Genomic DNA, 144,179 nt, shown 5'->3' with positions numbered 1-144,179 from the left:
CTCCCCCCGGCCACCACTTCTTCCCCAAATCCCTCTCCCCACTTCGCCGCCGTCGCCCCACTTCGCCGTCGTCTCCTGCCGGCGTGGACGCCCGCAACCTCACCGTCTCCCCCCGAGGCCGCCCTCATCCTCACGGCCTTCGCCCAAGGCCGCCCTCAGCCTCACCACCGCCGCCCGAGGCCGCCCTCGACCTCAATGTCGCTGCCCTCGACCTTGCCGCAGCGGCCGTCGACCTCACCGCCGCCCGAGCCCGCCCAGGACCGCGCTGTCCGAGCTCGAGCGTGCCCTCCCCGCCCCTGCCTCCGTTGCCGAGCACCTCCCCGCCACCGTCTCTCCCCTCTCTGTAAGCTCCCCACCCCTCCCCCACCACTCCTCTCTCTCTCTGCATTTTAGAGCAAAAATTAGTAGAGCAAAAGTTAGTTTATAGCAAAAAATTAGTTTAGAGCAAAAGATGTAAAGTAGTAGATGTTAGAGCAAAAATTAGTTTAGAGCAAAAAATTTGGTTTATAGCAAAAGTTAGTTAGGGCAGTAGGGTTTAATTAGGGTTTTTGTTTTCATAGATGTTTTTTAAAGAAAAAAGTGAAGAAAATGTTGTAGCAGTGTTGCTTGTAGTATATAGTGATACTAGTAGATGTTAATTAGGTTAGGGCAGTAGTGGTACTAGTAGATGTTAATTAGATGTTTTTTAGTTAGGGCAGTAGGGTTTTGCTAGGTTAATTAGGTTAGTAGTGCTGCTAGTAGTAGTGGGACAGTAGGTTAATTAGGTGAAGTTAAATGAATAACCTAAATGAATGAAATTAGTAGTTAACTGGATTTTTTTCCTTTCATCATTATAGAGCACTAAAGTTAACTGAATTTTGTTCTATTAGTAGTTAAATGAATTTTCTTCTACACTTAGTTTTTGAATTAGCTTGTGAAATTTGGACATGTGGTTGCTCGTGTATATTTGGACATGTGTTGCGGTGTCGAATATGTATATTTGAACACTGTTTCCTGGGAATGAAGCCGAGTGGCCTATGTTTTGCCGGAATGTTGATTCATTTCCGTTCCGGCAAATTTCAGGTGCTCGATTTGTCCACTTTTTAGCAAAGGTCATGCCGAAATTTTCCGCGAAATTCGGCATGACTTGTGTTTCAAACTAGGACATATCGAGTGCCTGGGATTTTCCGCACCGGGAAGGAGTCAACTTTCCTGCAAAACATAGGCCTTTTTATGTCATTATTCATTTTATTAGGTCTAGAATTAATTGACTACATTTAATCGTAGGAAACATGGCTAGCAACGATGAAGGGCAGGGTTTTGTTGATTGCGACGACATCTATCTGGCGGCAGACGAATTTTTTGAGGGAAGCCAATGATCAACGGATGTTGTTGCTGGGCCCACCTGTCGCATCGGGGACTGATACCGACATGCAGACCGGCGCCGAGACTAGCGGAGCCGGTCTAGAACCGAAAGCAAAGAGGCCACGGTGCCCAAACCAGCTCATGACTACTTGACTGGTGGTCACGGAGATGGACGGCGGCATTTTTGAGCCAATAGCGCCCGAGGAAGCGCAATCGTGCTACGGCAATCAAATAGGCTGCATCGTACGGTCAACCGCCACCATCAACGATGAGAAACTACAGAAGATAGATAATATGAGGCCCTCCCTCCTAAAGAAGCTGCACCAGATATTCTTGTTCCTGGGCCGTTATGAAAAAACTTATGAAGATCCAGATAAGGACCCGGCAATGAAGAAGATAAACAAACACGCCATGACCAAGTTGAGCGGTTCGTTGGCCGCCTGGAAAGCAAGGGTGAAAAATCGGATCGTCAACAAAAAGGAACCCTACTCCGAGATTGTAAAGGATAATCTGACAATAACGGAAGAGCAATTTGAAATATTCAAGGCGGCTTGCGAGGCCGAAGCTGCCAAAAAGAAGTCGAAGTACATGAAGGGGCTTCAAGAGAGGAACATGGTGTGCCACCACCTCGGAAGCCATGGTTACGGCAGGAACAGGTCCATATGGGCCAAGGAGGACGCGGAACGCGAGAGTCCGGGCATCCCAGATCCCTTGGCGGACTTCACCGTCCCGCAGGAGCGTGACGTCCTCAGGGCACGTCACCATTGGGACTCAGTCAATAAGGTTTTCAAGACGGACCCGGTCACGACGGAATTCATGAGACTGCTGGTAATTTTAGTTTTTGATCAATTCAACTGCATGTTTAGTCATATTTGTAAACGATCCTTGTTCCTTTTAAAGAGAGAGCAGCATAGGATTGCGGCCGAGAGCGACTCGCCGTCTGAGGCGTTGGCGAGGCCAAAGTGGGACACCCCATTCAACCGGGCGTTGAACATACTGAAAGGACTCCCGCTGGATATTCGGCCGACGTATGGACGCGTGCACGGTGTCGGAGACGGTGCCACGTGGAAGAAGTACTACCATGAGACCACGGAGGAGAGAAAGGAAAGACGGAGGTTAACTGAAAAAACATTGCAAGAAGGTTGAGATTGCGGTTGAGAAGAAATCATCTGAGACAGTCGCAACAGCGGTAGCTGCTGCAAAACAGGTGGTTGCAGATATGTCTACTGTCTTGGTTCCGGCCGTTTTCAATTGGAGCAGGCAAAATCCAGAAAAAAATGCAGCGGACTTTCCCCTTGCTGACTTCTTCGAGAGCAGCTCGACTAGAGTTGCACCAGCACCTGCACCAACACCTGCTCCGGCACCGGCTCCCACACCTGCTCCGACACCGGCTCCAGCACTGGACGTGCTCGGCAGTGCTTCATCTTTGGCTGAGCTCGACGCCCTCACGGTATCTGTCACACCGGCCCTCTTCAATAAATGTATAATCTCCTATTTCCATTGCCTTTCGGATGTCTCACGTCGCAGACATGTCTTTGAAGGCCGACGTAACCACGTGCACCATATTGTACACCAGCGGCGACCATAAGGTGGACATGGGGAAGGCGACGATAATGAAGCCGAAAGAACCATTGTTCCACGACCGACCGATCCCCCCGGACGTCTTCAAGGTTTCCGTCGCCAGTGTCAAACCAGGCCATGAGAATTTGGCTCCTCTGGTACTAGGGGGATGACGACGAGACCCCACGGCGGCTTGGTGATTGCAATGGGTGGGTCCTGTTGTGGCCAAAGAGTCTGCTTCGTCTGGAGGCGGCCGGGAGCACACCCACGAGCACGCAGTTATGTATGAACATCAACACCCCACCTACCCAATTAGCGTCGACTGTCGTGCTGGGTGATAGCGGACGGGGTGAGGAAGTGTCTCCATTAGTCGCTGGTGACGTCGCCATGGATGAGGATGACGATGACGATGACACTCAGCAGTATCTCAATACTGGCGCCTACTCACGGTTTGAGCATCATGAGTAGGTGCCTAAATTGCCGCCTCCGGAGGCTGAACGTATTATAGACGACTTTCCGGTAGAAAAGAAGCCTAGGAAGAGAGCGAGGAAAGGCAACCAAGCTGCTTCTATGATCCAGCCGCCTCAGCAGCCTCGGGTTCAAGACCGTATAGATATCCCCGGTGCAGCAAAATGGCATATCCCTGGTCAACCAATCGTACCTAAAGCAGCGCTAGGGGCCAGATTCGGCGATCTAAGGAGACTTCATGACGATGTGCTGCGGATAGAGAAAGGCCTCATCGCCTCAAAAAATCCAGTATACCCACTCTACGTGGTTAACGTACCGCGACAATTGTCGTACATCGACACATTCCCCGCGGAGAAGTTCTTCCTTTGATTCGATTACATCTTCGACATGTTTCACTTGAAGAAGCTGGATTTTACGTTTGTCCGCCTTTATGCCTTGCACATGAACTACCTCATCGGGGTTGAGCAGATACCTCATATCTGTGTCGCTGACCCGTACTTCATGCACGAGGGCTTCTTGGGAGTCTGCGCAAAGCACCGTGAATACGCGAGGGAATACATCGCCAATTTCACGCTCGCCAATAAGGACAAGCAGGCGATTCTCATGCCTTATCATCCCCTGTAAGTCATCCGCGCGAATATCCTTCCTTTGATTTCAATCATTCATTTGCACGGTGGAGGCTAATTAATTTGAGGTGTACTTATTTTGCGCAGCGGCGGGCGCGCCATCCTCATCATCCTCTACCCCCGATACTCCCATGGTCTTTACTTGGACTCGTCGAAGAACATTAACAAAAAGGATTACACCCACATCAAGTCTATTCTCGACAGTGCTATGTTTTACTACGGCGCACGGGGTGGAGAGGACAAGCACAAGAAGAAAAGGGACGGAAGGCCCCCCTTCGGCTATAAGACCGACTTATGCTGCATCCATCAACCAAGTGATTCTCTTAATGATGGATTCTATGTCCTACACCACATGTTGGAGTACAGACGGGATCACCAGAACCTTCACATGTCACCTACATCCGGCGATGCCCATATTCTGCAATGTGCAAAGAACTTAGGAGATATCGAGGATCATCGACATCGAGCTGAGTTCTATCACATCCAGCGCAAACTTGCCCAAATCATCATGAAGGAGGTCGTCGAAAAAATAGGGATGTTCTACGAAGAAGGACAAATGTCGAGGGAAGACGTCCGAACACGCGTAGCCGCTCAACGTCTTGTCCTGAAGCCTTTCACTAAGCTCGGGGACTATCTCCATGACTTGGATGGATGCCACGACATGTTGGATTGATTGTCGATATATTACAATGTGTCTGTTTAGTCCATACTTTCTGTATGACGAAACTTTGAGTTATGCACGACGAAACTTTATTTGTGATGTAATTAAACTGTCCTCCTCGACTAGCGAAGATCACTCTAGTTAGGGCATTTTGGGTACGATGAACTTTGTTATTTATGCTTATGATATGTTGCTTCTATTTTTGCCAAGTCTGTCTCTTTCTGTTTCTCAACTATATATGTTGCATATCATCGACTCATGTGACGATGCAGGTGTATAGATCATCGATGGTGAAGAAGTGCTACACCAGGAGTATATGGCGAGTGGCCGGAATGTCAGGCCCAGGTGTACCGGTTTTCGGTTTCCGAGCGACAGCCAGTAGTTAGTTTAGGTTCACGCTAATGCGAGAGAGGGATACGAACTCATGTACTGCATAGTTCCGCTCTCACTCAAAGTGATAGCTCTTCTCGCGTATATCATTGTTTAGATGGATGACGATGTAGAGACTTGTATAGCTATTTTCAAGATGATGACGAGAGAACACTTTGTGTTGGATGATGATTATGATGATGACATGATTTGATGAGACTATTTGTATGTATATGCTATGATTACATTTGTATGTGTATGATATGCTAAAGATTATTGTATAAAGCCTGTTCAAATAAAAAACAAATATGCAGAAAAAACCAGAAACTAATAAAACTAACAGTAGCGAGGGGAATAAAGTTAGCAGTAGCGCTCCCATACCAGTAGTGCTTCCTGATAAAAAGCATTGCAGATATTAGCAGCAGCACTCTGCAATAAACCTCGGTACTTCTAGCCATGTATAGCAGTAGCGTTGGATAACACGCGCTACTGCTACATGTTAGCTATAGCGCCTTATCAGTAGCGCGGCATCCCGCGCTACTGATAGGCAAAATACCCGCGCTACTGCTAGGGTTTTCCCTAGTAGTGACAACCTTAAAGGCGGCGCCGAGGACGAGGACGAGGACGCGGTTGACTTCAGCAGGGGGGACGCATAGTCCACCAACGGCGGCATGTCGCCAGGACAAGTCATCAATGTCTCATCTCACACCAGCGATGCATAGGCCGGCGCGGCGGCGGATTTGTTAAAATTATGCGTACTTAGCCTTTGTTTTTAATCCTGGTCTTTTGTTCGGGCAATGTTTAGGTCAACTCGCTCTGTTTAATTACTAAAATTGCTCGATTCAGTAAGTGTGGTCTGTCTGCTGTACGATCTTTTGTGTGCCCAAATTAGCAAGCAATGTTAAATTATGCAATGACGTACCTAGGGAAATTTCCACCAAAATTTGAATTATCAAACTCACCCATGCGCGTAAAGCAAAAGAATCATTTGCGATGCACACAATCGTTCAGAGTGAATGGTCTGGCGGCACCGCGCGCCAAGTTTCCCTCCACATTTCCAAATTTTTGACCTACCGCCAAAATATCTACCCCGCCCCTCCCCCCTTCCCCACCCCCTTTTCTCCCCGACCACAAGTCACATTTCCCCTATTTCCTCCTTCCTTCCTTCCTTCCTTCCTAAGCTATTGTTGGAGATCGTTGCAGAATTTTAAAATTTTCTACGCATCACCAAGATCCATCTATGGAGTATACTAGCAACGAGGGGAAAGGAGTGCATCTACATACCCTTGTAGATCGCGAGCGGAAGCGTTCAAGTGAACGGGGTTGATGGAGTCGTACTCGCCGTGATCCAAATCACCGATGACCGAGTGCCAAACGGACGGCACCTCCGCGTTCAACACACGTACGGAGCAGCGATGTCTCCTCCTTCTTGATCCAGCAAGGGGGAAGGAGAGGTTGATGGAGATCCAACAGCACGACGGCGTGGTGGTGGAAGTAGCGGGGATCCCGGCAGGGCTTCGCCAAGCGCAAGCGGGAGAGAGAAGTGTCACGGGAGGGAGAGGGAGGCGCCAGGGGCTAGGGTACAGCAGCCCTCCCTCCCCCCTTTATATAGGCCCCCTGGGGGGCGCCGGCCCCTGGGATCCCATCTACAGGGGGGCGGCGGCCAAGGGGGGAAACTTCCCCCCCAAGCCAGGTGGGGCGCCCCCCACCCCTAGGGTTTCCAACCCTAGGCGCAGGGGGAGGCCCATGGGGAGCGCACCAGCCCACTAGGGCCTGGTTCCCCTCCCACTTCAGCCCATGGGGCCCTCCGAGACAGGTGGCCCCACCCGGTGGACCCCCGGGACCCTTCCGGTGGGCCCGGTACAATACCGATAACCCCCGAAACTTTCCCGGTGGCCGAAACTGGACTTCCTATATATAATTCTTCACTTCCGGACCATTTGGGAACTGCTCGTGATGTCCGGGATCTCATCCGGGACTCCGAACAACTTTAGGGTTTCCGCATACTAATATCTCTACAACCCTAGCGTCACTGAACTTTAAGTGTGTAGACCCTACGGGTTCGGGAGACATGCAGACATGACCGAGACGCCTCTCCGGTCAATAACCAACAGTGGGATCTGGATACCCATGTTGGCTCCCACATGTTACACGATGATCTCATCGAATGAACCACGATGTCGAGGATTCAATCAATCCCGTATACAATTCCCTTTGTCAATCGGTACGTTACTTGCCCGAGATTCGATCGTCGGTATCCCAATACCTTGTTCAATCTCGTTACCGGCAAGTCACTTTACTCGTACCGTAATGCATGATCCCGTGGCTAACTCCTTAGTCACATTGAGCTCATTATGATGATGCATTACCGAGTGGGCCCAGAGATACCTCTCCGTCATACGGAGTGACAAATCCCAGTCTCGATCTGTGCCAACTCAACAGACACTTTCGGAGATACCCGTAGTGTACCTTTATAGTCACCCAGTTACGTTGTGACGTTTGGCACACCCAAAGCACTCCTACGGTATCCGGGAGTTGCACGATCTCATGGTCTAAGGAAATGATACTTGACATTCGAAAAGCTCTAGCAAACGAACTACACGATCTTTTGTGCTATGCTTAGGATTGGGTCTTGTCCATCACATCATTCTCCTAATGATGTGATCCCGTTATCAATGACATCCAATGTCCATAGTCAAGAAACCATGACTATCTGTTGATCAACGAGCTAGTCCACTAGAGGCTTACTAGGGACACGTTGTGGTCTATGTATCCACACATGTATTACGATTTCCGGATAACACAATTATAGCATGAACAATAGACAATTATCACGAACAAGGAAATATAATAATAACCATTTATTATTACCTCTAGGGCATATTTCCAACAGCTATAGCTGCTTCCTCACTTGCTTCCTCGCTCTCGCCGTCTCGCATCCTATCGCTGGGGTCACCATGGAGGAGAAGAGTGACGAAGGCTTATGGGCCGGGCCTATTTATAAGGGGCGGCTGATAAATGGGCGCGAGAAACGAGGAGGCCAGGACGCGATTATCTCGCCACAGAAACGCCTCGATTTTCGGGATGGTCATTAAAGATAAGATCCATTGGGATATGACAGAATAAAAAATGAATTTAATGGAAGATGACGTCACGGCGGGTTACCAAGAATCCAGAAGATGACGTCACGGCGGGTTATAACCTTCGCACAAGCAGAAGCCGGAAGATTTTCTTTCAAAGGGATTGAAGATTGACATGAACCGATTCAAGTCAATCTGGGGCCTAATGTTGAGGATATAACCATTAGAGTCACCCACCCAGGAGGGGCCAGGTTACATTATAATGGTCATCACGTGAAGCCCAGTACCAGGCTAAAGGACGGTGCATTAATAGTGGGCTTAAGACCCGGAGGCGGCTTAAGGCCCGTAGTGATAAACCGCCGTTATGACAAGACTTGTAGTATAAGGCAAGAGTAGTTAAGAGTCCGAGCCGGATGCTGTTATAAGCCGGCCGGGACTCTGAAGAGCCGCGGGGCGTCAACCTCTCTATATAAAGGGACAACCCGGCGGCGGTTCAGGACGAGAGACAACAGATCGAGAGCCAGGCATAGCGATTAAGCTCCCTGGTCATCGAAACCCTAAGTAATACCACCTCAACTGGACGTAGGCTTTTACCTTCACCATAAGGGGCCGAACCAGTATAACCCTCGTGTTCCTTGTCCCGTTTAACCCCTTTAAGCTTCCTAGCAGCGATGGCTCCACGACTAAGTCCTTGCACGAGGACATCTGCCGTGACAATTCCACGACAGTTGGCGCCCACCGTGGGGCTGACGCACGGTGGATTTGAGTTCTTGAAGGGCAGCTTCGAAGGGCTCAACGGATACGCTGTAGGCCGGATGACCAAGAGTCGTCGCGGCAGGCTCTACATCGACGATGCAAATTGGGGCCCCGACGCCGGCTCAATTGAGTACGGGTATCGGGTCCCCTTCGGCGGAATCCATGTTTTTATTGGCAAGATTGGTGAGCCGGGCCCTGAGCCGGACCTCTGCGCCGATCTCGTCGAGACGGCTCAACGTGCACGACCCGCCTGGACTTTGCCTGCCTTGAAGCGTGCTTTCGTGGGATGCGTCCATGGAGAGTTCTCTGAAGGGTCTGGATCTGGTGATGAGACGGCCGCTCGCTCTGACGGCGAGTCATCCACCGAGGAGACCGATTCGTTATACCAACTTCAAGATGGCAGGCTCAGGGGTTGTTCCGATGGCGACAGTATTCCGGACCCCTTTGAGTCGCCGAGCCGGGTTGGAATCTTCATGGCTGGCGCACAACCTATTCAAAACCCCACCGCCAGGGCAAGAAGCCCTGTGCCCTCGCCGGCTCAGGTACTGATGGATCTCACAGACAAGATGACGGCCCTGTTAACCGCTACGGTCGCCCCAGCGGATCAAGCTCAGCATGACGCGGAGCTGGCACAGTTAAAGTTGGATCTAGCAAAAGCCAAGGAGGATCTGGCGGCGGAAGGGATCAGGATGGCTACGGAGAGGGCGGCTCTCGACGCCCAGACTCAGCTGATTCAGGCACAGTCTTTCCGGCTCACGATGGATCAGAACGCGTCCAATGAGGTCATGAGAAGGAGGCATCAAAAGGCCCAATCTCGACTCCCTCCGGTTTACGATCCTCGAAACATCTTTAACACGCCTGGTGCAGGGCCCAGTAACCCGCCAGAGATCACGACGCCCGGGGCTGGAACGTTAATTCAGCCCCAAGTGATGGGGCCTCCCCGGGTGAACGCTGCCTCGCCTCAGTATGTGCCAATACCACTGGGTCATTATGCCAACCCGTTGGAAAACATGGTCGCCGCGGCGGCGCGACTGGCGGCTCTCCCAATCGATGGCGACTCTCCAACGGCGGTTGTAAACCGCCGGGTCAGAGAACTCCTTCAGACGGCTCTGGCGCAGCAGGAGGCATATTCTTATAGCCGGGACAGGATTTATTCAACCCCTCGTCCAGGCTGGAGCCCGAGTTACAGTAGACACATGGTCTCAGCGACCGGCTCAAGCAATGTCCGACGCCGTGACTTGCCTCCTGGCCACGGCCCGGCTCATAATGGAGCCTTTCACGCGGCAGACCAAGACAGAGCACGGCAAGAGGCGGAGCAGGCGCCTCAGTTGACGGCTTACCAGCCACCCCTGGCTTATCCGACGGCTTCTATTGATGCGGGTATACCTACGAGGACTGGAGGTGTCCCTTGTCTGGTGCCGGCTCTCCGCAATGAACGTCTGCCCAAGGATTTCAAAGGGCCTAGGAAGGTGCCTAATTACACGACTGATTTACAACCCGGAGCCTGGATCGAGAGTTACGAAATGGCCATGGAGTTGCTGGAGGTCAGTGAAGCAGCAATGGCCAAGTACTTCACCATGATGTTAGATGGAACTGCCCGCACTTGGTTGAAGGGACTGCCACCAAACTCTATCGGGTCTTGGGCTGAACTAAAATCCCGGTTCATCCAAAACTTCAAAGATACATGTAGGCAGTCTATGTCAATTGTGGATTTGACTAACTGTAAGTAGCAGGAGGGTGAATCTACAACCCATTGGGTTCGCCGGGTCAAAGAGATAATACATTCATCTGATAAGATGGATGCCGGCTCTGCAGTCTTAATGTTAGAGCAGAATTGTCGCTTTGCGCCCCTGAAGATGAAGCTCGGGCGGCTCAAGCGCGATTGCAATGATATGGGTACGCTGATGGCGGCTCTGGTTAAGTACGCCGACTCTGATAGTACCAAGGATCTCGCGTCGGATGATGAAAGGACAGGGAAGGGAAAACGGAATGGCAATGGCAAGGGCCCCCAGCATAACCGGCGAACCAGGGAGGTAACAAGCGTAAGGCTGATGGCGGTATGGAGTTTGTGGCCAACGCTAGTTCACAGGGTAACAACCACCGGCGCAAGGGGAGACCACCTCCCCGCGCCGGCGGGTCAGGCCCGACGCTTGAGCAGTTGTTGAATGAGCCTTGTCCAAGGCATGGCTCTAGGGAAAAGCCGGCCACTCATCTATGGAAGGACTGTGCAATCATGCAGGCCTTTAAGAATTCTAATGCTTTCAATGGCAATAATGGCCCGGGCGGCAGCTCAGGCGCCGGCGGCTTTCATGGCCCGGGCGGCGGCTCAAATTCCAATTCTCAGAATGTTCAAGGGGACTTTAATCAGCAGTCCGGCCAGGGTCATCAGCAGCAGCAGCAGGGGGGATACCAGACCAATCCAAAGCAGCTCAATGGTGGACAGTATCATGTGTTTACCACCAGTCTGTGCAAGCGAGATCAGAAGCTTCATAAAAGGGCTGTGAATGCTGTTGAGCCGGCGGTTCCATGCTATTTAAGATGGTCTGAGCAGCCTATTGTGTGGAGTAGGGAAGATCACCCTCCCCGGGTTGATAATCCGGGTGACCTGGCCCTGGTGGTGGCTCCTCAGGTGGGGGGATATAAATTCACTAAGGTGCTCATGGATGGAGGCAGCAGCATCAACATCCTCGATTATGAGACCTTCCGTCGTATGGGTTGATTGATAAGAACCTCAGCCAGTCCAATACTGTTTTCCATGGGGTGGTGCCTGGTAAGTCGGCATATCCAGTTGGTAAGATCGAGCTGGAAGTGGCTTTTGGGGATGAGTACAACTACAGGGCAGAAAAATTAACCTTTGAGGTGGTTAAGATAAGAAGTCCGTATCATGCTTTATTTGGGCGGCCGGCTTATGCCAAGTTCATGGCACGGCCGTGTTACGTGTATTTGCAACTCAAGATGCCGGGTCACAATGGGACCATTATGGTTCATGGCAGCCGAAAGATAGCCTTGGAGTGTGAGGAAGGTGACGCGGCTTATGCAGAATCTGTTTGTGCAGCAGAGGAGTTAAAGTTTTACAAGGACAATGTTGACCCGGCAGATATGACGTCTTTGAAAAAGCCGACCACGGAGCATGAGCCGGCAATGAAATTTAAGTCAGCTGATGAGACTAAACTTGTTGACTTTGTTCCAGGTGACTCATCTCAGCAGTTCAGCATCAGTGCCAATCTGGATCCGAAATAGGAAGGCGCACTCATCGAGTTCATCCGTGAGAACAGGGATATTTTTGCATGGAAACCTTCTGACATGCCAGGTGTACCTAGAGAACTCGCTGAGCACACTCTCAATATTGATCCGAAATTTAAGCCGGTCAGGCAATTCCTTCGGCGGTTTAATGAGGAGAGGCGGAAAGCCATTGGTGAGGAGGTGGCCCGGCTCTTGGCGGCCGGGTTTATTGTTGAAGTTTTTCATCCAGAATGGTTAGCTAACCCGGTGCTCGTGCTCAAGAAGAACGGCACTTGGCGGATGTGTGTGGACTACGCGGACTTAAACAAAGCTTGTCCGGCTGATCCTTTTGCTCTCCCCCGTATTGATCAAATTATTGATGCTATGGCGGGTTGTGAGCGCTTAAGTTTTTTGGACGCTTATTCTGGATACCATCAGATTAAAATGGCAGTTAAGGACCAGGAGAAGACGGCGTTCATCACTCCCTTTGGAGCCTTCTGTTATGTGTCTATGCCTTTTGGGCTCAAGAGTGCGCAGGCGACTTACCAACGTTGTGTGCAGAATTGTCTTCATAACCAGATTGGGCGCAATGTTCATGCCTATGTGGATGATATCGTAGTTAAATCCAGGGAGAAGGAGACCCTGGTAGATGATCTTAGAGAAACCTTTGATAATCTCCGGGTTTACAAGATGATGCTTAACCCGGCCAAGTGTGTTTTTGGTGTTCCCGCAGGCAAGCTTTTGGGTTTCCTGGTTTCTCACAGAGGCATTGAAGCTAACCCGGAAAAAATCAAAGCAATCACCTCTCTGGCTAAGCCGGCGTGCATAAACGACGTCCAGCGTCTGGCGGGCCGCATCGCTGCCGGTTTATAAGCCGTTTGGGTGAAAAGGCCATGCCACTGTACCAGTTGATGAAGAAATCAGATAACTTTATCTGGAATGATGCTGCTAATGCTGCTTTTGAGGATTTGAAGAGACAGCTGGCTGAGCCCCCAGTCCTCGCTGCTCCTGTTGACAAGGAGCCCTTATTGCTGTATGTAGCCGCTAACACACGAGCCGTCAGTGTGGCTGTGGTGGTGGAGCGCAAGGAAGAGGGTAAGGAGTATCCGGTTCAGCGGCTGGTTTACTACGTCAATGAGGTGCTCATTGAGTCCAAACAGCGGTATCCACATTGGCAGAAGCTTGTTTACGGGGTATTCATGGCAAGCCAGAAGCTTAAGAATTATCTCCAGGGTCACCCTATCACTGTGGTTAGTTCTGCTCCCCTAGGAGATATCATCCAAAACAGAGAAGCCACAGGAAGAGTGGCTAAGTGGGCTATAGAGCTTGGGCCTCATGGTCTGAAATACGTGCCACGCACTGCTATCAAATCTCAAGCATTGGTGGATTTCATCAACGATTGGACAGAGCTGCAGGTGCCTGAAGAGAAACCGGATAATACATACTGGACTATTCACTTCGACGGGTCTAGGCAATTGGAGGGTTCGGGGGCTGGAGTTGTATTAACTTCCCCTCGAGGTGACAAGTTTGCTATGTGCTACGGTTGATGTTTCCCTGTACTAACAATGCGGCTGAGTACGAGGCTTTGCTCCATGGTCTTCGGATGGCTAAGGAGATGAGCTTGAGCCGGGTAAGGTGCTTTGGCGACTCAGATTTAGTGGCTCAACAAGTGTCAGGCAAGTGGGATTCCAAGGACCCTCTCATGGCGGCTTATCGCTGCGAAGTTGATGCCATTGCTGGACACTTTCAGGGTTACCAAGTAGAGCACATCGATCGCAGGAAGAACGAGGCGGCTGATGCATTAAGCCGGCTGGGCTCTCAGCGAAAGCCGGTGCCGCCTAATACTTTCTTGGACATTTTGCATAACCCTTCTGTTAAGTTGCCTACAGAGGAAGACTTGGTTGTCCCTGACCCGGAGGCATAGTTGGTGGCGGCTCTCCACATTACCCCAGACTGGATAGTACCATACTTGGTTTACATGACCCGGGGAGAATTGCCTGAGGATGAAACTTTGGCCAGACAAATAACCCGGCGGTCTAAGTCAATGATAATTATCAATGGCGAGCTGCATCGTCGCAGTGTCACTGGAACTTTCCAGCGTTGTGTTTCCCCTGAGGAAGGTCAAGAAATTTTGCGTGAGATTCACGAGGGGGATTGTGGCCATCATGCCGGCTCAAAATCCCTTGTGGCCAAGGCTTTTCGTCATGGTTTTTATTGGCTGACGGCTCATGCTGATGCGGAGGACTTGGTCAGTAAATGTGACGGTTGTCAGAGGTTCTCGCGACGGGCTCATGTGCCGGCTCAGGAGCTGAGGATGATTCCAATTACTTGGCCATTTGCGGTCTGGGGGCTTGATATGGTTGGGCCTTTTAAAAGGTCCAAGGATAAGAAGACCCACCTCTTGGTGGCAGTTGACAAGTTCACAAAGTGGGTTGAGGCAGAGCCAGTTAGCAAGTGTGACGCGGCCACAGCGGTTCAGTTCATGAAAAGGGTGATATTTCGCTTTGGTTTTCCACACAGCATTATAACTGACAATGGTACCAATCTGTCTAAGGGCGCCATGGAGGAGTTTTGTCAACGAGAGCATATCCGGCTTGATGTTTCATCAGTGGCTCACCCTCAGTCCAATGGTCAAGCTGAGAGAGCCAATCAGGAAATCTTGAAGGGCATCAAGCCCCGGCTTTTGGTCCCTTTGCAACGGACGCCGGGTTGTTGGGTGGAGGAGCTACCCTCCGTGTTATGGAGCATCAATACTACTCCTAACAGGTCTACGGGTTACACGCCTTTCTTCATGGTTTATGGAGCGGAAGCAGTCCTCCCTAGCGACATCCGTCATGACTCGCCTCGAGTGGCGGCTTATGTTGAGGCGGATAATGAGCGGGCGCGCCAAGATGCTCTTGACTTGTTGGACGAACAGCGTGATGTGGCAGCAGCTCGCTCGGCGATTTACCAACAAGACCTGCACCGCTATCACAGCCGCCGGGTTAAATCCAGGGTCTTCCAGGAAGGTGATCTGGTGCTCCGGCTCATCCAAGATCAAACAGATGCACACAAGTTATCCCCGCCTTGGGAAGGGCCCTTTGTGGTCAGCAAGAACTTGCACAACGGGTCATACTACCTTATCGATGTTCGGGAGCACAAAGATTCACGTAAGTCAAAGGAAGAGACCCGTCGGCCGTGGAACATAGCTCAGCTTCGGCCTTATTACACTTGAGCCACCGGCTCTCATAATGTACATATTTTTATAGCCATGTATATATTATGATAACTAATAAAGCAGGACCTCTGTCCTTTTCTCCTCCAAAGGTAAACGTGTTATTTCCATTACAACATTACATGGTCACTTGGAGGTGGATCCGGCTTACGATCGTATTCGAATCTAGCCGTTAACAATATGATCACCTGGGGGCTTCCTGTTCAAACATAGGTCGTATTCGAACCAAAGAGAACATAGCCGTCGATACCCACTTGATTGGCAAATTTCCGAGCTCATTGGGGAGTTTTTCTTGATCATATTTGAATCATAGCTCAACCCCCTTTGGGAACCGACGTGGATTGTATTCGAATCAGCGTCGTTAAACAACTCTCAAGGTCATTTGGGGGCTTCCTGTTCAAACATAGGTCGTATTTGAACCAAAGAGAACATAGCTGTCGGTACCCTCTTGATCGGCAACGCCAAAGCCACTAGGGGCTATATGATCGCATTCGAATCTTAGCTTAACCCCTTTGGGACGGTTCTCTGGTCGTATTCGAATCAGAAGCCCCTGAGTTTTTGATCTTTTGGTTTGCAATAAGTTCTTTGGATCAAATCAAAGGTGTGCACGGGCGGTTCATACTCCGCCGGCTTAACTTTGATTAATAATGATTGATAGCACACAATAGGCATTACAGGTGCTGGTGAACCGGAGTTGCGTTCTCAACCTCATTATTTGGGTTACATAAGCCGGAGGTGTACTTGCAAGGTGCAGGTATGCTATTGTGGTTATCCCGAAGATATGATTGAGAGCCGGTTTTTTATGACCTTGATTTATATTCTGGGTTATATATAAGATATGTGACTCTCCATGCGGTAAGCGGCCTAGAGACTTGTGATTTGTTTGCAGAACAATTAAAGGCAGTTCTTCAAGCTTAAGGAAAGTAAATGATCAAATATAGCCCGGAGGAATATAAAGAGCAGCTTCAACGGAGTTAAGTACTCCACACGTGCACGATGGCCCAACAAAATTAAGTGTTTGTCCTACTCTATTACAAGACTCCCCGAGTCCAAAAGGTGAGGCATTGTTTTTAAAGCGTAACCATGAGCCGCCTAAGAAATCAAGGTGCTTGTTGGGTTGAAGCTCCCTGCTCATCCCTCTCCGCTCCTCCGGCTGATTCCATGACCTGGAAGGTTGATGATTTCCAGTCAATGCCGCTCAAAGCTTCAAATTGAGCCTCATCATCAATTAACCCGGCCGGGTCAACTTCTGGAGCGAAGGTATGCTTACGAGTCGGAGGGATCAGGCTGATTGCTTCATAGCGTGGAGTTGGGATCCTCTGATTTTCCGCGTCATAGCCCGGCTGATACTTGGTAAGGTCTGTGTCATTCCCGATCAAGGTAGCCACCGGGCGCACGCTCTTCACACAGGCGGTGAAGTCTTTTTGGTCAAAGGGGGTACCGTCTTCCTTCAGGCTGGGGTATCCAAGAGCGATGTCGGCCGGGTCTAGCTCCGGGAGAAACGCCTTGGCCCGGCTCAGAGCAGCTATAGCTCCGGCTCTTGCAGAAGCCCGTCTCAGCTCTTGGAAGCACTGAGGAAGAACGGCAAGCCGCCTGAGTACGTCTGCCAGGTGAGTGGGAACCTCATTGGATAGAGCCACAATAGCTAAAGCACGTTGTGACCCGGTGTAGAGTTGCTCCACCAAGGTGTAAACAGCCTTCAGCTTGGTCAGCACGTTCTGGTTAAGATTGGAGCTTCTGGGACCTGCATAATAACGTCAGGAGAGCTGATGGCAACGGTGGGACTCATGAGACATGAAGAATATAAACTTGTTAAAAGCTTACAAAATAACTTACCGAAGATTGCGGAGACCATCTATGACACATGGTGTTTTAAGCCGGAGAGTTCGGCGGTTCTTTCAGTAAGGGCAGCCTCCGCTTGTTCGGCCCGGCTGAGCAAGGCAGTCTTCTCGTCGGCCCAAGCTTTTCTTTCTGTTTCAAATTTTTTCTTCAGCTTTTCTTGTGCAGCAACACTGAACTCAAACTTGGCATTGGCCTTCCGGGTCTCAGTTTCCTGAGTCTTCAGGCGGTTCTTCAGCTCAGCGATTTCCGACTCAAATTTTTTGCAGGCAGCCTGTACAAATTCTGGGTTACAGTTTGAGTGGTTATCGTGCAACATTAAAGTCCCAAGCACTTTGCAAGCAAAGACACTTGGCACTTGGGGGCTAATGTATGCTGAAAGATTCTATTTATAAGTGCCAGTTCATGAAGATAAGCTGGAAGTTAAGTCTACAACATATTCTATCATAAGTAATAGACTTGGGGGCTAGCATGGTAAGGATGACTATGGAGCAAGCAAGAGAATTGTACCTCAGATTTTTGCTGTATCTGCTTCACCATGTCATTCTCCAAGTCCCGGCTGTTGTGCACTTGACCAATATAACCAGAAACAATGTCTCCAATGCTCAAGTTGGCATAGTCAGTGATATCCAGTCTGGCCCTGCGGCGCTCCAGCAGTTCTTCTTTAGCAGAGCATCTGGCCAGCACAGTGGGTCTTCCCGGCTCAACATATTCGGTCAGGGTAATTACCACATCCGGGTCATCGGCCGGTTGAGCTGAGCTGGGGATCTCCGGGTTGTCAGAACTATCCATGGCTTGATGTTCAGTTGGAGCGGTGGTTTCTGGAGCTGATGCAGACGGCGGCTCAGAAGCAGAGGCGTTGGGTTCAGTCAAGACCGGGTCTTTGACCGGGTGACTTTTCTTTGCCCTCTTGCTGAGTTTTGCTTGTGTGCTGAAAGTCAAAAGGTTAGTGCAAAAACATGAGTAAGATAAAGCACAAAATAAGCTGATTATCATTACCCGGGTGCGGTCTTGAAAGCCGGCAAGTTAGATTGCATGGAGTCACCGGAGGAAGGTGAAGTTTCCTGATAGTTTGAATCAGACAAATTGAGTGGTTGACGAGTGACGCCCGCTAAAGGATGAAAAGGATATAAGTTGGAGATAACCTCAGTCCGGCGCTTCCTTGATGCTTCAGGTAAGCCGGAGGAGAGGCTGCATCCTTGTTGGTCCGGGTGTGTCTCCGGCTCTCATGAATCTGTCGCTTCAAAAGAAATTGAGGATCTTGATAAGCTAAAGGATGTGAAAATCTTACTTTCCGGGTTACTCTTCGGACTTTCAGCCTTGGCAAGGGCTCCGGGTCAGAGGAAGGTATAGTTACCTCTTCAATCACCGGGTTACTTGCTCCGGTATCATCCTGCTGATAATCAGTGTCAATAAGGTGGTTAAAAACAGACGAAAAACAAAAGAAGAGCCTAAAGAATCAAGGGCTACCTCTGACTCGGAGCTATCATCCAACTGAAGCAGCTCTGAGGCGCTAGGCTTACTCCCCTTCTTGCGGGGAGCGGCTCTCCTGGCGGCTTTTTTAGCCTTCCTGGCTTTTTTAGCAGCCTCATGGTCATACCTGACCTTCCAGAACTTGTCATTAGCCTGAAAAATGCAACAAAGGTTTCCTTGAAGTTAAAACAAAAATTGTTAAAACGGAAAGTAAAGTGCTCAGATCAGTAGCTTACCGCCGGAGCCGGGTTAGCTTTGCAGAAGGGGCTTAAGCCGGTCCTCCCGCAATCTGCCAAGCTCTCGTTCAGAAGGGACTTGGTCATGTCATCAATGACGTCTTCAGGTAAGTCGTTGGGGCTGTGCCGAAGAGGATCATCTTTCCGGCCCGTATAATCACACATTAAGCGAGGGCGGCGACTCAGAGGGATCACCCGCCAAGCAATCCAGACCCGGACCAGATCAACGCCGTTAAGGACATTTCCCAGAAGAGCCTTAATATTGTTGATGGTGGGGATCAGTGGTTGACGCTCAGCTTGAGATAGTTTGTCTGGCAGGGGGTGATTTGGCTCCAGACGCAGGGCACGAAAGCCGGGCAGAGGGTTCTCATCAGCCGGAGAAGTATCTTGGCAGTAGAACCATGTCTGGTTCCAGTCCTTTGGGTGGCTTGGCGGCTCAGCATAAGGAAAGAGGCAATCTCTCCGTCGTTGAATGGAGATTCCACCAAGTTCCAAGCTAGGCCCGTTGGCGCATTCATTCTGGCGGTTCAAGTAAAATAACTCCCTAAAGAGTAGCAGGCTGGGTTCCTCTCCAAGGTATACCTCAAAAAACACTTGAAAGTTACAAATGTTTGACACAGAATTGAGTCCAATGTCTTGAGGTCACAGATCGAAAAAGTTTAGAACATCTCTGAAGAATTTTGAGCTGGGAGGAGCAAAGCCCCGGCTCATGTGATCAGCAAATATAACAACCTCTCCGTCTCTTGGTTGAGGTTTTTCTTCGGACGGGTCAGGGGCACGATAGGACATGACCTCCTTTTTAGGCAGGTAACCCGTCTTCACGAAATCATCTAAGGTATCATCAGTAATGTTGGATCTCACCCAGTTGCACGTAATGGGTGCCTTGGGAGCCTTGGGCGGCATTGTGGAAAATGGAAGCCTATGACAAAGGAAAATTTCCGGTTCAAATTTAAGCCGGAGAAAAATTTCAGTTCAGCATTCAGAACGGCAGTTCATGAAGGGGCCTAATGATATATGGCTAAGTATGTCGGGTTATCTGAGCCACTGTGGATATTATAAGTAATTCAAGTTATTTAAAACTCTGTCATGAATAAGCCGGAAATTTCACAGCGCATGGCCTCTTTTAAGCCGGAGATATGAGCCGCCATGGTTAACAGATGCAGGTTTTTGTCTAAGTGTTGTACAAACAGGTTTCACAGGTTGCAGGGATTATTTTGGATCAAACGATCGTCCAGAAAGAAAAAATTTCTAGACCTAGAAAGCTGATACAGAGAAGTTCATGAGCTCAGAACGAGGTCTTTCTGCGGACAAAAGGGATCTACTAGCATAAAAATGAGTGCGAAACCACTACCGCAGGAGCTCTAGCCTGTTTCCCGGATCAAAAGGGGTCGCGGTGGAAGAACTGTGAAGAACTCGAGATGAACTATGAAGAACAGGGGAAGAACGACAGAACCCTAATGCGAATCTACTGTATGGAGTGGCGAGGACTTACCGGCGCTGATGAGATGCGGAGGTTGCCGCCGTTTCTCTGGACCGGTTCAGGGTGATGCAGCGGCCGAGGTTGACGATGACCAGGGGCGCGGCGGCAGCGGCGGAGCTCGGGCTCTGGAGCGTCAGAGGAGGAAGACGATGGAGGAGAAGAGTGACGAAGGCTTATGGGCCGGGCCTATTTATAAGGGGCGGCTGATAAATGGGCGCAAGAAACGAGGAGGCCAAGACGCGATTATCTCACCACAGAAACGCCTCGATTTTCGGGATGGTCATTAAAGATAAGATCCGTTGGGATATGATAGAATAAAAAATGAATTTAATGGAAGATGACGTCACGGCGGGTTACCAAGAATCCAGAAGATGATGTCACGGCGGGTTATAATCTTCGCACAAGCAGAAGCCGGAGATTTTCTTTCAAAGGGATTGAAGATTGACATGAACCGGTTCAAATCAATCTGGGGCCTAATGTTGAGGATATAACCATTAGAGTCACCCGCCCAGGAGGGGCCGGGTTACATTATAATGGTCATCACGTGAAGCCCAGTACCAGGCTAAAGGATGGTGCATCAATAGTGGGCTTAAGACCCGGAGGCGGCTTAAGGCCCGTAGTGATAAACCGCCGTTATGACAAGACTTGTGTATAAGGCAAGAGTAGTTAAGAGTCCGAGTCGGATGCTGTTATAAGCCGGCCGGGACTCTGAAGAGCCGCGGGGCGTCAACCTCTCTATATAAAGGGACGACCCGGCGGCGGTTCAGGACGAGAGACAACAGATCGAGAGCCAGGCATAGCGATTAAGCTCCCTGGTCATCGAAACCCTAAGTAATACCACCTCAACTGGACGTAGGCTTTTACCTTCACCATAAGGGGCCGAACCAGTATAACCCTCGTGTTCCTTGTCCCGTTTAACCCCTTTAAGCTTCCTAGCTGCGATGGCTCCATGACTAAGTCCTTGCACGAGGACATCTGCCGTGACAATTCCACGACACTTTACGACGAGCTCTTCGTCACCTCCATAAACGAGAAACATATCCTTAGTCCTCTTCAGGTACTTCAGGATATTCTTGACCGCTGTCCAGTGTTCCATGCCGGGATTACTTTGGTACCTTCCTACCAAACTTATGGCAAGGTTTACATCAGGTCTGGTACACAGCATGGCATACATAATAGACCCTATGGCCGAGGCATAGGGGATGACACTCATCTTTTCTCTATCTTCTTCCGTGGTCGGGCATTGAGCCGTGCTCAATTGCATACCTTGCAATACAGGCAAGAACCCCTTCTTGGACTGATCCATATTGAACTTCTTCAATATCTTTTCAAGGTACGTACTCTGTGAAAGACCAATGAGGCATCTTGATCTATCTCTATAGATCTTGATGCCTAATATATAAGCAGCTTCTCCAAGGTCCTTCATTGAAAAACACTTATTCGAATAGGCATTTATACTTTCCAAGAATTCTATATCATTTCCCATCAATAGTATGTCATCCACATATAATAAGAGAAATGCTACAGAGCTCCCACTCACTTTCTTGTAAACACAGGCTTCTCCATAAGTCTGTGTAAACCCAAACGCTTTGATCATCTCATCAAAACGAATGTTCCAACTCCGAGATGCTTGCACCAGCCCATAGATGGAGCGCTGGAGCTTGCATACCTTGTTAGCATTCTTAGGATCGGCAAAACCTTCCGGCTGCATCATATACAATTCTTCCTTAAGAAAGCCGTTAAGGAATGCCGTTTTGACGTCCATTTGCCATATCTCATAATCATAGAATGCGGCAATTGCTAACATGATTCGGACGGACTTCAGCTTCGCTACGGGTGAGAAACTCTCATCGTAGTCAACCCCTTGAACTTGTCGATAACCCTTAGCGACAAGTCGAGCCTTATAGATGGTCACATTACCATCCGCGTCTGTCTTCTTCTTAAAGATCCATTTATTTTCTATGGCTCGCCGATCATCGGGCAAGTCAGTCAAAGTCCATACTTCGTTTTCATACATGGATCCTATCTCGGATTTCATGGCTTCTAGCCATTTGTCGGAATCCGGGCCCGCCATCGATTCTTCATAGTTCGAAGGTTCACCGTTGTCCAACAACATGATTTCCAGGACAGGGTTGTCGTACCACTCTGGTGCGGAACGTGTCCTTGTGGACCTACGAAGTTCAGTAGTAACTTGATCCGAAGCTTCATGATCATCATCATTAACTTCCTCCCCAGTCGGTGTAGGCACCACAGGAACATCTTCCCGCGCTGCGCTACTTTCCGGTTCGAAAGGGGTGACTATCACCTCATCAAGTTCCACTTTCCTCCCACTTAATTCTTTTGAGAGAAACTCTTTCTCCAGAAAGGACCCGTTCTTGGCAACAAAGATCTTGCCTTCGGATCTGAGGTAGAAGGTATACCCAATGGTTTCCTTAGGGTATCCTATGAAGACGCATTTTTCCGACTTGGGTTCGAGCTTTTCAGGTTGAAGTTTCTTGACATAAGCATCGCATCCCCAAACTTTTATAAACGACAGCTTAGGTTTCTTCCCAAACCATAATTCATACGGTGTCGTCTCGACGGATTTTGACGGAGCCCTATTTAAAGTGAATGCGGTAGTCTCTAAAGCATAGCCCCAGAATGAGAGCGGTAGATCGGTAAGAGACATCATAGATCGCACCATATCCAACAGAGTGCGATTACGACGTTCGGACACACCATTTCGCTGAGGTGTTCCAGGCGGCGTGAGTTGTGAAACTATTCCACATTTCCTTAAGTGTGTGCCAAATTTGTGACTTAAATATTCCCCTCCACGATCTGATCGTAGGAACTTTATTTTTCTGTCACGTTGATTCTCAACCTCACTCTGAAATTCCTTGAACTTTTCAAAGGTTTCAGACTTGTGTTTCATTAGGTAGACATACCCATATCTACTTAAGTCATCAGTGAGAGTGAGAACATAACGATATCCTCCGTGAGCCTCAACACTCATTGGACCGCACACATCGGTATGTATGATTTCCAATAAGTTGGTTGCTCGCTCCATTGTTCCGGAGAACGGAGTCTTGGTCATCTTACCCATGAGGCATGGTTCGCACGTGTCAAATGATTCGTAATCAACAGACTCCAAAAGTCCATCTGCATGGAGCTTCTTCATGCGTTTGACACCAATGTGACCAAGGCGGCAGTGCCACAAGTATGTGGAACTATCGTTATCAACTTTACATCTTTTGGTATTCACACTATGAATATGTGTAACATCACGTTCGAGATTCATCAAGAATAAACCATTGACCAGCGGGGCATGACCATAAAACATATCTCTCATATAAATAGAACAACCATTATTCTCGGATTTAAATGAGTAGCCATCTTGAATTAAACGAGATCCAGATACAATGTTCATGCTCAAAGCTGGCACTAAATAACTATTATTGAGGTTTAAAACTAATCCGGTAGGTAAATGCAGAGGTAGCATGCCGACGGCGATCACATCGACCTTGGAACCATTCCCGACGCGCATCGTCACCTCGTCCTTTGCCAGTCTCCGCTTATTCTGCAGCTCCTGTTTTGAGTTACAAATATGAGCAACCGCACCGGTATCAAATACCCAGGAGCTACTACGAGTACTGGTAAGGTACACATCAATTACATGTATATCACATATACCTTTGGTGTTGCCGGCCTTCTTGTCCGCTAAGTATTTGGGGCAGTTCCGCTTCCAGTGACCACTTCCCTTGCAATAAAAGCACTCAGTCTCAGGCTTGGGTCCATTCTTTGACTTCTTCCCGGCAACTGGCTTACCGGGCGCGGCAACTCCCTTGTCGTCCTTCTTGAAGTTCTTCTTACCCTTGCCTTTCTTGAACTTAGTGGTTTTATTCACCATCAACACTTGATGTTCCTTTTTGATCTCTACCTCCGCTGATTTCAGCATTGAATATACCTCAGGAATGGTCTTTTCCATCCCCTGCATATTGAAGTTCATCACAAAGCTCTTGTAGCTCGGTGGAAGCGACTGAAGGATTCTGTCAATGACCGCGTCATCTGGGAGATTAACTCCCAGCTGAGACAAGCGGTTGTGTAACCCAGACATTCTGAGTATGTGCTCACTAACAGAACTATTTTCCTCCATTTTACAGCTGAAGAACTTGTCGGAGACTTCATATCTCTCGACCCGGGCATGAGCTTGGAAAACCATTTTCAGCTCTTCGAACATCTCATATGCTCCATGTTTCTCAAAACGCTTTTGGAGTCCCGGTTCTAAGCTGTAAAGCATGCCGCACTGAACGAGGGAGTAATCATCAGCACGTGATTGCCAAGCGTTCATAACGTCTTGGTTCTCTGGGATGGGTGCTTCACCTAGCGGTGCTTCTAGGACATAATCTTTCTTGGCAGCTATGAGGATGATCCTCAGGTTCCGGACCCAGTCCGTATAGTTGCTGCCATCATCTTTCAGCTTGGTTTTCTCTAGGAACGCGTTGAAGTTGAGGGAAACGTGAGCCATTTGATCTACAAGACATATTGTAAAGATTTTAGACTAAGTTCATGATAATTAAGTTCATCTAATCAAATTATTCAATGAACTCCCACTCAGATAGACATCCCTCTAGTCATCTAAGTGAAACATGATCCGAGTTAACTAGGCCGTGTCCGATCATCACGTGAGACGGACTAGTCAAGATCGGTGAACATCTCCATGTTGATCGTATCTTCTATACGACTCATGCTCGACCTTTCGGTCTTCCGTGTTCCGAGGCCATGTCTGTACATGCTAGGCTCGTCAAGTCAACCTAAGTGTATTGCGTGTGTTCCGAGGCCATGTCTGTACATGCTAGGCTCGTCAACACCCGTTGTATGCGAACGTTAGAATCTATCACACCCGATCATCACGTGGTGCTTCGAAACAACGAACCTTCGCAACGGTGCACAGTTAGGGGGAACACTTTCTTGAAATTATTATAAGGGATCATCTTACTTACTACCGTCGTTCTAAGCAAATAAGATGCAAAACATGATAAACATCACATGCAATCAAATAGTGACATGATATGGCCATTATCATTTTGCTCCTTTGGTCTCCATCTTCGGGGCGCCATGATCATCTTCGTCACCGGCATGACACCATGATCTCCATCATCATGATCTCCATCATTGTGTCTTCATGAAGTTGTCACACCAACGATTACTTCTACTTCTATGGCTAACGCGTTTAGCAATAAAGTAAAGTAATTTACATGGCGTTATTCAATGACACGCAGGTCATACAAAAAATAAAGACAACTCCTATGGCTCCTGCCGGTTGTCATACTCATCGACATGCAAGTTGTGATTCCTATTACAAGAATATGATCAATCTCATACATCACATATATCATTCATCACATCTTCTGGCCATATCACATCACAAGGCACATGTTGCAAAAACAAGTTAGATGTCCTCTAATTGTTGTTGCAAGTTTTTACGTGGCTTCTATAGGTTTATAGCAAGAACGTTTCTTACCTACGTAAAACCACAACGTGATATGCCAATTTCTATTTACCCTTCATAAGGACCCTTTTCATCGAATCCATTCCGACTAAAGTGGGAGAGACAGACACCCGCTAGCCACCTTACGCAACTAGTGCATGTCAGTCGGTGGAACCTGTCTCACGTAAGCGTATGTGTAAGGTCGGTCCGGGCCGCTTTATCCCACAATACCGCCGAAACAAGATAAGACTAGTAGTGGCAAGAAAAATTGACAACATCTACGCCCACAACTGCTTTGTGTTCTACTCGTGCATAGTAACTACGCATAGGCCTGGCTCATGATGCCACTGTTGGAGATCGTTGCAGAATTTTAAAATTTTCTACGCATCACCAAGATCCATCTATGGAGTATACTAGCAACAAGGGGAAAGGAGTGCATCTACATACCCTTGTAGATCGCGAGCGGAAGTGTTCAAGTGAATGGGGTTGATGGAGTCGTACTCGCCGTGATCCAAATCACCGATGACCGAGTGCCGAACGGACGGCAACTCCGTGTTCAACACACGTATGGAGCAGCGACGTCTCCTCCTTCTTGATCCAGCAAGGGGGAAGGAGAGGTTGATGGAGATCCAACAGCACGACGGCGTGGTGGTGGAAGTAGCGGGGATCCCGGCAGGGCTTCGCCAAGCCCAAGCGGGAGAGAGAAGTGTCACGGGAGGGAGAGGGAGGCGCCAGGGGCTAGGGTACAGCAGCCCTCCCTCCCCCCCTTTATATAGGCCCCCTGGGGGGCGCCGGCCCCTGGGATCCCATCTACAGGGGGGCGGCGGCCAAGGGGGGGAAACTTCCCCCCCCCCCAAGCCAGGTGGGGCGCCCCCCACCCCTAGGGTTTCCAACCCTAGGCGCAGGGGGAGGCCCATGGGGGGCGCACCAGCCCACTAGGGGCTGGTTCCCCTCCCACTTCAGCCCATGGGGCCCTCCGGGACAGGTGGCCCCACCCGATGGACCCCCGGGACCCTTCCGGTGGGCCCGGTACAATACCGATAACCCCCGAAACTTTCCCGGTGGCCGAAACTGGACTTCCTATATATAATTCTTCACCTCCGGACCATTCCGGAACTCCTCATGATGTCCGGGATCTCATCCGGGACTCCGAACAACTTTTGGGTTTCCGCATACTAATATCTCTACAACCGTAGCGTCACCGAACCTTAAGTGTGTAGACCCTACGGGTTCGGGAGACATGCAGACATGACCGAGACGCCTCCCATGTCAATTACCAACAGCGGGATCTGGATACCCATGTTGGCTCCCACATGTTACACGATGATCTCATCGGATGAACCACGATGTCGAGGATTCAATCAATCCCGTATACAATTCCCTTTGTCAATCGGTACGTTACTTGCCCGAGATTCGATCGTCGGTATCCCAATACCTTGTTCAATCTCATTACCGGCAAGTCACTTTACTCGTACCGTAATGCATGATACCGTGGCTAACTCCTTAGTCACATTGAGCTCATTATGATGATGCATTACCGAGTGGGCCCAGAGATACCTCTCCGTCATACGGAGTGACAAATCCCAGTCTCGATCCGTGCCAACTCAACAGACACTTTCGGAGATACCCGTAGTGTACCTTTATAGTCACCCAGTTACATTGTGACGTTTGGCACACCCAAAGCACTCCTACGGTATCCGGGAGTTGCACGATCTCATGGTCTAAGGAAATGATACTTGACATTCGAAAAGCTCTAGCAAACGAACTACACGATCTTTTGTGCTATGCTTAGGATTGGGTCTTGTCCATCACATCATTCTCCTAATGATGTGATCCCGTTATCAATGACATCCAATGTCCATAGTCAGGAAACCATGACTATCTGTTGATCAACGAGCTAGTCAACTAGAGGCTTACTAGGGACACGTTGTGGTCTATGTATTCACACATGTATTACGATTTCCGGATAACACAATTATAGCATGAACAATAGACAATTATCACGAACAAGGAAATATAATAATAACCATTTATTATTGCCTCTAGGGCATATTTCCAACAGCTATAGCCGCTTCCTCACTTGCTTCCTCGCTTTCGCCGTCTCGCATCCTATCGCTGGGGTCACCATGGTCTTCTGCAAAGACCTCTCCAGCGGTTCCTCTTCCGGCGACGACTCCTTCACCACCCGGGTATGCCTCTCTTCTCTCTCTCAGGCTATGACTTGGAATGAAGGATTTTTACCCGGCGGTCGATTTGAGTCATTTCTTCCTCTTGTAGCCCCCTAGGACCATCAGTGGTAATGAATGGAGCGGGGTGGCTGAAGATCTATCTGCTCGTTGTCACCATCAATCTCCATGCGGGAAGCTAGTTGCGTTTGAATCTGTGGACAGTGTGAGGAAGTTTCTGGCATGTGCAGAGAAGGTTAGACCCTCTTTCGTTGTTACAAATCATTTGTTAGATGTGATTCAGACACTATCACGGTCCCAACCCATTCATACCACACCTTCAACCAAACACATCCTAAGATAGTGTCATAGTTTGTACCTAGTATCTAAAATTGTTGCCATCTCATCAGCGGTGCCATTAGATAATTATTTGGCACCGCTTCAGCAGTTTGTGCAGCCAACTTTGGTCCACACATCCGAGCAGCCAAGCAGTAAAATACTAAATCTTTATGGCACGAAGGAACTGGGCATCGGAGCAACTTGGTGCTCCGGTGTCCGGGTCCCTGATTTTTTTCCGCTGCATTGGCCCGCCAGTGCAGGGCACCAGTGCGAGATGTAGCAATAGCTATCTTTACACCAGTTTTGGCATACATAGTGGATGGCCTTAGTGCTATTAGTTCTATGTTACTAAATTTGTGCATGTACACACCTGTTAGTATCATCCAAACAATGTCGCTATGCTGTTGCAGTTATATTTACCTTCCTCATAAAATGTTCAATTTGTTATTTATTGTACATGAGTAAGAACATGTAGCATTGTTGTAGTTAATTATAGCTTCTGATGTTTCAGAATTTGGTTGTTGACTCAGTAGCAATTAATTCATTTGCGCATTCATATTTTTGAGAAGATATGTCATAATTAACATGTTTCTTTAGTTTTTCAAAATAAACAGTGGTGATTTTCTATGTTGCTATAAACCCATTTCCCCTACAATTGTTACTGATCTAGTTTTAAATATTATAGGATGAACGGAAGTGTTCTTACTTGGAGTGGGTTGATCAAGAGTGGCCAGAGTCTTTGAAGATGTGCCTAACAAAGCTCTGGAGCATGTATGAGGAAGAGAACAGAGGTAGGCTTAGGGAAAGTGTTGTCAACGCTGAAGAATATTTGAAGATGCGGGATAAAAAGAGGAAGGTGGAGAATGAGCTCAGATTTTAAATCAGACTTTGCTAAGATGGTGTTGGCGAAGGAGGAGGCACTTTCCCAGTTGGCCTGTGCAAAACAGGTTCTTACTGAACTGAAAGCAGAGGTTGATAAGACGAGCCTGGATGATCTCGACTAGGTAATGAATATATTGTTCTTATGAAGTTAAACTAGCTATATGTTGTACTGTGTTGTTTTCCTGTAGCTATCATACTGTGATGTTATAGTATATTTATGCGCCTGATATGAAATTGGCAAACAGCTGTTCGATATGAAATGTGAACTTGCGTAATACTGGAATTATTACGTGTAAACTAATAAACCTGCTAAATGTGTCATGGAACTTTGCAAACGGTTCTAGCAGTAAAAGCGCTTGTGATGGATAGCCCAATGCACACAATTTTCTTCATCAAATCATGTGTGATGTAGTTGATAAAAGCAAACAGTTAACCAAGGCAGAGCGTGTGTGATAGTTACACCTTTCACACACGAGCCTACACATAAAACTGTGTGGGATGTACATATGAACGGAAACATTTTCCCTGGATTGACTATGTGGGATGTACATAAGAACGAAAACGTATTCCTTGGATTGAGTGTGCGTGATATACATACGAACGGAAACGTTTTCCCTGGATTGACTGTGTGGGATGTACATAAGAACGGAAACATATTCCTTGGATTGACTGTGTGTGATATACATACGAACGGAAATGTTTTTCTAGGATTCACCGTGTGGGATGTACATACGAACGGAAATGATTGGGTTTCGATGCCTCGCCAGATCGCACACGAGCTCATTTTGCCCCAGCCTGTGTCCCAGGAGGGCCTATCCCCGACGGTTTCTGGGTCATGTGGGAAGGACCCCCCCCTATCGCCCAAACTCACTTGGCGATGGTTCCAAATGCCGTCGCGGAAAGGGGTTAAAAACCGTTTGTATAACACCGACGCGTACTAGTGCATGGTCGAAACATAATAACCATGTGTTATCAAACACAAAAAAGCTGCAGGCGGGTAGATATTTTTGAGAGGGGAAGCCTCGTGGAGCCCAATGTACTGTGGTATGTGCGTGACAGGGGCACCAGCATGGCACGCGGTTAGTGTGAGTGAACCGTGTTTGTTGCGTCATCCGACTTGTCTAATGCTCATAAATTTGGCGAAAAATGACACGGGAGAGGGTCAGAACACGAACACACTTGCATGTGGACCAAATATATGTATGAAAAGGGTGGTTTGATGTTCAAATACAAAGTGCAACTTTGATGTGGCACCTATCTCGCATAGCGCACGGTATTGCTTGCCCCCCGCCTCATGTCGGCAGGAAGGGAATCCTAAGCTATGAATGCATGCCCCTCCCACGGAGGTTCACCTAGCAAAGTGCGAAGTAGCAACCCCCCCCCCCACACAAACACCCACTTTCAGTCAGCGGGCCAGAGAGGCATCTCACCAAGTGGATCGTAAAACGGACCAAGAATAATCCACCTTGGTCGTACAACCTCTCTCTTGTTGTTGGTCAAAGTGATGGCCGTCCATGCGACCCCGGAGATGGTCTAGCTCGCCAATAATCACGCAAGTAGCTAGTCCCCGAAGACAACCACTGCCTACGTGTGGCCCAAACATATGTATGGAGATGTGTGTTTGAATACACAATGGAACAACTTTGATGAGGCACCGTACTTTCGAACCACAAATCCCCACACTGAGTGAGGGTTAGTTGACGATGCATATGTATGTCACACCACACTTCAAGCCGATGACGGGGATTCATGCATGCATGCGCGCATAGTGTGCGCTCAAACTTAATTAGGTCTGAATCTCACCATGACCTATACTACGATACCACGAACCAAAGGAAGAATCCGCCATGGTAACCTATCTTATAGTCGATCAAGGTGATCATGGATGTCCACGCGGGCCCACGAATATATAGGCTTGTCACCGATAACCACGCGAAGGAGTGTATCGTTCGAAGACAACCACTACATGCATATGTATGGAGATGATGCGTGCATGCATGTTTGAAACCATTTCACAACATTGATGTGGAGCATGTGTCAAAAATCATACAGTCCCCACACAGAGCGGGATCGGTTCGTTACGTGTCGTGGTACTAGCCACTTTGACTCGATGGGAGGGATTCATGCCTACACATGCATGTGTGTGCTCAAACTATATCATGTCATCCCAGAGCATGACCTATATATATATATCATATTACAAACAAAAAAATAATCCCCTCCTAAGTCAAATTAACCTCTCTCATTGTCAGGCAAAGTAGTGATGGACCAAGCGAGCCCACAGATGGAAAGCATCGATATCACTAATAACCGCTTAAGTGAGTGCGAGAGGACAACCACCATCGCTTTGCATGTGGGCCAAACATATGTTGAATACCCAAAATGCACAAATTTGATGTGGCACATGCCTCAAAAACCATAAAGTCCCCACGTAGAACGAGGTTCATGAAGCGTACTACATATGATGGTCCCCTTCCCCCTCTTCGACGCATACTATATGCTCCTACCGTAATACGACCCAAAAAGAATCCTCCTTGATGGTGAAATTAATTAACCTCTCCTGATGTAGGTCCAAGTGATGCATGCGTCGATGATGGCCTTGTGGGCCCACAGATGGAAGCGTGTGCATCACATGTGAGTGTCCAAGGATAACCACTGCCTGCATGCATGTGGCCCAAAGAGGTGTTGTGTGATGTTTGAATAGCCAATTTCACAACTTTGATGTGGCATGTGCCTCGGAAAACGAAAAGTCCTGACACTAAGTGGGGTGTGCTTGTTCACGGATACGTACGTATAGTATATATGCTAGTCCCCTCCCACCTCTTCGACGCGCTATATATATACTCCCACCATAACACAAACAAACAAGATTCTACCTTGCTGGTCAAATTAACCTCACTGCCGACTGTTCGTCAAAGTGATGGACGATGACCTTGCGGGCCCATAGAAAGCGTCACACGCGAGTATCGAGTATCGTGTAGGACAAACATCGACTGCTTGTGGACAAAACATGTATGTATGAAAGGGTTGTGTAATGTTTTAAATAACAAATTCACGACTCTGATGTGGCACCTGCCTCACAAAAAGGCCAAGCCACATGGTGGCTCACGACTCGTAGTGTACTGCGAGCCACCCGCCACCCCCCAGATGTGTGTGTGTGTGTGTGTGCGCACACACACACACCGCGAATCCACCGCAACTACGATGCATGTTAAATTATCCCGCGGTGAACATATGTTACAAAGGAGGGGCGTTTTAATTTTGAAAAAAACAAAGATCATTAAGACATTTTAGTACATTGATTGATTTTCTAGGGGTATAATGTGCAAAATTCAAATTTAAGCTACATGCACACGTGACAGTGCACCTAAATGGATTGCAAAAACAAATGTGTCTCACTGGGTGCACGTTTACTCCCCGTGCAAGAAATTTCAAACATCGAGAATCTTGATTTTAAAATTCTAGTACATCCAAAACTTATTTGAAATTCATGAAACTTATCGTGTTGTCATATGGCCACCAATACAAAGTGGCATTGTACTTTTTTTGTCAAATTTGAGACCAATTTTGATGTAATCTTTATCTTCTTACAAACGGGAGATTATTAATAATTGGGAACCAATATTCCAAACAGATTATTTATTTGAACCGTGAGCGTTAGACCAATGATGGATACGTGCCATGCTTCAGTTAAGCAATAAAGCGGAAGCATTAATCATCCAAATAAAAAAACAATATACGGTGTCGCGCGAGCAGGCGTGAGTTGACGGGACGTATGCAAGCAGTCTGCCGCGCAGGCAAACCGGGAGGCGTGCGTGCATGTGTGTGAATTGACGAGAGGCGTGGTCGCTGCGCAGTGTCATCGGGAGGCATGCAAGTAGCCGTGTGAAACGACGGTAGGCATGCCAGCAGTCTGATATGTCCATTTTGCATCATGCTTTTATATTCATATTTATTGCATTATGGGTTGTTATTACACATTATATCACAATACTTATGCCTTTTCTCTCTTATTTTATAAGGTTTACACGAAGAGGGAGAATGTCAGCAGCTGGAATTCTGGACTGGAAAAGGAGCAAATATTAGAGACCTATTCTGCACAACTCCTAAAGTCATGAAACTTCATGGAGCATGTTTTTGGAATGTATATAAAATATTGGGCAAAGAAAGTACCAGAGGGGGGCCACCAGCCAGCCACAAGGGTGGAGGGCGCACCCCCCATCCTTGTGGGCCCCCTGGCAGGCCTCTGACGCCCATCTTCTGCTATATGGTGTGTTTTGACCTGGAAAAATCAGAAGGAAACTTTCGGAACGAAGCACCGCCGTCTCGAGGCGGAACCTGGGCAGAACCAATCTAGGACTCCGGCGGAGCTGTTCTACCGGGGAAACATCCCTCCGGGTGGGGGAAATCGAAGACATCGTCATCACCAACGATCCTCTCATCGAGAGGGGGTCAATCTCCATCAACATCTTTACCAGCACCATCTCCTCTCAAACCCTAGTTCATCTCTTGTATTCGATCTCAGTCTCAAAACCTCATATTGGTACCATGTTGGTTGCTAGTAGTGTTGATTACTCCTTGTAGTTGATGCTAGTTGGTTTATCCGGTGGAAGATTATATTTTCAGATCCTTAATGATAATTAATACTCCTCTGATCTTGATCATGAATATGTTTTGTGAGTAGTTATGTTTTTTGCTGATGACATGGGAGAAGTCTTGTTATAAGTAATCATGTGAATTTGGTATTCATTCGATATTTTCATCAGATGTATGTTGTCTTTCCTCTAGTGGTGTTATGTGAACATCGACTACATGACACTTCACCATTATTTGGGCCTAGGGGAAGGCATTGGGAAGTAATAAGTAGATGATGGGTTGCTAGGGTGAGAGAAGCTTAAACCCAAGTTTATGTGTTGCTTCGTAAGGGGCTGATTTGGATCCATATGTTTCATTCTATGGTTAGGTTTACCTTAATTCTTCTTTTGTAGTTGCAGATGCTTGCGAGAGGGGTTAATCATAAGTGGGAGGCTTGTCCAAGGAAGGGCAACACCCAAGCACCGGTCCACCCACATATCAAATTATCAAAGTAACGAACTCGAATCATATGAGCATGATGAAAACTAACTTGATAACAATTCCCATGTGTCCTCGGGAGCGCTTTTCTTTGTATAAGAGTTCGTCCAGGCTTGTCCTTTGCTACAAAAAGGATTGTTCCACCTTGTTTCACCTTGCTTACTTTTGTTACTTATTACCCGTTAGGATTTATCTTATCACAAAACTATCTGTTACCGATAATTTTAGTGCTTGTAGAGAATACCTTGTTGAAAATCACTTGTCATTTTCTTCTGCTCCTCGTTGTGTTTGACACTCTTACTTATCGAAAGGACTACGATAGATCCCCGATACTTGTGGGTCATCAAGACTCTTTTCTGGAGCCGTTGCTGGGGAGTGAAGCGCCTTTGGTAAGTGGAATTTGGTAAGGAAACATTTATATAGTGTGCTGAAATTTACTGTCACTTGTTACTATGGAAAATAATCCTTTGAGGGGCTTGTTCGGGGTATCTTCACCTCGACCGGAAGAGAAAATAGTTGCTCCTCAACCTACTTCACCTACTGAAAACATTTATTATGAAATTCCTTTGGGTATGATAGAGAAACTGCTAGCTAATCCTTATGCAGGAGATGGAACATTACATCCCGATATGCACTTAATCTATGTGGATGAAGTTTGTGGATTATTTAAGCTTGCAGGCATGCCCGAGGATGTTGTCAATAAGAAGGTCTTCCCTTTATCTTTGAAGGGAAAGGCATTGAGATGGTATAGGCTATGTGATGATATTGGATCATGGAACTACAACCGATTGAAATTGGAATTTCATCAGAAGTTTTATCCTATGGATCTGGTTCATCATGGTTGGGATTATATATATAACTTTTGGCCTCGTGGAGGAGAAAGTATCGCTCAAGCTTGGGGGAGGCTTAAGTCAATGTTATATTCATGCCCCAATCATGAGCTCTCAAGAGAATTATTATTCAAAATTTGTATGCTCGGCTTTATCATAATGATCGATCCATGCTCGATACTTCTTGTACTTGCTCCTATATGAAGAAGGATATTGAATTCAAATGGGATTTATTGGAAAGAATTAAATGCAACTCTGAAGATTGGGAACTTGATGAAGGTAAGGAGTTAGGTATAAACCTTAAGTTTGATTGTGTCAAATCATTTATGGATACTGATGCTTTTCGTGATTTTAGCACTAAATATGGACTCGACTCTGAGATAGTAGCTTCTTTCTATGAATCTTTTGCTACTCATGTTGACCCCCCTAAGGAGAAGTGGTTTAAATATCATCCTCGCAGTGAAGTTAAAGTAGTAGAACCTATAAAAGTTGAAGAAGAAACTATTACTTATAATGTTGATCTTATTGTTCCTACTACTTTATATTGAGAAACCACCTTTCCCTGTTAGAATAAAGGATCATGCTAAAGCTTCAACTATGGTCAACAAAATTTATATCAGAACACCCAAACCCTCTGAGAAAATTAAAGTTGAACCTAGTATTGCTATGGTTAAAGATCTCTTGGTTGATAATATTGATGGGCATCTTATTTATTTCTGTGATGAAGCTGCTAGAATTGCCAAAACCGATATGAAAGATAAACATAGACCTGTTGTTGGCATGCATGTTGTTTCTGTTAAAACTGGAGATCATTGTTATCATGGCTTATGTGATGTGGGTGCTAGTGTGAGTGCAATTCCTTATACCTTATATAAAGAAATTATGAATGATATTGCACCTGCCGAGATAGAAGATATTGATGTTACTATTAAGCTTGCTAATAGAGATACTATATCACCAATTGGGATTGTTAGAGATATTGAAGTCTTGTGTGGGAAGATAAAATATCCTACTGATTTTCTTGTTCTTGCTCCCCCACAAGATAATTTTTGTCCCATTACATTTGGTAGACCTTTCTTGAACACTGTTAATGCTAAGATAGACTGCGAGAAAGATATTGTTACTGTTGGTTTAGGGGATATGTCTCATGATTTTAATTTCTCTAAATTTCATAGACAACCCCATGATTAAGAATTGCCTAGTAAGGATGAAATTATTGGTCTTGCTTCTATTGCCGTGCCTCCTACTGATCCTTTAGAATAATATTTGCTAGACCATGAAAATGATATGTTTATGAATGAAAGAAGGGAAATAGATGAAGTATTGTTTAATCAAGGGACTATTTTGAAACACAATTTGCCTGTTGAAATCCTTGGGGATCCTCCTCCACCTAAGGGTGATCCCGTGTTTGAGCTTAAACAATTACCTGATACTCTGAAATATGCTTATCATGATGAAAAGTAGATATATCCTGTTATTATTAGTGCTAACCTTTCAGAGCCTGAAGAAAAGAAATTATTGAAAACTCTGAAGAAGCACCGTGCCACTATTGGATATACTCTTGATGATCTTAAGGGCATTAGTCCCACTCTATGTCAGCACAAAATAAAATTAGAGAAAGAAGCTAAACCAGTTGTTGATCATCAACGCGGTTAAATCCTAAGATGAAAGAAGTGGTAAGAAATGAAATACTAAAGCTTCTAGAGGCACGTATAATTTATCCTATTGTTGATAGTCAATGGGTAAGTCATGTTCATTGTGTCCCTAAGAAAGGAGGTATCCTGTTGTCCCTAATGATAAGAATGAATTGATTCCACAAAGAATTGTTACAGGTTATAGAATGGTAATTGATTTTTGAAAATTGAATAAAGCTACTACAAAAGATCATTACCCTCTACCTTTCACTGATCAAATGCTAGAAAGATTATCCAAGCATACACATTTTTGCTTTCTAGATGGGTATTCGGGTTTCTCTCAAATACATGTGTCAAAAGATGATCAAGAGAAAACCAATTTTACTTGCCCTTTCGGTACCTTTGCTTATAGACATATGCCTTTTGGTTTATGTAATGCACCTGCTACCTTTCAAAGATGTATGACTACTATATTCTCTGATTTTTGTGAAAAGATTGTTGAAGTTTTCATGGACGATTTCTCCGTTTATGGAACTTCTTTTGATGATTGCTTAAGCAACCTTGACTGAGTTTTGCAGAGATGTGAAGAAACTAATCTTGTCTTGAATTGGGAGAAGTGCCACTTTATGGTTAATGAAGGTATTGTCTGGGGACATAAAATTTCTGAAAGAGGTATTGAAGTTGATAAAGCTAAAGTAGATGCTATTGAAAAGATTCTGTGTCCTAAAGATATCAAAGGTATAAGAAGTTTTCTTGGTCATGCTGGTTTCTATAGGAGGTTTATTAAGGACTTCTCTAAAATTTCTAGGCCTCTCACTAATCTCTTGCAAAAAGATGTTCCTTTTGTTTTTGATGATGATTGTGTAGAAGCATTTGAAATACCTAAGAAAGCCTTGATTTCTGCACCTATTGTTCATCCACCCGATTGGAATTTACCCTTTGAAATTATGTGTGATGCTAGTGATTATGCTGTTGGGCCTGTTCTAGGACAAAGGGTTGATAAGAAATTAAATGTTATTCAGTATGCTAGTAAAACTATAGACAGTGCCCAGAGAAATTATGCTACCACTGAAAAAGAATTTTTAGCAGTTGTATTTGCTTGTGATAAGTTCAGACCTTATATTATTGATTCCAAAGTAATTGTTCACACTGATCATGCTGCTATTAAATATCTGATGGAAAAGAAAGATGCTAAACCTAGACTTATTAGATGGGTTCTCTTGCTACAAGAATTTGATTTGCATATTATAGATAGAGAGGGAGCTGAGAACCCCGTTGCAGACAACTTGTTTAGGTTAGAAAATATTCTTGATGACCCACTACCTATTGATGATAGCTTTCCTGATGAACAACTAGTTGTCATAAATGCTTCTCGTAATAGTCCATGGTATGTTGATTATGCTAATTACATTGTTGCTGAATTTATACCACCTATTTTCACATACCAGCAAAAGAAAAAGTTTTTCTATGATTTAAGACATTACTTTTGGGATGACCCACCCCTTTATAAAGAAGGAGTAGATGGTGTTATTAGACGTTGTGTACCTGAGCATGAACAGGAATAGAACCTGCACAAGTGCCACTCTGAGGCTTACGGAGGACACCATGCTGGAGATAGAACTGCACACAAGGTATTGCAATCCGGTTTCTATTGGCCCACTCTCTTTAAGGATGCCTATAAGTTTGTTTTGTCTTGTGATGAATGCCAGAGAATTGGTAATATTAGTAGACAGAAATGCCTATGAACTATTCACTTGTTATTGAACCATTCGATGTTTGGGGCTTTGATTATATGGGACCTTTTCCTTCCTCTAATGGGTGTACACATATTTTAGTTGTTGTTGATTACGTTACTAAGTGGGTAGAAGCTATTCCAACTAGTAGTGATGATCATAACACTTCTATTAAGATGCTTAAAGAAGTTATTTTTCCGAGGTTTGGAGTCCCTAGATATTTAATAACTGATGGTGGTTCACATTTTATTCATGGTGCTTTCCGTAAAATGCTTGCTAAGTATGATGTTAACCATAAAATTGCATCTCCTTATCATCCTCAGTCTAGTGGTCAAGTAGAATCGAGCAATAGAGAGATTAAATTGATTTTGCAAAAGACTTTTAATAGAGCTAGAAAGAATTGGTCTAAGAAACTTGATGATGCATTATGGGCTTATAGAACTTCTTATAAGAACCCTATGGGTATGTCTCCATATAAAATGGTTTATGGAAAAGCATGTCACTTACCTCTTGAATTAGAAGATAAGGCATATTGGGCTATTAAAGAGCTCAATTATGATTTCAAACTTTCCGGTGAGAAGAGGTTATTTAACATTAGCTCACTTGATGAATGGAGAACCCAAGCCTATCAGAATGCCAAGTTGTTTAAAGAAAAAGTCAAAAGATGGCATGACAAAAGGATACAAAAGCGTGAGTTTAATGTAGGTGATCATGTTTTGCTATACAACTCTCATTTAAGATTTTTGCAGGAAAGCTTCTCTCTAAATGGGAAGGCCCCTACATTATCGAGGGGGTCTATCGTTCCGGTGCCATAAAAATCAACAACGCCGAAGGCACAAATCCGAAGGTGGCAAACGGTCAAAGAATCAAACATTATATCTCAGGTACTCCCATAAATGTTGAGACCAATATAATTAATATGGTAACACCAGAGGAGTACATAATGGACACTTTCCATAACGTTTCAGACTCCGAAAAGGAATAGGTATGTGATACAGTAAGTAAACCGACTCCAAAACGTTTCCAACGATAATTTTTTCCGTTTTGGAATATTTAAAAAATTAGGAAAATTAAAAGTAGTCCGAGAAAGACACGAGGCGACCACAAGGGTGGAGGGCGCGCCCTACCCCCTTGGGCGTGCCCCCCGTCCTTGTGGCCACCTTGTGTGCCCTCTGGACTCTGTTTTCTTGCACGTACTTCTTTTGGTCAGTAAAAATTCATTATATAATCTCCAGAAGGTTTTGACCACCGTACCACGACAATATCTCCTGTTATTGCTTCGAGCTGTTTTTCTGACAGATCTAGATCACCATGACGTCTCCAAGTGCCCCAAGGACATGTTTTTTGAGAAGGTCATCAACCCCTACCTTGCGGAGGTGTTGCGACACCCTCAAGCCATTGAGATGTGTGCGGTGGTGCTGTACATCCGTGATGTTGAGGGGCCGAAGAACACCGGAAGCATGGAGACAAGACTCGAAGCAATGGAGCAGCAAGCTTTCAAGTGCCAAGGGATGGTGGAGCGTGGACTCAACGCCAATCACATGATGATCGTGGAGCTCACCAACAATCACAAGCTGGATGCCAAGAACATTGAGGAGGCCATCTTCAAGCTTCATGAGAAAATCGAGCATCTCCAAGCCCAGATCTATGACCTACAAAACCAAAACTGTGAGTATGAATACAAATTTAAGAGGATGAGTTTGGCTGCGGATTTGAGGATCTCGGAGACTCGTTCATCTTTCTATGATGGTGAACCTATGCCTTGGAAGATGGATGACAAGCCTACTTCCTCAACAACTCCTTCATCACGACCTTCGAAGAAAGAGATCTAAGTACATGGGTATGGGCACTCCCCTTGGCAACTGCCAAGCTTGGGGGAGGTGCCCCGGTATCGTATCACCATCACACCTCTATCTTTATCGCTTTTCTTAGTTCGATCCTTTTGGTTATGTCTTGATCTAGTAGAATAAAGTTTTTAGTATGATCTAGCCTTGAGTTTTGCTTTATGTTCCCTCTATGTAATCGAGTCCTTGAGATATATATATATATATATATATATATATATATATATATATATATATATAATAAAGAGTAGTTTTGAGTTAAGGGCTTTGCTTTCTTGCTACGATCTTGAGGGAATTAAATAAAAGAAAGAATAAAAAAATAAAAAAGATTGTATATTGATCTTATGGAGAGTAATGACTTCACATATAAAGAGTATGATGAATAAAAGTTGTTGAGAGTTGATAAACATAGTTTTGGTCATTGTTGCAATTAATAGGAAGTAATAAAGAAAGAGAGGCTTCACATATAAATATACTATCTAGGACATCTTTTGTAATTGTGAGCACTCATTAAAATATGACATGCTAAAAGGTTGATGTTGGACAAGGAAGACAACATAATAGGTTATGTTTTCCTATATCCGAATAGAACTTATATTGTCATGGATCATCCAACATGTTGAGCCTGCCTTTCCCCTCTCATGCTAGCCAAATTCTTTGCACCAAGTAGAGATACTACTTGTGCTTCCAAATATCCCTAAACCTAGTTTTGCCATGAGAGTCCAACATACCTACCTATGGATTGAGTAAGATCCTTCAAGTAAGTTGCCATGGGTGCAAGCAATAAAAATTGCTCTCTAAATATGCATGATCTATTAGTGTGAAGAAAATAAGCTTGATAAGAACTTGTGATATGGAATAAATAAAAGCGACGGACTACATAATAAAGGTCTTTATCACAAGCGGCAATATAAAGTGACGTTCTTTTGCATTAAGATTTTGTGCATCCAACCAAAAAAGCGCATGAAAACCTCTGCTTCCCTCTGCGAAGGGCCTATCTTTTACTTTTATCTTCTACCCTTATTCAAGAGTCATGGTGATCATCACCTTTTCTTTTTATACTTTTTCCTTTGGCAAGCACTATATGTTGGAGAGATCCAGATATATATATCCACTCGAATGTGGGTTATCATAAAGTATTATTGTTGACATTACCTTGAGTTAAAGGGTTGGGAGGCGAAACTATAAGCCCTTATGTTTCTTTGTGTTCGATTGAAGCTTTTGAACCCATAAATATCGCGTGAGTGTTAGCAATTGTGAAAGACTAAATGATAGTTGAGTATATGGACTTGCTGAAAAGCTCTTTAATTGACTCTTTCCGATGTTATGATAAATTGCAATTGCTTCAATGACTGAGATCATAGTTTGTTAGTTTTCAATGAAGTTTCTGATTCATACTTTATCTTGTGAATGAATTGTTACTTTAGCATAAGAAATTATATGACAATATATGTTGCTGTTCTAAAGATTGTCATGATGCCCTCATCTCCGTATTTTATTTTATCGACACCTCTATCTCTAAACATGTGGACATATTTTTTGATTTTGGCTTTCGCTTGAGGACAAGCGAGGTCTAAGCTTGGGGGAGTTGATACGTCCATTTTGCATCATGCTTTTATATTGATATTTATTGCATTATGGGCTGTTATTACACATTATATCACAATACTTATGCCTTTTCTCTCTTATTTAAGGTTTACACGACGAGGGAGAATGCCGGCCGCTGGAATTCTGGACTCGAAAAGGAGCAAATATTAGACACCTATTCTTCACAACTCCAAAAGTCCTGAAACTTCACGGAGCATGTTTTTGGAATATATAAAAAATATTGGGCGAAGAAAGTATCAGAGGGGGGCCACCAGCCAGCCACAAGGGTGGAGGGCGCGCCCCCCGTCCTTGTGGGCCCCTGGTAGGCCTCTAACGCACATCTTCTGCTATATGGTGTGTTTTGACCTGGAAATCAGAAGGAAACTTTCGGGACGAAGCGCCGCCGTCTCGAGGCGGAACCTGGGCAGAACCAATCTAGGGCTCTGGTGGAGCTGTTCTGCCGGGGAAACATCCCTCCGGGAGGGGGAAATCGAAGCCATCGTCATCACCAATGATCCTTTCATCGAGAGGGGGTTAATCTCCATCAACATCTTTACCAGCACCATCTCCTCTCAACCCGTAGTTCATCTCTTGTATTCGATCTCGGTCTCAAAACCTCATATTGGTACCTGTGGGTTGCTAGTAGGGTTAATTACTCCTTGTAGTTGATGCTAGTTGGTTTATCCGGTGGAAGATTATATTTTAAGATCCTTAATGATAATTAATACTCCTTTGATCTTGATCATGAATATGTTTTGTGAGTATTTACGTTTGTTCCTGAGGACATGGGAGAAGTCTTGTTATAAGTAATCATGTGAATTTGGTATTCGTTCGATATTTTGATGAGATGTATGTTATCTTTCCTCTAGTGGTGTTATGTGAACGTCGACTACATGACACTTCACCATTATTTGGGCCTAGGGGAAGGCATTGGGAAGTAATAAGTAGATGATGGGTTGCTAGAGTGACAAAAGCTTAAACCCTAGTTTATGCGTTGCTTCATAAGGGGCTGATTTGGATCCATATGTTTCATGCTATGGTTAGGTTTACCTTAATTCTTATTTCCGTAGTTGCGGATGCTTGTGAGAGGGGTTAATCATAAGTGGGAGGCTTGTCCAAGGAAGGGCAGCACCCAAGCACCGGTCCACCCACATATCAAATTACGAAAGTAACAAACACGAATCATATGAGCATGATGAAAACTAACTTGATAACAATTCCCATGTGTCCTTGGGAGCGCTTTGCTTTATATAAGAGTTCGTCCAGGCTTGTCCTTTGCTACAAAAAGGATTGGGCCACCTTGCTTACTTTTGTTACTTGTTACCCGTTATGATTTATCTTATCACAAAACTATCTGTTACCTATAATTTCAGTGCTTGCAGAGAATACTTTGCTGAAAACCACTTGTCATTTCCTTCTGCTCCTCGTTGGGTTCGACACTCTTACTTATCGAAAGGACTACGATAGATCCCCTATACTTGTGGGTCATCACAGTCTGGTGCGCAGGCTCACCAGGAGACGAGCCAGCGGTTTGACCACCGCCCGCCTCTCTCCCACTACTCCATATTAATGGCGTGCCTGAGCGGCCGCACCCCCATCCTCGCGACACACACAATCCTCTCTCTCCGCTTGCATCCTCGACACCGCTCTCAGTCCTCAAAGTCATTAGTGTATGAGCATGCCGCCGAAGCGCCCCATCGGAGGGAGTGGCGACGCCGGGGCTGCTGAAGCACCGGAGCATGGCGTGGAGATGGAGACAGAGGTTTCCATCACCGCCAACGAGGTATCGCTGGACCCTGACGTCATCGACGGCGTTGATCTTCCACAAACGGAGGTGGAGGTCCACACCGACTCCGGTGACGACTCAGGCGATGACCCCGGTGACAAGTCCGACGACCACTCCGTCGACGACTCCAACGACGACGGACAACTGGTTAGTCATCTATACCCATTTATGTGTCAAATAGATCCTAGGGTTTCTCTGGTTACTCCTGCCTCCCCTTTTTGGAATAGAAATCCTATGGTTATGTTCTCCCAATCCATGAATCTGAGTAAGTTTCGTTAGATCCGTGTAGTGTATTGATTGTTTGGATCTTACAAGTGATAAGGGATAAGTTTTTGATCTGTGCAAATGATTTCTGCTAGTAATCCAACTAGGGTTAGTGTTCGTGCTAATAATTCCTAGCCAGGACTTGACAATTGATTTTGAATGACCTCCATATGTTTGTGCCATTATTTTCATCAAGATTGGTCTGTACATAGACGACTGTGCTTAAAAATCGAACCATAATCTCTGGATATGTATAAAAAATAGCCATAAATTCCTAATCTTACTTCATGGCATGTAAACATTGATTTCATGCCAAATTTTGGTAACTGCCAAATGTTTGCTAGAGATTAGTTTGTAAACATTAATTTGACGCCACATTTTTTTTACTATTTGTATAGGTGTTGTCTGACGATGTGGATAGCGAGGATGAAGATGGCCAGAGGAGGTACAAGAGGCAAATCCTGTGGGTGCTTTATGCAGGAATGCATAACAGGCCTATTAGGACCTAGGACGGCGGCTATCGATGCCCATTTTGCAACCACAAGCTTCATGACGCGTATCAAAGTGTTCTGGCGCATGCAAGAGGATGGGCCGTTGGCTCCTTCAAGCAGAAGTATTCTCGCAGGGTGGTGCACGGTGCGTACGCCGAGTACCTGGAGAAGCTTCAGGATCGTGCCAGCAGATGAGATGAGATGTGGGATCAAACTATGTATGGCTATGTAGTGTCTTAATGATGGTTGAACTATGTACTTATGGTTGAACTATGCTTGTGTACGCTTATTATCTATGTTTGAGTATGTTTAATCTATGTTTACTTATGTTTAAATGTGGGATATGGATGATATCAGTTCGGTTGATGGAATCTACCTCCGTCCTGGTTTATTGGCCCCCTTTGTAATTTGTGTTAAATTTTGACCAAAGATTTAACCAACAAAATGTTAGTGCAGGTGAGCAAAAATTATATCGTTGGATGCATATTTGAACATAGTGTTCAATGATATAATTTTTGGTGACATGCATAAACATTTGTTAGTAAAAAATTTGATCAAAATTTGGTACAAATTACAAAGGGGACCAATAAACTAGGACGGAGGTAGTACGTCAATCACACACGGTTCCCAAAATTGGAACCTTGTGCAATGACTTTCATTTTGCCTGTTACGTCAATCACACACGGTTGGCTCTAGCAAACCGTTGCCTCTGAAACTCTTTGTGGGACAGAAAACCCTCACCACCCAATTCAAAAAAGAAAAAGGAAAACCCTCACCATCCCCATGTCACAAAAACCCTCACCCCACCCGCCACCCCCTCTGGTCCCCATTCACACCTTCACAAGCTCCTCCACGTCTATCCATGGCACCGCCTATCGCGGCGGCAACCACTTAGCTCGACGCCTGCCGCCGCCGCCAGGCTGCCGGCAAACCCCGCCGCATTTTGCCACTTCCGCTTGCCGCCGCCTATCGCCATCGACTTTCTCGACGCTTCTCGCGGTCGGCCCAGCTCCGCCCAGTTGGGGAATCCGCCGTACTGAGGGTTTTTTCTCATGGACAAAAGGTTACTGATTTAATGAGATATTATCTCATCTCTTATCCCAGTTCATCTGCCTCCCTTTAATCACCTGGCCGAAATCGCCGTGAATTCATTTTTATTCGAGCTGATTTGAGGGTTTTCTTTCATTCATAGAGTGTATAGTGTGCGGACTCATCAGGACTTTGTGGCCTCCGCCAGACATCCATGGAGTTCCATCTCACCGTACCAGATGACTTCAGGATGCGCGCGGTATGTTCAATCTCACCCTAAATCAATTGGCATGGCCTACTTTCCTGAACATATACTAAATATTGCTACATTTGGATAAAAGGTGCCACATGCACCATATACGTCAAAGGGGATTTTTTCCTCTTCTTTCTATATTAGGCAAATTAATGATGTATTGTTCTTTCGATTACTCTCATATTTTCATGACATCAAGTTTACCCTATCTGTTTAATTATAGATTTTTGTCCTTCCATTTCAACTACTGTACAGTTTTTTCAATTTCGGCCCATATTTGCATGTTACCATATTTTCTTTAACAATCCTACCATTTTCAGCATCGCGTCCCTTGCTATGAAACAGAATCTGTAGTGCACAATCTTTCCCTTTACATAAATCAAGACTGCATGGATGTCATACTGAACACAAACCATGGATTTACATTCGTTGCTACTATAAGACTCGATGAACGTGGTGACTCCTATTTTGGCACTGGCCTTTGGAAAGAAATTTCTAAGTTTTCTATTCTGAAAGGTGGCACTAAAATTGCACTGCACATAAAAGAGCCTGGTCATGAGATATATGCCAGCTTCCCCGACGATATCATCCATCCAGACTTTGTTCGAAGTAAGTTTTCTTTTCAAGTGCCTGCATGTTGACTTACCCAGCAATATCAAATGAATTGTGTAGTATTTAAGCAACAACTTGTTATTCCATTTTCTTACTATATTCCTACCTACTAACTTCTAGTTACCAATACACTTTTCTATTGCCCTGTTTTAACTAAATATTCCCTGTACTCCCACTTCTATCAGAAAGCGCCGCTGACATGGAGACTCCGGAGGTGGAGAATGGGGCTGCCAACAAGCGGAGGCGGGGCGAGCAAGAACCGCAAGCGACTCCAGCAGGCCTAGAATTCATCAGCAGCCTCTCCAATGATATGTTGACAGTCATCATCTCCCTCCTCCCAATCAAATATGGGGCGTAGACAACCGTCCTTTCCCGGCGGTGGCGCCCCCTATGGAACTCCACCCCTCTTGACCTCATCGACACCCACGAGCTCTGCCATGGCAATACCAAAAGCTTGGATGCATTCTCCAAGATACTCGGCAGTCACCCTGGCCCAACCAAAGGCCTTAGAATGGGCAAGTTCTGTTCCAACGGCAAGGGCCGAGCCAAGCTTGACGACTGGTTCCGATCCCCCGCCCTAGATCAGCTCGAGGAGCTCACTTTTGATGATGGGCATATGCGCTTGCTGCCAACGTCCGCGCTCCGCCTCGTGCCCACGCTGCGCATCGCCAAGTTCAGGAACTGCCATTTCCCCACCCCCTAATGACGCGCCCGCTCTTATTCTGCCACGACTGAAGCACCTCGAGCTCGTCGCCGTCTGCCTCCCAAATGGTGACATGGAGCGCCTGCTCCGTGGTTGTACTGCACTCGAGTACTTTCGTCTTCAGGCGATCAATGGGTTGAGTACCTTCCATCACCTCCATGACTCTCTGTACTATTTATGTGTGTTGCTGGTGCGGCAAGAAGACATCACAAGATGTGTACCACGGTATGGTCATTGAGGACACACCTTCACTTGAGAGATTACTTGTAGTTGATCAACAAGGTCCAACAAGAATCAATGTCATTTCTGCGCCAAAATTGATAGTGGTGGGCTACTCGTTTGACAAATACTACAAACTTGTTATTGGATCCACACCCATTGAGGTACAACAGCCGCCTTCTACCTCTCCTTCTAGAAATTAACATTATTTCTAGTTTTGAAGATGTATGTTCGTCTATCATCTAGAAAATGATTCCGACAAGTGTTGGTGCAACAAACCCTGGGTCTATTGCCCGGACTGTGCACAGGCATGGGAACGAGATTACGACACTAGGTCGTGCCAGAGCACAAGAGACCAAGATCTTCGAAGGACAAACATGCAGATCAAGAGGACCAAGATCAAGCCAGAAAAGCAAGATACCACCAGGAGAAAAGCTTCCCTTGCCGGGCAGGCGAGCTCGGCGAGGGTGGGGTCGCCCCCGAAAGAGAACATCCAAGATGTCCCGGCAGGGCCTGCCGGGACTCGCGGAGGCAAAACCACCTCACCCAACTACTCCACCACGACCCACGTCGTCAATCGATGCGGTGTCAAGCCGCAAAGTGACTAAGTGGCAGCCATTTGCCACATGGCAGCCTCTTTCTATGAGAAATACCTATGAACGGCACTCGTCCTGCAACGTGTCAAGCGAGAAGGTGTGAAGCTGGCAAAACAGCCCGGCAAGGCTTGCCGGGCAACCAATGATGTGACGTGAAGTGGCGCATTTAATGCACCCTATCAGCCTACAGGGTTAGGTATGATAGCACAGTTTGCTATCTTATCAGTGCATAATGACTAATTTGCCATTGTGGTGACCCCTTAACCTATAAAAGGAGGCCCATGGCAACCGTAACAAGGGTTAGAAGGTTGGATACCCACACATTCATACACGCGTAGCTACTGCCGCCCTAAGGCAACCCTGTCGGGCAAGTGTACTACGCTCCACCACCATTCTTACACCATCAATCCACCAAAGCAGGGGTAGGGTTTTACGCCTCGCGGCGGCCCGAACATGGGTAAAATTGCTTGTGTGATCTCTGTCGCGCTGCCCCATGCTCTTCTGCTCTTTGTGCGACGTGACATCCCCCCTGTCGAACCAGCAAGGGGCCCTTGGTCCCATAGGTGGCCGTGGTTTCCCACGACATTTTTGGCACGCCAGGTAGGGGGATCACTTGCACGAATCTGAAAGCGTGTGCATCGCGTCATCTTCATCGCCATCTTCGTCTTCAAGGGCGCCACTGACCATGGCGCCCAAGAAGAAATCCGGTGCTTCGGCTCACCCGTCCACCTCGAAGGCTCCGCCGCCCACAGCCACCGATGCTACAGGGGATGCGGAGGCGCGAGAGGATGTGGACGCTGCTGGGGATGTGGTCGGAGCAGGCGGCACAGTCACCACTTCCCCCGCGATCGAAGCAGGAGTAGGAGACACCGAAGGAGAGCAGCATCAACACCCCGACGGCCATGCTCCACGAGGTACGGTTGAAGGGGTTACTTCGTCCACACCCCTTCCTCTCGCCGACGGGCACAGGCACTGCGATGGCGCTCGGTCTGAGGCGAATCACCGCTCTCCGGCCGCCCCCACCATGGGAGCGACTGCAGCGCATGCACCTCCCCCGGGGCAAGTCGTTGTGCCCAACGGAGCCGCTGGCCCTCAAGCGCCTTTGCCATGCCACCATGTCATGTAGGTGGCCGCCCCGCAATAGCGGGGACGCGGTACTATCGCCCCTGCACCGTTAGGACCCGAGCGACGGTGCGATCTACATCGTCATCACCCATGCCAAGTACAGCTACGGAGGCCATGGCGTGGGCTCAACTGCTGCTGAGGTTTCCGCCAGCGGCCGAGCAGATGGACGAATGGCGTGCCACCATCCAGAGTCTGCTCGGTTTCGCCAAGGCTGGGGGTTCGCAACAAGCTGGCCCGCTATGGCCTCCCCAAGCGACGACGACGACTCATGCTGCTGCTGGTATGGAAGGGACCACCCCCACGGTGCAGTCCCCGCCAAGGCAGCCAGCACGAGCGCAACAGAATCAAGAACCCGATGACGTCTCGATGGCCTCTTCTGACCCTCGAGCGCGTCCAGGCCAACGGCGAGCCCCGGAGGACAGGTGAAGGGGAGACGCGCGCATCGTCTGTAACACCCCGGATGTAACTTTCCATATTTGTAACTCCAACTCTTGCCATTTTCGGCTATGTGTTATGATATTCCCTCCGTGGTTGGGTTTCGTCTTCGTTTTGCATTTTGTTCATGTCATGCATTGCATATCATGTCATCATGTGCATCTCATTTGCATACGTGTTCGTCTCATGCATCCGAGCATTTTCCCCGTTGTCCGTTTTGCATTCCGACACTCCCACATGCACCGGCGCACCCCTCTTGTCTCTTTTCGTGAGCGGGTGTTAAACGTTCTCGGAATGGACCGAGGTTTGCCAAGTGGCCTTGGTACACCACCGGTAGACCACCTGTCAAGTTTCGTTCCATTTGGAGGTTGTTTGATGCTCCAACGGTTAACCGGGTAACCGCAAAGGCCTTTTGAGTGTTGTAGCCAAACACCCCTCCAAACAGCCCAATAACCCATCTAAGCCCCCTCCATGCTCTCGGTCGTTCGATCACGATCGTGTGGGCGAAAACCGCACTCCATTTGGAGTCTCCTAGCTCCCTCTACCTATAAATATGTGATCCCCTCCGAATTTTTCGCGCAGACCAACCCTAACCCCTTCCCCTCTTCGCCGTCGGACACGTCCGGCCCGAGCCGGACGAAATCGCCTCCACGCCAACCCCGCGCTGCCACGTGGCAGGCGCCGCCGCCGCGGCCCGGCGAGCCCGAGGAGGGCCAGCCTGAGCCCATCGCCGCCCCGCCGCCCGAGCGCGCTGCCTCCTCCCGGCCCAGATCCGCCGACCGCCGCCCCGCGCGGGACCCCGCCCGCGCCCGCCACCGACTCCGCCGACCGCCGCCGCCCGCGCCTCCTCTCACGCCGGCGCCCGTCCCCGCCGCCGCCGCGTCCGTCGCGCCGGCGCCCGTCCCCGCCGCCGTCCTCGCCGCCCAGCGCCTCCACGCCGCCGGTGCCGCCTCCTCCGACGGACTCCGGCCTCCTCCTCTCCATCTCCGGCGAGATCCAGTCAAACCTCGATTCGCGTGCAACCTAGATCTGGAGGTCCAATTTTCTCCAAGTCCTGAATTGTTCATATTATGTGGCTCTGTTCATCGCGTCATATCTCATTGCATACTGCTCCGTTTTGCGTGCATGATATATCGAAATGTTCATCACGAGATGCTCTTAATTTTGTTCCATTGTGCCATGCTCGTGTGAGTTCATCTTGATGCCCAAATCTCTGGTGCAAGAGTGCTATATGATGTTTACTGCTGTTACTTACCAGAACTTGATGTTTTGTTATTTTTGTTGCATTTGATGTGTGCATCTTATGGGCATGGGCTCTACAGGTGTTTTGATCTATGCCATTCCATCTTTACAGAGGTGTATGCCATGTATTTTTTTGATCTATGTGGTGACTAGCACAAGCATGCAAACTAGGCTTCGTGATGTTTCTGGTTTCAGGGACAGGATTTTGCCAAGTCCTTTACCTGCTGTTATTTTGTTGCCATGTATCCATGTGGCTACAGTGAGATCCATGGTTATTTTGAGTATATTCAGTAAGGATGTTTTGGACATATGGTTATGCTCTATCCATCCATGCCCCTGTTTGCAATTATGGAGTGCCCTAGCATGTCTCAATCGTGCTCTACTTTTGCTATAAAATGTTCCTGGCAGAATGTTAACATGATATTCAATTTTGCCAAGGTTGTTGTAGTTGATCCATACATGCTATGAACTTGATCTTGCCATGGTTAGCTTCATGAACATGCCATATTGCTGTAGGTATGCTTTTTTGTCATGCATTGCTTTGTGATGAGTGAATCGAGCTCGCAAAGATACCTTCCTAATTCTGTTAATGACATGCTCTGTTTTCTGCTAAGTCTGAAACCTGTTAACGAAACTTGCTATGCTTACATGGGTGCCATCATATATTATGTGCCTTTTTGGCTCATGGTCAGTAAAGGACTTTTGTTATATGCATTTAGTATATTCATTTTATGCCTTGTTTTTCTATGATAAGTTCCTGTAGCATGTTGATTGCTTGCTCTGAACATTGCTTCCTGATGTTATTTCTGGCATGTTCAGTATTTTCACCAAGTCTGTGAAGCTGATATCTTTTCACTTTTTGCCATGCTTGTTTGAACCTGTTATTGTGTGATTTAGCTGTAGCTCAGTGTTCATATTTTGTCAAGCATCTCTTGTAGATCACTGACATATGCTTTATGGCTATGTTGGGGTGCTGTAGCATAGTTACTTGATGTATTCTAGTTGCTATCATGCTGTTAATCGCAGAATCGTGTCATTCTTGTTTTGCTTGCCATTTGCAAACCGTGCATCCGTTTCCGGTGATCTTTATATCGATTTCGACCGAAATCATCTCATCTTTCCAGTGGCATACTTGATTTGCCAAGTTGATGCCCTGTTCATCCTTTTTCTTCTGGAGCACGCATATGCATCGCATATCACATCTCGCATATCATGCATGTATTGCATCATGTTGCTTGTGCATTTCCTGTGATTGATTGTGGTCCCATTGCTTGTGTTCTTGCTGTGGTAGAGCCGGGAGACGAGTTCGTGAATGAGGAACCTGTTGAGTACGCTTACGAGGATCAAGCTTTCGACAACTCTGAGAACCTTGCAGGCAAGATGACCATACCCTCGAAATCACTTCTATCTTTGCTTTGTTAGTTGTTCGCTCTATTGCTATGCTGCGCTACCTACCACTTGCTATATCATGCCTCCCATATTGCCATGTCAAGCCTCTAACCATCTTTTCCTAGCAAACCGTTGTTTGGCTAAGTTACCGCTTTTGCTCAGCCCTTCTTATAGCGTTGCTAGTTGCAGGTGAAGTTGAAGTTGGTTCCATGTTGGAACATGGATATTTTGGCATATCACAATACCTCTTATTTAATTAATGCATATATATATTTGGTAAAGGGTGGAAGGCTCGGCCTTATGCCTGGTGTTTTGTTCCACTCTTGCCGCCCTAGTTTCCGTCATACCAGTGTTATGTTCCTTGATTTTGTGTTCCTTACGCGGTTGGGTGATTTATGGGACCCCCTTGACAGTTCTCTTTGAGTAAAACTCCTCCAGCAAGGCCCAACCTTGGTTTTACATTTGCCTACCTAAGCCTTTTTCCCTTGGGTTTTTGCGAGCCCGAGGGTCATCTTTATTTAAACCCCCGGGCCAGTGTTCCTCTGAGTGCTGATCCAAACTAGAGCCCTTTGCAGCGCCACCTCAGGGAAACTTAAGGCCTGGTTTTAGTTGTACGGACTGCTCATCCGGTGTGCCCTGAGAACGAGATATGTGCAGCTCCTATCGGGATTTGTTGGCACATTCGGGCGGCTTTGCTGGTCTTGTTTTACCATTGTCGAGATGTCTTGTAAACCGGGATTCCGAGACTGATCGGGTCTTCCCGGGAGAAGGTTTATCCTTCGTTGACCGTGAGAGCTTATAATGGGCTAAGTTAGGACACCCCTGCAGGGTATTATCTTTTGAAAGTCGTGCCCGCGGTTATGAGGCAGATGGGAATTTGTTAATGTCCAGTTGTAGAGAACTTGACACTTGGTTTAATTAAAATACATCAACCGCGTGTGTAGCCGTGATGGTCTCTTTTCGGCGGAGTCCGGGAAGTGAACACGGTTTGAGTTATGCATGAACGTAAGTAGTTTCAGGATCACTTCTTGATCATTTCTAGCTTCGCGACCGTTGCTTTGCTTCTCTTCTCGCTCTCTTTTGCGTATGTTAGCCACCATATATGCTTAGTGCTTGCGGCAGCTCCACCTCATTACCCCATCCTTTCCTATAAGCTTAAATAGTCTTGATCTTGCGGGTGTGAGATTGCTGAGTCCTCGTGACTCACAGATTCTACCAAAACAGTTGTAGGTGCCGACGATACTAGTGCAGATGACGCAACCGAGCTCAAGTGGGAGTTCGACGAGGAACGTGGTCGTTACTATGTTTCGTTTCCAGATGATCAGTAGTGGAGCCCAGTTGGGACGATCGGGGATCTAGCATTTGGGGTTATCTTATTTTCATTTGGATTTGACCGTAGTCGGTCTATGTGTGGATTTTGGATGATGTATGAATTACTTTATGTATTGTGTGAAGTGGCGATTGTAAGCCAACTCTCGTTATCCCATTCTTGTTCATTACATGGGATTGTGTGAAGATGACCCTTCTTGCGACAATACCTACAATGTGGTTATGCCTCTAAGTCGTGCCTCGACACGTGGGAGATATAGCCGCATCGTGGGCATTACATCGTCGTTGAGCGACGCCGTGACGACCACCGCCGGACCAATGGGTGCGATGGTCCCAATGTCGACGAGCCTGCACTCGATATTGGCAGGTACCTACCTTTCAAGGTTGGGTGCCCTGCCTTTACTCGTGAGCTACGGCAAGTCCGTTGGCCATCCGTTCGCACGTTCAAGCTAGAGATACCCAAGAAGTATGATGGGAGGCTAAACCCGGCAGAGTTTCTGAGCATCTACACCATCGCTGTCCAAGCTGCCGGGGGAAGAGATGAGAAGGTGTTTGCCAACTACTTCCCTTTGGCTCTCAAGTCCAATGTGAGGTCTTGGCTAATGCACCTGGCGGAGAACTCCATTTCGTCGTGGGCTGACCTGTGCCGTGAGTTCATTGGCGCCTTCACTGGCGGCCATCAAGAGCCAGGGCGGCCCAGCGACTTGCAGCTTCTCCAACAAAAAGAAGGGGAGACCCTCCGGAAGTATTTGCAGAGATTCAGCAAGGTCCATAGGAACGTCCCAAATATCCATCCAGCAGCTGTGATAGCTACCTTCCAATCCAATATGCGCAACTGCAGGATCCATTCCAAGATGAACGTGCGGTTGCCCAAGACTGTGAAGGAGCTTTACACCTTGGTGGATAAGTGTGCTTGGATGGAGGAGGGAAGGAAGTTACCCGAAGAGGAGGATTGCATCAATGTCGACTCAGAGGATGATGGCAAATCCACTAGTCAGAAGAAGAGCAAGAAGCACAGTAAGAAGCGCAAGGATAAGGCAGTGATGACTGTTGAAGGATCGGTTACACCTAGTAGCGGCAAGAAGGCTAAGGCTAGGTTTGCCATGTGCGCTAACTGTCGGGAGGCTGCGGCTGCCGAGAAGGCCGGGAAAGGCGATGGGCCATACTGCAAGATTCATCGGACCAAGGGCCATGATTTTCAAGAGTGTTATCAAGTTGAGCAGCTCGTTAAGAGGTAGAGAGCAGAATATGAGAAGTGTGACAAGGAAAAGGGTCAGAATGTCGCTGGCGGTAAGGGCCGAGGCGGTGAAGTAAATCACCCTAGCAAACATCTCTGGAGCAAAGGGAAACCCGCCAGAGGTCGAGAGAAGGAAGCCTGTGATGATGAGAGTGATGGAGGGGATGAAGAGGAAACTAGTGAGCAGGAATTCCAGAAGGCCACTGACGCCCTGTGCATTGACGGGGGTGCATTCCTGCACACCTCTCACCGCCAACTCAAACGGTGGGCGCGTGAGGTCAATGTCATGGAACCAGCACCATAGGCCCGGAAACCACTCAAATGGTCATGCACGCCCATCATCTTTGACGAAGAGGATCATCCTGACTGTACCACTGCGGTAGGGTGTTTGCCATTGTTGGTCTCTCCAATAATTCGTAACCTGAAGGTCACAAAGATGTTGGTGGACGGCGGGGCCGGGTTGAATCTAATTTCCCCGAAGGTCATCAGCAAACTTCAGATAGCAGAGGAGGAGTTAAAGGTCACCGGCACGTTTCAAGGAGTTAATCCCAGCAGGAGTCATCCTAAGGGAAAGATCATGTTGCCTGTGAGGTTTGGCGGAGAGCTGAACTATCGGACTGAGAAGATTGTGTTTGATGTAGTCGACCTCCCCTTGCCGTGCAATGGGATCCTTGGATGCCCAGCCCTGGCAAAATTCATGGTGGCATCCCACTATGCCTACAACACCCTGAAGATGCTTGGGCCAGTAGGAGTCATTTCCATCCCATTAGATGAGAAGGACGCAATCATTTGCATGTACAAGATGTACCGGGACGCAGTCACAGTAGAGGCAGCGGCAGCGGTAGTTCTCGCCAAGGAGAACAGAGGGAAGAAGAAGGATAGCAAGGACGCTGGCAAGGAATCTGGGAAGCGTACCTCTTCAGAGTATGCTGCTCCTGTTGATGACTTGCCAGAGAGTTCCAATAGCAAAAGATCCGAGGTTACTGCACCACAAGTGAAGAAGGTCCCGGCAGGGCTGGCTGGCATTGATAGTACTTTCACTATCAGCGCCACCCTCGATGACAAATAGGAAAGCGCGGTCGTTGCCTTCCTGTAGGCAAATATCGATGTGTTTGCCTGGCAAGCATCTGATATCCCCGGTGTTCCCAGGGAGGTAACCGACCACCACCTTGTTGTCTGCCCACATGCCCGACCTCTCAAGCAGAAAGTCCGGAAGCAGGCCTTGGAGAGGCAGTAGTTTATTGCAGAGGATATCAAGAAGCTTGAAGCAGCTGGTTTGGTCAGAGGAGTTATACATCCAACATGGTTAGCAAATCCAGTGGTCGTTTGGAAGGCTAACGGGAAATGGAGGCTTTGCATAGATTTCACAAATCTCAACAAGGCTTGCCCGAAGGACCCATTTCCCTTGTCGCAAATCGATCAGATTGTGGATTCCACTTCGGGTTGCGATTTGCTTTTCTTTTTGGATGCATATTATGGGTATCTCCAAATCTTCATGTCCGAGGAAGATGAAGAGAAGACCTCGTTCATCACCCCATGTGGTACGTACTGTTTTATCCGCATGCCATTCGGATTAAAGAGTGTCGGGTCTACTTTTGCAAGGGCAGTCCAGATTGGTTTCGAGCCACAGCTACACAGAAACATTGAAGCTTATATGGATGATATTGTGGTCAAGACCAAGGATAGAGCAACCCTTATCCAGGATTTGGAGGAGATGTTTGCTAATCTGCGCAAGATCAACTTGAAGCTCAACCTGGAGAAGTGTGTGTTTGGCGTTCCCTCCGGCAAGCTACTTGGGTTCTTTGTATCCCATCGGGGGATCGAAGCCAACTCCGACAAGATCAAAGCTATCGAGCAGATCCAAGTGCCAAGGACAGTCAAGGATGTGAGGTGTTTGACAGGGTGTGTTGCCGCGCTAAGAAGATTCATTTCCAAGTCTGCCAAGCGCGCCCTGCCATTCTTCAAAATCCTGAAGAAGGCAGGACCCATGAAGTGGACCCCAGAAGCATATGCGGCTTTACAAGAGTTGAAGGCCTACTTGTCCTCTGTGCCCACCTTGGTTGCTCCCAAACCACAAGAGCCGTTGCTGCTATACTTAGCGGCGACCAATCAAGTGGTTAGTGCAACCTTGGTGGCGCAACGGGAAGTAGACGCAGCGGAATGTGAGCAAGGACCGGCAGAGCCAGATAAGGATCAGGGCACAAATGAGCACGTCAGCGAGAGCAACCCCAAGGACAGGGCAAGGAAGAAAGTGGTGCAGCGCCCAGTGTACTTCGTCAGTTCCTTACTACAGGGGGCTAGATCGAGGTATTCTGGCATGCAAAAGTTAATCTTTGGCCTCATCATGGCCTCAAGAAAACTGTGCCACTACTTCCAAGCCCATGAGATCACGGTTGTCACTCGCTTCCCGTTGCAAAGGATACTCCAAAACCCTGAGGCTATCGGCAGAATAGTGGAGTGGGCTTTGGAGTTATCTAGTTTTGGCCTGAAGTTTGAGAGCACATCAATGATCCAAAAGCAGGGCGTTGGCAGAGTTTATTGCAGAATGGACGCCCTGATGAGGAAGTACCAGAAACAGTTATCCCCAGCAAGGAGGCGCCCCAAGAATGGATTATGTATTTCAATGGTGCCTTTTCCCTACAAGGTGCGGGGGCTGGCGTGCTTCTCATCGCCCCCTCCAGGGAGCACTTGAAGTACGTCCTCCAGATGCACTTTGCCCGGGAAGAGGCGACCAACAATACAGCAGATAATGAAGGGCTCCTTGTCGGGCTAAGGATTGACACGGAATTGGAAATTAAGAAGCTGATCATCTGAGGAGATTCATAGCTTGTGGTGAGACAAGTCAACAAGGATTGCTAAAGCACATTGATGGAGGCATACGTTGAGGAAGTGAGAAGATTGGAGGAGCGCTTTGACAGATTGCAAACAGAGCACATACCTCGTGCGGAAAATAGCATAGCTGATCATCTATCAAAGTGTGTTGTGCAGAAGCTTCCTGTGGAACCAGGGACTTTTGTTCTCCATCTTACTCAGCCCTCCGTATCCCAAGCGACAATGACCCAGAAAAGGAGAAATATGGACTCTGGTAAACCTCTCCCGGTAGAGCCTTCCGCTCCTGGCAGATACCCTGCCGGAAATGACTCCTCGTAACCTGCTAGACCACACCCTCCAGCCGGGCCCATGGTCCCCGCGAACGAGGAATGTGCCCCCATAGTTGTGGAGGTGCCGCTAGTCCTCGTTGCCGAGCCCCGGGCTCCAACTTGGGCAAAGCACATAGTCCACTTCCTCCAAACCGGAGAACTTCCCGATGACCAAGATGAAGCTGAAAGAGTAGCCTGGCGGGCCAGAATGTATCAGTTTGTCGATGACACTCTATACAGAAGGAGGCTCAACGGTGTGAAATTGAAGTGCATCTGTCGAGAAGAAGGAAAGGAACTGCTGGCTGAGAAACACAAAGGCATGTGCGGCTCCCACATTGGATCAAGGGCGTTGGTTGGGAAAGCATTCCGCAAGGATTCTATTGGCCCACAGCCCTCCAAGATGTTGGGGAACGCAGTAATTTCAAAAAAATTCCTACGCACACGCAAGATCATGGTGATGCATAGCAACGAGAGGGGAGAGTGTTGTCCACGTACCCTCGTAGACCGACAGCGGAAGCGTTATCACAACGCGGTTGATGTAGTCGTACGTCTTCACGATCCGACCGATCAAGTACCGAACGCACGGTACCTCCGAAGTTCTACACACGTTCAGCTCGATGACGTCCCTCGAACTCCGATCCAGCCGAGTGTTGAGGGAGAGTTTTGTCAGCACGACGGCGTGGTGACGATGATGATGTTCCACCGACGCAGGGCTTCGCCTAAGCTCCGCGATGGTATTATCGAGGTGTAATCTGGTGGAGGGGGGCACCGCACACGGCTAAAATATCGTATATCAAGTGTGTTTAGAGGTGCCCCCTGCCCCCGTATATAAAGGAGCAAGGGGGAGGCCGGCTGCCTATGGGCGCGCCAAGGAGAGGGGGGGAGTCCTCCTCCTAGTAGGAGTAGGACTCCCCTTTCCTAGTCCTACTAGGAAAAGAAGGGGGAAGGAAAGAGAGGGAGAGGGAGAGGGAAAGGGGGCTGCGCCCCCCTCTCCTAGTCCAACTAGGACTCCTCCTGGGAGGGGGCGCACCACCTCCTGGCTGCTGCCCTCTCTCTCCCCTCAAGGCCCACTAAGGCCCAATACTTCCCCGGGGGTTTCCGGTAACCCTCCGGCACTCCGGTTTAATCTGAAACTTCTCCGGAACACTTCCGGTGTCCGAATATAGTCGTCCAATATATCAATCTTTATGTCTCGACCATTTCGAGACTCCTCGTCATGTCCGTGATCACATCAGGGACTCCGAACAACCTTTGGTACATCAAAACATATAAACTCATAATAAAATTGTCATCGTAACTTTAAGCGTGCGGACCCTTTGGGTTCGAGAACTATGTAGACATGACCGAGACACCTCTCCGGTCAATAACCAATAGCGGGACCTGGATGCCCATATTGGCTCCCACATATCCTACGAAGATCTTTATCGGTCAGACCGCATAACAACATACGTTGTTCCCTTTGTCATCGGTATGTTACTTGCCCGAGATTCGATCGTCGGTATCTCGATACCTAGTTCAATCTCGTTACCGGCAAGTCTCTTTACTCGTTCCGTAATACATCATCCCGCAACTAACTCATTAGTCACAATGCTTGCAAGGCTTATAGTGATGTGCATTACCGAGTGGGCCCAGAGATACCTCTCCGACAATCGGAGTGACAAATCCTACTCTCGAAATACGCCAACCCAACAAGTACCTTTGGAGACACCTGTAGAGCACCTTTATAATCACCCAGTTACGTTGTGACGTTTGGTAGCACACAAAGTGTTCCTCCGGTAAACGGGAGTTGCATAATCTCATAGTCATAGGAACATGTATAAGTCATGAAGAAAGCAATAGCAACATACTAAACGATCGGGTGCTAAGCTAACGTAATGGGTCATGTCAATCACGTCATTCTCCTAATGAGGTGATCCCGTTAATCAAATGACAACTCATGTCTATGGCTAGGAAACATAACCATCTTTGATTAACGAGCTAGTCAAGCAGAGGCATACTAGTGACACTCTGTTTGTCTATGTATTCACACATGTATTATGTTTCCGGTTAATACAATTCTAGCATGAATAATAAACATTTATCATGATATAAGGAAATATATAATACTTTATTATTGCCTCTAGGGCATATTTCCTTCAGTCTCCCACTTGCACTAGAGTCAATAATCTAGATTACATAGTAATGATTTTTACACCCATGGAGTCTTGGTGCTGATCATGTTTTGCTCGTGGAAGAGGCTTAGTTAACGGATCTGCTACATTCAGATCCGTATGTATCTTGCAAATTTCTATGTCTCCCACCTGGACTAAATCCCGGATGGAATTGAAGCGTCTTCTGATGTGCTTGGTTCTCTTGTGAAATCTGGATTCCTTTGCTAAGGCAATTGCACCAGTATTATCACAAAAGATTTTCATTGGTCCCGATGTACTAGGTATGACACCTAGATCGAATATGAACTCCTTCATCCAGACTCCTTCATTCGCTGCTTCCGAAGCAGCTATGTATTCCGCTTCACACGCAGATCCCGCCACGACACTTTGCTTGGAACTGCACCAACTGACAGCTCCACCGTTCAATGTAAATACATATCCGGTTTGCGATTTCGAATCGTCCGGATCAGTGTCAAAGCTTGCATCAACGTAACCCCTTACGATGAGCTCTTTGTCACCTCCATATACGAGAAACATATCCTTAGTCCTTTTCAGGTATTTCAGGATGTTCTTGACCGTTGTCCAGTGATCCACTCCTGGATTACTTTGGTACCTCCCTGCTAAACTTATAGCTAGGGACACATCAGGTCTGGTACACAGCATTGCATACATGATAGAGCCTATGGCTGAAGCATAGGGAACATCTTTCATTTTCTCTCTATCTTCTGCAGTGGTCGGGCATTGAGTCTTACTCAATCTCACACCTTGTAGTACAGGCAAGAACCCTTTCTTTGCTTGATCCATTTTGAACTTCTTCAAAACTTTGTCAAGGTATGTGCTTTGTGAAAGTCCAATTAAGCGTCTTGATCTATCTCTATAGATCTTAATGCCTAATATATATGCAGCTTCACCGAGGTCTTTCATTGAAAAACTCTTATTCAAGTATCCCTTTATGCTATCCAGAAATTCTATATCATTTCCAATCAGTAATATGTCATCCACATATAATATCAGAAATGCTATCGAGCTCCCACTCACTTTCTTGTAAATACAGGCTTCTCCAAAAGTCTGTATGAAACCAAATGCTTTGATCACACTATCAAAGCGTTTATTCCAACTCCGAGAGGCTTGCACCAGTCCATAAATGGATCGCTGGAGCTTGCACACTTTGTTAGCTCCCTTTGGATCGACAAAACCTTCCGGTTGCATCATATACAACTCTTCTTCCAAAAATCCATTCAGGAACGCAGTTTTGACATCCATTTGCCAAATTTCATAATCATAAAATGCGGCAATTGCTAACATGATTCAGACAGACTTAAGCATCGCTACGGGTGAGAAGGTCTCATCATAGTCAATTCCTTGAACTTGTCGAAAACCTTTCACAACAAGTCGAGCTTTATAGACAGTAACATTACCATCAGCGTCAGTCTTCTTCTTGAAGATCCATTTATTTTCAATGGCTTGCCGACCATCGGGCAAGTCAACCAAAGTCCATACTTTGTTCTCATACATGGATCCCATCTCGGATTTCATGGCTTCAAGCCATTTTACGGAATCTGGGCTCACCATCGCTTCTTCATAGTTCGTAGGTTCGCCATGGTCTAGTAACATGACCTCTAGAACAGGATTACCGTACCACTCTGGTGCGGATCTTGATCTAGTTGACCTACGAAGTTCAATAATAACTTGATCTGAAGTTTCATGATCATTATCATTAACTTCCTCACTACTTGGTGTAGGTGTCGCAGAAACTGATCTCTGCGATGATCTACTTTCCAATAAGGGAGCAGGTACAGTTACCTCATCAAGTTCTACTTTCCTCCCACTCACATCTTTCGAGAGAAACTCCTTCTCTAGAAAGGATCCATTTCTAGCAACAAATATCTTGCCTTCGGATCTGTGATAGAAGGTGTACCCAACGGTCTCCTTTGGGTATCCTATGAAGAAACATTTCTCCGATTTAGGCTCGAGCTTATCAGGTTGAAGTTTCTTCACATAAGCATCGCAGCCCCAAACTTTAAGATACGACAACTTTGGTTTCTTGCCAAACCATAGTTCAAAAGGCGTCGTCTCAACGGATTTCGATGGTGTCCTATTTAGAGTGAATGCAGCCGTCTCTAAAGCATAACCCCAAAATGATAGCGGTAAATCAGTAAGAGACATCATAGTTCGCACCATATCTAATAAAGTACGATTACGACGTTCAGACACACCATTACGCTGTGGTGTTCCGGGTGGCGTGAGTTGCGAAACTATTCCGCATTGTTTCAAATGTAGACCAAACTCGTAACTCAAATATTCCCCTCCACGATCAGATCGTAGGAATTTTATTTTCTTGTTAAGATGATTTTCCACTTCACTCTGAAATTCTTTGAACTTTTCAAATGTTTCAGACTTATGTTTCATTAAGTAGATATACCCATATCTGCTCAAATCATCTGTGAAGGTGAGAAAATAACGATATCCGCCACGAGCTTCAATATTCATCGGGCCACATACATCTGTATATATGATTTCCAACAAATCTGTTGCTCTCTCCATAGTTCCGGAGAACGGTGTTTTAGTCATCTTGCCCATAAGGCACGGTTCGCAAGTACCAAGTGATTCAAAATCAAGTGATTCCAAAATTCCATCAGTATGGAGTTTCTTCATGCGCTTTACACCGATATGACCCAAACGGCAGTGCCACAAATAAGTTGCACTGTCATTATTAACTCTGCATCTTTTGGCTTCAACATTATGAATATGTGTATCACTACTATCGAGATTCATTAAAAATAGACCACTCTTCAAGGGTGCATGACCATAAAAGATATTATTCATATAAATAGAACAACCATTATTCTCTGATTTAAATGAATAACCGTCTCGCATTAAACAAGATCCAGATATAATGTTCATGCTCAACGCTGGCACCAAATAACAATTATTTAGGTCTAAAACTAATCCCGAAGTAGATGTAGAGGTAGCGTGCCGACGGCGATCACATCGACTTTGGAACCATTTCCCACGCGCATCGTCACCTCGTCCTTAGCCAAACTTCGCTTAATCCGTAGCCCCTGTTTCGAGTTGCAAATATTAGCAACAGAACCAGTATCAAATACCCAGGTGCTACTGCGAATATTAGTAAGGTACACATCAATAACATGTATATCACATATACCTTTGTTAACCTTGCCATCCTTCTTATCCGCCAAATACTTGGGGCAGTTCCGCTTCCAGTGGCCAGTCTGCTTACAGTAGAAGCACTCAGTTTCAGGCTTAGGTCCAGACTTGGATTTCTTCTCCTGAACAGCAACTTGCTTGTTATTCTTCTTGAAGTTCCCTTTCTTCTTCCCTTTGCCCTTTTTCTTGAAACTAGTGGTTTTACTGACCATCAACACTTGATGCTCCTTTTTGATTTCTACCTCCGCTGCCTTTAGCATTGCGAAGAGCTCGGGAATCGTCTTATTCATCCCTTGCATGTTACAGTTCATCACGAAGCTCTTGTAGCTTGGTGGCAGTGATTGAAGAATTCTGTCAATGACGCAATCATCCGGAAGTTGAACTCCTAGTTGAATTAAGTGATTATTATACCCAGACATTCTGAGTATATGCTCACTGACAGAACTATTCTCTTCCATCTTACAGCTATAGAACTTATTGGAGACTTCATATCTCTCAATCCGGGCATTTGCTTGAAATATTAACTTCAACTCCTGGAACATCTCATATGCTCCATGACGTTCAAAACGTCGTTGAAGTCCCGGTTCTAAGCCGTAAAGCATGGCACACTGAACTATTGAGTAGTCATCAGCTTTGCTTTGCCAGACGTTCATAACTTCTGTCGTAGCTCTTGCAGGAGGCCTGGCACCTAGCGGTGCTTCCAGGACGTAATTCTTCTGTGCAGCAATGAGGATAATCCTCAAGTTACGGACCTAGTCCGTGTAATTGCTACCATTATCTTTCAACTTAGCTTTCTCAAGGAACGCATTAAAATTCAACGGCACAACAGCACGGGCCATATATCTACAATTAACATAGACAAGCAAGATACTATCGGGTACTAAGTTCATGATAAATTTAAGTTCAATTAATCATATTACTTAAGAACTCCCACTTAGATAGACATCTCTCTAATCATCTAAGTGATTACGTGATCCAAAGCAACTAAACCATGTCCGATTAACACGTGAGATGGCGTAGTTTCAATGGTGAACATCACTATGTTGATCATATCTACTATATGATTCACGCTCGACCTTTCGGTCTCTGTGTTCCGAGGCCATATCTGTACATATGCTAGGCTCGTCAAGTTTAACCTGAGTATTCCGCGTGTGCAACTGTTTTGCACCCGTTGTATTTGAACGTAGAGCCTATCACACCCGATTAACACGTGGTGTCTCAGCACGAAGAACTTTTGCAACGGTGCATACTCAGGGAGAACACTTTTATCTTGAAATTTTAGTGAGAGATCATCTTATAATGCTACCGTCAATCAAAGCAAGATAAGATGCATAAAGGATTAACATCACATGCAATCAATATAAGTGATATGATATGGCCATCATCATCTTGTGCTTGTGATCTCCATCTCCGAAGCACCGTGCTTGTGATCTCCATCACCGAAGCACCGTCATGATCACCATCGTCACCGGCTCGACACCTTGATCTCCATCGTAGCATCGTTGTTGTCTCGCCAACTTATTGCTTTTACGACTATCGCTACCGCTTAGTGATAAAGTAAAACTATTACATGGCGATTGCATCTCATACAATAAAGCGACAACCATATGGCTCCTGCCAGTTGCCGATAATTTGATTACAAAACATGATCATCTCATACAACACATTATATCACATCATGTCTTGACCATATCACATCACAACATGCCCTGCAAAAACAAGTTAGACGTCCTCTACTTTGTTGTTGCAAGTTTTACGTGGCTGCTACGGGCTTAGCAAGAACCGTTCTTACCTACGCATCAAAACCACAACGATAGTTTGTCAAGTTAGTGCTGTTTTAACCTTCGCAAGGACCGGGCGTAGCCACACTCGGTTCAACTAAAGTGAGAGAGACAGACACCCGCCAGTCACCTTTAAGCAACGAGTGCTCCGAACGGTGAAACCAGTCTCGCGTAAGCGTACGCGTAATGTCGGTCCGGGCCGCTTCATCTCACAATACCGCTGAACCAAAGTATGACATGCTGGTAAGCAGTATGACTTATATCGCCCACAACTCACTTGTGTTCTACTCGTGCATAGCATCAACGCATAAAACCAGGCTCGGATGCCACTGTTGGGGAACGCAGTAATTTCAAAAAATTTCCTACGCACACGCAAGATCATGGTGATGCATAGCAACGAGAGGGGAGAGTGTTGTCCACGTACCCTCGTAGACCGACAGTGGAAGCGTTATCACAACGCGGTTGATGTAGTCGTACGTCTTCACGATCCGACCGATCAAGTACCGAACGCACGGTACCTCCGAAGTTCTACACACGTTCAGCTCGATGACGTCCCTCGAACTCCGATCCAGCCGAGTGTTGAGGGAGAGTTTCGTCAGCACGACGGCGTGGTGATGATGATGATGTTCCACCGACGCAGGGCTTCGCCTAAGCTCCGCGACGGTATTATCGAGGTGTAATCTGGTGGAGGGGGGCACCGCACACGGCTAAAATATCGTATATCAAGTGTGTTTAGAGGTGCCCCCCTGCCCCCGTATATAAAGGAGCAAGGGGGAGGCCGGCTGCCTATGGGCGCGCCAAGGAGAGGGGGGGAGTTCTCCTCCTAGTAGGAGTAGGACTCCCCTATCCTAGTCCTACTAGGAAAAGAAGGGGGAAGGAAAGAGAGGGAGAGGGAGAGGGAAAGGGGGCTGCGCCCCCCTCTCCTAGTCCAACTAGGACTCCTCCTGGGAGGGGGCGCACCACCTCCTGGCTGCTGCCCTCTCTCTCCCCTCAAGGCCCACTAAGGCCCAATACTTCCCCGGGGGTTTCCGGTAACCCTCCGGCACTCCGGTTTAATCCGAAACTTCTCCGGAACACTTCCGGTGTCCGAATATAGTCGTCCAATATATCAATCTTTACGTCTCGACCATTTCGAGACTCCTCGTCATGTCCGTGATCACATCCGGGACTCCGAACAACCTTCGGTACATCAAAACATATAAACTCATAATAAAACTGTCATCGTAACTTTAAGCGTGCGGACCTTTGGGTTCGAGAACTATGTAGACATGACCGAGACACCTCTCCGGTCAATAACCAATAGCGGGACCTGGATGCCCATATTGGCTCCCACATATTCTACGAAGATCTTTATCGGTCAGACCGCATAACAACATACGTTGTTCCCTTTGTCATCGGTATGTTACTTGCCCGAGATTCGATCGTCGGTATCTCGATACCTAGTTCAATCTCGTTACCGGCAAGTCTCTTTACTCGTTCCATAATACATCATCCCGCAACTAACTCATTAGTCACAATGCTTGCAAGGCTTATAGTGATGTGCATTACCGAGTGGGCCCAGAGATACCTCTCCGACAATCGGAGTGACAAATCCTACTCTCGAAATACGCCAACCCAACAAGTACCTTTGGAGACACCTGTAGAGCACCTTTATAATCACCCAGTTACGTTGTGATGTTTGGTAGCACACAAAGTGTTCCTCTGGTAAACGGGAGTTGCATAATCTCATAGTCATAGGAACATGTATAAGTCATGAAGAAAGCAATAGCAACATACTAAACGATCGGGTGCTAAGCTAACGTAATGGGTCATGTCAATCACGTCATTCTCCTAATGAGGTGATCCCGTTAATCAAATGACAACTCATGTCTATGGCTAGGAAACATAACCATCTTTGATTAACGAGCTAGTCAAGCAGAGGCATACTAGTGACACTCTGTTTGTCTATGTATTCACACATGTATTATGTTTCCGGTTAATACAATTCTAGCATGAATAATAAACATTTATCATGATATAAGGAAATATATAATACTTTATTATTGCCTCTAGGGCATATTTCCTTCACAAGATGCGGTTGAGCTAGTCACCAAATGTGGAGCCTGCCAGTTGCATTCCAAGAACATCCACCTGCCTACCCAAGCTCTTCAGACAATCCGTTTATCATGGTCATTTTTGGTCTGGGGGCTCGATATCCTCGGCCCTTTCCCCCGAGCAGTCGGGGGCTTTGAATTCTTGTTCGTCGATATCGACAAGTTTACAAAGTGGTCAGAAGTAGCTGTCGTGAGAAAGGTGACTGCTCAGTCAGCTATCAATTTCTTGAAAGAATTGGTGTGTCGTTTTGGAGTCCCGACAAGGACCATTACCGACAACGGCACCCAGTTCACGAGCCGCGCCTTCATGCAATATGTTCATACCCTCGGAAGCAAGATCTCATTTGCCTCTATCGCACATCCCAGAAGCAATGGGCAAGCTGAGAGGGCGAACGTTGAAGTGCTGTAGGGACTCAAGCCAAGAACCTTTGATACGCTGCAGAAGCACGGCAGGCGGTGGATCGATGAGCTGTCGGTAGTTCTCTGATCCCTCAGAACGACACCTAACGAGCTACCGGGCAGACTCCCTTCTCCCTAGTCTATGGGGCAGAAGCAGGTATCCCCACGGAACTCATTTACGGGTTGCCTCGAGTGCTTGCCTACGATGAAGTAGCGCAAGATCAGCACCGGCATGACGACGATGTGCTACTTGAGGAGAACCGTCTCCGGGATGCTACGCGTGTTGCACGCTATCAGCAAGCCATGCATTGTTATCATAGCCACAGGGTTCATGCTGGGTGTTCTGAGGAAGGCGACCTTGTCCTTAGGCGCGTTCAATCCGCCAAGGGTACAAACAAGTTGACGGCAAAGTGGGAAGGCCCTTACCGGGTAGTATGAGTCACCAGACCTGGCGCTGTCCGTTTGGAGACCGAAGATGGCATTCAATTGCAAAACTCATGGAATATTGAGCATCTCCACAAGTTCTATCCGTAAGGCACGGCTATCGGGCCCTGCCCGGCAGCCACCCTTTTGTACAGGCCTTGCCTCAGTTGCATGTAACCCCTTGTATAAAGCCAGGCGATGACCCTGAGCAACAGAGAAATAAACGAAGCGCTGGGGGGCCAACCAAGTTGCATGCATGCATGAGCATTCCAAGAGCATTAAGCATTTCATAAGCATTTGCATATGCATATAGATAGGATCGCATCTTGCATCATTCCCATCTGCATGAGGCTGCAGGTTCCTGCCGTGGACTTGGCCTCTACAAGGAGTTGGGGAGATGGACCAACACTGCGATCTCTGGCAAGCCAAACAGATAAGTTCTACCTCTTGTCCATAAGCGTTCTGTAAGCTAGAACTTCTGCATGAGAAAACCTCGCCACCCTTTGAAACTTAGGTGCTCCCATTCTTGGCTCGAACGTTGCTTTGGCCAGGATGGTCGCAGTGGCCTTTGGTGAGAAGAGGTTGGTGGGGGGCTGGTCCCTTCATTTTTTGCCCGGTAGGCTTAGTTCTCCGACAAACTATCAAAAGGTGTCGGAGTAAATGGCCACGGGTAGCCTAACCGACTGCCCCTGGTTCTTCTGAAAAAATTATCAGGCCTTCGGGCCTCCAAGCACTCCAAGCATTGGGCCGCCTTCCCTGGCCGGCTACCTCTGAAGCCGACTCCCGGAAGGCGACCCAGCCTCAGCAACCCCTCCCCGGGACGACTACGGGGTAGCCGACTCCAAGAAGCCGGCCAAGAAGAACGCCGACTCCAAGAAGCCGACCGAGACCACAACCACCAAAGCTACACCCACATAACGGTGATAGGACGGGGTGTGGCCACAGTACGGCCCACTACCCCCGAGGCCCGAGGCAGGCATGGCCACAGGAGGCCGTACGGGATGACCGTCTCCTGTTCGGCGCGGCACTGTAGCCATGCCAGCCTCAACGTCATCCACGACCGACTCCTGTACGGCCCGCAGGCGCCGGGCCCCTTCCGCCAGAGAGAGGCGCGGAGGTGGCCCGGCCTCCCCCAGTCGACCGAGGGTGTAGCCGGCCCCCAAAAGCCGGCTACCCCCCCTTCCTCGAAGCAGGAGCCCCATTAAGGAGACAAGACGAGGTAAGGCTACAGTGAGAGCCCCCGAGGCGGCCCACTGTAGCCACGCTTACCTCGACAAAGCCCGCGTCATCAGAGGCGAGGCTACAGTAAGCAGCTGCCGACAAGACCCTAGGCGGTGGGGCCGGCCTGTCGACCAAGAAGCCGGCAGTCGGCGGGACCCACCAGTCGGCGGGACCCAACAGCCGGCGGAGAAGCCGGCGAGCGTAGACACTGACGGCTGCGACCAGTGCCCAGTCGGATTACCATTGTACCCCCGGGGGGTAGGCCTATATAAACCCCCCGGAGCACCCATGCAAGGGGTGAGCTTCTGAACACAGCACACACACCATAGAGATAGAGAGAAGCAAGAGCTAGCCTTCTTCTTCTTCTCCCTTGAACCCAACAGCTCTAGGAGCGATTGTAGCCACCTTTCCTTGATCTAGTGATCATGCGGAGACCCCGCAGAGCAGGACTAGGGGTGTTATCTCCTCGGAGAGCCCCGAACCTGGGTAAGATCCGCCGGCGCGCATGTCTTCGCCTCATCCCGTTTCCAGGCACCGGCGATGTCTTATTGGCACCCACAATGATAAGCCACCCGTTGGCATATGTCGCACCAACCACCCGACATTTGGCACCCACCATGGGGCCAGCTGCACCGTCGTCCGGAGACCTGTTCTGGACGGGAACCCTCTTCCTCCCCCGCGAGCGCAGCCAGCCTGCTGCGCCCGATGGCGTTTGCCTCGACGCGCCGCAAGGCGTCGACGACGCCTGCGCAGCGAGCTGTATCGCCGATCTGCTCGGCGAGACTCGCATCTCCGACAAGCCAGCGTCCGACGCAGGCACCGACTACCCCGAGAACCGCCTCGACCAGCTTCACGTCTCCAGCGAGCCTGCTGCTGACATGGAGTCGGTCGGCTCCACCGACCCGATGCTCATCAACTCCGACACAGCATCGCTTGACGCCTACCCCTCCGACGTGGTTGGCTTCGACGACCCCCTCCCTCGAGCTGACAGCAGCAGCAGCGCTGTTACCGAAGTGCTGGTCATCAGCCACGTCGCCAACTCGGGCGAGAATGCCCACGACGCCATGCAAGCGGCAATGCACGACCTCTCCATCCCCATCCCAGCCGACGCCGACGCCGAGACCCTGGAGGCACGCCGCCTTTCCCTCATCACGGAGGGCCAGAAGATAGCCTCCATGAGACGCCTCACCGAGGCCCACCAGCGCGAAGTCGACCGCGCCGCCTTCGGTACGCCGATGCCTAGCGGCCCGAGCCGAGCCGGCTTCGTCCAGAAGCGCGGCGCGGCCGTCGCCAGCATGCTGGGGGCAGATCGCCCTGTCTACGCCACCCCGCTCGAGAATCTGCGAGCCGCTCAGGCGGCTGCAGAAGAGCTCAATGGGCTGGGAACCGATGAGCTCCCCTACATGGCAAGACGGATCCAGCAGTTGATCGACGCGGCTGCAGAACGGCACGAAGCCGGCGCCCGTGCCGATAGTCATCCCCCGCGCCGGGAGCACGCCGCAACGTCCCGCTCGCCGACTACGAGCGGCGCGCGCCAGAAGAAAGACAAGGAGCCGGCTGCCAGCCGCAGCCGGACTCGCATTACCATCGAGCGCGACGCGGAAGGCCGCCCTCGAGCGGTTGAACACCAAGGAAATCTGCCTCCTCCCCCGCCTCAAAGAGAAAGACGCCTCACTCCGCCGCCTATCACACACCCGACTCTTGGCGACCGACTCGGCCGCCGAGAAGGAGTCGGCGAGAACGACGCCCGCCACAGGATCGACCGCCTTGCTCGATCCTTGGCGTTAGAAGAAGAAGACGATTTCGGCCCGCCATGCTTTGGCCCCCGCATCCGCGACGAGCCCTTACCCAAAGGGTTCTCTCTCCCCAGAGACACGCCCAAGTACAACGGCTCGGTGAAGCCGGAAGATTGGCTCATCGACTACTCCACGGCCGTCAGCATAGCCAACGGCAATCGGCGCGTCGCCGTGAAGTACGTCCCCCTCATGCTGCAAGGCACGGCGCGCACATGGCTCAACAGCCTCAAGCCCTATAGCATCAACAGTTGGATGGACTTCACCGAAGTCTTCGTCCGCAACTTCACCAGCACCTACAAGCGGCCTCCCAAGCCTCGCCAGCTCTCCCTCTGCGTCCAAGGGCCCAACGAGTCGACCCACGACTACCTCACGCGATGGGCCGAGCTCCGCAACTCCTACGAGGGGGTGCACGAGGTCCAGGCCATCGAGTACTTCACCGCCGGGTGCCGAGAGGGCACCCTCCTCAAGCACCGACTCCTCTGCGACAAGCCGGCTACCCTCGATGAGTTGCTGGTCATCACGGACAAGTACGCCATAGCTGACTCCTCAATGAAGACGGAGCTCCGAGTGGACGCCTCGGGGAAAGTGATTGCTCCGGCTCCTAAGACGCCGGCTGGCGACCCTAATCGGCGCCCCTACCAGAACGACCACAAGCGCAAGGCCCCCATGCCGACTTCCTCCAGTCGGCAGGTGGCCACAGTTGAAGACGAGCAGCCCGAAGAACGGCCCGCTCCCAAGAAGAAGGGTGGAAGGCCGGCTTGGCAGCCGTCTTTCTCCTACGAACAAGCTCTCGACGCCCCCTGCAAGTTCCACAGCGGCGCGAAGCCGTCCAACCACACAATCCGAAATGCCACTGGCTCACCCGCATCACCAAGGGCGAGGGGATGTTGCCGCCTCCGCCTCCCGGCCCGCCGCCTCCAGCCCCCCAGCAGCCGGTGGCTCGGCCGGCAGTCGGCGCCATCCAGACGAATTTCCCGAAGAGCATGCCGCCTACGTCGTCTTCACCAGTCAAGCCGACGACAAGCGCAGCCGACGCCGACGGCATCAAGAAGTGAATGCAGTCGCCACTAACACTCCTGAGTTCATGCACTGGTCAGAAAAACCAATCAGCTGGAGCCAGGCCGACCACCCAGAGGTAATGCCTTCGCCTGGCTCCTATGCAATGGTCTTGGACGTCACCCTCGCGACGGAGAGGCGAGCTGCCAGATTTTCCCGCGTCCTGATAGACGGCGGAAGCAGTATCAACATATTGTACCGCGATACCATGGAGAAGCTGAACGTCAAAGCGAAGCAGCTCATGCCGAGCCGCACCGTCTTCCATGGTATCGTCCCTGGCCTGTCTTGCTCCCCAATCGGCAAGATCAAAATGGATGTTCTCTTCGAAGACAAAGATCATTTTCGCCGAGAAGCAATATGGTTCGAGGTACTGGATTTGGAGAGCCCCTATCATGCACTGCTCGGCCGACCTGCCCTGGCCAAGTTCATGGCTGTGCCCCACTACGCCTACCTGAAGATGAAGATGCCGAGCTCGAAGAGGATCATCACGGTAGCCGGCGACTACAAGAATTCCATCGAGTGCGCCATGGCCAGTAGCCGGCTGGCCGAGTCCCTCGTGGTGGCAGAAGAGAAAAAGATGTTGGAACGGGTTGTGGCCATGGCCGGCAAGCAGCCGGCCTTGTCCCCCAACCCCAAGGATTGTGATGCGCAGGGCTCCTTCCAGCCTGCCAAAGAGACGAAGAAGATACCTCTGGACCCGGAGAACCCGGAGAGGTTCGCTGTCATTGGGGCGAACTTGGACAGTAAATAGGAAGGCGAGCTCGTCGACTTCCTCCGTGAGAATCGAGACATCTTTGCATGGTCCCCAAAGGACATGCCGGGTGTCCCGAAGGATTTCGCCGAGCACAAATTACATGTCCGAGCTGATGCGAAGCCGGTCAAGCAGCCCCTCCGCCGACTGTCAGAAGAGAAGCGAAGAATTGTGGGAGAAGAGATAGCCCGGCTCCTTGCCGCTGGCTTTATCATGGAAGTGTTCTTTCCAGAGTGGCTTGCCAACCCAGTTCTGGTTCTGAAGAAGAATAACAAGTGGCGTATGTGTATAGACTACACCAGTCTGAACAAGGCCTGCCCAAAGGATCCGTTTGCTCTGCCACGGATTGACCAAGTGATAGACTCCACAGCCGGATGCGAGCTGTTAAGTTTTTTGGATGCGTACTCAGGGTACCATCAGATCAAGTTGGACCCAGCTGACCGCCTGAAGACTGCTTTCATCACACCCTTTGGAGCTTTCTGCTACCTGACTATGACATTCGGCTTGAGGAATGCCGGTGCCACTTTTCAGCGTTGCATGCAGAAATGCCTCTTGAAACAACTCGGCAGAAATGCCCACGTCTATGTAGATGACATTGTGGTGAAGACAGAGAAGCGCGGTACCTTGCTGGAAGACCTGAAAGAAACATTCGCCAACTTGCGCCGATTCCAAATCAAGCTCAACCCCGAGAAGTGCGTGTTCGGAGTGCCAGCCGGCCAGCTGCTGGGCTTCCTGGTCTCCGAACGCGGCATCGAATGCAACCCTGTCAAGATCAAGGCCATCGAGAGGATGGAGATTCCTACCAAACTGCGAGATGTGCAGAAATTCACTGGCTGCTTAGCCTCCCTGAATCGTTTTATCAGCCGACTAGGAGAGAAGGCTCTCCCCCTGTACCGACTCATGAAGAAGTCCACTCACTTCGAGTGGAACGACCAAGCCGACCAAGCCTTCCATGAGTTGAAGAAAATGTTGACCGCGCCGCCTGTCCTGGCGGCGCCGACTGAGAAGGAGCCCATGCTCCTCTACATCGCCGCGACTAGCCGAGTCGTCAGCACTGTTGTTGTGGTCCACCGCCCGGAGGAAGGCCGAGCCCAGCTAGTCCAGAGGCCGGTGTACTATCTCAGCGAAGTGCTATCCAGCTCAAAGCAAAACTACCCGCACTACCAGAAGATGTGCTATGGGGTGTACTTCGCTGCCAAGAAACTGAAGCCCTACTTCCAAGAGCACCCCATCACGGTCGTATGCACTGCCCCGCTCGCCGAGATCATAGGCAGCCGGGATGCATCCGGCCGGGTGGCAAAATGGGCCATTGCACTGGCGCCCTACACAATCTTCTACCAACCCCGCACCGCCATCAAGTCGCAAGCATTGGCCGACTTCCTCGTCGACTAGGCCGAGACCCAGTACCTACCGCCGGCTCCCGACTCTACCCATTGGCGGATGCACTTTGACGGGTCCAAGATGCGCACCGGCTTGGGAGCCGGCATCGTCCTCACCTCTCCCAAAGGCGACAAGCTCAAGTACACGCTGCAGATCCACTTCACCGCCTCCAACAACGTGGCCGAGTACGAGGCGCTCGTACACGGGCTCCGGCTAGCCAAAGACCTTGGCATACGCCGGATCCTGTGCTACGGCAACTCAGACTTGGTGGTCCAGCAATCGTCTGGCGACTGGGACGCCAAGGACGCGAACATGGCGAGTTATCGATTCCTCGTCCAGCAGATCAGCGGATACTTCGAGGGGTGCGAGTTCCTCCACGTGCCAAGGGCCGACAACGACCAAGCAGATGCCCTAGCACGGATTGGCTCCACCCGACAAGCCATACCGACTGGCGTCTCCCTCCAGCGCCTCCTCAAGCCGTCCATCAAGCCGTCTCCAGAGTCGGATTCCATCTTCGTACCACCTGCGCCAGATACAGCCGGATCCGACTGGAGAAACCCCGCAGGCGGCACGGGGACTTCGACAACTGGCCCGGGGACTGCCGTAGTCGCACCCGGCCCGGGGATTCAGAACCCGGCTCGGGGACTGCAGCAGTCGGCCCGGGGACTACAACGACACAAGAAGCAGTGGCCGATTCACCCAGCCCACCCACCCGAGTCATGGTGGCTACATTAACAAAAGAAGAAGTCACAGCTCCCTCATGGGCCCAGCCCATCCTCAAGTTCCTAGTCAGCAGAGAGCTGCCGGCTGATGAGATCTCAGCAAGACTAGTGCAACGACGAGCCGCAGCATATACAATAATCAACAGAGAGCTTGTGAAGCGCAGCGTCACTGGAGTCTTCCAGCGTTGTGTCGAGCCAGAAAAAGGAGTGGCAATCCTCAAAGACATCCACCAAGGCGAATGCGGCCACCACGCAGCCTCAAGATCACTTGTGGCCAAGGCTTTCCGCCATGGTTTCTTCTGGCCGACTGCCTTGGAGAATGCTAAAGAAATAGTCAAGAGCTGCAGAGGATGCCAAGTTTTTAGTTCCAAGCAACACCTGCCGGCTTCTGCACTCAAGACCATTCCCCTCACCTGGCCTTTTGCCGTCTGGGGACTGGACATGGTGGGCCCTTTCAAGACAGCCCGCGGCGGCTTGACGCATCTACTTGTCACTGTGGACAAGTTCACAAAGTGGATCGAAGCAAAGCCGATCAAAAAGCTGAATGGGCCGACTGCCGTGACATTCATCACCGACATCACTACTCGGTACGGCGTGCCGCACAGCATCATCACCGACAACGGCACGAACTTCGCCAAAGGAGCACTGGCACGTTTCTGCGCGACGCAGGGCATCCGACTGGACTTAGCGTCCGTTGCCCACCCGCAGTCAAACGGCCAGGTCGAGCGAGCAAATGGACTCATCCTCTCCGGCATCAAGCCCCGACTGGTTGTACCACTGGAGTGATCGGCCGGCTACTGGCTCGAAGAGCTGCCGGCTGTCCTCTGGAGCCTGCGCACTACACCCAACAAGTCAACCGGCTTCACTCCATTTTTCCTCGTGTACGGTGCCGAGGCTGTCATCCCAACAGACATCGAGTTCGACTCGCCTCGGATCACCATGTACACGGAGGAGGAGGCCAAAGAAGCAAGAGAAGACGGCGTGGACCTACTGGAAGAAGGCCGGCTGCTAGCACTCAGCCGGTCCGCCATCTACCAGCAAGGGCTGCGTCGCTACTACAACCGCAAGGTCAAGCCAAGATCCTTCCAAGAGGGCGACCTTGTGCTCCGGCTGATCCAGCGAACAGCCGGCCAGCACAAGCTCTCGGCCCCTTGGGAAGGCCCCTTCGTCGTCAGCAAGGCACTCGGCAACGACTCCTACTACTTGGTCGACGCGCAAAAACCAAGAGCACGCAAGAGAGACGACTCCGGCAAGGAGTCAGAGTGACCATGGAACGCAAACCTCCTGAGACGATTTTACAGTTGAAAGCAGTATGTATCATGCTACCCTCTTTTATTAAGTACAAACCGACAGGCTGGCAACAGACATAAGTTCGAATACACCCAGTGGGTGGAATTGTGCAGACTTAACCAAACATTGTTCCAAAAGTAACAAGACAGGAAAACAAAAGATGGCAGACTAGGGCGCAGCGCGGAGGCCGAGCTGGTCGGTGGAGACGGCCCCGCCGGCTGAAGGAGTGGCCGCCTAGCGGGTCTCGGCTTGACCACCACCAGCGGCAGGCGACGCACTCGCTCGCGACGTAGTGCTGGAGGTACGGTCAGGCTGAGGCTGGCCGGCTGCCCCACCAGCCGGCTCGGCGTCTTCACCCTCCTACTCCTCCTCTTCGCCCTCGTCGCTGGAGTCGATCTCCTCCGCCGAGTCCTCACCGTCTGCCGGGTTCAGCCCGAACCACTCCTCCGGTTGGGCGACACCGTTGTCATCTACCTCGGGGGCGAAGACGCTGGTGTCGGTGTAATCGGCGATCGCCGAAGCCCGCCGGATGATAGCCGGCCACGACGGCTCCAGCTCTGTGTCGGCTTGCTGCCGCCAGGTAGCCAGCTGATCCAGGCTCAGGCCGGGATACCAGGCCTTGACGAACTCCAGCGCCCGCCTGGCGCCGGAGTGAGCCGTCGAGGCCTTCCAAGCCTCGAAGCGGCCGACTGCCACCTCCAGCCAGTCGGCAGTCCGACTGGGGGTGCGAGGAACCACTTGGCCGGGCCAGAGGCCGGCCAAGACTTGCGCCCCGGCGTGCTGAAGCCGACGGAGCAGTCGGTGAGCCGGCTGGATGCGGGCCTGGATCGCCAGGAGCTGCTCCTCCAGCGAGCGGCCGGCGGTTGGCGAGATCTCAAAGCCAGCCTGCCTTCGCGCTTGGCGATGGGCCTCGATGGTCTGGTTGGCGACAGTAGAATAGCCAGGGAAATATTCTGCGCAAGAAAGAAGAAGAAAAGGAGAAAAGAGCACCAAATCAGAAAAAGAGCCAAAGTGGCAGATGGCAAGAAAGGACGAAGAGGTAGGCGGCTTACCGTCAACCAGATCTTCGATCTGGCCATAGCCAGAGACCAGAGTCTGCCTGGCCTCAGCCCAGCCAGCCGCCTCTGTCTCGTACTCGGCCTGGAGGGCGGCTTCGCGGTCCTGCACCACCTTCAGGGCCGCCTTGTGGCCTTCCTCCTGGTCGGCCAGCTTCTTGACCAGGCGGTCGCGCTCCTGCACCAAGGCGGCGAGCTCGGCATCCTTGGCACGAAGGGCAGTCTGAGACTCTCCCAGCTGTGCCCTCAGACTGGCGTTGGCCACTGCAGGGACGGCAGAAAAAGAAAGAACAGTAAGAAGAAGTCGTCAAGGAAGATCCGACCCGACTGCTCAGCAGTCGGCCCGAATCTCGGGGACTACACCCAGTGGGTGCGCTGACGCGCCCCCACATGAGATAAAGAACAAAGCACGTACCTCGGCTCTCAGTAAGGTCGGCGGTCTTCTGAGTCAGCTCCCGAGCCTGGGAGTTGAAGGCGGCCGCTCGAAGGTTGTGGTAGTCCTGCAAGATGGATAGAAGATCGAAGTAAGAACAAGAATAGCAAAGGCAAATCCACCAAGAAGTTCCAAGCCGCCTGCTCAGCAGCCGACTCGGAACTCGGGGACTACACCCAGTGGGTGCGCTGACGCGCCCCCACGAAAGAAATCGAGATCAAGAAGAAGCAAGATGGGAATACTAACCCGGATGGCCGCCCGCGTCGCAAGGAACTCGTCGGTGAACTGCCTCAGCACCGCAGCTTGGCCCTGGAGCCGGGTCCGGACGTCCTGTGCAGCCACGTTCACCACGGTCGTCCCTCCGCCTGGCGTCCACCCCGAGGTAGAGTTGGCCGCCTCCGCATCCCGGGCCGACGAGCTGGAGCCCACGGCCGGCTGCGGCTCCGACGCGGCCTTCTGTGGCTCCGACGCGGCCTTCCCCGCGCGCCGGCTCGACGGAATCCGGACCGCCATCTCAGCCCTCGCGGCCGGCTCGCCCCCCGCCGACTGTGCAGGCGGCGGATCAGGCTGGCCGCCTTGAGCCGCCCCAGTTGGCGGGGTCGGCACCGGCGCCCTCTCCAGGATGATGACGTCGTCGCTTCCCCCCAGCCCTGGCTGGTCGCTGCTGGCTCCCTCTGGCGAGGGCTCCATGTCCCCAGGCGCCATGACGCGCAGCGGGGTGACCATCAAAACCTCCCCCGCCGCCGCCGCCGCCGCAGCCTCTGCTTGGGCCCTGGCTGTGGCATCGGCGAGTGCCTTCGCCGCCTCCTCCTCCCGTGCCGCCTGGGCGACGGCCGCCCTCCATGCCTCCGCCTCCCGCGCCTCTCGCTCCACCCGCGCCTCCCGCGCGTTCCTTTCTGTCGCCTCCTGAAGGTCGGCACGGGGGTCCACGTGGCGGGTGGTGCTCCCAGAGCCCCTCGGCGACTCAACGACGGAGGCGGCAGCCGCCCGCTCAAGCGACAGCGGAGCTCTGATCGTTGGAGAAAAAGACAAGGGTTCAGGAACCACCAGAGAAAAGAAAGAAAAAGGGTATACGAAAGAAAGTGAACTTACGCCGACACGGTCTGCGGTTGCTTCACCGTCTTGCGGAAGCGAGCCGCCTTCGCGGCCGCCTCCTCCCGCCTGGTGGCTGCCGCCCCGCCCCTGGGTTTCTTCGTCCGGCTACCGAACAAATCCTGGGCGGCGCGACGCTTTTGACCTCCGCCCCGAGCAGGCGGTGCAGCGGAGGAACCCGCGCCGCGTCCAGACGCCGGCTGGCGGCGCGGGGCGACTTCGGCCTCATCGTCGTCCGGCCAGTCGTCGAAGGTGACTCCGAGCCCAGAGCCGCCTACTTCGCCGCCGGCTTGGCCACCGCCCGGCTCGATGTTGTCGTCCATACCGGCCGCCCCCAAGTCGGGGTCCTCCAGATCGTGTTCGGTCCGGTCGGGGATGAATCGACGCTCCGCGTCTGACCCGCTGGCCGGCCGAAGAAGAGGACTCTGTCGAAAAACGAACCGACTAAGTTAGAGTCGTCCAAGAGGAACTCGGCAACAAAGCAAGGAAAAAGAAAACGAGACAAGGAGAACATACCGTAGGCGGCGGATTGGCTCGGCTATATGGCTCCTTGCCGAACTGCCACTGTTCGGTGAGTTTGCAGTTCGCAAGGTAGTTCACCATATAGGCGACCTCCTCGCGCGGCATCTCCTTGGTGCACATTCGGCTCGGATCGAGCTGGCCGCTCATCTGACAGATCAGATGAGGCCGGCTCTGGAGCGGAAGAACCCGGCGCGTGACGAATGCGGCCAGCAGGTCGGGCCCCGTCAAGCCCTCCGACTGGGTCAGCTCTCGCACTCGGGCGACGGCGGCGGACCCGGCCGGCGTCAGAGTCACGGCCCGGAAGGACCACTGGGGCCGCCTGCCCGCCGGAGGGCCGGCTACGTAAGCCGGCAGGTTGATGTAGTCGCCCCGCGGGGCGATGTTCCGCACGTAGAAGTACGATTTTTGCCATTTCTTCACCGATTGGATCAGCGTGATGACGGGGAAGGGGTTGTCGGCGACCGACCTCCGCGATGCGATGAAGGCGCCAGTCTGAGCCGGCACGCCCTGCATGCGCGTGCCCAGCTTGGACTGGAAGAACTCCCCCCAGAGCTCGAGGGTGGGGAGGACGCCGAGGTAGCCCTCGCACAGGGTGACGAAGGCTGATAGCAGCACCACCGCGTTTGGGGTGAGGTGGTGCGGCTGGAGCTGATAGAAATCAAGCCAGGAGCGGAAGAAGGCGCTCACTGGCAGGCCGATGCCGCGCAAGAAGTGCGAGCGGAAGACCACCCGCTCGCCCTCCCGCGGCTCCGGCGTAATCTCCCTCGCCGGCGCAAGGCGGACCTCCACCTTGTCCGCGGCCGGCAGCCGCCGAGTATTGCGGAGGAACTCGACGTGGTCTTCGTGCACGTTGGAGCCGTCCCAATCCCCGCCATACTGCTCCGCGGTGGCGAGGCGCTATTGCAAGAAACGGCGAGCGAAGAAGATGGTGGAAGTAGGAGGAGCGTGCGAGGGCCTGCCGCCCTCCACCTCCCCCTACTTATAGCTTCGCGAGGCGAGGCCGAAGAGGCCGGACGTGGGGGGAGACGTGGGATTAACTACACCCATTCCCCCCACGCCCCGCGATTATTGTGCCCTAAAGGCGAGCCGAAACTGCCGCAAGGAGACATGCGGGCGGTTTCGGGATACAGAGAATCCGCGCCTGGGCCCGGGCATGGACGTGGCGGGCCCCCACCCTGCGGCGACGTCCCGTCACGCGCGTGGGCTGGCAGGCTTTCTGGCCGAGGGAGGCCACGTGGTTCGCAGACGGCAAGTGGCCGGCCCGCGGCCCGGAGCACACGCTAGCGAGCTCCTGCCCTCCGACTCCGGAGTTTTCGACCAAGGCGGCACGCCTAACTAAAGCCGGCTCCCAGCTGCCGACTTGTCAAGATAGGAAGCTGATCGAGCTTCTCAACCCCTACTCCACCTCGAAGCCCAATCAGCTTCGGGGACTACTGTCGGAGTAAATGGCCACGGGTAGCCTAACCGACTGCCCCTGGTTCTTCTGAAAAAATTATCAGGCCTTCGGGCCTCCAAGCAATCCAAGCATTGGGCCGCCTTCCCTGGCCGGCTACCTCTGAAGCCGACTCCCGGAAGGCGACCCAGCCTCAGCAACCCCTCCCCGGGACGACTACGGGGTAGCCGACTCCAAGAAGCCAGCCAAGAAGAACGCCGACTCCAAGAAGCCGGCCGAGACCACAACCACCAAAGCTACACCCACATAAAGGTGACAAGACGGGGTGTGGCCATAGTGCGGCCCACTACCCCCGAGGCCCGAGGCAGGCATGGCCACAGGAGGCCGTACGGGATGACCGTCTCCTGTTCGGCTCGGCACTGTAGCCATGCCAGCCTCAACGTCATCCACGACCGACTCCTGTACGGCCCGCAGGCGCCGGGCCCCTTCCGCCAGAGAGAGGCGCGGAGGCGGCCCGGCCAGTTCCATTCCAAGAACATCCACCTGCCTACCCAAGCTCTTCAGACAATCCGTTTATCATGGTCATTTTCGGTCTGGGGGCTCGATATCCTCGGCCCTTTCCCCCGAGCAGTCGGGGGCTTTGAATTCTTGTTCGTCGCTATCGACAAGTTTACAAAGTGGTCAGAAGTAGCTGTCGTGAGAAAGGTGACTGCTCAGTCAGCTATCAATTTCTTGAAAGAATTGGTGTGTCGTTTTGGAGTCCCGACAAGGACCATTACCGACAACGGCACCCAGTTCACGAGCCGCGCCTTCATGCAATATGTTCATACCCTCGGAAGCAAGATCTCATTTGCCTCTATCGCACATCCCAGAAGCAATGGGCAAGCTGAGAGGGCGAATGTTGAAGTGCTGTAGGGACTCAAGCCAAGAACCTTTGATACGCTGCAGAAGCACGGCAGGCGGTGGATCGATGAGCTGTCGGTAGTTCTCTGATCCCTCAGAACGACACCTAACGAGCTACCGGGCAGACTCCCTTCTCCCTAGTCTATGGGGCAGAAGCAGGTATCCCCACGGAACTCATTTACGGGTTGCCTTGAGTGCTTGCCTACGATGAAGTAGCGCAAGATCAGCACCGGCATGACGACGATGTGCTACTTGAGGAGAACCGTCTCCGGGATGCTACGCGTGTTGCACGCTATCAGCAAGCCATGCATTGTTATCATAGCCACAGGGTTCATGCTGGGTGTTCTGAGGAAGGCGACCTTGTCCTTAGGCGCGTTCAGTCCGCCAAGGGTACAAACAAGTTGACGGCAAAGTGGGAAGGCCCTTACCGGGTAGTATGAGTCACCAGACCTGGCGCTGTCCGTTTGGAGACCGGAGATGGCATTCAATTGCAAAACTCATGGAATATTGAGCATCTCCACAAGTTCTATCCGTAAGGCACGGCTATCGGGCCCTGCCCGGCAGCCACCCTTTTGTACAGGCCTTGCCTCAGTTGCATGTAACCCCTTGTATAAAGCCAGGTGATGACCCTGAGCAACAGAGAAATAAACGAAGCGCTGGGAGGGGCAACCAAGTTGCATGCATGCATGAGCATTCCAAGAGCATTAAGCATTTCATAAGCATTTGCATATGCATATAGATAGGATCGCATCTTGCATCATTCCCATCTGCATGAGGCTGCAGGTTCCTGCCGTGGACTTGGCCTCTACAAGGAGTTGGGGAGATGGACCAACACTGCGATCTCTGGCAAGCCAAACAGATAAGTTCTACCTCTTGTCCATAAGCGTTCTGTAAGCTAGAACTTCTGCATGAGAAAACCTCGCCACCCTTTGAAACTTAGGTGCTCCCATCCTTGGCTCGAACGTTGCTTTGGCCAGGATGGTCGCAGTGGCCTTTGGTGAGAAGAGGTTGGTGGGGGGCTGGTCCCTTCATTTTTTGCCCGGTAGGCTTAGTTCTCCGACAAACTATCAAAAGGTGTCGGAGTAAATGGCCACGGGTAGCCTAACCGACTGCCCCTGGTTCTTCTAAAAAAATTATCAGGCCTTCGGGCCTCCAAGCACTCCAAGCATTGGGCCGCCTTCCCTGGCCGGCTACCTCTGAAGCCGACTCCCGGAAGGCGACCCAGCCTCAGCAACCCCTCCCCGGGATGACTACGGGGTAGCCGACTCCAAGAAGCCGGCCAAGAAGAACGCCGACTCCAAGAAGCCGGCCGAGACCACAACCACCAAAGCTACACCCACATAACGGTGACAAGACGGGGTGTGGCCACAGTGCGGCCCACTACCCCCGAGGCCCGAGGCAGGCATGGCCACAGGAGGCCGCGGGATGACCGTCTCCTGTTCGGCTCGGCACTGTAGCCATGCCAGCCTCAACGTCATCCACGACCGACTCCTGTACGGCCCGCAGGCGCTGGGCCCCTTCCGCCAGAGAGAGGCGCGGAGGCGGCCCGGCCTTCCCCAGTCGACCGAGGGTGTAGCCGACCCCCAGAAGCCGGCTACCCCCCCCCTTCCTTGAAGCAGGAGCCCCATTAAGGAGACAAGATGAGGTAAGGCTACAGCGAGAGCCCCCGAGGCGGCCCACTGTAGCCACGCTTCCCTCGACAAAGCCCGCATCATCAGAGGCGAGGCTATAGTAAGCAGCCGCCGACAAGACCCTAGGCGGTGGGGCCGGTCTGTCGACCAAGAAGCCGGCAGCCGGCGGGACCCACCAGTCGGCGGGACCCAACAGCCGGCGGAGAAGCCGGCGAGCGTAGACACTGACGGCTGGGACCAGTGCCCAGCCGGATTACCATTGTACCCCCAGGGGGTAGGCCTATATAAACCCCCCGGAGCACCCATGCAAGGGGTGAGCTTCTGAACACAGCACACACACCATAGAGATAGAGAGAAGCAAGAGTTAGCCTTGTTCTTCTTCTCCCTTGAACCCAACAGCTCTAGGAGCGATTGTAGCCACCTTTCCTTGATCTAGTGATCATGCGGAGACCCCGCAGAGCAGGACTAGGGGTGTTATCTCCTCGGAGAGCCCCGAACCTGGGTAAGATCCGCCGGCGCGCATGTCTTTGCCTCATCCCGTTTCCAGGCACCGGCGATGTCTTATTGGCACCCACAATGATAAGCCACCTGTTGGCATATGTCGCACCAACCACCCGACAAAAGGGTACCGGCAGGATAGCCTACCGGGGAAGACTCGTTTATTTAAACTAAAGAGGCATCCCACCTCTGCATGGACATATACATGCATGAGTTCCAGGCAAGGTTCATCTTTTTCATTAATATGCTGATAATACAAGTACAAACCTTACTGAACGCAAACATGGACTCGAGAGATTACATTATTTGAATTAAAATTTGGCAAGTGCCGACAATTTTAAGATTGAAAAAAGATAAGTGCCCCGTAATGCCCTTTCTTGTCCCTCTCCTCCTAGGCATGGCTGTAGAAGGCGAAGAAGGCAAAAGGAGCGCCTGGGCAGGGACCCAGCCTGCCCCCATCGGGCTCTAGGAGAGGTAGCCTGGCGGGGGCAGGAGGACGTCGGCGAGCCCGTCGATGGAGAGCATGGCGGAGGCGACCCGTCGACCACCACCACCAGGGCCAGCAGGACGCGGCAGGGGGAACGGAGTTGCAGCCCAAGAGGAAGCTTGCTGGGGTCCAGCTGGAAGGCTGCTGGAGGAAGCCAGGAAGCACCATCCCCACCTCTGCATCCAACTCCCCGGCAAATCGCATTGCCGAGAAGGAGATGCAGGTGCAGATGATGGTGCTGCCGCCTGATGAAGATGGTGTGGGTGACGCTCAGCCGGAGTCAGAGTCGTCGCCCTCCCGGTCGCTGTCGTCGTCATCGCCGTCACTGTTCTCCTCGTCGCTTTTGCTCGAGGAGGAGCTTTCGTCGTCGGTTGAGCTCTCCGCACAGCACCCTAAGTAAGATCCTGAGCGCTCGAATATCTTGACGGAGAGTAGGCTGCTCTCCATTAATTTAAACTAGAGAACGTGCCCCTTCGAGAAGCTATGGGCACGAGCAAAGGTCTTCCAACCACGGCGGAGGTACATAACGTGAGGGGTTGGGAAGTCAACGTCCACCCACATGCCGCCATTTTGACAGCCCCTCATATGCAACCTCAGAGCGTGTGGCCGTTCAAGCTCCATTTCCCGTGTGAATGCAATAGGGAGACGAAGATGATCGCACAGAGGTTTGTACAACCTGATGACGAACTCTCGAGGCTAATCCCCAACGTGGCCTTCCATTGGGGGAAGAGCCGCCGGTGGAGGCGCGGCCAAGGCACCACCCCGTCCTCCTCTTCATCGGGTGCCACGGCGACCTCAGCCTCGCCCGCTCCCTCTTCCTCTCACGGCGGGCTCCATTGCCGTAGGATCCGGAGGAGGGGGAATATGATGTCGAGAAGAAGCCCTCCTTGCCACACTGGAATACCACCATGCCCTCGTCCTCTCACCATGGCGAGTGAAGAAAGATTGCGGAGGGGGAAGAAGGAGTGCGGAGTATGAAAATGCACCACCCCTAGCCCCCTTTTATAGAAAGGATGAGGTACGGGGCTAACCTCTCATGCTGAGAGCGGTCGCCCTGCTCCTCCAATACGGCCTCCCTGCTCCCCCAGTGGCTCAGGGAGTCAGGACCAACCCTCTGCTCCAACCAGTGGCGCCTTATTTCCTACCATAGCACTCATCCCCGCGCTCTCCGCATCCACCACCTTCCCCTCCTAATGCATGGGATACACGTGGAGGGTGCGCACGAAGCAAGGGGCGAGTGGGATGGCAGTTTCCACCCCGTGATCGTGGGGCATGGGCATCCACCAGACCATGATCCGAGTTTTTTCGTAACGTCGCACAAGACGGCACGGAGAAACTGGAAACTGGCCTAGACTCAAGATTAATGAAGAAGCAAAGAAGACCTCAAGAGACTAGCCTCTTCCACGCCCCTGCCTGTGCACTTATTAGGGCCTACCCCGACGATGCTCGGCAGCACGTTCAGGGCAGGCCCGGGGGCTTCTGTCGGTGCAACAAACCCTGGGTCGGTTGCCCGAACTGTGCACAGGCACGAGAACGAGATTACGACACCAGGCCGTGCCAGAGCACAAGAGACCAAGATCTTCGAAGGACCAACATGCAGATCAAGAGGACCAAGATCAAGCCAGAAAAGCTAGATACCACCAGGAGAAAAGCTTCCCTTGCCGAGCAGGCGAGCTCGGCAAGGGTGGGGTCGCCCCCGGAAGAGAACATCCAAGACGTCCCGGCAGGGCCTGCCAGGACTCGCGGAGGCAAAACCACCTCACCCAACTACTCCACCATGACCCACGTCGTCAATTGATGTGGTGTCAAGCCGCAAAGTGACTAAGTGGCAGTCATTCGCCACATGGCAACCTCTTTCTACGAGAAATACCTACGAACGACACTCGTCCTGTGACGTGTCAAGCAAGCAGGTGTGAAGCTAGCAAAACAGCCTGGCAAGGCTTGCCAGGCAAGAGATGATGTGACGTGAAGCGGCGCATCTAATGCACCCTGTCAGCCTGCAGGGTTAGGTATGATAGCACTGTTTTCTATATTATCAGTGCATAATGACTACTTTGCCATTATGGTGACCCCTTAGGAGGCCCATGGCAACTGTAACAAGGGCTAGAAGGTTGGATACCCACACATTCATACGCGCGTAGCCACTGCCGCCCTGAGGCAACCCTACCGAGCAAGTGTACTATGCTCCACCACCATTCTTCCACCATCAATCCACCAAAGCAGGAGTAGGGTTTTACGCCTCGCGACCGCCAAAACCTGGGTAAAATTGCTTGTGTGATCTCTGTCGTGCTGCCCCACGCTCTTCTGCACTTTGTGCGACATGACATCCCCCCTACCGAACCAGCAAGGGGCCCTTGGTCCCATGTGTGGCCGTGGTTTCCCACGACAACAAGCTTGACCCTGAAACTGCACACAGTGAAGGTCTTGGCACTAGAATCTATTGGCCCCAACTTGGAGCAAGTTATCAGTTTCCTGAGATGCTTTCTGTGCCTGGAGAAGCTATATATCGAGGTGATGTTCCTTTCCTGTTAAATGTTAACCATAAGGGAGTTCAATTTGTGACACCTTTTTCCAAGTTTACAATGACAATGTACTACGATTTCTGAAGGATTTTTTGGAGGATTTCAGTACATACATGTCCCCCCCACCCCACATTGGTTGCTTGATCCACATGGTTACAATCCATAAGCATTTCTCCTTTGGATTCATCTGTACTAGTTTTCTTAGGGAACTTTTCATCCACTCCAACCTCTTTTGAAGAAGGCTACATTTTTCTAGATTGTAATCAAATGCCCATGTTAATCATGTCGGATCGAAGATGGCATGTTAGTGCATTTTACAAATCCTGTAAACCAAATAGGCATGTAGTAGTGTTCAAAACTGCTTGTAGGCACTAACACATTTTCTTCTTTTGCAGATAAGATTAGGCCCGGTGGTGGATAATGTGATACAATATAACAATTACGTCGAGTGCCCAGATCTGCATCTCTCAGAAATTACTTTGAACTCCTACAGAGGGACCTTACCGGAGATTATATTCGCCAGGTTCTTTGTTGTCAGAGCAAGGGTTCTGAAGGTAATGAGGTTTGCCCTACATTTTTTCGCAAAAATGAATGGTTTGTTGATCAGCGCCGGTGGCTGCCGTAGAATGGAATAGGCTCTAAAAATGCTGAATTTCATTTTGGAACTTCAGATGACAGAGTAATCAGAAGTCATCATGTCAAACCCATACATGACTTCTAAGTGGCTGACCCCTTTGCAAAAATTATGAGGTTTTGAAACCAGACTTAGAAGTGGTAATATTAGTTTTAACCTCTCTAATATCCATGTTCAGCGAATCAGCGCAAGCGTTTGCAGCTGATGAGCTGAATTTCATTTCTAATATCAGTCTGAACCTTGTAATCCTTGAATTTGAGCCATATAACTCTAGAATTTCAACCTTGTAATATTTCGAGCTTTTGTGGTACAACCGTTGAAATGGCATCGTATGAGACTCGTATATTGGTAGCACTATTTTGATCTTAATATGCAATGGACTTAGATTTTATTAATCATTCTCGAATTTGTTTACCTTGTCGATCTCATAGCACACGATCTATATAGCTAACTTGACTGCCATCTTCGACATTATTGCACACAGTTGGTTTCTTCAACCGTGTGCCCTGTAGAGCGCAGAATTAATTATCGCACTCGAGTGTCCATCATCACCCTTTTGTGTAGCTTTGACCTCATCACCCATGGGTAAACTTATGACTGAAGTCATTCCACACACTTTGTTTTTACAAAGATTTTTGCCAATAAACGCCCACGATTTGTCCCTCTTCGAGCCGACGCGTGGCCAAACTAGCCGGGCAGGAAGCTTGCACGGTAAACTGCGCGGTAGCGCAGGAACAGTCTCGCCGACAATACATTTGGTGCCTCTTCGAGCCCATGCATGGTCAAACGAAACGTGTGTGGCGCGGTGTTGTCAAGCGTGCACTGGAATTGTCCACTATGAACGCGATGACAAGACGTGATGATTACAGGCCGGCGGGCCCCCATTTATTACAGCGGCCAGTTAACCTTTGTGTCTCTTCAATCTTTTGATCGCACCCCACCATTGCAAGAAGCACACCCACCACGACAAATTCTTAGAGGGTATCCTACGCGGCTCCAATGGCGCTCTGAGCGGCTGCCGACGACGAGCAGCAGTTCACCATGCATGCTGTGGTGGACACCCACAGAAGGTTCACGGAGTTCTTGGTGGTGTACACCAACAACCCGGTCTGGGTGGAGCACTCCATCCACATCATGGAGCTATTACTTGCCGAGGAGAAGTACAAGGTGGTCGGATTCGACCTCGAGTACACCCGCGCTCGTGCCGGGTCTCGTCCCAAGGTCGCCGTCGCCCAGATGTGCGTGCGCAACCACGTCCTCGTCTACCACTATTTCCTAGCCACAAGGCCTTGCGAGCATTTCGCCTGGTTTGTCAACAGGCCCCACTACATGTTCGCTACGGTGGACATCATCAACAATGTAAAGGTGCTCAAGAATTCAGGCACCGCCTGCCAGAATCTTGTCGACATCTAGGGCCAATACAAGATCTGGGCAACAAGGAGCATGAGAAGGACTCACTGGTTCACCTCGTCGAGGCCATCATCGACCCCTACTACAGAGACATGAAGGATTCCTGCAACAAGGACAAGTGTGCCTAGCACTCGGCCTGGATGGAGAAACTTGACAAAGCTCACGTCGTGTACGCGGTCAAGGAGGCGTACACGAGCTACGACATGTACAGGCGGATCGTTGACATGAGGAAGTGCCGCCTTCCCCAAAACGGCCAGGGATCCAGCCGGAAGCAGAGCAATGTCAAGCGTCGTCGCAACAATAAGTAGATGATTAGATCCTCATTTCTCCTAGTTTAGTATGCATATAATTGCTTACTTTGGCGTGTGGAAATGTTATGTGTGTAGTCACTTGTGTAATTGTATGCTTAATTTGGGTTTGCAATGCTGTCTTTTTAAGTATATATGTTGATGCTCTGTAGATAAAGCAAATCACATCGCTCATGGACTAAACAATGGATCCCGTCGGTGATGATTTCATCAATCACTCATAATTGTATACCAGCAACCGTTTGCTCACAACACACACGGCTTGTTAACAGGAATTGTCTATGTCGGGGGAAACGACACCTATGGAATCACGGAGAATCCCTTCTACGGTCGCCGGGCGCGGGGATGTGGAAAGAGCGGGTTTAAGAGATCAACACGGGAAATTTATCCAGGTTCGGGCCGCGAGTGGCGCGTAATACCCTACTCCTGCTGGCTTGTGTTTATCTGGTGTTCTTGTACTAGCTACAAAGCGTGCAGGGTCCAAAATGTCTGAATCCTCTCTCAGTATGCCGCGGGCCTCCTTTTATAGTCAAAGGGGCTGCCACAGTGGCACACAGGAGGTGGAAAGTTGTACAGTGGTTGAGTTTATCTCTGGCACCATAGGACAAAACGCATTAAATGCGCTACTTAGGTGTCCTCTTACTTTATCGGGGACGGGAATGAGGACCGTCCCGTCCATCGCCGCTTTGCCTTGCTCCGGCACGCGTCCAGGCCAACGAGGCATGCAGCGCCATGTAGGCTGGCAGGCTACTGAGCTGCTGTGGTGGTAGGGTCTTCACGAAGATCTGCATGCCACCACGTAGGTGCTTGACTAGTTGGCCCAGGAGCCACGTACTGCCACGTGGGTACCTGCTTAGTTGGTGGGTCGGCCGCTGAGCTAGGGCGGCGACGGGGCGGCAAGGCCTTGCCACGGTCTTGCTGATATTCCCGGCAAGGGTCTTGCTGGGGCCTTGTGGGCGCCCTCGGCAAGAGCCTTGCCGGGGCCTCATGGGTATCTTTGGCAGGAGCCTTGTCGGGGCCTCGTGGGCATCCTCGGCAAGGAGCCTCACTGTTGTCTTGTCTTCTAGTTTTTATCTAGGCCTCGTAGGCCCTTTGTCTTCACAAAGATCTGCATGCCACCATGGAGGCGCCTCCCGAGCCTTGGTTCCGATGTGTCGATGGTGTCGGAACTCTCAGGCTCAAGGGTGGCGGCCTCATTGGTATTAGGCAAGTTGCCCCGGCAAGGTTCTTGCCGGGGTCGTGAAGGCCGCCCCGGCAAGGGCCTTGCCGGGGGAGTTCACCTCGGTCTTCTGCTCTTCATGCTTCTGGTCTTGAGCGCCGCTCTGGTAGTCTTGCATCTTTGCTTCCTTCCTCTGCCCCGCTAAGTGTGACCACGGGTGTGTGGCTGCGACTGCCCGCGCACAAGTAAAGGGGTGCAAAAAAAGGACCCCTACTTTTGTACACCGACAGGAGCCCCCGGGCCTGGGCCACACATAAGCGCGGCGCGTTGTTGGGCTAGGCCCAAAACGGTGGGCTGGCACGCGGGGCTGAGTTTTACCGCAGTAACTTCCCTCGCCAGTTGCGCTTCCCCACGACCCGTGTTGAACGCGTGACGTGGGGGTCATGCGTGGGGCGGTTGCTGCATGCGTGCATCACATCGTGGTAAATGGTAAAGAGGCGGCCTGCGCCTTCCCCATAAAAAGGAAAAACTACAGGCGCGCTGCTCATTTACCCTCTGTGCCTTTTCCAATCTTGGAACCGCCGTTCCTTTCTTCTTCCTCAGGCGAAAGATTTGAAGCTCTCGTCTCTGCTCGTCGCTGCCGCGCCCCCCATTGCTCTCGATTCTTCGCCCTCTCCCAGCCGCCATGGCACCCAAAACCAGCAAGGGCAAGGGAGCCGCCAAGGACGCCGGGGAGAAGGAGGTGTCGGAGAGCGAGCTGGCGGTGCTTCGGACGCAGTACGCCTACTTCCCTTCGACGGTCGACGTGGTCCACCTCAGGGACTACTTCAGGCCCCTGTGGGGGAGGAAGACGACGGGGCACCCTGCCACGCACATCATCCCTGCCGATTTCGCCAAGACCGGCCAGAATCGGTACCCCTTCTTCGTCGATTACTTTTCTTGCGGGCTCTGCCCCCTTTCTCTGATTTCTTCAACGACATCATGCACACCTATGGCTTTCACCCCCTTGACTTTATGCCGAATGCCGTGGCGTGCATGGCCTTCTTCGCCCATCTCTGTGAGGGCTTTGCCGGAGTGCTCCCTAGCACGACGCTCTTCCGCCACTACTTCTATCCTCGCATCCAGCCAGGGGACGCCATTTCTGGGTGCATCTCCTGGATCCCAAGGACCCAGGAGAAGGGAATGTACCCGGAGGGCGCCCAGAAGGAGAGGTGGGACGAGTGGTGGGGCCGGTGGCTCTGGATCAGGGAGGAGGATCCGTAGGAGTTCTGCCGAGTTTGCCAAAGTCCGCCGGTCCGCCGAAGGGACTGTGTCACGACCGGTTTTTCAAGAAAATAATTATTGAGAAACCAATCCCTGTTACGGACCAGCGAGGAAGAATTCCTTCTCACTGATAGACAATACATTGGTCACAGAAGAAAGATACCAGGGGTTCTAAATATAATACAAAGCTGAGCAGAGACTGCCCAACAATTTATTACATACACGCCGATAAAACAATACGGCGGATAGGGTGGCAAACTTCTAACTCATGATAATAACGGTGGTGGAAATATCATCGCGAAGCGAGTGACATGATTCCAGAATACTACAACTCTTCGAGCGTCGGAGTGAGGCTCGAGAATACTTATTGCGGGTGGCGGAAGCGTAAACAATACAGGTGACCAATATCCGGGATCGCGCAGGACTGACTGGGACTCCTCTAGGCGTCGGACGCGCTATCGAACTCTTCATCCAAGAGATCGCCTTCGTCAACATCTGGCCAAATCAACAAGCCAGGTGAGTACTATGAAAGTACTCGCAAGACAGTTCGGACATAAGGTATAACAAATGCAAACATGAAACACATGAACAAGTTAACCAGTGCGATCAGACACAGAGGTAATAAATACTGGGTGCCAAGCGAGGGTCTGAATGACGCCTCGAGCGGAAACTGCAGAATAGTAATGCGGGTGCCAAACGAGTGTCTGAAAGACTCCTCGAGCGGAAAATGCGGAATAAAAATACTGGTGCCAAACGAGTGTCTGAAAGACTCCTCGAGCGGAAAATGCGGAATAATAATGCTGGTGCCAAACGAGTGTCTGAAAGACTCCTCGAGCGGAAAATGCGGAATAATAATGCTGGTGCCAAACGAGTGTCTGAAAGACTCCTCGAGCGGAAAATGCGGAATAATAATGCTGGTGCCAAACGAGTGTCTGAAAGACTCCTCGAGCGAAAAATGCGGAATAATAATGCCACAGTCGGGCGTCGGGGCGACACCACATAAAGGGCTTATAACAGAAAATAAAGACAGTACATGCCACAGTCGGACGTCTGAGCGACATCGCATAAAGGGCTTAAATCGAAAGTGAGAAACGAGTACACGCCACAGTCGGACGTCTGCGCGACGTCACATAAAGGGCTTATATCACAACTCATTAATACAATAGCTCGGAGACATAAATTATCACAAGCATGAGACACAAAATAAAGTTAGTCCATCAACTGGAATAACAATAAATCTGAGATTTTACCGCTTGAGCTTGTTCACCGGGGGCAAGATTTTCACACGGATAGATTTGGATGTAAAGTCTACACTACTGATCATGGATATGATGATTTGGAAAGAATTGACTCTGCAGAGTTTGTACTTAACCACAGCCAACGGATTTCAGTAGTCACGGGGACTAGTTCCGTCTACGGTGTTCTGGAAGGAACACGTCTAACCAGTACACACCCAATTTAACCATCCGAAGCCAGGGATCACCCTCGGCAACATTCAGGAAAAACCCTGAGTCGGGGAGGCTACAACCTCGCGTAGCATGGGATCAAATTTCTATACACGCGCTATAAGGGGGTGCCCCCCCTCTCGGTCCCAACCGGAAACACCCATGCCCCCTGACCGAATGACTGGCTTTAATCCTGGGCCAAGGTACCATCATCCCGGCCTCTCTGTTTGGTGTGTACACGGAAAGAGGTTACCAACTTACTAAACCGTATCCTGGCAATGAGACATGTGGTAGCACGGAAAGGGGAAGGGACGATAACACGGCTCCAACCATGTTAACGTCGGAAAAGCCGGATGACACAAGGCTGGCATGCTACAACAGTACCACCTTGCTGCCCTTCATGTCACCACATGATTAGGCCACCTCTCATCAGAGGTCATCGCAACTTTGGAACATGCGGGAAAAGATCGATAACGTGGCTCCAACCACGTTAACGTCGAAGAGAGTCGGATGACGCAAGGCTGGCATGCTACAGCAGTACCACCTTGCTGCCCTTCATGTCACCACATGATTAGGCCACCTCTCATCAGAGGTCATCGCAACTTCGGAACAACCGGGTCGTTGCCTTACAAGCAACGAGGTATTTATCGACACTCACATGCCACGCACAAACTTTCACATGAACATGCAAAACATCTGCCATATCAAATGTTCAAACATGCTTGCCTGGTTCGGAGAAGTCGGAGTCTAGCTCGGCGAAGTTCGCGGCTCCGTCCCCTCTCCCGGAACCTACGGCAATCACGAAACGGGGTACTAACGTGAAAACCAACACATGCACAGAAACTTTGCCAAATATTTTTCAAATAAATCCCATAAAAAACTAGACAAGATTTTAAGGATGTCAGAAAAAGAATCACTCAAAAATACCTTTTTATTAAAAAGTTATAAAGGTTTCTGTCCGGGGACCTTTCTGTAATGAAACAGAAAAGTTCCAGGGTTTTAACTGAGAAAACAGAAAACGCTTCGGCTGGGAATGCGCAAGCGCAAGGAGAAAACGTATTTTGCCCGAAGGCGCCAACAGAAAACGGTTCGGGGAAATAAAACAGAGGCTGACACGCGGGGCCCGCATTTCAGGTTTGAAAGCTCGCCGGCGCCCGAAGACGGCGATGGACGCCGGCGTCGAACCACGGCGAGTTAGGAGAAACGGAGGGTACCAAGAGCTTCAGTGTCTTCTTCCGCGTTGGTGGGTGGTGGACTCGTCCAACGGGGAGCACCACGTCGATGGCGACACTATCTCCGGCAGACGGCGGTTCGGGTGAGGTTGGGGAACTCCGGTGGAGGGCTGCAAAGTACGAATTGAGGCGCGGGTCAGAACGGGTGATGCAAGGAGAAGCTACTGGCAAGAGAATGGGGGCTGTGGAGCACACACGGGGGCGAATCGGGCTGGATCCCGTGGCGGATCGCGGCGGCCGGAGTCGAGGAAGGAGACCCCCTCGCGGCTCTTCCAGTGGCTGGGCGTGCTCTAGGGGAAGTGTAGGGCTGGTGGGTGCTCGAGTTGAAGCTCGGGGCCCCTATTTATAGGCAGATCGACGGGGTGGCCGTGAACGGAGAATCTCCGGCGAGCGATTACGGCGGAGCAGTGGGTTGGCAGAGGGTTTGAGCGGTCGGGCAGCATCAGTGGATGTTACGGGACTCGTTTTGCAGCTAAACGGAGCTGGCCCTGGCGTAATGGCGTCTGCCCACGGTGAGGTGACCGCACGGGCTCAACGGCGGCAGAGAGCGCGCTCCGCGCCCTGGGGTTCACGACGAGAGCGGCAGCGCATTCGGGGGAGTGGACGGCCACGCGGCGGGCTCCGGTGGTTTGGGCGGCGCTGGGTGGAGTCGGCGGCGCCGTGTCTCCCGCTGGCGTCCGCAAAGCCGCCGCCGGCGTCGGTCACGGGGCGGCGCACCTTCTGCTGCTCGTCGCCGACGCCCGCAAGAAGCCAGGCACTCGTGCGGTGTAGGAACGAGAGGGCGAGGACGAGGAGCAAGGCGACGCGAGGGTACTGGCAAGATCGACGCCCGTTTCTGAAGAAAACGACAGCAGCCACTTGACTGAACTCTGAACTTACTGAATCTTGACAGTGACCAAGCATTGCAGGTGTTCGACAGTAGGTTTTGGTAAAGAGATAAATTTTTCTGGAGCTGTAACTTGGTGAGATGATCACTCAAAGCACCCAGGGGCTGCATGAATTTACTTGGAATTTTTGGAGAAAGTTTTGAATGAATTTCACCAAATTTGGCAAATCTGGTCCAAACTTGCAGTTGATGTAGTTTGAAATTTTTGAACTGGAGACCAGTGGATCTTCATGGTCCCAGGTTGAGGGTTCAAAGGACTAGGAGGGGAAAGAAGTTTGGGGCCAAAAATCAAAACGGACAATGGGGTTCCTTTGTAAATCTCCAAGTGCTATAAGAGAAGACAGAAATTTATTTGAATAGAATTTGAATGGAAATGATCACATGAGGAGATTCAACTTGCTGGATTTGATGCAAATCATGATCCAGAGGTGAGGGAAGGGTTAGGAGAGAGGATTTGCACTTATGCCATGGCAAGAAGGAATAGTTGAAAGTGGCAAAGTACTTTCCAAAAGCCATAGTGCATTCTCAAAAAGGATTTTCAAAGGTTATTTTCCCAAATGAAAACCATTTTGTCTTGAGTCCAAAAGAAAAGCAAGAACCTCCAAGGTTAAAGGCAGATCTTGGGTGAATCCAAATAAAATTTTTGCCATAAAGAAAATATATGAGAGGGAGAGTTCTCTTGAAGAAATTTTTTTTTTAAATCACTCCCCTCAAGTCAAATAAAAATCCTTTTGAAAAAAAAATCCAAATAAAAACTTGGGTGTCACAACACCTACCCCCTTAGGAAAAATCTCGTCCTCGAGATTTCTGCTGATCCTCAAATAGATATGGATACTCTGCTCGGAGGAAATCTTCCCTTTCCCATGTGGCTTCATCCTCAGTGTGGTTGCTCCACTGGACCCTGAAAAAATTTGTCGTTTTCTGACGGGTCCTCCGTTCAGACTCTTCTAAAATCTTTACTGGCCTTTCTCTGTAGGTGAGATCTGGTTGCATATCAATGTCCTCATGAGGTACATGTTTCTCCGGGTTACTCACACATTTCCTCAACTGCGAGACGTGGAATACGTCATGGACGTCTGATAGCTCCTTGGGTAGGTCTAGTTGGTAGGCTACCGTGCCTCTTCGTGCCTTCACACAAAATGGTCCAATAAATCTTGGGGCTAGTTTCCCCTTTATTTTGAACCGTTGCAGACCCCTCATAGGAGATACTCGGAGGTATACGGAATCACCAGGTTCAAAGCTGACCTCCCGATGCTTCTGATCATAGTAGCTCTTTTGTCGGCTCTGTGCTGTCTTGAGTCTGTCCCTGATTTGTTTAACTTTTTCCTCGGCCTCCTTAAGCATATCTGGGCCGAAGATACGGCTGTCACCTGTTTCTGACCAATTCAATGGGGTACGACACCTCCGTCCGTACAATGCTTCAGAGGGTGCCATTTGCAAGCTGGCTTGGTAACTGTTGTTGTACGCAAATTCGGCATACGGCAAACTCTCTTCCCAACTGGTTCCATAGGTGAGCACACAGGCTCTTAGCATATCCTCTAGGATTTGGTTTACACGTTCTGTTTGTCCATCTGTCTGAGGGTGGTATGCTGTACTGAAAGCTAGTTGCGTGCCCAGAGCTTGTTGTAGGTGATCCCAAAATTTGGAGACGAATTGGGTGCCTCGGTCTGATATTATAGTCTTTGGGACTCCGTGCAAGCAAACTATACGGGAGAGATAGAGTTTTGCCAGTCTTTGTGTGGAGTAGGTAGTCTTCACGGGAATGAAGTGAGCAACCTTGGTTAGTCGGTCTGTGATGACCCAGATGGCGTCATTCCCACGCTGTGATCGGGGTAATCCGACAATGAAGTCCATTCCTATTTCATCCCATTTCCACTCCGGTATCCTGTTAGGCTGGAGTAGCCCTGCTGGCTTTTGGTGCTCGGCCTTGATACGCTGGCATGAATCGCAACAAGCAACAAATGTGGCTATATCTCTTTTCATACCGTGCCACCAAAATCTTTCCTGAATGTCCTTGTACATTTTGGTTCCTCCACGATGTATCGAGTATGGAGCGGTGTGGCTCTCCGTCAAGATCTGTTGCTTGAGTTCCTCAATGTTAGGTACGCAAAGTCTGTCCCGGTACCATAATGTTCCTTCACTGTCCGTGACGAATTCTGAAGTCTTACTACGGTTCTTTTTCTTCTTTATGCCTTCGATACTGGGATGTCCCTGTTGAGCCTTCTTGATTTGTTCCACTAGGGTGGGTTGTATCTCCAGGTTCGATATGGTGCCCTCAGAGACTAACATCATGTTGAGCCGAGTGAACTGTCGCTGAAACTCAGGCCTCAAGTTTTGCTGACCGTCACTGTTCGGGCTGGGGTTTCGACTAAGGGCATCGGCCACTACATTTGCTTTTCCTGGGTGGTAGTGGATGCCGACGTCGTAGTCCTTGACTAGTTCCAACCAGCGTCGTTGGCGTAAATTCAGCTCTGGCTGTGTGAAGATATATTTGAGGCTCTTATGGTCCGTATATATTTCACAGCGATTTCCCAACAGAAAGTGCCTCCACTCCTTGAGTGCATGTATAACTGCTGCTAGTTCCAAGTCATGTGTTGGGTAATTTTCCTCATGTTTTCGCAGCTGTCTGGAGGCATATGCGACAACTTTGCCATCCTGCATTAGCACACATCCGAGACCTTTTCGGGACGCGTCACAATATACTTCAAAACTCTTGTGTATGTCTGGCACAGTTAAGACTGGTGCGGTTGTCAGCTTTTTCTTGAGTTCTTGGAAGCTCTGCTCACATGCTTCCGTCCATACGAATTTCTTGTCTTTCTTGAGTAGTTGGGTCATAGGCTTTGCCACAGTGGAGAATCCTTCAATAAATCTCCTGTAATATCCGGCCATTCCTAGGAAACTCCGCACATCTGTGACGTTCGCGGGTGGCTTCCAGTCTAGTATGGCCTTGACTTTTTCTGGGTCTACGGCCACGCCTTCTTGGTTCAAAATATGGCCCAAGAAACCAACTTGTCTTAGCCAAAATTCGCATTTGCTAAATTTGGCATACAACTGATGTTTCCTCAATTCTCCCAAAACAATTCTGAGGTGCTCAGCATGTTCTTCTGGTGTCCTTGAGTAAACCAGAATGTCGTCAATGAATACCACCACAAATTTGTCCATGAATTTCATGAACACCTTGTTCATGAGGTGGACGAAATATGCGGGGGCGTTTGTTAGTCCAAACGGCATCACCGTAAACTCGTATAACCCATATCTGGAAGTGAATGCTGTCTTGGGGATATCCTCTGTTCGTACCTTCAGTTGATGGTATCTTGATCTCAAATCAATCTTTGAAAATACTTTAGCTTGTGCGAGCTGGTCAAACAAATCATTGATCCGTGGCATCGGATATTTGTTTTTGATGGTGACCATATTGAGGGCTCGATAGTCTATGCACAGCCTTAAAGTCCCATCCTTCTTTTTGGCGAACAATACGGGCGAACCCCATGGTGAGGAGCTGGCTCGTATAAACCCCTTGTCCAGTAATTCCTTTATCTGCTTCTTCAACTCCACCAATTCTGAGGGTGCCATTCTATACGGCTTCTTATAAATGGGAGCGGTGCCAGGTGCTAATTCAATGCTGAATTCGATCTCTCGGTCTGGTGGCATACCTGGTAGTTCTTCCGGGAACACATCAGGGAACTCGCATACCACTGGAACCTTTCTCAGTTCTGCAATGTCCATTTTGTTCAGTTTTGGTTTCCGTGACCGTGGCCTTTCTTGAGCGGAGACTCTTATTGTCTTGCCGTGATGGTGAGTGAGAATCACTGTCCGATTGAAACAGTCGATGAATCCTTTGTTGGTGGTTAACCAGTCCATTCCTAAAATGACATCCAGTCCTTTACTTTCCAACACGATGAGATTCGCGTGGAATGGTAGTCCTTCGAACTCAATGACCACTCCTTGGCAGTAACCCTGAGCAATTTGCTTATTTCTGGGGGACTTGATGATCATAGATTTTTCCAAGGGGAGTATCGGAAAACCATGTTGCGAAACAAAACTCTTCGAAATGAACGAATGGGAAGCTCCAGAATCAAACAAAACCGTGGCAGGTACTGTGTTGACAGGGAACGTACCGAGCACGATGTCTGGGGCATTCTGCGCTTCTTCCCTGGTCACATGGTTCAAGTGACCCTTCCTGTGGTTGTTGCTGGGATTGAAGTTGTTGCGCTTGGGGGCTGGATTGTTTCCACCATTGTTCGGCTTGGGTGCCGAGTCTCTTGGCTTCGGGCACTGTTTAGCATAATGCCCTTGTTGACCACAAGCATAGCAGGTGACCCCTGGACGGTATGTGAACTCCTTGTCTCTGGCATGAAATTGTCCGACGGGTCTTGGCTCTGTAGCCGTGGATCTCCTCGTGTCTGTCCTTGGGACCTCAGTCTTGCCTCGGTTGCTGCGGGCAAGAGTCGTCTTGTCCCTCTTCCGCTTGCGGATATCTTCCAGACTACGGCGCTCATTCTCCAGGGTGATGGCCTTGTCCACCAGCGTCTTAAAATCCGGAAAGGTGTGTACAATCAGTTGGCATCTTAATGCTGGTGCCAGGCCGTCCAGGAATTTTTCCATCTTCTTGTTTTCTGTCATGTGCTCGTCGTAGGCATAACGAGACAGTTGGGTAAACTGGCCGTTGTATTCTGTGACGGTCATGCCTCTTTGCTTCAGGTCATCAAACTCTCTCTTCTTGATCTTTAGGATGCTCCTGGGAATGTGTGCCCCACGGAAGCCTTCCTTGAATTCTTCCCAGGTGATGTTGTGTTCCCTGGGGTGCATGTGTAGGAAGTTTTCCCACCATGCTGCGGCTGCTCCAGTAAGGTAGTGTGGTGCATAAAGCACCTTCTCATGATCTGAGCATTGAGTGATAATCAGTTTCCTTTCAATCTCGCGAAGCCAATCATCGGCTTCCAGTGGCCTGTCGGTGTGAGCAAAAGTTGAGGGGCGAGTCTTCTGTAACTCAGATAACTTGGAATGTGATTGATAGGGTTCACGGTGGTTTCCCATATTGATGACATGGTTCATCATCTCCTGGTGCTGTTGCTGGCTTTGCTCGAAGAGACGGCATACTTGAGATAGTGCCGCTTCGCTGTCCTGTTGGCTGGACTGACCCTGAGTGAAATTGTTGCTGGTCTGTGTTCCGTAAACCTCTTCTGGCTGATTGGGCATAGAGCGAGTCCAAGGGCGAGACATTTTTCCAGTCTGGGGTATCATTTGCAAAACCCATGAGAAAAAACCGTGTAGCGCAGGAAAACTCTTGCAAAGGCAATAATCAAAAAGGCTTCAAGGTTTTCAAGAAACACAAATGATTTTCACGGAAAAGAAGTGCTTAACACAAATCTTACATGCGAAAGCAAACACAAGATACAGCACTCAGGTTGTGCGTACACAATCCTGACATGATATTAAAAACTAGCGTACTACTCCGGAAGGCAGCAAACACACCAATACAAACTAGCGTACAGATAAAAACAACACATCATACAAGCAGGCATAACACGCGGCTACTCGGTGCTCTCAGTCGGAGATGGTGAAGATCTCCTTCCCCTTGCCGATGGCAAGGCTCAGCGGTCCAGGAGAATCAACCTCCTCCTCTCTAGTTGGTTCCTGGCGTGCGACGCTGCGCTGCGGTGATGGTGCGGGGGCGACTGGCGGTAGAGCGCGTGCGGCAGGCGGTGCGGCTCTGACTGGAGTAGGAGCAATGACTCGGTCGAACTCCTCAGTGGTAGGCAGACGGCGAGCAGTGGCCAAAACGGCCGGTGCATACGAGGCTGAAGACGAGACGAATGTCAGAGGCGGCGCCGTGTGGAGAAGCTCCTTCCTGCTGGCAGGACCGCCCCGGACTAAGTCCATGCGGGCAGCCACAAGATCATCTACGAGGTTGTCGAAAGACTCCTCCAGAGCCTTGAGATACTCCACAACCATCTCGATGGCTTCATCTCGCTCTCCCCGATGGCAGGCGAACGCATAGTGGTTGGTGTAAGGCACATGGCATGGGAGGTAGCGGTAGCGACGAGTCTTCATCATAGGAAGGATGTCCCGAAGGCGAGCTATCGCCTCACGGGCAGCCATCTGCATGGCATGCCTCTCCGTAGGCATGGCCCTTCCCGTAAAACGGAAATGGCGAGCAGCAGATCGTCCTCCCCTGAATTGCACCACAGCCTGGTGCATAGACACGTCGTCACTGAGCTTGTGCTGATAGAGTGTGAACTCCGGGCGAGTTGCTGGCCCGATCGCGAGCTTGGTGATGGAGACGAGGAGCTTGACAAACCCCTCGGGCACGTTGGTGAACACTCGATTCTCACAGCCGCTGCCAGCCATCTACAAAAGTAGGCAAAAATTCTGAGTAGTCATATCATAAATTTTATGATGACCAACAGAAAATAGCTACAATTGCAAAATGCTGAAGAAGCACTAAAGGCGCTAATAACCGATTAGCGATCGCACCTAGTGGCTTCCTACAGTCAGCCTGGCTCTGATACCAAGCTTGTCACGATCGGTTTTTCAATAAAATAATTATTGAGAAACCAATCCCTGTTACGGACCAGCGAGGAAGAATTCCTTCTCACTGATAGACAATACATTGGTCACAGAAGAAAGATACCAGGGGTTCTAAATATAATACAAAGCTGAGCAGAGACTGCCCAACAATTTATTACATACACGCCGATAAAACAATACGGCGGATAGGGTGGCAAACTTCTAACTCACGATAATAACGGTGGTGGAAATATCATCGCGAAGCGAGTGACATGATTCCAGAATACTACAACTCTTCGAGCGTCGGAGTGAGGCTCGAGAATACTTATTGCGGGTGGCGGAAGCGTAAACGATACAGGTGACCAATATCCGGGATCGCGCAGGACTGACTGGGACTCCTCTAGGCGTCGGACGCGCTATCGAACTCTTCATCCAAGAGATCGCCTTCGTCAACATCTGGCCAAATCAACAAGCCAGGTGAGTACTATGAAAGTACTCGCAAGACAGTTCGGACATAAGGTATAACAAATGCAAACATGAAACACATGAACAAGTTAACCAGTGCGATCAGACACAGAGGTAATAAATACTGGGTGCCAAGCGAGGGTCTGAATGACGCCTCGAGCGGAAACTGCAGAATAGTAATGCGGGTGCCAAACGAGTGTCTGAAAGACTCCTCGAGCGGAAAATGCGGAATAAAAATACTGGTGCCAAACGAGTGTCTGAAAGACTCCTCGAGCGGAAAATGCGGAATAATAATGCTGGTGCCAAACGAGTGTCTGAAAGACTCCTCGAGCGGAAAATGCGGAATAATAATGCTGGTGCCAAACGAGTGTCTGAAAGACTCCTCGAGCGGAAAATGCGGAATAATAATGCTGGTGCCAAACGAGTGTCTGAAAGACTCCTCGAGCGGAAAATGCGGAATAATAATGCCACAGTCGGGCGTCGGGGCGACACCACATAAAGGGCTTATAACAGAAAATAAAGACAGTACATGCCACAGTCGGACGTCTGAGCGACATCGCATAAAGGGCTTATATCGAAAGTGAGAAACGAGTACACGCCACAGTCGGACGTCTGCGCGACGTCACATAAAGGGCTTATATCACAACTCATTAATACAATAGCTCGGAGACATAAATTATCACAAGCATGAGACACAAAATAAAGTTAGTCCATCAACTGGAATAACAATAAATCTGAGATTTTACCGCTTGAGCTTGTTCACCGGGGGCAAGATTTTCACACGGATAGATTTGGATGTAAAGTCTACACTACTGATCATGGATATGATGATTTGGAAAGAATTGACTCTGCAGAGTTTGTACTTAACCACAGCCAACGGATTTCAGTAGTCACGGGGACTAGTTCCGTCTACGGTGTTCTGGAAGGAACACGTCTAACCAGTACACACCCAATTTAACCATCCGAAGCCAGGGATCACCCTCGGCAACATTCAGGAAAAACCCTGAGTCGGGGAGGCTACAACCTCGCGTAGCATGGGATCAAATTTCTATACGCGCGCTATAAGGGGGTGCCCCCCCTCTCGGTCCCAACCGGAAACACCCATGCCCCCTGACCGAATGACTGGCTTTAATCCTGGGCCAAGGTACCATCATCCCGGCCTCTCTGTTTGGTGTGTACACGGAAAGAGGTTACCAACTTACTAAACCGTATCCTGGCAATGAGACATGTGGTAGAACGGAAAGGGGAAGGGACGATAACACGGCTCCAACCATGTTAACGTCGGAAAAGCCGGATGACACAAGGCTGGCATGCTACAACAGTACCACCTTGCTGCCCTTCATGTCACCACATGATTAGGCGACCTCTCATCAGAGGTCATCGCAACTTTGGAACATGCGGGAAAAGATCGATAACGTGGCTCCAACCACGTTAACGTCGAAGAGAGTCGGATGACGCAAGGCTGGCATGCTACAGCAGTACCACCTTGCTGCCCTTCATGTCACCACATGATTAGGCCACCTCTCATCAGAGGTCATCGCAACTTCGGAACAACCGGGTCGTTGCCTTACAAGCAACGAGGTATTTATTGACACTCACATGCCACGCACAAACTTTCACATGAACATGCAAAACATCTGCCATATCAAATGTTCAAACATGCTTGCCTGGTTCGGAGAAGTCGGAGTCTAGCTCGGCGAAGTTCGCGGCTCCGTCCCCTCTCCCGGAACCTACGGCAATCACGAAACGGGGTACTAACGTGAAAACCAACACATGCACAGAAACTTTGCCAAATATTTTTCAAATAAATCCCATAAAAAACTAGACAAGATTTTAAGGATGTCAGAAAAAGAATCACTCAAAAATACCTTTTTATTAAAAAGTTATAAAGGTTTCTGTCCAGGGACCTTTCTGTAATGAAACAGAAAAGTTCCAGGGTTTTAACTGAGAAAACAGAAAACGCTTCGGCTGGGAATGCGCAAGCGCAAGGAGAAAACATATTTTGCCCGAAGGCGCCAACAGAAAACGGTTCGGGGAAATAAAACAGAGGCTGACACGCGGGGCCCGCATTTCAGGTTTGAAAGCTCGCCGGCGCCCGAAGACGGCGATGGACGCCGGCGTCGAACCACGGCGAGTTAGGAGAAACGGAGGGTACCAAGAGCTTCAGTGTCTTCTTCCGCGTTGGTGGGTGGTGGACTCGTCCAACGGGGAGCACCACGTCGATGGCGACACTATCTCCGGCGGACGGCGGTTCGGGTGAGGTTGGGGAACTCCGGTGGAGGGCTGCAAAGTACGAATTGAGGCGCGGGTCAGAACGGGTGATGCAAGGAGAAGCTACTGGCAAGAGAATGGGGGCTGTGGAGCACACACGGGGGCGAATCGGGCTGGATCCCGTGGCGGATCGCGGCGGCCGGAGTCGAGGAAGGAGACCCCCTCGCGGCTCTTCCAGTGGCTGGGCGTGCTCTAGGGGAAGTGTAGGGCTGGTGGGTGCTCGAGTTGAAGCTCGGGGCCCCTATTTATAGGCAGATCGACGGGGTGGCCGTGAACGGAGAATCTCCGGCGAGCGATTACGGCGGAGCAGTGGGTTGGCAGAGGGTTTGAGCGGTCGGGCAGCATCAGTGGATGTTACGGGACTCGTTTTGCAGCTAAACGGAGCTGGCCCTGGCGTAATGGCGTCTGCCCACGGTGAGGTGACCGCACGGCCTCAACGGCGGCAGAGAGCGCGCTCCGCGCCCTGGGGTTCACGACGAGAGCGGCAGCGCATTCGGGGGAGTGGACGGCCACGCGGCGGGCTCCGGTGGTTTGGGCGGCGCTGGGTGGAGTCGGCGGCGCCGTGTCTCCCGCTGGCGTCCGCAAAGCCGCCGCCGGCGTCGGTCACGGGGCGGCGCACCTTCTGCTGCTCGTCGCCAACGCCCGCAAGATGCCAGGCACTCGTGCGGTGCAGGAACGAGAGGGCGAGGACGAGGAGCAAGGCGACGCGAGGGTACTGGCGAGATCGACGCCCGTTTCTGAAGAAAACGACAGCAGCCACTTGACTGAACTCTGAACTTACTGAATCTTGACAGTGACGAAGCATTGCAGGTGTTCGACAGTAGGTTTTGGTAAAGAGATAAATTTTTCTGGAGCTGTAACTTGGTGAGATGATCACTCAAAGCACCCAGGGGCTGCATGAATTTACTTGGAATTTTTGGAGAAAGTTTTGAATGAATTTCACCAAATTTGGCAAATCTGGTCCAAACTTGCAGTTGATGTAGTTTGAAATTTTTGAACTGGAGACCAGTGGATCTTCATGGTCCCAGGTTGAGGGTTCAAAGGACTAGGAGGGGAAAGAAGTTTGGGGCCAAAAATCAAAACAGACAATGGGGTCCCTTTGTAAATCTCCAAGTGCTATAAGAGAAGACAGAAATTTATTTGAATAGAATTTGAATGGAAATGATCACATGAGGAGATTCAACTTGCTGGATTTGATGCAAATCATGATCCAGAGGTGAGGGAAGGGTTAGGAGAGAGGATTTGCACTTATGCCATGGCAAGAAGGAATAGTTGAAAGTGGCAAAGTACTTTCCAAAAGCCATAGTGCATTCTCAAAAAGGATTTTCAAAGGTTATTTTCCCAAATGAAAACCATTTTGTCTTGAGTCCAAAAGAAAAGCAAGAACCTCCAAGGTCAAAGGCAGATCTTGGGTGAATCCAAATAAAATTTTTGCCATAAAGAAAATATATGAGAGGGAGAGTTCTCTTGAAGAAAAAAATTTTTAAATCACTCCCCTCAAGTCAAATAAAAATCCTTTTGAAAAAAAAAATCCAAATAAAAACTTGGGTGTGACAGACTGGAGCGACCTCGACGCCAACGACAAGAAGCACTCAGTCGCCACCACCAGGATTCATCGCCTCACCAAGGCTGGGCTCACCCTTGAGATGATTGGGGCTGATTTCATCTGCCGCGGAATCGCCCCTCTGCATAACAAGGGGAGGCCGGCCTGGGATTACAGGAACGCGGCTGATGTCATGAGGCCCCGCCCCGGGTTGAAGCACAACTTCTCGATGATGGGGCATGCCCATTTCTGCCAGAGGCTCTTCCAGCTCAATGTGGGCGACAACGGCGGGGCCGAGAGGACCGGCAGGGCCGCGAAGACCGGCAAGGCCATCAAGGGGCCCATGTTTGGGTTGCCGGTGGGAGTGGTCCCGCTGAGCAACAACTCTCGCCAGACCGCCATCATCGCCATGATGCCGGACTTCAATGCACACGGCCTTGATCCGCTCTCGGACGAGCCGAAAGCAGAGGAGGTGCAAGCATTCTTCGATAACCAATCGGAGGGTTATGTCCGCGACGAGCCGGTGCTCATCCGCGACACCACCAAGGAGGAGCTGGACTGCATTGCTGCTAGGGCAGCGGAGGCGGCACTTGCCAAGGAGGCCGGCAGCACCGGCGCCGTGGAGGACAAGGCTGACGCGGCTGCGGAGGAAAAGGAGCTCGCCCAGTGGGCAGAGTCTGCCGGGGAGGCCAGCGGCGCCGGCGCCGGGGCCCCCTTATTGAAGACGCGGGCGATGAGTCGCCCGAAGAGGAAGCCGAAGCAGACGACCCCCCGTCCGCAGGGAAGAAGCGCATCCTGCGGCGGGCCAGGTCCGGCCCGGCAGGACTGCATAGCGGCAACAGGTCCAGGAGCAGTTCGTGCGCCAGACGAGGGTCACGGCGACGAAGGCCGCGACAGCGAAGAAGACGGCGACTGCCTCCTCCTCGTTCAAGCGGCGCCGGACCCCATCCCCTTTTCCCCCTCCCTGGCGCGCCAAGGGTCGGGGGAAATGACACCTATGGGATCATGGGGAATCCCTTCTACGGTCGGCGGGCGTGGGGCTGTGGAAAGAGCGGGTTTAAGAGACCAACACGGGAAATTTATCCAGGTTTGGGCCGCGAGTGGCGCGTAATACCCTCTCCTGATGGCTTGTGTTTATCTGGTGTTCTTGGACTAGCTACAAAGCGTGCAGGGTCCAAAAAGTCTGAATCCTCTCTCAGTATGTCGTGGGCCTCCTTTTATAGTCAAAGGGGTTGCCACAGTGGCACACAGGAGGTGGAAAGTTGTACAGTGGTCGAGTTTATCTCTTGCACCATAGGACAAAACGCATTAAATGCGCTACTTAGGTGTCCTCTTACTTTATCGGGGACGGGAACGAGGCCCGTCCCGTCCGTCGCCGCTTCGCCTTGCTCCAACACGCATCCAGGACAATGAGGCATGCAGCGCCATGTAGGCTTGCAGGCTGCTAAGCTGGTGTGGTGGCAGGGTCTTCATGAAGATCTGCATGCCACCACGTAGGTGCTTGACTAGTTGGCCCAGGAGCCACGTACTGCCACATGGGTACCTGCTTAGTTGGTGGGTCGGCCGCTGAGCTGGGGCGGCGACGGGGCGGCAAGGCCTTGCCGCGGTCTTGCTGATATTCCCGGCAAGGGTCTTGCCAGGGCCTTGTGGGCGCCCTTGGCAAGAGCCTTGCCGGGGCCTCGTGGGTATCTTCGGCAGGAGCCTTGCCGGGGCCTTGTGGGCGTCCTCGGCAAGGAGCCTTGCCGGCGCCTCGTGGGCATCCTCGGCAAGGAGCCTCACTGTTGTCTTCTCTTCTGGTTTTTATCTAGGCCTCGTAGGCCCTTTGTCTTCACAAAGATCTGCATGCCACCATGGAGGCGGCTCCCGAGCCTTGGTTCCGATGTGTCGATGGTGTCGGAACTCTCAGGCTCAAGGGTGGCGGCCTCGTTGGTATTGAGAAAGTTGCCCCGGCAAGGTTGTTGCCGGAGCCATGAAGGCCACCCCGGCAAGGGCCTTGCCGGGGGAGTTCACCTCGCCCTTATGCTCTTCATGCTTCTGGTCTTGAGAGCCGCTCTGGTAGTCTTACGTGTTTGCTTCCTTCCTATGCCCCGCTAAGTGTGGCCGCGGGTGTGTGGCTGCGACTGCCTACGCACAAGTAAAGGGGTGCAGAAAAGGACCCCTACTTTTGTACACTGACGGTATGTGTTGTTATCGGTCTTCCCACACATTTCCGATTATAGACCTGTTTGCCGTGTATCACACACATCTTGTTAAGTTGAACCGTTTTTGTTCTCTTGGCTCAACGCAAACAATTCATCCGAGTGAACTGTATGCCGTATATCGCACACACCTTCATCTGGCTGCCCATTTCTGTTGTTCCGCCTCATCACAAACAGTTTATCCGAGTGAATTGTATGTTGTATATCGCACACGCCTTCATTTGGCTGCCCGTTTCTTTTGTTCCGCCTCATCACAAACAGTTCATTGAACTGAACCGTATGCCCCTCATCGCACATGCAACTAAAATTTGAACCGTGTTTGATGTATCCTTCATCGCAAATGTTTTGCATCTTTTTTATGGTTATTTTACATCACCGTTTGCAATTAATGCATCGCACAAAGTTTCGTCAAAGGGTCTCCGATCGTAGTGTCGCGTTAGCGGCATCTTGCAGTAGTGTGGAGATCGCCGGGATGATGAAGATGGCCTCCGGTGATGGTTTCCCCCTACGGCAGGGTGCCGGAACGGGCTCCTGATTTGTTTTTTGTGGCTAGAGAGTCTTACGGCAGCGGAACTTCCGATCTAGGTTTCTTTTCGGGGGTTTCTATATTTATAGGAATTTTTGGCATCGGAAACAAGTTAGGGGGGTTCCCGAGGGGCCCACAAGCCATAGGGGTGCGCCCTAGGGGCGTCCCCTAGGCTTGTAGTCACCTCGGGACTCTTCTGGCCCAACTCCGGTGCTCCATGGGTCTCTTCTGGTCCATAAAAAATCACTGTAAATTTTTAGCTCGTTTGGACTCCGTTTGATATTCCTTTTTCTGTAAAACTCAAAAACAAGGAAAAACAGAAACTGACACTGTGCTCTAGGTTAATAAGTTAGTCCCAAAAATAATATAAAATAGCATAATAATGCATATAAAACATCCAAAACAAATAATATAATAGCATGGAACAATCAAAAATTATAGATACGTTGGAGACGTATCATTTTCTTGGGTTTTGTTTTCTCTTCTAAGGGTGTTCATGTAGATGAAGCTAAAATTGATGCTATTAAAACTTGGCCACTACCAACCAACTTGCAACAAGTGTGGAGTTTCCTTGGCTTAGCCGGTTTCTATTGTAGATTCATTAAGGACTTTAGCACTATTGCATCCCCTTTGCATGCTTTGAGTAAGAAGAATGCACCATTTGTTTGGGGACCACCCCAAGATACCGCATTTCATGAGCTTAAGAATTTGCTTACACATTCCCCTTTGCTTGCCTTGACCAATTTTGACAAAACTTTTGAAGTTCATTGTTATGCTAGTGGAAATGGGATAGGAGGTGTGTTAATGAAAGAGAAGCGCCCAATAGCTTACTTTAGTGAGAAACTTTCCGGCGCACAACTAAATTATCCAATCTATGACAAAGAGTTATATGCCTTAGTATGAGTTTTGCATGTGTGGGAACATTATCTTCGCCCTCATGAATTTGTCATCCATACGGATCATGAAACGCTTAAGTAGCTTAAAGGTCAAACTAAATTGAATAAGCGACATGCCACATGGAGTGACTTTATTGAGTCTTTTCCTTATGTCATCAAGTACATTAAGGGTAAATAGAACATTGTGGCGGATGCTCTTTCCCGCAAATGCATCCTTGTCACTAAACTTGAATTGAATTTCATTGGTTTTGAGCACATAAAAGACTTGTATGCGCGTGATACTACTTTTGCTATTCCTTATGGCAATTGCTTGACGCATGAATCTTGGGAACGCTATTACATCAAAGATGATTATCTTATGAGAGCTAACAAATTATGTATCCCCGAGTCTTCTCTTCATTTGTTACTTTTGCAAGAGGCTCATGGAGGAGGACTTATGGGTCACTTTGGATGCGACAAGACCTTCGCTACGCTCTCAAAGAACTACTTTTGGCCCAAGATGTTCCGCGATGTCTCCCACTACACCAACCGATGCTCTACATGTCGCAAAGCTAAGTCTAAAGCTCAATCCCATGGTATCTATATGCCACTTCCTATTCCATATCACCCATGGGAAGATATTAGTATGGACTGTGTGCTTGGTTTGCCTAGAACTGGAAATGGCAAAGATTTTGTATTTGTCGTTGTGGACCGTTTCTCTAAGATGGCACATTTTATCCCACGCAACAAGATAGACGATGCTTCACATGTTGCCAATCTCTTTTGTAGGGAAATCTTGCGTCTACATGGAGTGCCCAAGACTATCGTGTCGGACCACGATGTCAAGTTCCTAAGCTACTTTTGGAAGACGCTATGCGCCAAGCTTGGAATCAAGCTCTTGTTCTCTTCGGCATACCATCCACAAACCGATGGCCAAACGGAGGTCACGAACCAGACGCTATCTACTCTACTATGCGGGTTGATCAAGAGGAACATCAAGGAGTGGGAGGAGTGTCTACCCATCGCCGAGTACACCTACAACCGCGCAAGACATTCGACTACCGGCAAGTCCCCCTTCGAGGTTGTCTACTATTTCAACCCATTGTCCCCATTGGACATTCTACCTCTACCACTACAAGAGCGCATCAACATGGGCGCGAGTGCACGAGAGAGCTATCTCAAGAAGGTGCGGGAAGATACAAGGCACACCATCGAGCGCCAAGGACAACGCCTCGCGACCAAGATCAACACTAACAAGAACCCCATGATATTCAACACCGGAGATCTTGTGTGGCTACACCTTCGCAAGGACAGCTTCCCCAACGAACGCAAGTCCAAGCTTCTACCTCGAGCTGAAGGACCCTTCAAGGTGCTAGAACGCTACAACAACAACGCCTACAAGATCAACATCCCTCACGACAAGTACTCCATGCGCGGCATCTTTAATGTCAAGGATCTCTCTCCCTACCATGGTGATGAGGTTTTCGATCCGAGGTCGGATCTTTCCCAAGGGGGGAGATGATGTGGAGCATCCTACGGTCATCCCCATGGACCTACCTTTGTCTCCCAAGACACCACGCGGACCGATGACACGAGCTCATGCAAGGGCTATCGAGAACGAGGTTAACTCTCTCTCCTTGTTGAACTCCCCTTTGACCCACTTGAGACATGGCTACTACCTCAGACGGAGACACTTTGCATGCTTAGGTGCCAAGGAGAAGTTATGGTGCAAGCCAAGAGCATGGAGAAGAATCTGCCCAGTCCAAAAATCCCGGTACAACCACCCAACCGCCGGCCAACTACCACCCGACCGGTACAACGGCTCGACCACTGCCAAACTACTTGTCTAGCTTCTGTGATCAAGCAGCACAAGACCGGCACCGCCCCGGTTTCCCCCCAGCTGTGGTAAGACCGGTACAACCGCTCCAATCGCTAATTACCTCTGGGAACACCTCCAGGAACCCATGCAAGAGCTCCAAGCGGTACAACCGTCCCCATGACCGGTACTACCACCCTGCCTGTGCGCAGTGAAAGGGGTTTCGACCCATGTATCCCCAACTTACCCCTTGGACTATAAATACTCATCTCCTAGCTCCGAATTAGGGTTAGCATTGGTTTAGCTCATACTAGAGATAGAGCTATGCTCATCCACTTGATACTACTCCGGTTGGAGACCGAGGCCTCCTAGGAGAAGATCCCCCAAGTGGATTCAAGACCCCATCAAGGGAAGATCCCCTCGTGGATTCAAGCCCCCATCTCCTCACGGATTGGGAAGAACTTGCTACTGTTTGTATCGTCTCATGTTGGATTTGGATCATGTGTCTCTTTGTGTACTTGGATCTAGCACATGTGTAATCGAATCTCATTGATTTGAGTGTTTCCTCTTGTTCCCCCTCGTGTTTTCCCTCGTGTGTTCGTGGTGTTCTTCGGGAATCCCCCTCCAAATCATGAAAGATCGGCCCCTAGGGTTCCACACCCTACATCACTGGTTCGAAAAAAGTGGGTGTGCGTTTGAGTTGGCCTTACGCTATCATTGAGGATACAAAACTCATACTAGAAAGACTACTAAAACACACATATGAGCGCCCAAGGTCCTCCCCCACCTCACTCACCAAAACAACGATCGTGTTCCTTGGCTCTCCTGTAGAGCCTCAGAGCAGCTCTAACAGACCCCATATATCAGCGGCCCTTATATCACAGATAAGGGCCGAGAAATCTGAGGTTTGAGGGGCGAAATCGGCTGCGGCCGAATAGAGCCCTCAACTGAAACCGTAAATTTTGAAAGAAAGCATTCCCGGGCGAAATGAAGAACACATACTACATTCATAGTTTGATCATCGCTACATTTCAAAAGTTATTTTACATCGCGATGCCGCCCTACCTAAAGTAGCCAAAATTGGAGCTCATCGGAGCTCTCCAGGGGCGGCGGCGGCGCTCACTTATCGTCGTCGAAGGAGACAAGATCGATGTGCTTCTTGTCTTGCTCCTTGGCTTCGCGGCGCCATCCAGCCTGCTTGGCATCAAACTCACGCGCGGCGGCGAGCGCCTGCTTGAAGTGGAGGTCACTGAGCTCCTCGTCCCGCCGACGACACGCGTACTCCTCCTCCTTCTTGCGTGCAGTGCGCTTCGAGAGCGCAGCTTCAAAGGCATCCGTGTCTGGCCCGATGACGTAGTCCTCCAGGCCGATGACGCCGAAGTCGCACTGGTGCTCCTCCCCCGGCTCCCTCTTCACTACAAAAAAAGACACATCCGTGACATTTTGGGCCGAACAAAAATCTTTTCTGTCATACTTATGACACTTCTATGACGATAATTGTGACAAAACCCGGTATCATCATAGATGTGGTGGGGTCCTACTTCTATGACAAAAAATCATGACAGAAAATGGGCTTTTCGTCCTGGGCGGGCCGAAGACGTAGCTGCATGACATTCTTTGGGCCGTCCATGACGGAAAAAACTGTGGTAGAAGCGAGGGCGCGGAAAATATCGGGGAGTCCCCGGTTACGGTGGGTGGTCGGGGGCTGAGCGATGCGCGTTTCTCTCGTACGTACGCGCGTCTGTGCGAGGCGTTGGGCTCTAACTGAACCCGAGCGATTGCACTGCAGGCTACGTGTTACTGAACCCGAGCGATCGATCGATGGCTGTTAACTGAACCCGATCGAGCGATTCCTTCGCTACTGCTGCTAACTGAAGCCGATCGATGCTGCCTCTGGATGAACAGTGAGCATTGCGGGGGGGTTTGGATGAACAGTTCCCGGTGGGGGTGGATGAACAGGACCCCGTGGTGTTTCCTCTGGATGAACAGTACCCCGATCGATCGAGCCGGTTGGGGCTGGATGAATAGGACCCCGTGGAGGGCTGGATGAACAGGACCACCCCATGGAGGGCAGGATGAACAGTAGATGGTGGAGGGCAGGATGAACAGTAGCCCGTGGAGGGGTGGTTGAACAGGAGCCCGTGGAGAGGGCTGGGTGAACAGTAGCCGGTGGAGTAGCGCGCGGTGGAGGCTGGATGAACAGTAGCCCGTGGATGAACAGTCGCAGGTGGAGGCTGGAGGAGGTCAACGGTGGATGAACAATAGCCCGTGGAGGCTGGAGGGGGTCGATGGTGGAGATGAACAGTATCCCGTGGAGTCCCGTTTTGCGGTACGCCACACCCCTCCCGATGAACAGGACCCCCGTTTCGACCGTAGCGCTCCAACACAAGTCCGTTTCCTCCGTTTTGCGGTACACCACACCCCTCCCGATCAACAGGACCCCCATTTCGACCGTAGGAGGTCCGTTTCCTCCGTTTTGCGGTACGCCAGACCCCTCCCGATGAACAGGGTCCTGTTTCGAACATGGTCGGTCGAACACAAGGCCGTTTCCTCCATTCTGCGGTACGCCAGGCCTCGTTTCCATCGGCTGCTCCGTCCAAGCCCTCCCGATGAACACGACAACGCATTTCGTTCTGACCCAGTCGGTTGGCTCCCCATGAACACGACGACGATGTTGTTTCTCCGTTCGGACCCAGCCATGTACACGAGCCCTGGCCGTATGTATGCGCGAGTAGGCGTTCGAGACCCTTCCCATATGTACGTACGTGGCCATATATTCTTTCTTGCACACTGGCCGTTGTACGTACGTGTACATGCTACGTGCGCGCCTCTACTACGACACGTGCGCGCCTCTACATCGACCAGTATGTACGTACACGTTCGCGACCAGAATGACAACGCTACGTACGCTTCGACTAGGTGGGTCCCGACTGTCAGGCACTTCCTTGTGTGCGAAGATGTAGCTGGTGGGTCCCAGCATTCAGGGGGCGAATCGTTTTTTTTTTGCCCGGACGCACTTCCTTGCGTGCGAAGATGTAGCTGGTAGGTCCCAGCAGTCAGGGGGGAACGTTTTTTCATGAAATACAGTTGCCCGTCCGGTGGGTCCCTGCTGTCAGGTGGAGGAATAATTATTTTGCGTGTAATAAGGAGGCACTTCCTTGCGGCCGCCGTGGACCCAGCTGTCAGCCTCTCCATGTACATTACTCTTCCGATGGAAGTCGTTCCTTGACCACGTTGACCATGCCGCGCCGAGAGCACCAGGGCGGTGGACGACGGCGAGGCCTAGGAAGGGGACGACGCGGAGCCGGGGAAGACGCGGCAGTGGAAGCCCGCGCGGAGAGGAGTACGAGGGTTCACTGGTTCGGCTGCGGTGTGAGGCTGTCGTCGCCGCAGGGCCTGGCCAGCGGTGGGAATAGTAGGGGGCGGTGAGGCCTCCGCGGAAGCACAGCAGGCCACGGGAGGCAGGAGCATGTGGCACGACCGGCGCTGCTTTGGGCGGCTGGAGCAACAAGACCAGAGGTTGAAGAAGCACTACGGCCGTTGGATGGACATCGTACGATCACTGGAGCTAGAATCGTTCATATTGACTAAGTTGACAAAGCACTCCGTCCCCGTCAACTTAGTAGGCCCACAGGTCAGCTTCCAAAATGGTGCGCCCCAGATGTCAGGGGGAGGAATCATTATTTGGGAGGGTGAAGCTAGAACATCCGAGATTGAAGAAGAAGCACGGCATCCATTGGATGGACATCCAATGGCCACTGCTGCTAGAACCGTGTGTTGACTATAAGTTGACAAAGCCTTGCATATGCGTCAACTCTCTTGTTTTTTGAGGGGACGCGTCAACTTAGTAAGGCCACAAGTGTGTGGCAGAGAACTTATAGCCCATTTGTGATTTGTAAGAATGTGCAGCCAATTTTTGAATTCTAATGGAATTTACTACAGCCCATTTACAGTTTGTTAAAAGTACAGCCCATTTCAACCAACCGTTCAAAACAGGATTCAATAAATTTTCCCACATTTTGATGGGATCCAAAATATTTTTATCCCGAAATTTCTAGTCAGATTAAATACAATTTCAATATAAGTTTATATTACGTAAAAATCCAACGAAACATTGCGCACGCAACAATTAATGAAATTAAAATTTTCAATATCCAAAAATAATATTTTATAAAGTAATTACGTGTTTGGTGCATTTTTTGTAGTTACTGCCCAGTTTTTATAATTACATCCCATTTATTATTTCTTAAAGCCCATTTTCTTGTTAAGCCTAATGCATCCCTCCTAGGAAAGATTTGCAGCCCAGCGGGGCGGAGAATAACAACTTGACCTTGCCTGGGTATTCCTAAAAAAAGTATAGCTGGGCTAGCCATTTTCAGCTTGAAAAAAATTAGTATCTGGGCTGGATATCTGGCCTGGGCTAGACGGGCCACAGCCCACCCAGTTAATAGCTGCAACGATGTTTTCGTTGTTGTTCAGAGGAGAAAAATTAATATCTGGGCTAAACATCGCTCAAGAAAAACTCTGCAGTGCTCGCATCTCAAAAACACAAATACTGCTCGAGCTGCTTGGTCCCAGCTGTCGGCCGCTTCTTGTGCAATTCTCTCGTTTATTGACTACATAGGTTCACAATGGTGTGGGACCATGATGTCAGGAAATCAGGAGGAAGCAAAAAAAATTATAGTTTTATATACTAATAAGGAGGCACTTGTTGTCATCCTCTCCAAATAAAGTCATCTCCTCATCCTCATGTCCGTTGACCATGTTGACAATGCGAGACGGCGATGCCACGGCGAGCGCAACAACTCAAAGGATGACGGAGAGGGCCTCGCGGGCCCTATGGATGGTCTGATACAGTGCCCGCTGCTCATTCAGGAAGCCAGGATCATAGGGCCACATGTCCGCGACGGCATTGTCGTTCGCTTGTTCACTGGTGCTCGTTGAGGAGACGGAGGTTGCAGCACAGGTCCTCCTGCGCTGGTAGCTCTTCCGCCATTAGGCATCGAAGTGCGGCCGCACCTTCTCTATGGTGAACACGGCATGAACCGGCTTGGACAGTGGCGCCGGCTCCTGGTCGGAAGCTACGTCCATCGTCTGATTGTCGTCGCTCAGCTCGGCGAGGTAGCTGGCGAGCCAGCATGTCCGGCTGCTGGACCGACCCACTGCCAAGCACGAGTCTGACTGCCCTGGCCCACCCAGACCGCCTCCCTCGCCCCCGCGCGCTTTCCGCCCGAAATGGTCAGCACCGCCCGCCCTGCTTCCCGGTGCATGCGATTGCTCCACCTTCAAACGACACAAGTGCCATCCATCCGTCCTTCTGCCGCCCACATTAATGATACGCGGTTGCCGAGGCGGCTACTCCGGCGCCACACGTCCGTCCCTACGCCGCCCACCATTGCAATATAAACTGCTGCGCCGGCCATAGCCGCAGTCATCCGCATCCGTTCCTATTCTCCTGTCCACGCCACTACTGCCCACCATGGCTTCCTCGCGGTCCAGCGCTCTTCAGGACGGGTGAACGACGGACCACAAGGAGATGGCAGCCATTGCTGCCGACTGGCTGGCCGGCAGGCAGCCGGAGGACGACGACGTCCCAATGGAGAACATGGTAGTCGACGATCCGGCGCCAACCCCCTCCTCCGCGCCATCCTCGCCGGTGCATTGCACCATGACCATCGGCGAGGCCCGTGCCCAATATATGGACACATTGAGGCAGAAGCATGAGGAGCAGTTCCGGGAGGCGCAGGCCGACGCCGCCTACAACCACCATCTCCTCCAGGAGCACCTGCAGGCGGAGGAGCAGATCACCGCGGAACGGGCAGAGCAGGAGGCGTTGCTCGACTCGTACCGCTCCGCCCGCGAGGGCCGCCTCGAGCACTGGCGGTACCGCATGCGGGTGGCGGATGCTGCGGCCGCCTACAAAGAGGGCGATGAAGCGGCCGAGGTGCTGTTTGGCGAGACCGAGGACGAGGCAGAGGACAATGCCGGCTCCGACGAGTCCCTGCTCCGCTGGCGTCGACGAGGCCCTGCTCCGCCGAGGCCCCGCGGTGCCAACAACGAGGCAGAGGACACCGCCGACTCCACCGAGGCCCCACCCTGCCGGCAACGAGGGGGAGGATTTTCCCCCGCTCCGCCGAGGCGTTGCCCGCTGGCAATGAGACAGAGGACATCGCCGGCTCCGCCGAGGCCCACCCCGCTGCCAACGAGGCCGCGCCACACAGAAAATGAGGAAGAGTTGAACACGGTAGGTTGCCGCCGCTCGGGTCCAAGTAAGGCCACCGCTGCTACCCTCTGGTTGCTGGCACTGAGCTGTACATCATGGAGCAATTCTATGATTACAGGCTGATTGAAGAGCGCTCCGTGGTTGAGCAAGCTCATGAGATACAGTCATTTGCTAGAGAACTTGAGCACTTCAGTTGTATGCTAACGGACAATGTGCAAAGTAAAAAGGAACAGAAGGAGTACAAAGAGTTTGAGTAGCTTTTTAGCATTCCTATACATTGCAATCACAGTGATTCACATGTCATAGAGAACATTCAAAACAATCGATGATTATGCATCTCAGCGATTCACATGTCAGAGCCATTATTTACTTCACAACTAAAGAATAAAGAAAAAATGGATCGACGCTGCTGACAGCAAAGGGCGTCCCATTCGAAAATATCAAACGCATGTCTTCTTGCTAAAATCAATGAGCAAAATTTGACAAGGTTTTCCCATTCCAAAATATCAAATGCCTACGATTGTGGAATGGGCAGGGTTTGCCATCAGTTCGGACATTGACATGGCACCTCGTGCTAAATAAACCAGCTGTTCTTTTTGTGCAGTTCCACCAAAATCAACCAAATTCGTGCGTAGCTTGTATGATTTTTCCCTTATATGTTGCAACGCCTTGAACTTATCGGCACCTCCTTTCTTGTGGTGGAAATGAATGATTCGATGTATTCATGAACATTTTGTGCAGTTCCCATTGAAATCAAGCTTAGCACCCCTGTTTGCACAAATACAAAAAAAGTGATTAGTATAAAGCAAACTGTACTATGAATTGACAGTTTAAACAGGCACCTACATGGTCCATGTAGAGCACACTTTTACAAAAATGGAACTCACCGGAAAGAATCCTAGAACAACATTGTACTCGCGCATCATAGCAAGAAAACGGAGATTTGTCAGTCCTTCTGAGCTAAAGTTAGTTTGGTCTTGTGGGGGGTAATGTAACCATCCTTCAACTGCTCCTTCTGATGAGAAGATAGACAGGGCTTCTTCATCCTGGCATTATCGGAACTAGTCACTTCACGTACTCCATATTCTTCTTCATAGGAGGATGATCCTGTTGTGCAAAGACAAGAGGATAACTAAATGCTAGCATCCCTGTTTGCTCGAAAAAAAGGAAAGGAAATATTTAAAACAACACAGATGAAGCACTTCTCAAGGACAATACCACTTTTTGATGACAGCATCTAAACAGTAGCACAACACCAATAGAGATGACAAAGCTCAATCATATGGATGAAATCAGTGGGCGAGTACCAACCTTTGTCAGGAGGCTTATTGTGTAGAGCATACAGATGAAGCACTTCTCCGGAACCATTTGTTGCTATCTACTGTGGTGGCCATGCTTACTATATACTCCTCGATTAGATTAATTTTCCAACATCTTCTTGTGCAGTTCCACTAAAATATATGGTATCTTCAAAGAAGATCCCTGTTTGCACAAGTAGAGATAATTACGTATTACATTAAGAGTGGCATCAAATCAGTGGCAAAACAATTGCTCGTTCCAGCCATAGCAATAAATTAAGATGCAAAACTATATCATTACTTGTGTCATCACAGTTCCAGTGCTTCATTACAGGACCAGGAGTTGATTTTTGTTTTTCTTCCGCTTGTTCTTCCCCTTCATCACTTGGTTCAATAACAGACAAGCTTCGCCTTCAATGTAAGATTTGGCATGTCAATTAGGTTGCACAAGTATAGCACTAAACAATGACATTAATTTTCTGATGAAAGTGGCAAAATACAGGCCAACAGTTGTGAAATATCCTTATCTTACCTCAATGGGATATTACGGTGCACATACAGATTGGAAGTCTTGTCTCCATTTGTGTAGTTCACTAAAATCAAGCAACATTACCGTACAAGTAGCACAACATATGAAAGCACACTGCAAAATCATGTGAAAGAAGGCTAGTACTGACCTCTCATGACGTGGAATTCAAACAACTCACGAGAAGAAGATCTGAACCAAATTTGCCAACACGGATAGGAAGTAAGATCTCCTCTTGTGCAGTTCCACTAAGATCAAGCAATCAAGCAACGTTGTCGGTGTGACATTTTGGTTGAACTGCACAAAACACTCTTAAAACAAAAGTGTTTTGTGTAGTGCAACAAAAGGTCACAATGGCAACAAGGTGAAGTAGATAACCCTGTTTACACAGAGGTGCAAAGGAAACAACTAGTGGTCAATAACGGTGGATGACACAGAAGCCAACAAAAAGAAGCATCTGCCTTATCTAAATGGGAAAGAAAGCAAGACAGTAACATTTCTCAAACGGTGGCATTGATTAATATTAACAGAGAGATTATATTAACAATAAAATTCGTTAAACATGTAATTTGCTTTTAACTGTGGCATTGCATCAATTTTCCAGCGGCATTATTAGAGGGTGTTTGTTTACAGGGACCTTTTGGTGGGGGGACTAAAAAAACTCCGTGTCAGTCCCATCTAAACCAAACAGGAGGGACTTTTAGGGACTAAAAGTGGGCATTTGGGACTAAAGAAAGAAGACCCCGAGGGAGTCTTTTTGGGACTTTTTCCAACAGTTGCCCCTGGCACGCATCGCACCTTGTCTCTATTAGTTCACTACTAGGGGTAACATGGTCTTTTAGCATGTCATTTAATAACCTCTAGTCCATGTTTAGTCCCTGGAACCAAGCAGGTAGGGACTAGGGAGTTTTTAACCAAACAGGGCCTTAGATTAACAACAGCTAAAGAGTTGCACGGGACAGTGGACGCACCAGCACCATGTGCATCTACCGATGTACTGGGGTGATGCACAGTCTGTTGCAACAAAGAACAAACAACCAAGGAGCATATTTGTGTTTGTCCCAGTTTTGTTATCTTTAGACACCTTTCCCTATGTGAGTGCAGCAAATCTAGTCCTACTCAAACTCTACAGCCTTGTCCCCCAAAACAAAAGATCAGTTTGTTACAGATGTGCATACTGCGTTTGTCATTGTTTTCCCTTTTCGACCAACGTAGGTGCTGGATAGCCAGTCTGTACTAGTAATTTCCCCACTTCCTTTCCTCTGTGAACCACGTCCTAGATTTATGCTATACAACTTTCCCCACTACTTTCCCCCATTCCTGTCCTCTTTGAACCACGTCGATTCATGCGATACAACTTTCCCCACTACTTTCCCCCTTCCTTTCCTTTTTGAACCAAGTCCTAGATTCATGCTATACAACTTTTCCCACTACTTTCCCCCATTCCTTTCCTCTTTGAACCACGTCCTAGATTCATGGTATACAACTTTCCCCACTACTTTCCTGTTTGATCCAACACCTAGATTCGAGTGCAGAAGCGGAAAAAGCCCACATGCATCTAGAGCAATGCATGTGGAATAAGTAAATTATACCTTAAGGTTCTTGGGGTGTGGTTCGGTGGGCGACCGGAGGGCATTCGACCCACACTATGTACGGCGGCGAAGAAGAAGGGGTCGGAGGCCCTCCCGTGCCGGCGTTGGGTGAAGTGAACAGCTGCGCCGGTAGTGGATTCCCTCCCTCGCCGACGGCGACAGCATTAAGCCTCCTTCCCTTCCCGGCGAACGGCTCTTTGACCAGCAGTGAGGGGAGAGAGAGAGGCCAGCGAAGTCTTGTTTAGATCTGGAGAGGGTGAGAGAGTGTGAAGAGAGCAACTACAAGCAGACCACCAGTGAGGGGAGAGAGAGAGAGGCCAATGAAGTCTTGTTTAGATCTGGAGAGGGTGAGAGAGTGTGAAGAGAGCAACTACAAGCGCTGAGGCTCCAGCGTGTATATATATACTGGAGAGAGTGTAAAGAGTGCAAACCCTAGAAAACAAGCGCCGAGGCTGCAGCTTATACGTGATGAGGTGATTATACGGTCACTACGAGATCGTATAGCTCCGTATCCATCCATTTTGACCAGTCAAAGAATCCTCCTGGCACGAATTATGCTCAAGTGTAGTTATCGAACCCGAGACCTCAAGTTTGATGAGCGAACAGGCTAACCAGCTACACAACCCTCCCGTTATGTTCAACGAGAGGAAAATAACCTTTTATACATTCCTGCATTCGTGTGACAAGCATGACGTGTTTTTTTTGTGTGTGGGAGTCATTGGGATTTAAATCATAATCGTGTCATGTGGCTTTGGTGGTAAGACTATCCACAGTGGTGCAGAAATAATGCAGCCTTAGTCACCTTACCTCTCTCCATGTAGTGCGTTGGGTCCCACCAGTCAGAGGGTCAAACAAACAAATTAATAAGAAAAATTATAAGCGCAAGCGGTGTATCTTACCTCACACATCTCGCTACTGCTCGGGAACACTGTCCAATTGATCCCTCTGTTCGCTCATGTACTATTTTAAGTGAATCCTTATTATAACATGCACACAATTTTGGGCACTTGTATTCGACCTAAGTCAGTGTGCCACCGTATCTCATACGACTCCCTCCGTCTAGGTGTAATAAGTCACGTTAGAAGGTGCAGCGGGACCAAGGTGCAAGCAGATTGGAGGAGAAGGAGAAACTTGACCAGTCATTCCTCCAATCAAAGCCCCGATTTCTGTCTCTAAACGCAACAATTAATCCAAACAACTAAGAGATGCCTCTTCTCTTCTTGTACGTACTCCATTTGTATCTCACTTCCTATGGCTTCACACTCGCACGATTTTCCTATTCTATGAACCTGTGTGTGCGTGTGCGTGTGCGTGTGTGTGTTTAACAGCATGTGTGTGTTAGAAAGAGCGACAGATCGACCTACTCCTACAGAGAGATGGTGTGTAGTGTACGATTTTAGCCGCGAGAGTCGGTGCATCCTCTCGTTTCTGGGCGTCCGGTAGGGACAGGCGGACAGCTGCCACGCCCGCTCCTGACCAGCCTGGCCCACCCAAAGCTCCTCCATCGCCCGCGCGCGCTTCCCGCCCGAAACAGTCAGCGCCGCTCCAAAGAATCGGTGTCGCATTCATGCCCGGGCAGAGCGGACGCGACCTCTCACTGGCGCCTGCGTTGAAGGGAGAAGCGGATTCAAGAGTGATGGTTGCTTCGTCCGTCCAACTTACTGCTGGGTCTATGTGATTTGACGGCTCATTGGTCATTATTACTGAGGTGGTAGGACTGCTGGATGTCCCACGCTTTCGGCGAAAGGAGGTACTACTAGATTACAATTTTCTCCATTCTTATGGCGGAGGAGTGCAAGAGCAGTGAAAACACGCAGGCTCTGTGATTACATGGCCCACCTCACACTATCACCATATTTTCTGGACACCGTGCGCCACCTAACTCTTTACATAGTACTACTTGTATAGTACATACTGTAATTTATCAGCGAGATAGTACAATGATATGAAGCTTCCAGCTTCTGTTACATGTATCTTGCGTCCAAGGTTGCCCGTTGCAACATTTCATCAAATACAAAGGAGACTAACATGCATGCTATTGCATCTCAATGATTGACAGATCATAGCAAATATGTACTCCCTTCGTTCCAAAATAAGTGTGTCAACTTTATGCTACATACGGAGCAAAATGAGTGAATCTACACTCTAAAATACGTCTATATACATCAGTGTTTGGAGTATGTACTAGTAGTTCATATTGAAATCTACTAAAGGACATATATATTCCAAACAATATGATAATCTCTCTAACCAAGGTAGCAGGGATGAGGAGTAAACGGAGGGAGTAGTAAAAATTTCTCCTCGTCCTACGAGCCACCGCGCTCGTGGGCGAGGGAGTGGGCGTAAGGCATATACTACTACTACTCATGCAGTCCCTAGCCATTGAAACAGAGATAGCTAAAGAAAAAAATGATCCATGCAGTCCCTAGCCCTTGAACCGTAAACCCTAACCAGGCTTTAATTTGCTGGCAACATCGGCGCTTCCTAAGAAATGAAGTTTGCAACCCTTTGACCATCGGATCATTTTGTGCAGTTTCACCAAAATCGAGATGAGCATCCCTGTGGCAAAGAAATTGAAGAAGCGTGATTAGAATAAGATTATTGGGACTAGTTGATGAGACATAAACTCATCACAAATACAGTACGTGGAAGCCAGTAGAGGTATGTGCGGGGCAAAGAAGTAGAGAAATATCCACATGGAGTGATGTGGGCAGCTGGAGCAGTGGTGCAAGACGGCTATAAAGGTAGTTGTACCTGAGGGATGTCGGGACGTAGCTCAACCTAGAGGAGGGCGGCGGGAGGAGGCAACTACCCACGTCGCGGCAGTGAGCAATGGATGAAGGCAACCTCACCGGCTTTGTGAGAGAGAATGGCAGGGACCCCTGATCGAGACGTGCCGACAATGGGTTTTCACCGTCGGCGATGGTGACCGCATCTACACTAAGCATCCACCCCTTCCCCCGGCGGACGTGATCCGCCGGGATGTTAGAGATGTGGCCACAGTGGTTTTGTGTGAGAGAGTGTGAAAACTAAAGAGAGCAACCCCAGCAAGCAACCGTGTAGGCTCATCCTGCCTATGTATATAGTGGAGCGGTTTCCTTTTCTCTCCATATGAACCTATTTATATTGCGTACGTGCCACTGAAGAAAAAAACTTTATTTATAAATGACGTGGCACCTACTACTCGTTCTCCTATAAACCTTGCGCTTGGCATCTCCAAACTATTAACCTTGCGATTGGCTCTTCGCCTCTTCGGGAAGTCGAGCAATAATGGTACTGCAGTATATATCGTTCTGGCTATATGAGACCGAATGGATTGATGCACGTCCACCACGTGGCGAGGGTCGAGGGGCGAGGGAGAGTGCGTACTATTACGTCTGTTTCAATATGGACTACATACAGAGCAAAATGAGTGAATCTACACTCTAAAATACGTCTATATACATCGGTGTTTGGAGTATGTACTAGTAGTTCATATTGAAATCTACTAAAGGACATATATTTCAAACAATATGATAATCTCTCTAACCAAGGTAGTAGGGACGAGGAGTAAACGGAGGGAGTACTAGTAAAATTTTCTCCTCGTCTTGCGAGCCACCGCGCGCGTGGGTGAGGGAGTGGGCATAAGGCGTAGTAAGCAAGCTTCACCTCATCCTGCGAGCCACCGCGCCCGTGGGCGGGGGAGACGGCATACTAAGCAAGCTTCTCCTCGTTCTGCGAGTTGACGGGACACATCAAAAGTACTCTGGTGTATAGAGCCTTGCCTCTAAGGTAGGCCCCACATGGTTTGCCTCTTTTTTAACATAACGCGTCAAGTCGCAATTTGTTTGTTCACCCGTGGTAGACGATCCTCCCTCCATCTAGTGGACAACCAGTACACGTGTCAAGTTACCACGTGGGCTGCCTTTTCGTACAGAAAATGAGCTCCACCGTGTACCCGCGCGGGTGTGGTTGGGAAAGAGACGGGAGTACGTGCGCCGTGCGTGCACCTCTTCTCTCCGTGCACGTCCCACACCTACGTGGGTGTGTGTGAGAGATACAAACCTAGACAAATGGCTTGTGCGTTCGCGAGTGTTTTTTGTTTTTTGGGGGGAGGTTGATTTCGTGAATGTATTTGTGGGAATATGTGTCGATGACATCTCAAACAAAATTTTGCATGCAATGTGTGTGAAATGGAGGCCTATCCATACCATATATAGAGGGTCGGGCGATCCACGAGAAGAGAGGGAGGGGTCATAGATATCGATAGAGTCGAAGAGAGGATCAAGTGGGTGGGTGCAAGATCGATGAAGAGAGCCATCAAAATTGTGTGTGTGTGCAAGTCAAAGATATAGGGCGACTGACCTAGCTACCGGAATGTCAGAGGGCACAGGTCAAGTTTGTGTGTGGCAGGGAGACATGACTAGAGCGCTCGATGTATCGGTGTGTGTGTGTGCACGAGGGGGTGGGGGGAGGGGTAGGCAGAGGCCTAACTATAGAGGTAGAACGACTCGTATATGTGTTGAGAAGGAGAGACCCAACTATGTCTTGAGGGAGATCGGTCGACATCCATACATAACTGAAGGACGGGAAATAGGATGGGACAGAGAGAGAGGAGAGAGAGAGGGAGGGAGAGGGGTAGAGTGTTGGATGGGTGATGGAGTTGCTTCTCGAAGATGGTGGGAGAGGCCTACTAGACAAACTGAGGGTGCAACTACAATATTATCAATAAGAGTGGGGATGTGTTTCTGTGTGTGCCTGTGTGTGATAGATCTGTTGGGACACATCCATGGATGATGAAGGGGAACCATGTGTTTGGCAAGCAAACCTAACTAGATCGGTAGATCAATTGTTGTTTGTCGGAGGAAGGGAGAGACATAACTAATGAGGTAGATCGATCGACGTGTGGGGAAAAATGAGTTATAAGGACCTAGCTAGCTATATGTATAGCGGGAGATCGGTCGGTGTATGTCCATTTGTTAGAGGCAAATAAGGCCCGACGAGACGGATAGACAGAGAGAATGGAGCTAGGTGGTGGTGCGAGAGGCCCAGCTACTAACTAGATAGGGGGAGGAGTGTGCGGTTGTGAGATCGATGAAAAGAGGGGCGAGAGTTTACACGTGAGTGGGACCGTATGAGAGACACGAGGCAAGGACACATAAAGGAGGAGATTGAAGGTGTGTGTGTATGTTGTAGGCAGACATCACTAGAGAGGTTTATCGATCGGTGTGTGTCGGAAAGGAGTTGTGGAGACTGTGGGAGAACGACCTAAAGAAGAAGAAAAATGAATGTGCGCGACGGATAGAATGCTGAGGGAGGGGGAGGGCGAGGAGGGCGTGTGCATGCACGAGAGAAAGTTAGTGGTAGCTACAAAGGTTAGAGGATTGTGTGGGTGTAAGAGACTAACAAAGATCATAATTTGATATGAAAGTGGATTCATATATTTGAATAGGAGATCATAGTGTTTTAAACATATGCATGCATGAATATAGCAGTGATACGCGTGTTGTGGTTTTGCACATGTTATACCATAATGTGATAATGCATGGCGTTTGCAACTCACGGCTAAATGTCGAACAATCTAAACCATACTATACATCGAACAATCTCACATTTTATTTGAATTTGTGATAATGTGTGGCGTTTGCAGCTTACAACTAAATATCGAACAATCTAAACAATACAATATATCAAACATTCTCACATTTTATTTGAATTTGTGGTAATGTGTGGTGTTTGCAACTCACATCTAAATACTTGTAGGCGTAGGGGGCGGGGCACCATACATAATGTGATAAACACATTATATATATGAGACATGGTTTAGTTTGTGAAGACCTAGCTAGAGCTTGAAATGTACTATGATTTGAAATCAACATAAAGTGGATTCAAAAAATCGAGTTCGAGTTCATATAGTACACATAGTTCATATGTAACTCGAGACTAATCATGTGGTGTGCTGTGAAGATAATACACAAACGATGGTTTAAATTGACAATAATGACGATTGTAGATCTTATTAAAATAGAGAAACGAATTCAAACGCTTTGACTTCACAACAATCATTATTGTAGATCTTATTCAAATAGAGAAACGAATTCAAATTTAGTTCATATTGACGCGGTAGTATATACGTATGGAATGCACTAAAACGTTCATTTGAGTACTAGGTTGCATGCATTATACACGTAGTGAAATATTTTAATTGAACATAACATGAATTCAAAGTTTTGAATGACATTTGTAGTGCAAATTGATTTGGTACAGTACACGTTAGGCTTGTCCGGAAATTTCAACCCGCGCCTTGTTAGCCCGAAATATTTAAGATATATCTTTGTCTCGTTGTGCTCCGACAACTCCCTCCATCTCAACCCGCGCCTTGCTATTCCAAAATTACAACACGCGCGAAAACTCCCACCTCCTGTGAAATCCCGACACGCGAAATGCCCGTGATACCCCTGAACCGAAAGAACCGCCTCAGATCGGTGGGGGTACTTTCGTAACTTACCCCACATTTCGGACAAGCGCGTCCCTAAGCCATGGTTCCCCACTCCCATCCCATCCGCCCACCCATTCGTACACCGAGGCCGAGAAAACCCGCGAAGCCCCACACCCTCCTCCGTCCGCCACCCAGCCGGAGCCTCTTCCCCGACGACGTCGTCCACAGCAAGACCTCGATGTCCCTCATCCACCGTACCGGATGAGGATCCGTCGTTGATCTGGTCGTCCCGCCGGTTCAGCCACCCCGTCCTCCACCTCCAAGGAGCTGCCCTGACATTCCCCTCATCTTTCGCGCCACCTCCATTCCCACACCGCCGTCTTCACCTACACCACCGGAAGAGCATCAGCATCACCGTTTCCTCAGATGAAGCTGCGGCCTAATCGGCGCCACCAAAGAGGTTGTACACTAATCGCCGCATTTTCTTCTTGATTCTATCTCACGGTGCTGCCGGCGCTCGGTCCCGAGCCGACACGGCGCGGCTCCATCCACCGCGGCATCGCCGGCCACTTCCTCCACGGAGTCGCTCCCTCGGCGGTGACGTCCACATCAGTAGGAGCTGCTGCTGCTTTAGCTCTCGCTCGCACTGCTGCTCTGCTCTTGCTCTCGGTCCCCTGCCTGGTCTGCTCTTGCTCTTGCTCGCGCTGCTGCTCTCGCTCTTGCTCTTGCTTGCGATGCTGCTCCGATTTAGCTACACTTCAGTCGACTGAATCAAATTTTGGGTCAGTCAATTTTCAGGGGGTGGGGGGCTCGCCAGAGTTAAGGAAGAACCAGCCGCAGCGGGGAGGGGGGCTCGCCGGAGAAGTACCCCACTATCTATCTTAGGGTTCAGGGTGGGGGCGATGGTCGCCCGCGGTGGTGGGGCGGTGGCGTGGGGATCGCTGGAGAAAAAGCTCGGCACGGGGGGCCTAGAGGGATGGCCGGGGCGGCGGCGGACCGGCGGTGGGGAGTGTTTTCGGGGCGGGCGGGGCGGCTGTTTGGCCGGTGGTGGCTGGCGGCTCAGGGGGGTGGAGGTTGAAGATGAACTGCAGGCCCTTGATTTCGTATCCAACGGCTGCAAAATCGACTTACCAGAGATGAAAAAGTCAGTCGACTGATGTGTAGCCTCACCTCTAGTGCATTCAGTTTCGACAGTAAAATTCAGTTTCGACAGCAAAATTCAGTTTCGACAGTTAAGTTCAGTTTCGACAGTTAAATTCAGTTTCGACAGTTAAGTTCAGAGATGAGCGGCTGATGTATACATCTAGCACTTTGTGGTTATGTATTTTACGTCATCTATTGGAGATGCTATTAGAATTCCACTCAGGTTAACGTTGTCTCTCTTGTCCTGCTTCAGCCTCGGCGTCGTACAACTCACCGGAGCTGCTCCAACGACGAAACCCTCCATCACAGCGGAGCAGTACCTCGGGCTCCATCTCCAGACACCTAAGATCTTCTTCCCCTCCTCTGACAGCCAAGTCAGCCAGAGCATCCTCACTGGCCAACGCAATCACGCTGAGATCGACATGGCTTCGCCAAAGAGGTTGTACACTTCTTGTGGTTTGACTTAATCTCACCATACTTCTTTGCATCCTGTGATCTTCCAATTCTTGTGAACCAAACACCCAGATTGGCAGAAATCCTATGTTTTTAAATTCTCTGTTTTGCACGTGCATTCCTATCCTATTCCTGTCTATTTCCTATCCCTGCATTGTTAGAATCCTCAAATTCAAACAAGCCCTTACACAATTACTTCTGTTACAGATATGTGTCAAAGAAAACCTTGTGTGGTTTGTCCTGCTCCTGCGATGCTGTGTTCCACCCTAGCTCAGCTGCTCCAACGACGGAAGGGTTCACCACAGCAGGGATCCGCTCTCCAGACTGTCTTTTGCCGCCTCAGATCTTCTTCCCCGCTGCCGGCAGCCACGACAACTGCATTACCATCATCAACTGAGCAGATGACCTTGAGGACTACACGGGTCCGCAAGAGAGGTCGCACTCTTCCGTGTTGGCTTACGTTATGCATCGCTTAATATGATGACATGCTACTTTATCGTCGTGTTCACCTATTAGACTCCGACTCATGTCCAAACTTATGCTGAAGCTTGAGTTTTTAAATGGTTGTGGGGGTACATATTGGGGCAGCAATCAGTACTATCTGTCTACTATCTGGTTAATCTCGGGTGTCTACTATGAGTTTCATGTTGAGTGCAAACAAACATTAAAGGAGCCATTATCTGTATTTTTTAACTAAAGCTATTATCTGCCTGCTATCATTGGTTTTGGGTCTATCCACAGTTTGCTACCATCGCTCTGGATTTGTGCATGCACTCCTTACATAATCCCGCTATGTTTTATTCCTATGCATGTCAGTTATTGTACACAATGGAACTGAACATGTAGAGCAAAAGAGACGAGCCTTGTGTGGCAATAAAATTTCATGCAGACGTCGCTCCATGGTGGGCACAAAGGCAGCCCCCCTCCACCCATTTCGGATCGTAATCAAGAGGAAGATAACTGTTCTGAGGGGGATTCAGAAGCAGAAGACCACTCCTATTTACCCCATGAGGTCTTTGCTCTAACTTGGCATGCTGATGTTGGTTATATCATGCATATGGTGCCTTGCATTGCTTACTTTATACATTAAATATGTCAACTGCTTAGTTTAGACATGCTTTGTGTGAATGACATCTGTTTAGTTTATTCATCGTTTATGTGAATTATGCAATGCCATCTTGTTTAGCCAGGCATCATATATGTGAATTTTGCAATGCCATCCTGCTTAGCCAGTCATCTTATATGTGATTTATATCAGGCCATCCTTTTTTTCGTTACGTATTACATTTGTCAACAATGTTAGTACATTCAACTACTCTTCGTGTGCATCAGCCATTTGACACGGTGATGGAAAATTCTGGAGTGAAAACAAGGTCTTCAGAGCAGACTATGATATCTGACGAAGCGCATATCTCGCTGGTTATAGATAGCTCCTCAGAGGAGGATTCAGAGACAGATGACCAGTCCTATTCCCCCCCCCCACCCCGAGGTGCATGCTCTAACTTGGCAGGGTTATGTTGCTCATATCGTGCGTATGGTATCTTGCATTTCTATGTCATTTGCTTAGTGTAGACATGATTTGTGTGAATGCCACCTGTTTAGTGTCTAATTACCATATATGTGAATTATGCAATGCCATCTTTTTGCAAGACATTATATATGTGAATTATGCAATGCTATCTTGTTGCAAGGCATTATATATGTGAATTATGCAATGCCATGCTGTTTAGCCAAGCGTCATATATGTGTATTATATCATGCCGTCTTTTTTTGTATTTCTCATTGCTTTTGTCGACAATGTTTGTATATTCAACTGCTCTTCCTGTGCATCAGCCATTTGAATTGGTGATGGAGAAATCTGGAGTGAAAACAAGGTCTTCAGAGCAGACAATGCTACCTGGTGAAGGAGATATGTTGCTGGTTACAGATAGCTCTTCAGAGGAGGATTCAGAGGCAGATGACCAGTCCTATTATCCCCCTGAGGTGTATGCTCAAACTTGGCAGGGTTATATTACTCATATCATGCATATGTTGTATTGCAATGCTTAGTTTTTACATCATATACACGATGTTGAATGCCATCTCCTTAGTTGACACATCATATATGTGATTGCCCTCTGCTCACTTCCTTAGTATATAAATCATATATTTGAATTATATCATGCCATGATGTTTACATAGACAGCATGTATCTGAATTATGGCATGCCAACCCATTTTCTAAAGACATAATATAGTTATATCATCTCATCCTGTTCACATAGTCATCATATTTTGAATTATGTCATTCTATCCGTGAATTATATCATGCCATCATGTTTCCATCGACGGCATGTTTGTGATTTATGGCATGCCAACCACTTTAATAGACACATCGTATAGTTATATCATGTCATCCTATTTACATAGTCATCATATTTTGAAGTATGTCATTCTATCCTATTTAGTTAGCCATCATACATGTGAAATTGTGTCATGCTATCCTGTTTAATTAGCCATCATATATTTGAAATTATGTCCTGCTATTCTATTTGGTTAGACAACATAAATGTGAATTATTTCATGCCCTGTTTTCTTCCCTACTATCCATTGCACCTGTCTATCTTACAATGTCTGTACATTCAATTACTTTTCTTGTTTATCAGCCATTTCAATTGGAGGGGGTGAGGGCAGTATCTGTGGGAGTAAAAACACAGTCTTCAGAAAAGATCGTGCTACCTGTCGATGGAGATAGAACCACGGTTGTACTTGCCCAAGAACCAGCCCCACCACACATAACCCAGACTCACGCAGATTGTACCCCTACCCAGTTGGACAAAGAACCAGCTACACCCCTTCTAACCCCAACCCCAGCAGATAGTAACCAAGTTCCCGTTGACACAGCACCGTCTCCACCACAGAGCACCCAAACATGAGCAGTTAGTAAGGCAACTGCAGTGCCCAAAGCACGAGGACCACCACTCTGAACCCCAAGTCAACGCTTAAAGCAGAAGAAGAATTGTTCTCAGGTCGCGTTCCGTAGCTATGGTTCATACTACTTTGCTCTTGCATCACTGTATTTACTCATACCAACTAATTTCAAATTTGAAGGATGCAATTGAAACTCCAATGGCGCAACAGGTATGTTTTAAACCTATTTCTTTAACATGTTTGCTGTTGTAACTTGCTCTATGTTGATTTCAGTTTCAATTGAATAAACAGTTATGTTCTCATGCCATGCACATTACAAGTGTTGTTATTGCTGTGTAGTTTCCCACACTTATATTCTGTCTATGCTGCTTTGTCTTAAATAGATATGATTCGAACTGTATCTATCTTGATTTGGCAACATAAACTAGAATGATATAGACCATACAGTGACCATACTACATAGATATATGTTTGTTTTATGCTGTTATCCTGTCCACCTTACTACTGAACTGGTTTACCAAAATGAGTTTCATATACTACATTGTAAACCTGTGATGTGTTTGTTTGTTTCTCCTTTAGAACGTGGATAAAATATTGGAGAAGAGTACCCCGTTATGCAATGGTAAAGGAAGTAATGCAGATCAGGTTCAAGATAGTGAGACATCCCTGTTGTTCTCCAAGAAAGCTGATAAAAACTATATTGAAGACACTGAGACAACCCCAAAGTCCTGTCTTGATGTAGTGTTCGAGTTACTGGCTACTACTGCTGGCACCAGCTCTTCGTACTCGCTGCCTGAATCAGTTTGGCTTCTTGAGTCTCAACTTCAAGTTGAAAGACATCGATCAGATGGTATGCGACAGGAAGCCGAAGGACTGAGGAAGTCCCTGCAGAATTCAGATGCATACCTTCTGGTGCAACAGCAAGTGCTGGAGGATTTAAGCGCCAAACAAAAAAAATTAATAAGCTTGCTGAGCATCTTGCCAGCATTATGGGTACCCAGGATATTGTTTCTTGAGCTCTTCTAAAGTGGTTTCAGTTCTGGACTTGTTTTGCTGCGGCGTTTATATGTTGCTTTGTTCCCTATATTTGCACTGGTGGCGAACTTTGATGCCCAGTGGATGTAATATGTGTAATAGCCGTGATAGCCTAGCGTAAGTTACTTGCTTATTTATTTATGTTGTCTTGTTTATTTGTTTTCTTGTAGTCAGTGCAGTTCTTTTTCCGCGGTTTGCTAGTGGCCGGAATAACCTATTTTTTTAAACTAGGCCACATTAACAATGGGCTACATATTTACTGTAGGCCTCCTACGGGCCATAGAAACAATGGGCCTTCTAAGGGTCGTAGACACAATGGGACTTCTACGGGGCATAGACACAATGGGCCTTCTACGGGGCGTAGACACAATGGGCCTTCTACGGGCCGTATGATCGGTTGGCCAAACATGGGCCAATAACAGACCACATTATGGCCGTAAATGAGCTAGAGTTGAAATCGTCCGTTCATGGGCCGACCATAACGGTTTGTCGTTAATAGGCCATATTTGATGACGCTATGAAAACGGCCCAACGTATTAATGGGACACAAACGGGCCGACTATAACCACGGGCTGTATTTGGCCCACAAGCTGAAAATGACAATAACAGGCCGAAAGTAAACGAATACTGGAAATGAGCCCAAGAATAAATGGGCCCTAAGAAGGCCGAAAGATAACATGGGCTGGAAACGGCCCAACGGAATAATGGGCCGTTAATGGGTATAAAGTGATACACTGTTCATTATGGGCCAGTTTTACCACGGGTCGTTAATGGGCCGAGGGTTACTAAGGGCCTCATATGGGCCAAAAGATGTCATGGGCCATACATGGGCCAGAAGTTAAAATGGGCTGGAATTACATTGGACGGCCCAGATGACGCTACTGGGCCTAATTCGGATAGGCCATAAACGGGCCCTGGGTTAGCGGGCTTTAAATGGGCTATATACGAACAGGTCGTTAACAGGCTTGCCGTGGGCCGGCCTGCCATCTTTTGACCAAGTCAAATGGGTCGGCCTTTTCACAAGAATGGGCCTCTGTTGGGCCGTGCCACATGTCGACGTATCATAGGCGCTTTGGGTCCAATGAGTGGATGACGTCTATCCCAACGGTGAGCTGACACGTGTTTCTTCCAGCCAATGATGATTTTACATGTGGAAAATCCCCATTGGTCGGGGCTGTTAACGGGTTATCAGATCCAAAACCGGACCCGATAGCTTAACGGCGTTCCGTTATGGTGGATGCCACGTGTCGGTCACCCTTGACGAAAGCACTTCTATGACGCGCGATTAATCGTCATGGAAGTGGGCACTTTCGTGATGATAATTTTGGTAATGTCATGGAACACTTCTATGATAGCACAGGTATGACTATCTTGATTCTGTCATAAATTTGTCATGGATGTACATGCATGACAGAAAACATGACCTACTGTGACAAACACGTATCATCACGGAAGTGTATTTTTTTTGTAGTGCTTGACGGCGCGGAGCAGAGGAAGCTCGTCGGGCTCCATCTTCACCAGAAGCAGTGGCGTGCCCGAAGAGCTGCCTGCATCAAAGCGTCGCGCATGGCGGCGGTCGTACTCCTCCGTCTCGCGGCGGAGGAGAGGTGCCGGCACTAGTAGCCCGTATTTTGTGTACCGTTTAGCCGAGTGATTGTGCGCCACATCGGCGATGATGCAACGCTTGCGCTCCGGGTCTTCGCCGCCACCGCGCTGGCGAGAGCTCCACATCATCGTAGATTGGTGGGCGGGGCGAGGGATTTAGCTCACCGGTGACGAGAAATTGGAGGGGATTGGGGAATCCCGGCAGTAGGGGTATAGGGTTTCACCATGTATACTCGCCGCAAACCCATAGATATACCGCGTGAGGGGGCGGTTTGCGGTCCACCGTAAAATCATTTACGGCCCGAGCGACTATACGGGCTCTGGTCTGACCTAGAAAATGGGCCAAACCCGTATAGTCGCTGGATTTTTACAATTTGCGCGACTATGAGGGGTCTGCTAGAGATGCTCTAACCCTCTAATCTACTTTGCATCATATTCTTTTTAAGTGTAGAATGGGGAGCAAAACTGATACGTCTCCAACGTATCTATAATTTTTTATTGTTCCATGCTATTATATTATCTGTTTTTGGATGTTTTATATACATTAATATGCTATTTTATATTATTTTTGGGACTAACATATTAACCTAGAGCCCAGTGCCAGTTTATGTTTTTCCTTATTTTTGAGTTTTACAGAAAAGGAATATCAAACGGAGTCCAAACGGAATAAAACTTTACGATGGTTTTTCTTGGACCAGAAGCCATCCACTGAGCTTGGAGAGGGGGCCACAAGAGTCCCGAGGGACCCATAAGCCCACAGATCGCGCCCTAGGGGGGCGCCTCCCTGGCTTGTGAGCTCCTCGGGGGTCCCCCGACCCTAATTCTTGCTTTATAAAATCCTGAATATTCCCAAACCAACAAAAGCGTTCACCAAAATACTTTTTCGCTGCCGCAAGCCTCTATTCCCGTGAGACTCTCATCTTGGGGCCTTTTTCGGCACCCTGCCGGAGGGGGATTCAATCACGGAGGGTGATGTCGCTTGAAGCTACGTCGGTTTTTCCCCAAAGAGGAAGGGATGATGCAGCACAGCGGCGGTAGGTATTTCCCTCAGATATGAACCAAGGTTATCGAACCAGTAGGAGAACTAAGCAAACACAACGTAAACAGCCCCTGCACACAAATAACAGCCACTCGCAACCCGACGTCTTAAAGGGGTTGTCAATCCCTTTCGGGTAACGGCGCCAGAAATTGGCACGGAGACGGGAGAAAATTGTAATAGATTGAAATAATAGATCGCAAATAAAATAAAGTGCAGCAAAGTAATTTTGTATTTTTGGTTTAATAGATCTGGATAAAAATGCAAAGGAAAAGTAGATCGCAAGCAAATATATGAGAAATAAGACCCGGGGGCCATAGGTTTCACTAGTGGCTTCTCTCAAGAAAAATAGCAAACGATGGGTAAACAAATTACTATTGGGCAATTAATAGAACTTCAAATAATTATGACGATATCCACGCAATGATCATTACATAGGCATCACGTCCAAGATTACTAGACCGACTCCTGCCTCCATCTACTACTATTACTCCACACATCGACCGCTATCCAGCATGCATCTAGTGTATTAAGTTCATGGAAAAACGGAGTAATGCAATAAGAACAATGACATGATGTAGACAAGATCCGTTTATCTATATGGAGGTAGATATAGATCTCGTATTTTTATCCTTAGTAGCAACGATACATACGTGTCGGTTCCCTTTCTGTCACTGGGATCGAGCATCGTAAGATCAAACCCACTGCCGGGCACCTCTTCCCATTGCAAGATAAATAGATCAAGTTGGCCAAACAAAACTCAAATTTCAGAGAAGAAATACGAGGCTATAAGAGATCATGCATATAAGAGATCAAAGAAACTCAAATAACTTTCATGGATATAAAAAGATATAACTGATCATAAACTCGAAGTTCATCAGATCCCAACAAACACAACGCAAAAGAGTTACATCATATGGATCTCCAAGAGACCATTGTATTGAAAATTCAGCGAGAGAGAAAGCCATCTAGATACTAACTACGGACCCGAAGGTCTACAAAGAACTACTCACGCATCATCGGAGAGGCACCAATGGAGGTGCTGAACCCCATCCGAGATGGTGTCTAGATTGGATCTGGTGGTTCTGGACTCTGCGGCGCCTGGATGAATATTTCGTCGACTCCCCTAGGGTTCTGGGATTTTTGGGGTATTTATAGAGCAAAGAGGCGGTCCGGGGGCACCCGAGGTGGGCACAACCCACCAGGGCGCACCAGGGCCTCCTGGCGCGCCCTGGTGGGTTGTCCCCTCCTCGGGACTCCCCCCAAGTGCAACCAGGGTCCATCTGCTTCCTTTTGGCCCATAAAAAATCATCATGGAGTTTCGTGGCATTTGGACTCCGTTTGATATTGATTTCCTGCGATGTAAAAAACATGGAAAAAAACAGCAACTGGCACTTGGCACTATGTCAATAGGTTAGTACCAAAAATGATATAAAATGATTATAAAACATCCAAGATTGATAATAAAACAGCATGGAACAATCAAAAATTATAGATACGTTGGAGACGTATTAGCATCCCCAAGCTTAACTCCTACTCGTCCTCGAGTAGGTAAGTGATAAAAACAGAATTTTTCATGTGGAGTGTTGTTCATCAAGTCATATCATATTATTTTCTTTATAGCATGGACATTTAGACTTTTTATATGATTCAAAGCAATAGTCTAGTTTTGACACAATAATTTAGATACTCAAGCATATCAACAAGCAACCATGTCTTTCAAAATATCAACGCTAAAATAAGTTATCCCTAGCCCATCATGCTCAAACATTGATCCATTCATGAAACACACTCGAATATTAGCTATACTCAATACTTAAGCACGATCATATTGCCTCCTAGTTGGTGCTTTTTATGAGAGAAGATGGAGACTCAAATTCAGAAATAAAAATTGCATAAAGTAAAAGAAAGGCCCTTCGCAGAGGGAAGTCGGGATTTGTAGAGGTGCCAGAGCTCAAAGCGAAAAATTAGAGATAAAAACATTTTGGGAGGTGTATCCATCCCACCAACGAAAACGACTCAGAGCTACGAACACTTTCCATGCTAGATATGCCATAGGCGCTTCCCAAATATAAAATAAAGTTTATTCCTTTTTCCACCATTCTGTCACTTTCCATGGCTAGCCGTATCCATGGGTGCCCTCCATACCAACACTTTCCAAGGAATTTATTATTTGACAACATAAAGTAAATATTTTTTTGCATTTCGGGTCTGGGCATCCCTAAAACCTTTGCCTTACTCTCGTGCAATGACAAGTGAATAAACACTCATCTTGAGAATAACACATCTAGCATGGAAAATATTAGCCACCCGTTACTGTTCTGCGAGCGAAACACACACACAAAAGAGAAATTTATTTTGAAAATTAGAGATGGCACATGCAAATTTGCTTAGAACAGCAAAAGAATACCGCATATAGGTAGATATAGTCGACTCATGTGGCAAAATTGGTTTAAAGGATTTTGGATGCACAACTAGAGGTCATACTTAGTGCAAAATGAAGGCTAGCAAAAAGAATGAGAAGCGACCAACCAAGAAATGAATAATCTCATAAGCAAGCATTAAGCATAATTAACACCGAATAATGCACCACAAGTAGGATATAATTTTCATTGCATGACTATTGACTTTCGTACTTGCATAGGGAATCACAAACCTTAACACCAATATTCTTACTAGAGCAAATTACTCATCAACATAACTCACATATCACATCATCATATCTCAAAACTATTACTAAGAATCAAGTTTATTTTGTCCAATGATCTTCATGACAATTTTTACTTTTATCGTTCTTGGATATCTATCACTTTGGGACTAATTTTCATGTGTTGCTTTTCATAAGCTCAAACAAATATAAGTGAAGATCATGAGCATAACAAATTTTCTTTCTCTCAAAATAATTTAAGTTAAGCAAGAGACATTTCTTCAAAAATAACAAAGCACGCCATGCTCAAAAAGATATAAGTGAAGCACTAGAGCAAGTCCTAGCTCATAAAAGATTTAAGTGAAGCATAGAGAGCAATTCTAACAAGTCATGATATAATTTTAGCTCTCTCAAATAGGTGTGTCCAGCAAGGATTGATGACTTAAAACACAAAATAAAACAAGCAAAGACACATATCATACAATACGCTCCAAGCAAAACACATATCATGTGACGAATAAAAATATAGCCTCGAGTAAAATATCGATAGTTGTTGGAAGAAAGCGGGGATGCCACTCGGGGGCATCCCCAAGCTTAGTTGGTTGCTCATTTTTGGATAGCTTGGGATACCGGGGAATCCCCAATCTTAGGCTCTTACATCCTTCCTTCATCCATCGTAAGATAACCCAAAACTTGAAAACTTCAATCACACAAAACTCAACAAAACCTTCGTGAGATCCGTTAGTGTAAGAAAAATAAATCACTACTATAAGTGTTGTATCAAACCAATTCTTATTTTGTTTTTGTATTATATCTACTGTATTCCCACTTTTCTATGGCAAAAACTCATCAAAGAAAACCATAGAGCCATCAAAATAAGCACACAACACAAAGAAAACAGAATCTGTCAAAACAGAACAGTCTGTAGTAATCTGACTTTTGCGAATACTTATGGAACTCCAAAAATTCTACCAAAATAGGAAGACCTGGGTAATTTATACATTAATCTTCTTCAAAAAGAATCAGAGCAAAAGCTATTTTCTGTGATTTATGAAAAATGTTTTTGTGAGCACAAAGTTTTTGTCTTTTTCAGCAAGATCAAACAACTATCACCCAAGAAGATCCTATAGGCTTTACTTGGCACAAAAACTAATTAAAACACAAAAAACACAATATAGAAGTAGCATAATTGTGCTAACACTCAAGAACAGAAATCAAAAAGCAAAAATAAATTTTATTCATTGGGTTGCCTCCCAACAAGCGCTATAGTTTTACCCCCTTAGCTAGGCGTAATGCAAGGATCTAAGTTTTGTCATCTTTGTTCTTCTTAATTTTCTTGCGGGTATTTTTATCAGGAGGTTTTGTAAACACAACATAAAACATATTAACATTATTAAAAACTTGTTAATATTATTGATTTCCAACAATTTCCTTAGTTGGTTTTCATCATAACCCCTTTGATTTCCAGCAACAATCCAAGAATAGTGTTGATTAACATTATTAAAAACTTGTTGGATTATTTCTAGAACATGGACCTCCTTTTTAAGATTCTCATCAAAGATCTTATTATCCCCCAGCAAATGCCTTAGTGCATAGTCACTATTGTAAACAATTTCATCTATCACGGCTTTTTCACGATTCATACCATAAAAGTCAAAGATTTCCCTAGCTTCCCAAATTATGTAGTCAAACTCGTTCATAAGAACGAGAGTGGCCAACTTTTTGGCTCTAGGATTCTTTATTTCAGGAAGCTCAAAAAACAATCCTTGCAAAGTAGGATGAGTGCGGATAAATTTACTTTCAAGTTTCAGAACTAGTACTGAAATAGCATCCGCATAAGATCTGGTAGTTTTAAGTATAGCAGCATCATCAAGACTAAGATTTCCCACACAATTGAAGAATTCTTGGATACGTTCTTTTCCCATAACGTTCCCTTGCCCCAAGATAAAAGTTTTAGCATCCAGGTTGCCTGTACGTCCAATCTTAGGAGCCGGGCCATCATCTGTTGGTGCCATACCGAAATCACTCATGATTGCAAGCAAGGAATAGATCTGACGAGAAAATGGCGAACGAAAAAAGAGAGGCGAATAAAACGGCAATTTTTTGTGAAGTGGGGAAGGGGAAAATGGAAAATAATGTAAATTGCGAGGAGATGAGATTTGTGATTAGGAACCTGGTTATGTTGAAGATCCTCCCCGGCAATGGCGCCAGAAATTCCTTTTGATGTCGCTTGAAGCTACATCGATTTTTCCCCAAAGAGGAAGGGATGATGCAGCACAGCGGCGGTAGGTATTTCCCTCAGATATGAAACCAAGGTTATCGAACCAGTAGGAGAACCAAGCAAACACAATGTAAACAGCCCCTGCACACAAATAACAGCCACTCGCAACCTGACGTGTTAAAGGGGTTGTCAATCCCTTTCGGGTAACGGCGCCAGAAATTGGCATGGAGACGGGACAAAATTGTAATAGATTGAAATAATAGATCGCAAATAAAATAAAGTGCATCAAAGTATTTTTGTATTTTTGGTTTAATAGATCTGAATAAAAATGCAAAGGAAAAGTAGATCGCAAGCAAATATATGAGAAATAAGACCCGGGGCCATAGGTTTCACTAGTGGCTTCTCTCGAGAAAAATAGCAAACGGTGGGTAAACAAATTACTGTTGGGAAATTGATAGAACTTCAAATCATTATGACGATATCCAGGCAATGATCATTACATAGGCATCACGTCCAAGATTAGTAGATCGACTCCTGCCTGCATCTACTACTATTACTCCACACATCGACCGCTATCCGGCATGCATCTAGTGTATTAAGTTCATGGAAAACAGAGTAATGCAATAAGAACGATGACATGATGTAGACAAGATTCATTTATCTATATGGCGGTAGATATAGATCTCGTCTTTTTATCCTTAGTAGCAACAAAAATACGTGGCGGTTCCCTTTCTGTCACTGGGATCGAGCATCGTAGGATCGAACCCACTACCGGGCACCTCTTCCCATTGCAAGATAAATAGATCAAGTTGGCCAAACAAAACCCAAATATTGGAGAAGAAATACGAGGCTATAAGAGATCATGCATATAAGAGACCAAAGAAACTCAAATAACTTTCATGGATATAAAAAGATATAACTGATCATAAATCGAAGTTCATCAGATCCCAACAAACACACCGCAAAAGAGTTACATCATATGGATCTCGAAGAGACCATTGTATTGAGAATTCAGCAAGAGAGAGAAAGCCATCTAGCTACTAACTACGGACCCGAAGGTCTACAAAGAACTACTCACGCATCATCGGAGAGGCACCAATGGAGGTGGTGAACCCCATCCGAGATGGTGTCTAGATTGGATCTGGTGGTTCTGGACTCTGCGGCGGCTGGATGAATATTTCGTCGACTCCCCTAGGGTTCTGGGATTTTTGGGGTATTTATAGAGCAAAGAAGCGGTCCGGGGGGCACCCGAGGTGGGCACAACCCACCAAGGCGTGCCAGGGCCTCCTGGCGCGCCCTGGTGGGTTGTCCCCTCCTCGAGACTCCCCCCAGGTACAACCAGGGCCCATCTGCTTCCTTTTGGCCCATAAAAAATCATTGTGGAGTTTTGTGGCATTTGGACTCTTTTTGATATTGATTTCCTGCGATGTAAAAAACATGGAAAAACAGCAACTGGCACTTGGCACTATGTCAATAGGTTAGTACCAAAAATGATATAAAATGACTATAAAATGATTATAAAACATCCAAGATTGATACTAAAACAGCATGGAACAATCAAAAATTATAGCTACATTGGAGACGTATCAGAGGGCCTCTACATCAACCTTGCTCCCTTCCGATGAAGCGTGAGTAGATTACCACAGACCTACGGGTCCATAGCTAGTAGCTAGATGGCTTCTTCTCTCTTTTTGATCTTCAATACAATGTTCTCCTCGATGTTCTTGGAGATCTATCCAATGTAATATTCTTTTGCAGTGTGTTTGTCGAGATCCGATGAATTGTGGATCTATGATCAGATTATCTATGAATATTATTTGAGTCTTTTCTAAACTCTTTTTTTCTTGCAATGGGAGAGGTGCTTAGTTTTGGGTTCAATCTTGCGGTGTCCTCACCCAGTGACATAGTAGGGCTAGCGAGGCACGTATTGTATTGTTGCCATCAAGGGTAAAAAGATGGGGTTTTCATCATATTGCTTGTGTTTATCCCTCTACATCATGTCATCTTACTTAAAGTGTTGCTCTATTCTTATGAACATAATACTCTAGATGCAGGCAAGAGTCGGTCGATGTGTGGAGTAATAGTAGTAGATGCAGAATCGTTTCGGTCTACTTGACATGGATGTGATGCCTATATTCATAATCATTGCCTTGGATATCATCATAACTTTGCTCTTTTCTATCAATTGCTCGACAGTAATTTGTTCACCCATTGTATAGTCTCTTTCAAGAGAGAAGCCTCTAGCGAAACCTATGGCCCCGAGTCTATTTTCCACCATATATTTTCAGATCTATAAACCAAAAAACCCAAAAATACCTTGCTGCAATTTATTTAGATTTACTTTAGTTTGCTCTTTTATTTATCTTTTATACCTATCTCTATTAGATCTCACTCTTGTTCGAGACCGTGAAGGGATTGACAACCCCTTTTTCGCGTTGAGTGCAAGTGTTTGTTAGTTGGGACAATTAGATTTATGCCCCTAGTTGTGTCCCACTCGTCTGTTTTACCCCTAATTCCCAAAAGTTACCGGTTCTGTCCATTTCACTTTGCTCCTCTTATGCTTTTGCCCTTTGACCATTTTACTGTCAGTTTGAAAACATCATACTAATTCGTACTAAATCATAAAAATGCAAATAAGAAACCAAAATGTTCCGAAAAACATCACCTATATGTCAGTGTCATTTGCTTTCATGAAAAAAGTGTTGGAAAGTGCACATCCGAGTTTTACCTCTTTTGATACCACCATGAATAGTAAAATCTAAAGAAATTCAAAAAAATTCAAAAGAAATATGGTGGCAAAGAACGACAAATGTTCTAAGTGCTTGCCAAGTTTCATCAGGGAACGACATTCATGGAAGCCGTGGCAAAAATATATTCTATTTTGCAGTGCTGATTGTTTTTTTGCCGCGGCACCCACGAATGTCATTCCCTGATGAAACTTGGCAAGCACTTAAAACATTTGTTATTCTTTGCCAACAAAGTTTTTTTGAATTTTTTGATTTTTTTTAGATCTTACTATTCATGGTGGTAGCATAAGAGCTAAACCTAGGATGGGCACTTTCCAACACTTTTTTCATGAATGCAAATGACACTGACATATAGGTGATGTTTTTCCGAACATTTTGGTATCTTATTTGCATTTTTCTGATTTAGTATGAATTAGTTATGAAGTTTTCAAACTGATGGTCAAACGGTCAAAGGGCAAATGCATAAGAGGAGCGAAGTGACTTGGACAGAACCAGTGACTTTTGGAAATTAGGGGTAAAACAGCCGAGTGGGACACAACTAGGGGCACAAATCTAATTATCCCTTGTTAGTTTGTGCAGGTGCATAGATTTGAGACTTTCTTGTGCCTCCTACTGGATTGATAGCTTGGTTCTTAACTGAGGGAAATATTTATCTCTACTTTGCTGCATCACCCTTTCCTCTTCAAGGGAAAAATCAACGCAAACTCAAGAAGTAGCAGGAAGAATTTCTGGCGCCGTTGCCGAGGAGGTTCTACATCAAGCCTACCAAGTACCCACCATAAACTCTCATCTCTTGCATTACATTATTTTCCATTTGCCTCTCGTTTTCCTCTCCCCCACTTCTAAAATGTTTTCAGAAAAAACACAAAAATATTTGCCTTTTTATTCACCCTTCTTTCGTTCGTCTTTTTCATTTTCTTTTTGTTTGCTTGTGTGTTTGATCATTTGCCTTGTCACGATGTCTCAAGAAAATACCAAATTGTGTGACAATAGTAATGATTTTATTAGTACTCCGATTGCTCCCTCCACTAGTGCGGAATCTTATGAAATTAATGCCGCTTTGCTGAATCTTGTTATGAAAGATCAATTTTCCAGCCTTCCTAGTGAAGATGTCGCATCCCATCTAAATACTTCTGTTAAGTTGTGTGATATGCAAAAGAAAAAAGATGTGGACAATGATATTGTTAAATTGAAGCTTTTTCCGTTCTCACTACGAGATCGTGCTAAAACTTGGTTTTCATCTTTGCCTAAAAATAGTATGGATTCATGGAATAAGTGTAAATATGC

This window comes from Aegilops tauschii, chromosome 7 (genome assembly GCF_002575655.3).
Source record: "Aegilops tauschii subsp. strangulata cultivar AL8/78 chromosome 7, Aet v6.0, whole genome shotgun sequence".
NCBI lineage: Eukaryota > Viridiplantae > Streptophyta > Magnoliopsida > Poales > Poaceae > Aegilops > Aegilops tauschii.
The sequence above is the reverse complement of the archived record's forward strand: the minus strand, read 5'-3'. Positions refer to the sequence as shown.